This window comes from Canis lupus, chromosome 34 (assembly GCF_003254725.2).
Source record: "Canis lupus dingo isolate Sandy chromosome 34, ASM325472v2, whole genome shotgun sequence".
Classification (NCBI taxonomy): Eukaryota; Metazoa; Chordata; class Mammalia; order Carnivora; family Canidae; genus Canis; species Canis lupus.
The window spans coordinates 3553559-3666398 of NC_064276.1; the positions used below are offsets into that span (position 1 = coordinate 3553559).

The 112840-nt window shown below is 47.2% G+C and overlaps 1 protein-coding gene and 4 long non-coding RNA genes across 7 annotated transcripts; 3 read left to right on the top strand and 2 right to left on the bottom strand.

Moving 5' to 3' along the window:
- The first annotated feature begins 875 nt into the window (after window positions 1–875).
- Window positions 876–15847, top strand: LOC112662789 (uncharacterized). Its single transcript, XR_003138829.3, has 2 exons — window positions 876–993; window positions 13347–15847. It is a non-coding gene; the product is annotated as an uncharacterized LOC112662789 (long non-coding RNA).
- LOC125754328 (uncharacterized) lies at window positions 8790–23057 on the bottom strand. Its single transcript, XR_007408261.1, has 3 exons — window positions 18102–23057; window positions 10857–11064; window positions 8790–9304 (listed from the first exon to the last, which is right to left on the bottom strand). It is a non-coding gene; the product is annotated as an uncharacterized LOC125754328 (long non-coding RNA).
- An 8993-nt stretch (window positions 23058–32050) lies between these two features.
- Window positions 32051–97401, top strand: LOC112662902 (death associated protein). 3 transcript variants are annotated; one of them, XM_025451578.3, is made up of 5 exons: window positions 32051–32258; window positions 44173–44269; window positions 60413–60446; window positions 93964–94006; window positions 95514–95606. In XM_025451578.3, exons 1-5 carry the CDS (start codon window positions 32204–32206, stop codon window positions 95576–95578), a joined length of 294 nt encoding a protein of 97 aa, XP_025307363.1. In that variant the 5' UTR covers window positions 32051–32203; the 3' UTR covers window positions 95579–95606. The 3 variants fall into 3 exon arrangements, with proteins under 3 accessions (XP_025307363.1, XP_025307364.1, XP_025307361.1); XM_025451579.3 differs by having other exon boundaries at window positions 95424–95565; XM_025451576.3 differs by lacking the exon at window positions 60413–60446 and having other exon boundaries at window positions 32070–32258; window positions 95514–97401.
- LOC118353289 (uncharacterized) lies at window positions 53602–108295 on the bottom strand. The gene is made up of 3 exons (XR_004811998.2): window positions 107675–108295; window positions 69643–69700; window positions 53602–58259 (listed from the first exon to the last, which is right to left on the bottom strand). It is a non-coding gene; the product is annotated as an uncharacterized LOC118353289 (long non-coding RNA).
- Window positions 60456–67606, top strand: LOC118353288 (uncharacterized). Its single transcript, XR_004811997.2, has 2 exons — window positions 60456–61476; window positions 61649–67606. It is a non-coding gene; the product is annotated as an uncharacterized LOC118353288 (long non-coding RNA).
- Window positions 108296–112840: the final 4545 nt, after the last annotated feature.

The window sequence follows — 112840 nt, forward strand, 5'->3', positions numbered from 1 at the left end:
GGAATCTGCTGGGAAATATCTGGGAAATTATTCCCTGCTCAAAAAAAAAAAAAAAAGGACAGAGCTGCCATCTGTGTGGCATGCCTGGAATTGTAGCAGCCTTCTTTGAACTGTGAGGGAAACCAGACTAACAGGACAAGCCAAGCCACTGAGGGTAGCAGGGAGATCAAGTGGGGTGAATTCAGTCCCAGCTGATTTCGTTGTTAGCTTATCCGTGGCTTGCTACCAAAAGTACCCTAATCCGTATGACTCCTTTTGGTCCAAGTAGAAGCCTTTGGCTTCTCTTCAACTGGCACGTCTCTGCTTCTTCACCCAAACTAGGAGCAGACTCTGGAGGTCCCTGGGCAGGGCTCTGTACACCAGCACTCATGCCAGAGCAGGTTACACATCCCTGAAACAGCTTCCTTTTGGAAGAACCTAGGAGAACAAGTACAAATTCCTGGTAGCCAAGGCACACACATTTCATGCTGACTCCCTCCCAAGTTGGGCCTTCTGTTCTGGAGTGGCTCGAGTTGCTTTTCCCTGGGCTCCTTCCAATGCTTTCGGCATCCTGGTGTTCATGTTTCTAAACCCCAGTGCAGAATTCCAACTGTGGGCTCGTCAGTTTTCTCCAGACTATGTTCTTAGTGTTTGCCAGGCTTCTTTTCTGATATGAGTCACAATGCTTTTCCTACTTTATCTGCTGATAAAGAAACAATTCAGCCTCTCCACCCTGCAACCCTGGGCTTTCTGCCATTCTTCCCAGATCCAAGCTCCCTGCTGGACCTGAAATAGTAGCAATCATAACAGTGCCTTGCATCGCACGACACAGTTCTCAATAGTTTACAAAGCATTTCCACACATGCCATCTAATTTAATCCTTGCAATGAGGATTGGTCCTCATTGCATGAGATAAGCAGAGCACACAGAATTAGTCCCTGCTTATGAAAAGAGAAACACATTCGGAGAGGATGACTGGTTGGGCCAAGGTCAAATGGCAGAGAGCTGGCACAGGTAGGATCCAAATCCAGTTAGACAGGGTGTCCCTTCGCCTAATTCAACTCTGTTCCAAGGGTGTTTACTCAGTCTTCTCTCTGTGCTTGGCACTTTGGGGCTTGCCTGAGTCAGCCGTGGGGATGAGGATGATGCTCATGCTCCTGCTTTTAGGACAGAGGAGGAGGACAAATTGAGGCCAAACACCAGTGTTTGGAAGGCAGTCACCTTTCTCCTTGTATCTGTTATGTAAATGTAATGTGTTTCCGGGAATGTGATGGAGTCTGATCTTTCTTCTATGAGGAAGAAGTTCTTTGGTTTGTTTTTTCTTGAAAGCTACATAAGGAAATGAAAAGCAGGGAGTAGGGTATGTTCGGTGTCTATGAAGCTTGTGCTTGGCACAGAGAGCGGCAGTAAACGGGGACTTGAGAGGAGAGTCACACTGGAAGGAGGCCTCACAGTAAAGCAAACAGAACTATACTTGGTGAGCTGATAAAAACTGAAAACATTAGCAACATTTACCAGATGCTTATTGTGCTCAAATTGTATCAATTAGTTGGTGGTGAGTAACAAAATGCCCTGATGTCCAGTGCCTTAAAACTGCAACCATTTGTCATTTCTGAGTTAGCTGTGGTGCCAGTGATCTGGGCTGGGGTATTCTTGGCTTGTCATGCTCATGAGTCTGTGATCAGTGGGCAGGGTGGCTGGGGACGGGCTGCCCTGGGATGGCCTCGGCTAGGACAATCCTCAAACAGGCTAGCCTAGGCACATCCTCATGGCAAAGTAGAGTAGCATGAGAGGGAGCAGAAGGGCACAAGATCCCTGACACACTGTCACATCCACTGTGTCTTTGGGCTGAGGCAAGTCACAAGGTGGCCCACACTTAGAGGCAGGGAATACGTGTCACCTCCTGATAAGCAGAGCAGCAAAGGCATTCAACAAAGGGCTTGGGGAAAAGTAAGGGGTAGAGAATTGAGGCCCATTCCATGTGTTGAATTTTGAGGCTGAGAAAAAAAAGTGTATAAGTTTCTCTGAGTTCTACCATATGGAAAATAATTACAGGCTGGTCCTGTGACCTGCTAATGCACACTGAGTAGGACCACTAGAGGAGCATCATTTGAGACTTTGTTGATGACTATGAGGTCAAGGGGATATTTTTGCATGAGAGAGGATAGCAGTTCACACACCAAAAAAAAAAAAAAAAAAAAGAGCAGACCAATGGCTTTGGTCAAGGTCACAGCCATGAGTGCCACCTGGGACAATGCCATCTGGGAGGTTTAGAACTCTCACCATATCCAGGAGTTCGGACTCACCATATGAAGATGGCTTTACACACACTGATGTGTATAATCCCTACCACACCAAAAAGTAAGGAATATTCTGAATTTCTCATCCAGTTTTATTCAGCACACTTTTGAGAACTCTGATGGAGAGAGCAGATGTCATGTACACCTGAGATGTATTGTACAAGAACACTGCTACGGACGTAAAGAGAAAAGGAATCTCTCTTCTATACTTTGTGTTCCACAAAAGAACATCGTTATTTCCAACCAGGCCCCTCAGAGCTATAGAATATTTTAAGGCTTGACATTCCTCTGTTCAAAACCATAATGAACCATTAGAAAAATGTAATATCTGAGATACATTATTCTGAATGTATTTTTGTAATTATCTAAATACCAATAGTCAAAATTTTCATGGAATGCTAAAGATCAGACTGAATCTGAAATCCATTAACAGTAAACAGATGGACCCAAAATGGACATCTCTCAATGCTAAAAATTGAAAATTTATGAAATTCATAAACTTATAAAATTTTAGCATATTCCCTTTTACTAGAGGCAGTCAAATGACAGCCACACTCGGACAAACAAGCAATTCCAGTTAAGAAAAGGAATACAACCAAGGCCTTATTTGATCATTGCTAGGGTCAGTGTCATTAGAAGCATTCTCTGCTCTGGGGGGAAAAAGCCAATGAAGGGAGCCGGACAGACGAGCGGTCAACAGCATTGCCGCTCACGCCTTCTTTGCTTTATTCGTCTGTCACCACACATTCTGAGCATCTGCTTTCTGCAGGACATGACCTCAGAGGTAAAAATCTCTCACTAGCACCTGCCATTGCTCTGTGAAGTCTAGGGCCTCTGGGGAGGACAAGAGCCCTCCCCCACCCCCGCCAGTGGTCACTGGTGTTTGGGTCATGTCACAGACGCCCACCTTTATGTGGGCTTCTGCAGCCCCACCATGCACCGAGCCATTCTTGCATCTCTCCTCAGGCATTCCCTTGTGTTTCTTCTGTAACAATAATCTCCTGTTATCTTTCAAGGGGCTTCATGCACCACCCTTCACCCCTAGCAGAGCCCATTCTGTACCCTCAGGTGGAGAAAAGGGTGCAAGATGGGCCTTTGCTTACCCGGTGGAGCCTGCAGTCCACATTCTATGTTGGGCAAATCTCTGCGTCCTCTCGGCTTTAGTCTCCCCAGTGGTTCGAACAAGGGCTGGGTGGAGGGATGAACACCCTCCTGCCACTTTGCCTGTCAAGTCTAAATAGGGGGACTTCTTCTGCCAAAGTCAGGGCATGGAGTGGAGATAAAGGTAAAAGTCCCACCATGGAGCAGACCCTGAGTCATGGGTTATGCACCAACATCCTCACATTGGCCTGGGAAGGAGGGATTCTGATGGTTATGCTTGACATGCAAAATGGGTTGAAGAGAGAATCACATTTAAGTTAACAGAAACCTGCAAATAGGCTCAAAAACTGCTTCTGGCCCCCAGACAAAATAGAAATGTGACTTAGAGTCTGGAACTTTGGCTTTCACCTCTGCTTCTGCTACTTGCCTGATGTTATATTTGGGGCAACTACTTCATGTCTCGGGACCTCAGTCTCCCCAAGAGTGAAATGGGAATATGAGGGACCTACCCCAGAGAATCTCCGTGAGATTTACTTAAAGCAGCAATGATTTGTAAAGACTATAGAGCAAAGAGGCAATCCATAAGCCCATGTAGGCGCTGGAGAACCCAGCCTCAGAGCGCAAAGAGGAAGCCATGGCTCCTGCCCACATCTCTCACTCTGGGTGGTCACTCAGGCCCAATAGCCTAAACAGTAGCTACACAATGACCAAGAACTGGACAAAGGTCCCTGGGTCCAGTCTTAGTTTTCACTAGGGAGGAAGAGAAGAACCAGCTGGAAGGTCCTAGAGAAGCCCCAAGGCTCTGACATACCGCCAGCCCACAGACTCCCCCCATTGCCCATCAAACAGGTGGCATTAGCACTCCCTCCTCCCTCCTACCACACCAGCCTCCCCATTGGGCAACTTTTCCTCTTTAAAATTTCCTCTTTAAAAGTTCCTGAATGTTAAGTCTAACAGACAGGAAGGAGCAGTAAGCAAGAGAAGGGGAAGGATGTGATAGGAGAGGACCCATCCTCATACTCTCCTAGAGAGCTGTTCCTCACTCCCACAGAACCATGCACGGCCCTGAGCAGCTTTTTGCCTCAGCTAACCAATGCTCAGCCCCATCCAGTGGGGGCTCTTGTGCATGTATGGTTGCACAAGTTTTAGAGCACGTGTACACACACATACACACAGGCTTAATCACATGAACACACACATAGGGACACACACAGGTTCTCACACACACCCAGGCTCACACACACAGGTACAGCAACAACTTCCAGGTGAGTGATGGCAGAGATGGTGGCAGTAAGAGTAGCCAGCTTACTCACCTGCTGGCAAACTCCAGACCAGGTTCCTAGACAGTGACTTTCTTCCTCTAAAAAAAAAAAAAAAAAAAATAGGGGCAGCCCAGGTGGCTCAGCGGTTTGGCGCCGCCTTCAGCCCAGGATGTGATCCTGGGAACTGCGGATCGAGTCTCAAGTCAGGCTCCTGCATGGAGCCTGCTTCTCCCTCTGCCTGTGTCTCTGCCTCTCTCTGTGTGTGTCTCTCATGAATAAATAAATAAAACCCTTTAAAAAATAAAATAAAATAATAACTCATTTATAATTAGTATCATTTTGTCAAAAATACTTCTGAAGAAAACAAAATATGTCAATCTAAGCCTACAGCTACTAAATTTAAGTAATATCCATCTATGTAACAACTAAAAATTTTTTTGTTTCAAGTTCTTATTTAAATTTCAGTTATTTAACATATAGTGTAATATTAGTTTCAGGAGTAGATTTCAGTGATTCATCACTTACATATAACACCCAGTGCTCATCACAACAGGTGCCCTCCATAATCCGCATCCCTCATCTAGCCCATCCCTCCTCCACCCCCTTCCAGCAACCCTCAGTGAGTTCTCTATAGTTAAGAGTCTGTTTTATGGTTTGCCTCTCTCTCTTTCTCCCCCTCTGCTCATCTCTTTTGTTTCTTAAATTCCACATATGAGTGAAATCACATGGTATTTGTTTTTCTCTGACTGACTTACTTCGCTTGGCGTAATTCCCTCTAGCTCTATCCACATCATTGTAAATGGCAATATTTCATTCTTTTGATGAGTAATCTTCTGTTTTGTATATATATCATATTTTCTTTATCCATTCATCAGTCGATGGACACTTGGGTTCTTTCCATAGTTCAGCTCTTGTTGATAAAGCTGCTGTAATTAAACATTGACACACTGATGTGTAAACACCCTTCAAATCCGTATTTTTGTAAACTTTGGGTAAATACCTAGTACTACAATTACTGAGTTGTAGGGTAGCTCTACTTTTAAGTTTTTGAGGAATCTCCACACTGTTTTCCAGAGCGGCTCCACCAGTTTGCATTCCCACCAACAGTGCAAGAGGGTTCCCCTTTCTCCACATCCTCATCAACAGCTGTTGTTTCTTCTGTTGTTAATTTTAGCCATTCTGACAGGTGTGAGGTGATATCTCACTGTGGTTTTGATTTGTATTTCCCTGACGATGAGTCATGTTCAGTATCCTTTCATGTGTCTGTTAGCCATCTGGATGTCTCCTTTAGAAAAATGGCTATTCATTTCTGCTGCCCACTTCTTAACTGGATTATTTGGGTTTGGGGTGTTGAGTTTCTTCATAGATTTTGGATACTGATCCTTCATCAGATATGCCATTTTCAAGTATCTCCCTCCATTCTACAGGTTGCCTTTTAATTTTGTTGTTTCCTTTGCTGTGCAGAAGCATTTTATCTTGATGAGGTCCCAATAGTTTATTTTTGTTTTTGTTTCCCCTGCACCCATTGACATGTCTAATAAGAAATTGCTCTAGCCAAGGTCAAACAGATTGCTGCCTGTGTTCTCCTCTGGGATTTTGAGGGACTCCTGTCTCAGATTTAAGTCTTTCATCCATTTAGAATTATTTTTTGTGTGTTGTAAGAAAGTAGTCCAGTTTCATTCTTCTGCATGTGCTGTCTAGTTTTCCCAACAACATTTGTTGAAGAGATTGTCTTTTTCCCATTGGATACTCTTTCTTGCTTTGTCAAAGATAAGTTGTCCATATAGTTGTGTGTCTATTTCTGGGTTCTCTATTCTGTTCCCTTGATCTATGTGTCTGTTTTTGTGCCTGTACCATACTGTTTTGATGACTACAGCTTTGTAATATAGCTTAAAGTCCAGAATTGTGATGTCTCCAGCTTTGCTTTGCTTTTTTCAGGATCACTTTGGCTATTCAGGATCTTTTGTGTTTCCATACAAATTTTTGGATTGTTTGTCCTAGTTCTGTAAAAAATGCTGGTGGTATCTTGATAGGGATTGAATTAAATGAGCTTTAGGTAGTATAGATATTATAACGATATTTGTTCTTCCAAACCATGAGCATGGAATGTGTTTCCAGTTCCTTGTGTTCTCTTCAATTTCTTTCATCAGTGTTCTACAGTTTTCAGAGTTTAGATTTTTTTAACTCTGGTTAGGTTTATTCCTAGGTATCTAATGGGTTTTGGTGCAATGGTAAATGGGATCAATTCCTTGATTTTTCTTTCTGCTACTTAAAATATTGGTGCATAGAAATGCAACAGCTTTCTTACATTGATTTTGTATCCTGTGACTTTATTTTTTTTTTATTTTTTTTTTTTCAAAATTTATTTATGATAGTCACACAGAGAGAGAGAGAGGCAGAGACATAGGCAGAGGGAGAAGCAGGCTCCATGCACTGGGAGCCCGACGTGGGATTCGATCCTGGGTCTCCAGGATCGCGCCCTGGGCCAAAGGCAGGCGCCAAGCCGCTGTGCCACCCAGGGATCCCCTCCTGTGACTTTATTGAATTTGTGTATCAGTTCTAGCAAATTTTTGGTGGAGTCTTTCAGGTTTTCTACACCGAGTATCACATCATCTGTGAATAGTGAAAGTTTGACTTCTTCCTTGCCAATTTGGATGCCTTTTGTTTCTTTTTTTGTTGTCTGATTGTTAAAGCTAGGACTTCAAGTACCATGTTAAATAGTAATGATGAGAATATACATCCCTGTCTTGTTCCTGATCAGAGAGGAAAAGCTCTCATTGAGGATGATATCAGCTGTGGGTGTTTTGTATATGGCCTTCATGATGTTGAGGGATGGTCCCTCTATCTCTACTTTGTTGAGGGTTTTTATCAAGAATGGGTACTATACTTTGCCAAATGTTTTTTCTGCATCTATTGAGAGGATCATATGGTTCTTATCTTTTCTTTTTAATGTGGTGTATCACACTGATTGATTTGCAAATATTAAACTACACTTGCAGCCCAGGAATAAATCCCACTAGATCGTGGTGAATGATTCTTTTAATGTACTGTTGGATTCGATTTGCCAGTATTTTGATGAGAATTTTTGCATCCATGTTCATTAGGGATATTAGCCTGTAATTCTCCTTTTTAGTGGGGTCTTTATTGGGTTTTGGAATCAAGTAAATGCTGGCCTTGTAGAATGAGTCTGGAAGTTTTTCTTCCATTTCTATGTTTTTGGAACATTTTGAGAAAAATAGGTATTAACTCTTCTTTAAATGTTTGGTGGAATTCTCCTGGGAAGCCATCTGGCCCTGGACTTTTGTTTGTTGAGAGATTTTCTTATTACTGATTCAACTTCTTTGTTGATTATGCAGCTATTCAAATTTTCTATTTCTTCCTGTTTCTGTTTTGGTAGTTTATATGTTTCTAGGAATTTATCCATTTCTTCCGGATTGCCCAATTTGTTGGCATACAATTTTTCATAATATTCTCTTATAATTATTTGTATTTCTGTGGTGTTGGTTGTGATCTCTTCTCTCTCGTTTGTGATCTTATTTATTTAGATCCTTTCTCTTTTTGATGAATCTGGCTATGGATTTATTAATTTTATTAATTTTTTCAAAGAACCAGATCCCAGTTTTATTGATTTGTTCTACTGGGTTTTTTGTTTGTTTGTGTCTGTATCCTTTATTTATTTCTGCTCTAATCATTATTATTTCCCTTTTTCTATTGACTCTAGGCTTCATTTGCTATTCCTTTTCTAGCTCCTTTAAATGTAAGGTTAGGTTGTATACTCGAGATTTTTCTTGCTTCTTGAGTAAGGCCTGTATTGCTATGAATTTCCCTCTTATGACCACTTTTGCTATATCCCAAAGGTTTGAGCATTTTGGATTAATTTTCATTTTTTTCCATGATTTGTTTTTTTTTTACTTTTTTTTTTAATTTCCTGATCAACCTATTCATTCTTTTTTTAAGATTTTTTTTATTTATTTGAGAGCAAGAGAGAGAGCATAAGCAGGAGGGGCAGAGGGAGAAGGAGAAGCAGGCTCCCCGCTGAAGAGGGAGCCTAACACAGGACTTGATCCCAGGATCCTGAGATCATGACCTGAGCTGAAGTCAGATGCTTAACTGACTAAGCCACCCAGCCCACTCCTTATTCGTTCTTTAGTAGTATGTTCTCTAACCTCATGTATGATCTTCACAAATTTTTTCTTGTGGTTGACTCCATGTTTCATAGCATTGTGCTTAGAAAATATGCATGGTATGATCTCAATCTTTTTGTACTTATTGAGATGTGACTTTCATCTCATTTCAGTATGTGATTTATTCTGGAGAATTTCCCATGTGCACTTGAAAAGGGTGTGTAATCTGCTGCTTTAGGATGAAATGTTCTGAATATATCTGTGTAGTCCATCTGGTCCAGTGTATCATTCAAAGCCATTGTTTCTTTGTTGATTTTCTGCTTAGATGATCTGTCCATTGCTGTGAGTGGGGTGTTAAAGTCCCCTACTATTATTGAATTATTATCAATGAGTTCCTTTATGTTTGTTATTGTTTTACATATTTGGCTGCTCCCAAGTTAGGTACATAAATATTTCAATTGTTAGATCTTCTTGTTGGAAAGTCTTATTATGATATAGTGTCCTTCTTCATCTCTTGTTACAGTCTTTGGTTTAAAATCTAGTTCAAAAAAAATAAATAAATAAAATAAAATCTAGTTCATCTGATATATGTATGGCTATTCTGGCTTTCTTTTGACATCTATTAGTATGATAGATGGTCCTCCATCCTCTCACTTTCAATCTACAGGTGTCTTTAGGTCTAAAATGAGTCTCTTATAGGCACAGACAGTGACTTTCTGTCCAACATTTATAACATGTCTTCTAGGGTTTGTCACCAAGATTCAATAGCCATAGGGACTGGAGGAGCATAAATATTTAACAGTGGGATCTCATGGTGGGGAAAGGGCAGGGAAAAGACCTTGGTTTATAGTATTTATCAATTTCTGTGGTATAAATACTCTCCTGAGGTCATTTCAAGCTACCAACATGGCATCGCTGAAAGCCAGGTTGAAAGAGACAGGAGCATGGTCAGCTCTGGTGAGCCCCATCAGCCATTCAGCTGCTAGGGAAGCACCAGTGTGAATCATAGGAGCAGCTTTCCTTCCCAGTCAAAGACCACGACACCAAACCCCAAGAAGAAACAGGACCGGGATCCCTGGGTGGCGCAGCAGTTTAACGCCTGCCTTTGGCCCAGGGCACGATCCTGGAGACCCGGGATCGAGTCCCACGTCGGGCTCCCGGTGCATGGAGCCTGCTTCTCCCTCTGCCTGTGTCTCTGCCTCTCTCTCTCTGTGTGTGACTATCATAAATAAATAAAAATTTAAAAAAAAATTCTAAGAAACAGGACCAAAACATTTCCAAACTACAGGCCAAAGTTTATTTGTTCAATTGACAATATTTCCTCAAAGGAACTAAAATTATGGAGAAATATTAAGGGAAAATAAAATATCCTTCTGACATTCGGCAACATGTACAGTTAACAAATGTAGGACATTTTTCTGTCCAGAAACTGACAGAAAAAATATTACTGGGCAACCTCCAGCAACCATCATTTTTTTAAAAGATTTTTTATTTATGTATTCATGAGAGACAGAGAGAGAGACAGGCAGAGACACAGGCAGAGGGAGAAGCAGGCTCCATGCAGGGAGCCCGACACGAGACTCGATCCCGGGTCTCCAGGATCAGGCCCCGGGCTGAAGGTGGCACTAAACCGCTGAGCCACCCGGGCTGCCCAGCCATCATTTTTTTTTTTTAATTTTTTATTTATTTATGATAGTCACAGAGAGAGAGAGAGAGGCAGAGACACAGGCAGAGGGAGAAGCAGGCTCCATGCACCGGGAGCCCGACGTGGGACTCGATCCCGGGTCTCCAGGATCGCGCCCTGGGCCAAAGGCAGGCGCCAAACCACTGCGCCACCCAGGGATCCCCAAGCCATCATTTTTTTAATAGAATTTTTGTTTGGTTTGTTCAGGTTTGGTTTAAAATAATTTCAAACAGTGTTATAGCACATGAAGTCAGAAAAGAAGGAGAACTTACTGGAAATACCCCAATCTAAGTGAGGCCAGTGTGGAAGGATCCTCTACCTTATGTGTGTAGTTTTGCTTGAGGAATGAAGGGTCATCAGAAGCTTTGGGAAAGACCACCTGGAGTGAGCAAACACAAACACCCACCTTCCTGAGAAACTGCCAAGTCCTTCTGCAAGGACAGTTCTGTGCCATTATTCTGCATAATCCTCATCAAACAACTTCTTTCCATTCCTCTGCTTTAGCTCAGTTGCTTGCCTCTCTCATTTTTATTAGGTTTTCTGAATGCAAACCTGAGATGACTCCCAATGCAAACAGAGAAGCTTCTGTTACAGTCCATTTGAAAAACTGCCCACTGGAATAGAGAAAGAGAAAACACATTTTCGTATTTATCCAAAAGCAATGGAGCCTCAAACAATAAGTTAAGATTATAATATTCTTGAGGGAGACAAAATTCTCAATTCCAATATAAACTGTACAATTGGTTATCTCTATACCATTAAGGAAGTGTCCCAGCCGAATGAACTAAATACACTCCGGATGACCAAGATCCTTTACAGAATAGCAATCAGAACAAAGGCAAAAGAGATAAAAATAGAACACCTCCCCCTGACAGCAACCCCAAGCAGAAAGCTATAAACCTATTAGGAGTGTGGGTTTAACATCTCATCCTCAGGAGTTTATTAATGAAGCCGTGTGACTATGAGAGCCTGGATTTATGAGGCTTCATGACTCCTACCTAGCCACCGAGACTCAGAAAGGTGAACCTTCAGCCACATTATCACTGCAGGTGTGTGCAGGAGTAAGGACCAAACCCTTGTCCTCCTGGCTTCACGATAAATCTCCTCCTACCAAAGTAGGAGGGTGTGGGGAGGCCACATAACTAAGGCATTCTTTCCACAGCACCTCTTTAAAAAATAAAATTCCCCTTGTGTCTTTGAAAGATACGAGCATTCCATTTTGTGCCCTCTCTAGAAACTTATATGTTGAGTGAACTGCGGTGCACCTGTTCTTTGGGGTAACTGGGAGAAGAGAGGTAGAGGAAGATGCTTCCTTGTGTTCACTAGAAGGCTGAGGCATAAGGGTCCCGGAGTTGACTCTTTCTTCTAACATCTCAGAGTCTGAGATCCTAGGCAAGTTACAGTCATCCTCATCTAAAAAATGGGGATGGTAATAATAAGAATCATTGCATGTAATAGGCATCACCCCGTTAAAAGTGTTTAGTGAGATAAACCAGGCACGCAATAAAGACTTGGAGGTTGTTGTCAGCTATCATTTCTGCTTTTTGTTGATCCTAAAATGCACATTTCCCCACATTTTAACATTTCTTCAGTTCATCTGGCAGTCTACAGCATCCTAGCATTGTGTCAAATTTTAATGGCACATCTTACAATCAATGGAGTCTTGCTTTGATGAAATATGGCGTTGTAATTATCAGTACTGTTATCACCAGAGATTTGACCATAAAATAATAATGAGACTGCTTCCATGAGCTGTGGACAATAAGCAGCCTTATTATTTTATAATAGCACGGCAGATTTCCCAGCTAGAAGACTCTCCTGGGGGCCGCTGTACAATAGCTAAGATGGATGAATGTTGCCTTCTAGCAGTAACAGACTTTCAATAGATCTGTCTGACTTTAAGCAAGCCCAAGGTATGAAAATCCACATTTCCATTGAAAAACTAATTAGAAGGTAATACTGTAAAATAGAAGTATACTAAAAGTGCCCATTTGGGCAGTGTTTCTCAGCCTTTTTTTCCCAAACCCCCAATGAGCCTTTTAAGACTTTTTTTTTTTTTTGAGAGGGAGAGAGAGAGAGAGAGAATGAGAGAACAAGCCAAGGGAGAAGCACACTCCCCACTGAGCAGGCAACCCACAGCGGGACTCAATCCCAGGACCCTGAGATCATAACCTGACCCAAAAGCAGACATTTAACTGACTGAGGTACCCCTTTTAAGTCATATTAAGACATTTTTGTCCATATATTTCCCCCAGTGAAATTTTAATGTTAAGGACACACTGTATATCTATGTATGATTTATATATATATCCATGCTTTACACATAAAAAGCTATATAAACAATGTATAAAGGAATATGATTTTTATGCTCTCTTGAGTACAATATTGCCCCTTTGAGAATGCATGCTTTAGAGACAGATCTTAAAGGACATTTGAAATTCCATATGATGGGAAATTTTTACTCACACTCAATGTTTCAATGATATGTCAGCTACAGAAAAGAAGAAACACAAGGTAGCCTGTTTGATAAAATGTCCACAGGGGAGTGTCTGGAGTGTCTACTCCATCTTCATTACAGGCCAATGTCTCTCTAGATGTTTTTCAGACCTTGTTACCCAAGCAACACACCAGGCAGGTGGCACACATATGAGCCATATTGACTTGATAATTGAAGAAAACTTGCCTCCAAGTTAAGTAGATTTTTTTTAAATGTGAGTGAGTGTTTATCTTTCCCATGACTAATAGGCATGGATGGTAAGTAGTTGGTTCAAATAACAGTTACTGGAATTATTTCTACAATAGCTCTCAGTATTTTTTTTTCCTATCCCACATTGTTATTTCCCTAGTAGCTGAAATCAGCACGCTGGTCAATAATTTTCCTGGATATCTTCTACAGGTTAGCCCCAAGGGCAGGATTCTCTGCATTGCCAATCGCCTTGCCCCTGGGCCGGCTGAAGTTTCCTGAACCCCAGAAGAAGGACACCTGATGTGGCACCAAATAACTACTTTCTGCTTCCCATTTCCTGCTTCCCACTGCCTGTTTCCCACTTCCTGCTTCCTGCCTCCCATTTCCTGCTTCCTGTTTTAGTTTTGGCCCAAAGTCTAAAGCAGCAAGAGTGATGGACTCCTGGCACCTCTGCCTCAGAGTAGATGGGAAACTCAGCAGAGGCTTGGACAGAAGTTGGACAGGTTCACAGAAAATGAGCTCTGCAGAGCTGGAAATCTTTACCCAGAGGGAGGGGAAAATAGAGGCTAAAGGAAGGTTAGTAAGGGGAGCTCCAGGTTCTGTGATGACAACAAAGTGAGGGAGCCCATGGGGGAAAGCCAGCAAGGAAGCAGCCAGCTCACAGGACAGAACTCAAGGAAACAGTGGACTCTAGTTCTAGGCCACAGCAGAGGGAGCCCAGCTGCCTAGCCCAGCTTGGGGACACATGTGCCAAAGCCTGGAAGCAGCAGCAATGGACCACAAGTGATCCTGACCCCCATCCAGGGGCCACTCAGGAATAGGCTGGGAGGTTTTTTGAGGACTGCTCCAACCCAGGGTGAGATTTCAGAGGGACCTGAGGCTGGGCTCTGAGCAGCACCCACACCCTCACGCCACTGCCCAGGAGATAGGTTGTTCAGTCTGCTAATGCCTGTTTAAAGAGGCCAAGGCCTTCAACTCCACAAATGAGATTGTTTGCCTAAAATATGGAAGGAAGGAAGGAAGGAAGGAAGGAAGGAAGGAAGGAAGGAAGGAAGGAAGGAAGGAAGGAAGGAAGGAAATGGAAGGAAGAAGGAGAAGAACCTGTAAGATTTTCCCCCTTAGTTAGAGCTCCATGCTCAATATGAATAGAGTTGGGGTATTCAGTGTGACCATCAGCCCCTTCTCACCGAGCCTCAGGAAAACAAGGACCTGGTAAGAGCCATCTCTCCTCCCGGAGTCTAGGATCCTCTTGCCCCTTAGGACCACAGTGTTTGTTCTGCTACGGATCCCATCCCTGGCTGCCTCTAAGCCTCTCTCAGGGCTCCTCTCTCCCCATGCAATGGCCTGTTGGAGCCCCTGATCAGTGAGCCAGCTTGGGGGCCCCAGGAATGAGAACTGTAGAGGCTCCAGGAAAATGCATCGTCTTCATTTCTGGATATAGAGTCCTAGGCCTAGTACCCTTGACCCCAATTTTTCCATCTGACCATAAACCATTGATGGCACTCTCTTCTTATTTGGATAAGTGGAGGAGACCAGGGATGAGGAGGGCTGGCAGGGGAAAAGAGGGCCTCGCTAAGGAGATGAAGGGCAGAGCGACAAGAAAAAAGACATGCTCTTTAGGTGAACACCAAATGGGCACAGAGTTCTGGCCTACACTATGTGCTTAGCCAGTATTCTGACCCTCTTCACAGAAAGGACAAGCCAGTGTGTCATCGGCTTGATGAGACACTGTGTACAAGTAGCTGGGAGATTTTCATTCACTGTGAGCATGATAAGCCAATGTGTGAAGCAGGACTATGTCCAAACCCAGTTCCAGTCTACACTCTTGAAGGTGCTCATCAGCAAACTGAAGAGGTCCAAGGAGACACAACCACCATGGTCAGAGGACTCAGGGTGTGTCACCCAGGAAAGAACAAGGGTGTATACCCGGAAAAAGGCAATACTTAAAAGGTTCTAGAAACCTACAAGCTTCTGACAAAGAGGAAGAACACAGTCACTCAGCTCCCCAAAACGGGCAAAGAAATTAGACCAAGAGCATAGGGAAGCAAATACTAGCTAAAAGCAAAGGGATTTGTGCAACAGACGTCTGACAACTACTATATAGCAGGAAAAAAGCATGGTGTTTGGACTCATTCCTCCTCTGCCATGTACTCGTGGTGAGGCCTTGAGCAAGGTAGCTAGTTTCTGTAAGCCTCGGTTTTATTGTCTCCAAATTGAGAGACATAACAATGTCTTCAAAGTTTGCTGTGAAGGTTAAAATTAAATAGTACATATAAAACAGCACAGACAGTAAAGTACCCCAAAACATTAGCTCTGATCATTTTAGCATCCTGGAGTGCTTACGACATAGTCATCTATTATGTAAAGGGGTGCTGTTATGAGTCAAGTTGCGTCTCCTTGAAAAGGCATGTTGGAGCCTCCACTATCTCAGGGTAGGACTTTATTTGGAGACAGGGTCTTTACAGAAGTAATCCAGTTAAACTAAGGTCATAAGGGTGGGCCCCAATCCAATAAAACTTATTGGACATGGACACACATTAATGGAAGATGGGCATGCAGAGACGCAGGGAGAAGATGGCCTTTGACCTGCCAAGAAGAGCAGCCTGGAGTAGACTCTCCCTTCCAGCCACAGAAGGGACCGACCCTGCTGACAGCTTAATCTTGGACTTCTTGTCTCCAAAACTGGGAGACAATAAATTTCCATGGTTTAAGTCTGTGGTTCTTTGTTATGGGGCCCCAGCAAACTGAAACAGGTCCCCACTCATCAAACGTGGGGTTTAAGGGTGGACATGACTGGATTACCATCTAATAAGTACAGACTCCTGGGCCCCCCCCCCCAACCAGATACTCTGATTCAATTCAGTCAAGCCAGGACCTCAAATCTGTATTTTGCAAAACAGCCCCCAAGGTGCAGCAAGTGGATGCTTGTTTAGAGCCTCTGGCTGGACAAGCTTCAAAGTATTCTTCAGCTCTGTTTGCCATCCACGTGAAGCAAAACATAAGAAGGAAAGATGTGCATGCGCAGATGTGTATCCATGCCTGTGTCGTTCTAAGCATATGTCCATATTCAGAAAGGATCCTCCTTTCAAGAGTCCTCAAATGTAAATGGGAAAAGGTAAAGAATACAAGTCGAATTGATTTGCCTTTGCCCAAATTGGCTTCCACCCAGACCTAAGTGGCCCCGGCAGTCATCCTGCCCCCACTGCCCTCATGACTCCAGCTGACAGCCTCCGAGCAACCCCCGGAGCAGCTGTCACCCGAGCGGCTGCAGAGGCCCCAGGGCAGCAGGCCGAGAGGAGCAGCTGGGGGCTCTCCTCGAAGGCTCCCCCGCCAGAGCTCTGGGGCTTCTGGGGGGCTCCGGAGCACCAGGGCTGCCCCACAGCGCGCATATAGATCAAAGTACAGATTCTTACCAAGTCCAGACTTATACTTGTGATATGGCATAGTCCAATTTATAGAGAACCAGCAGCTCAATACAAAGTGAGCATTTTCTGGCATTGGGTTTTATGTAAATATTGGCCAGATTTGATATCTTGATATCATTTTCCCACATGAGCTATGGTATCAGGTCTGTGCATAAAAATAGGTGGAGGGTAGCCCAGGTGGCTCAGTGGTTTAGCACCACCTTCAGCCCAGGGCCTGATCCTGAAGACCCTGGATCGAGGCCCACGTCTGGCTCCCTGCATGGAGCCTGCTTCTCCCTCTGCCTGTGTCTCTGCCTCTCTCTCTCTCTCTCTCTCTCTGTTTCTCTTATGAATAAATAAATAAAATCTTAAAAAAAAAATAGGTGGAGATCCACCTGCCACGTCCAGCCCAGCCCCAGAGCTGTAGGCTAACCTATGTGAGGACACAGGCTAATATGCGGGGACATCTGAGCTCGTGTAAGATAACAGTACTCTTGGAAAGAGCACGAATTTACCTGTTGTACTGTACGGCTGGAGGTTTTTCTGGGATGTGTCCTGCATGACCCACCACCCCCACCAGCATGTATGCAGGCAGCCTAAAGAATGTTGTTTGTGAGATTCGCACTGCATAAGTGACCTTGGGAGCCGGTTAATTGACGTTAGCTGATCTCCAGGTCAGATTTGGCCCTTCTGGTCTGGACGCCAAGAGCTGTAAATCTCACCTCAATCCCCTCGGGCCCCAGGCTGGGTTGGCATCTCAGGGTGGAATCCGGGAGGAGAGGCAAAGATGGAAAGACATGATAACATAGAAACGGAGCTCGCTCCAAACTGCACGTAGGCAAACAGGTTAACTTCAGACTCTCATTTGCCCTATTAAAAAAGATCCATATGGAGATGGTCAGTTGGAAGGGCCACCTGAGGGGAGGGCACTCCCCCCAGACCTCTTAATGGAGACTCCAGCTGGCCTGTCTCCACAGGGTTGCCCCAGCTGATGAGGTTGGATGCCATCAGCACCTGGTCTGCTGGAATGCAGGCTTATTCTCCTTTACTGCTTGCCCTCATCTATGTGGAAAAGATTTCCCTTTTCTTCTGCTTCTAGATTAGATTTTTATAATATCAATAAAGTGTTTTCCCCCTTCAAAACTGTATGACTGCCATGAATCTTTTCTTCTGTGTAATATCATCTAATTTCTTTTTTTTTTTTTTTTTTTAGAGATTTTAGTTATTTATTCATGAGAGACAGGGAGAGAGGCAGAGACACAGGCAGAGGGAGAAGCAGGCTCCCTGCAGGGAGTCTCATGCAGGGCTCGATCCCAGGACCCCGGGATCATGCCCTGAGCTGGAGGCAGATGCTCAACCACTGAGCCACTCAAGTGCCCCAATATCTTCTAATTTCATTTAACTTAAATAAAGCAGACTGAAAAAGTTTTATCAGCCTGAAAGTTATATCATCCCCTAATTCAGCTCTGGTTTTTTTCCCCTGTATAATAGTTACCTATAGCTGCATAACAAATTACCTCCAAATTTAGTGGCTTAAAGCAAAAAACATTTATTATCTCACCAACTCTGTGGGTAGGAATCCAAGGTGGCTCAGCTTAGTGTCTGAGGCTCAGAGTCTCTCAGGAGGTTACAGAAAAACTGTTGGACAGGGCTGGGTCTCATCTGAGGTGGGGGCCATAAATTAGCTTCCAGTTCACTCATGTGGTTGTTGACAGGGCCCAGTCTTTTGCCCATGGAGCTCCTCACAGGACTGCTTCACAGGCTGGCTTTCTCAAGGTAACTAAACTAGGGAAGCAAGAAAGAGAGACAGGAGTCATGGTTTTTTTATGACTTAATCTCAGGAACAACATCCTTCACTTCCACCATACTCCATCCAGTAGAAGCCAGTCATTAGATCCAGCCCACAGTCAAGGAAAGTGTCTTATACGAGGACATGATAGCAAGGAAGAGGGGATGGGGACCCAATTCTGACTCAAAGAAGAATTTCAACACAGCCCCTTGGATACCTTCTTCCTACATTCTACTGGTAAACTGTTCTTTACAGCTCATTTCATCATATCACAGAGAGGAAAGATGGTGCTCCCTGGAAGGATCTACCTATGTCATGTTTCTATACACATACAAAATAAAGTCTTAAAAATAAATAACGGAAAATCCTAAAGTGCTCCATTATCAAAATATTTACAAAGCAGCAAATCTCTCTGCTTTGACTTCTTTTTCCTGCACTCTATAGGATTGACAAATTTACTGCAAGGATCAAACAGTAAATATTTTGGGCTTAGAAGGCCTTATGACCTCTGTCACAACTACTCAACCTTGCCTTCGTAGCACAAAGCATATTGGGCAATATGTAAGTAAACAGGCATGGCTGTGTTCCAATAAAACTTTATTTATACAACAGACATCAGGCAAAATTTTACTCACAGCTTGTAGTTCGACAACTGTGCAGTAGGAAATAGCCTGTATTCTATTCGAGAATAAAATAGAAATTATCAATAAAAATACAGTAGAACTATCATGTTACTATTTCTGATAAACGCATTTAGGTGACACATGTATAAAATGCTTCATCATAAACATATGCAAATAATATTGAGTCCATAGGGACAGTCACTATCCAAGTAGAGAACATATGACCTGTGAACTCTCCTGTCATCTAGAATATTAGAAGCTGTGCAACTGTTGAGTCAATGGGGTGACAGTGGAAGGCCTGAAAGGAACTGAAATGTTTCTTTTGCCATCCTTATGATGAACTTCCACCTAATCACCTAGGATAGCACTTCCATTCATTTCCTTTGTTTAATGACACAACAAAAGAACATTGGGCTGACCGTGAAAATCCCATCTGTTGGGAGGATAGAGATAATGAAAATGAAAGGAAAAGCTCATAAAAATAATTTCTGAACCTGAAGTGAAGGTAGAAGAAGAGCCTTCCTCATGACCATTTTTCAAGTCTGAGCATCTGGAAGCCAGAGCCAGACCAGCCATAATTCAAGGGAGTTGGATGAAATTTTTTCTCCCATAACTGATCCAAGTTCCTGGAGAAATTCCAATGGGCTTAGCACTCCCAGCGCTTACCTTCTATTTCATTGTTGTCACTGCATTTCAGAAATCCCAAGCATCTAAACTCGATGTGTCCCAGGTTCAGAGTTTTGTCCTCCTCAGAGGAAGGCAAGAGTGGGCAAGAGTCAGCAGCACCACCAGGTATTCCAGGAAGAAGGGCAGCCATCTGCACACCCTTCTTATGCCTTGTACAGCAGTCTGTAAGTCCAACTCATCCGTGGCCCCCTGGGACGGTATGGAGAGTTGTTTGACATCACCATGCACTGCTATGTATAATTATATGGCATCCTCTCCTCACAGTGATGAAAAATTAATTTAAAGAGATTTAATTTTAAAAGGAACATTGATGTGATGTTCATAAATCAATGAGCTAAATATTAGGTCTCCCAAGTGTTATAAAATCAGTTAATGCTCCTTTGTGCAGTGAATATCACTCTTAATCATCAATGCCATTAGATATGACTTCTCTTAAAATGCCTCAGCCAATGCATCTCAACATGCAATGCTCACTTTCTAAGCAATCGCATGAAAAAATAAAGAGAGATCAGGAATTTGAAAACTACTGCTGGGCTTCCCTAACATTATAGGGGAAAATTATATGTTCAGTGATTCTCAACCTTTAGCTCAAATCAGAATCCCCTGGAAGGCTCATGAAAGCACAGGTTGCTGGGCCCCACCCAAGTTTCCAATTGAGTAGATTTAGGGTGGGGTGAGAACTTGCGCTTCTTCACAGGGTTTTAGGTGATGCAGATGCTTCTGGAACGGGGACCACAGGTGGGGAACGACTCCTCTAGAGAAAGAGTCTGCCAGCTTTCTGAAAGGGCTAAATAATAAATATTTAGGCTTTGCAGACCAGACTATATCTGTTGCAGCTACTCAACTCTGCCACTGTAGCAGGAAAACAGCCATAGACAATACACAGATGAATGCAGGTAGTTTGTTTCAGTAAAACTTTATTTACAAAAACAAATGGTGGGCTGGAGTTGGTCTGTTGGCCACAGTTTGCCCATCCCTGCTCCAGAGTGTGAAGGACTCCCACCACCAGACCTGCCCTAGCTCCCAAGGCATAAGCAATGCCTGAAAGAGATAAAGGGCATACCAAGACACTCTCTCCCCGTCCCATGTTTCTTCCTAAAGGATCTTACCTGCAGAGGAACAGAGAACCAGGAATGACATGACACCTGAATTTTTGTCTTTTAAAATGTGTTCCAAGGAACTCTATGAACTATTTGTTCAGAAACAACCAAGGATATTAACATGGCAAAACTTCAGAAACAGGCATTGTTCAGCATTTCAGTCTGTTTTAGAGGAGAATATTGGAAGCCAACATCTGTTGCTTATCACTATGCACCATTTCAGTCTCCAATAGACTACAAATGTAAGCTCTAAGAAAGCTGAGACCTTATCTTCAATTTCTAGAAAAGTGCCTGGCCTCGGGTAGGCTCTCAAAAATATTTGTTGAATGAAATAAATCCTATGAAATCAATAAACCCCTTCTTAGTCCTGAGATTTCTAAATCAACCCTCAGAGCCTGGTAGCCAACTGTGCCTCCCTCCTCCTGCCCTGACACCCCTGGAATGCTAGGAACAGGACAGGAACTCCAGGAGGGATATGTCTCCCAGGATCACCGCATAAGTAGATGATAAGGACAGGGCTCCTTTCTATCTCTCAGCTACTACAACAGACCCAGTTTGCTACCTAGAGTCTCAAGGAACCCTCGGTTCTCCCACCATCGCAATGAAAGTTGGAGAAGCTGTAAATAAACCCCAGGGAGTCTGGGATAAAAGCAGAGAGCCTCGGGAAGTGGATGGAGAGAGCCTGTAGTAAACATTGGGTCTGATGTGATGAGAGATATTTTAGTATCAGAAGTAAACAGCAAGGTGGAATAAGGGAAGGGGTGGCAGATGTAGAAGGAGAAAGGGATGGGGAACAAGACTTCCCACTGTGTAAAGGATCCACTAGAAGCACTACTTTTTTTTTATGTGCAATTTGTAAGTGTGCAAGAAGGAAACACTAGACCTCAAGGTCTGAGAATCTTCTGAAAAGCAAGAGAATTTATGTAAGATATATATTCTATATTGGTGAGTCAAACTGATACAAGGCCAGTGAGGTCATTTTGCATTACTACATTTTGCATACTATTAAGTCATTAATAGTAGTTAATACACTATTCTCAGCAAAGGGTAGGTTTAGAATCTGATGCAATTCTTGGTGTTACAGAAGGTATGGGATTAAAGGGCAACAGTCACAATGAATAAACAATGGATAACAGGAGTGTCCCTATCTCTTGACAGCAAATCCCAGAAAAACCTGTCAGAGAAGATCAGTAACATTTTATGACAGATAACAGGGCACAGCCAAACTTAATGTTACTTAAGGTCTTTCCAGTCTGAGTAGTCAATTAATAGGGCTCCTCATTTAGCTTGCTGGGCTGAAAATGTTCTATCCCCTTCACCTTATTTATCAACACCCAGAAAGGTCTTTTAAAACATAGACCTGAATTAAAGTAGTTTGAGACCTAAGGATGTTTCATATTCTCTGAATCAGATCTCAAATGGAGATGGAGAATGAAACAATTATAGCTGAGTTTATTAGCCAAGGTCCTCCAGAGAAATAGAACCAATAGTATGTCTCTCTGTCTCTCCATAGATAGATGATAGATGGACAATTAGATAGATGATAGATAGATGATAGATAGATAGATAGATAGATAGATAGATAGATAGATACCAATGGAAACAGAAAGACAGTAGGTAAGACAGAAATTTATTTTAAGGAATATGACATGTAATTATGGGGGCTGGCAAGTCTAAAATCTGCTGGGTGGGCCAGCAGGCCAGAGACCCAGGAATGAGTTAGAGTTTGAGTTTGAAGGTAATCTGCCAGCAAAATTCTCTCTTCCTCCTGGAAGGTCAACCTTTTTTCCATTAAAGCCTTCCCATAGTTGGATGAGGCCCATCTACATCATGAAGGGTAATCTGCTCTACTCAGATTTTACGAGTTAAATGTTAGTCTCATCTAAAAAACACATTCAGAAAAACATCTAGAATCATGTTTGAGCAAACATCTGAACACTGTGGCCTCGCCAAGTCAACACATAAAATGCATCACCACACGATTTCATCCTCTGGCAGCATCCAGAACAGAACGTCTGGGAGTCTAGGGGTTTCCAGAGCTTCTCTGCTTTGCCTGCCTCCTGACGCCATTGGTGCCCTCTCCTTAATCCCACCAGCTCGGCTGCATCCTGCAGATGTGCCAATAAATATTCAGACTAGGTGTCTCTTTCTGAAAAGAATAAAAGAGAAGAGAGGAGGGGAGAACAGAGGGGAGGAAGGGAGAATAACATCCTTAGGAGAAGCAATGAATAGGCCAAACCCACCCAAGCCCAGTCCAACATGTTATTCTCTGCTATTTGTGGACTTGATGTCACATCAAGCCTCCACCTTTTCCATGGACCCTGCAAGGAATAGCCTAAGAGTAGCTTTTCTTTACTAAAACACTCTGTGGTCCTTTGTTAGGAAGACGAAGAGTCATGTTGTAAGTCTCAAGAGACTTACTGAAGCTTGTATATTTTCTTTTATCTTTTCCATGGCCAAAGGCAGTTTATTAATTTACATCAGTATAAAGCTCTGAATGGTGCTCCAGAGGATCCCTCCAAGTCTGAAGGACAAACCTGAGATTTGTTCTTTCCTGGATTAATTGCAACTACTTCACAAGCTCAGACCTTTTCCTAAAAATTGAGCAAGAACAGAGCTGACTTTTCTGCAAACCTAGTGAGAACCAAGATGCCTGCTGAAATCATTATTTACAGTCTCCTCTGGCCTGCAAAGTCACATACTGATACTTCAGCCCAAATGAAAGAATTAATCAATTTTGTTAAATCACTTCACTGAGAAGAAAGATGATTTAAAAAGAAACCCAGGTAATTTCAGCAGGGAAAATAGGCTTTAAGTTTAAGTTAGGGAAATTATCTGCCATCTTTAACCTCAGAATAGTGAGAGAGTGAGAGAGAATAAGACTCAATCCATCTCACCAGTGAGAGAAAAAGAGGGAAACAGAGAGAAAGAGAGAAGTGCCCAAAGGTATCGTCTAGAATCATGGCTTGTATCTGCTTATGGATACATGCTCATTCACTGAAGGTCATAATGCAAATAATTTGGCCCCCATTCATTCTGATTCCAAATAAAGAGCTGAAATTACCAATAAATTAACTTAAATCTATAAAATAACTATACTTAATATCCTTTCTATCTGCAAGGTAATCCAGGTTAACATAACCTACAATAAATCATAATATTGATAGAATGTGCCCTTGAAATTATGTGATGAAAATAGCACTTCACTTCTATGTCTTCCTTTTTTTAAAGATTTTATTTATTTATTCATGAGAGGCACAGAGAGAGAGGTAGAGACACAGGCAGAGGGAGAAGCAGGCTCCATGCAGGAAGCCCGATGTGGGACTCGATCCCAGGTCTCCAGGATCAGGCCCTGGCCTGAAGGCAGCACTAAACCGATGAGCCACCCGGGCTGCCCACTTCTATGTCTTCCTTCCACAAGCCCATAACCCCTATCTATCAATGAGGGAAACATTAGACAAACATAAACTGAGGGACATGTACTAAATAAAGTAGTTAAAAAGAATCCTTATCTATTTTTTGTCTGGAAGCCAGATGTCCTACATGGTGGACTCTAAATACTGACAGCATTATTGAGAAGTGATGACATGCTTTGTCCTTCTGATGCTGCTCTATTATTTAAGTTTTCTAAAGTCCATTTTATTTTTAAAATACGTTCATAAAAAGTGCTTCTTACATGAAAGTAGCCCAAACATCTACTGTGTAGTAGTCAAAACATCTGTGCCTATTGAGAGAAGGCATAATACACAGCTTTGGAAGGGATAGAAATGGCCAACAGCTTCTTTTCTGAGACCTTTTGCCTTCCCTCATTTAATCAGTGAATTGTTTTTTCTATTTTTGTGAGAAATGCCATTCGAATTTTGACAGGGATTGCACTGAATCTGTAGATAGCTTTGGGTGGTGGGGACATTTCAATTATATTAATTCTTCCAATCCATGAATATGGGCTATGATTTCATTTGTTTTTGCCTTTAATTTCTCTATCAAAGTCTTGTAGTTTTCATTGTACAGATCTTTTGCTTCTTTTGTTTGACTTATTCCTAAGTCTTTTATTGTTTCTGATGCTGTTGTGAATGGGATGGTTCATGATGGCATTGTGTTATGTGAGAAAAGTCAGACAGAGAAAGACAAGTACTGTATGATATCACTTCAATGTGGAATCCTAAAAGACAGAATCATAGAACCAAACAGTAGATTGATGGTTACTAAGAGCTGGGGGTTGGAGGAACTGGGGGGATGTTTAAGAGAATAAACTTGCAACTAGTAGAAAAGTAAGTTCTGGAGATCTAATGCATAACACAGTGATGACAGTCAATAATACCACACTCTAAATTTCAAAGTTGCAAAGAAACTAGGCCTTAATCGTTCCCACCACACAGAAAAATAACAATTATGTGAGCTGATAGAGATGTTAACTCATGCTAAGGCAGTAATCATTCTGCAATACATAAGGGCGTCAAATCAACATTGTACTCGTACAATGTTATATGCCTCCATTTTTTAAAAAGCTTGTAAAAACAGCTTTTTTGAAAATTGGCATCAGTAAGACTATCAAAACTCTCAGATTGTTCAAAACTGCTTTTTTGAAGGCAAGCAGCACAGCAGGAGGGCTTTGTCAATCTGGAAACAGCTGTGGTAAACGAAGGAAGCCCAGAAAGTGGAGGCTACAGCTGTCATCCAGGAAGACAACCCGACGGCACCCTCTCATCGGACCTGACTGGCCCATGGCCCAGCACCTGGGAATCAGCCCTGAAGAGGGAGCCCCTGAGTGTCCACCTGCTGACCTGGACCACCGCTGGGGGATGCCAGATGGCATTGCAGCCCAAGCCTATTGTAAGGCTGACATCCCCACTAATAACAGTGTGGTGGTTGTTTTTTGAACCCAAATTTTTAAAAATTCTTAATCTTAAATCAATATGTGTCTAAAGAATGATCTCAAAATAGCAGTCTTCAAAATGTGGTCGAGGGACTTCTGGGTTCCCTCTAGAGGGTCTGTGAGGTCAAAACTACTTTTCTTATGATACTTAAATGCTTTTTGCTTTTTTCCACTTTCATTCCCTCTTGAGTGTACAAGGGGGTGTTCCAGAGGCTGTAAGATGTGATACTGTAGGAGACGAACACAAGAAGCAGAGGTGAGAATCCCCTTATCTTCTCTTCAGCCAGACCTTAATCCAGAACCTCCTGGTCCTCCATCACCTTTCCATGCTCATGCCAGACTGGACAAATCACTGTTTTGGGCTCATGGACCCCTGCCTCCCCGCTCCAAGCTTCTCCTCTGCTATTTCTCCAGGTGCTATGTCCTCCTTCTGCCTCCTGTCGACCACAAGGGCATGCTGCTCCACCTGTAAAACTTGATTCCATGTCCCTTATCCCCTGAAACCCGTTCATTGTCACCATTCCTACCCATTCTCAAACCAGTGGGAACCTCTTATTGTGTCAGAATATCCATCATGTTCTGTCTTGTGTATTACATACAAGAGACACAATTGTCCTGTCTCGTACACACGTATCTTGAATATTCATCATGTTCCGTCGTGTTTACTTTCCTGTTTCTCTAAAATCTCTAACAAGTAGTGTGCTTTTGGAATTGTATTTCACTCCTTAAAGTTAACCAAGCATCCTCAATATGCCATCACATACACCTCTTGTAAACATTCTAGAGGGGTGCATTATGACTCCCATTTTTAAGGGGAGGAAGAGGATGGTACTTCCCCAATGTCACACACCCACGTGATCAGCCTGGGTCTCCAACCAGACCAGCACTCTCTCATTTGTAGATTCTCCTGCCCAGACTGATCCCACGTTGGGAAATGTGAGCACGGGCTCACGGCTGAAAGGCTGAAGGAGCCCTTCTACATCCTGTCTTTCACTTAAACCTTTTGAAAGTGACATATGCACCCCTGAAGAAAGTTTCAAATTTTTTTAATGGGAAAAGAGTAAAATAATGTCCTATAACCACCGAATCCTGGATAGATTAAAAAAAAAAAAGCTAAGCAAAATATGTTGTTCTTCAATTTCAGAAAGCCTCCTTATTCTTGATGCCTTTGTCATGTTTATTTTTTATACTTATAGCAACTCATATACCCTTGTAAGAATTTTATATAAGGAGATAAATGCTAAGACTAATATTGAATAACTATTTGAATCCCTGAGCAAGATTTGTATTATCGCCTCCACTATGGAACTATAATTGAAGTATGTGGAAGCAGCTTTGCACAAGGTCAAATAACAACTCCGTGAAAGAGCCAGAAACAATACTATCCCTGCCCCCACCCCCATTTCTCTCTGCTGAAACACACTTTTCATAAACAACCTCCACAGCATTTGCAGTTTCGTGGAGGATCAGCGTTCGTGGCTGTAGCCCGCTCATCTTTTTTGCAGTTTCTATTTCTCACTTCCAAATACAGATAAGAAGAATGTGTTGCCAAGATTCAGGCTGGTTATTTTTTCCTCAAATATCCTTAGCTAAAGGGGAACTTCCTATGAGACTAAAATTGACCTCCGTGTCTTTATTAGCTGTTGAATTACTTTTGAAAAATGCCCTAAAGTGCTTCTCGATTACCCTGTGACTGACTGGCAGGTTGAAGCCCAGTAAAATCCCAAAGGATTCCGCGCACGCTCGTGTGTGTGTGTGTGTGTGTGTGTGTGTGTGTGTAGACATGCAATATTCTATTATTTTATTTGACTCTAGGACATGCACATTCTCTTCAAGTACTGTGCAAGTTTGTGTGGGTGTCACTTAAATTATCATTAAATTAATAGAATTTAAAACCTCTATAATATAAGAAGAAATATCTTGGATGTTACAAAGTCAAGAATGCTGCTCTTCCTTTCTGCACAATATCAAGAATGGAAGAGAAATTCTGTGGAGTGAGTCAGAATATAAAAATTCTCATCCGTCAGACAAACAGCACAAGAAGACAGAATGTATGGGCCAGTCTGGAATAAGGAAACAACGTTCATCAAACTGATTGAGAGGTGGAGCTATTTCAATACACCGTAGGACAATTCACGTATTTCCTGAGTGCTAATGAAAACTCCCTTCGCAGCAGGAGCACTACACTCTCCACTATGTTGTGGTTGACAGAGCAGGACGGTGGCAAGCACAGGGTTCTCTCAGGCCTTCCCATACCAGCCACCTGCCCATCCCTGTGCTTGGCCTTTCACGGGCTGGGTTTCTCCTTCAATGAGGACAGAGAAGCCCTTGGGTCTCAGGATCTTGTGGACAGTTAATGTGACGACGCAGAGGGACCCCACTTGCAGGCGGCACTTAATCCTGAACTCACATCGGCCCTGGCGGGGGTTAGTGGTCACATCTCTGATGTACCGTGTAGATAAGGAAACAGGCTGTTTCCTGTGAGTGTCGGTGATGTAGCTCACCGTACAACATACACACGTGGAGGAGGGAATCTGCACTTTCTCTCCCTTCTTCCAATACTTTTTCTGGTGCTTACAGCATTCACATTCAGAAGGTTCTTACATTCAGCACCATTTTTTCCAGCACCATTTGGGATTGGACAAGTCTACTTAGAGAAGAAGGAGAAACAGCTCACAAAAACTCTATTTAGAAGGCAGCCAACGGTGGGAGAAAAATGGAAAAATGGGCTGCAGAAAGCCAGCTTCTGGTCCCAGCATACACTCGAGAGTTGTGTCCCAATCCTTTCTTCTCCATTTTGCTTACTTTTCTTTTTCTTGGTTAAATAAATGAAAGTGACTTTCTCTCAGAATTATAGTGAGCTTCAAATAAGACTAGTCACTCAGCAATTCTAATAATATCTGGGAGTGCATGGCCACATGGAAACCTTCCAATAGGCGGTGCCTGGCATTTATTTTCAGCATCTGGGACTGATGAGGCTGGACACACCCTCGCATACACATACACACGCACATAAAACCACACGCACTCACACACATGCATACACAAACGTGCACAGTAGAAGTAAATGTTAGAAAGGGTAAGTGGTTATCTGCATTAATGGTACCTACATATTAGGTACATTTTCATTCTCTGTGTGGTCTTTACTTGCTGCTCTTCATTTTGGTAACAGTTCTGAGAAATTAAATGTATCCATCCATGCTCTGGAGTTATGGGGAAGAATATCCACTGAATGCTTTTTAATGCACCCACTTTGGTTTTGGATGCTGCACATGCAGTGGGCAAAATGAACAAGGTCTATCCCTTCGTGGGACTAACATTCAACCAATGTTATAGTCAGAGGAGACAGACAGTTAACATTCTGGAAGATGGATGAGGAATTTTGGATGAGGATGAAGTGCTGTGAACACAAAGGGTTAAGAGTCAAGTACCTGGGCTGGATTCTTCAGATCTGGTGGGCAAGTGAGGCCCTATGGAAAAGCTGATTCTGGATCAGAAGTTAGTCGTGCAGGAATCTGGGAGAGCTGGTTCCAGGTGGAGAGAACAGCTAATGGTAAAGCCCAAAGGAAAGAACTGGGGTTTGTCACACTACAGGAGTATCAGCAAGGCCAGAGTGGTCAGAGGGGCTATGAGAGGTGAACTTCTAGAGGCAGGCATGGCCCCCATCATGTAGGGCCTGTGAGGTCATGTGTGTTGGGGGTTGTATTTGGCTACATATAAAGACACCAACCCCGGGCACTTGATCTAATAGGGGTTTGTTTTCCACACAACAAGATAGTCTGGAAGTGGGGTCCATTGCTCTGCAGAGCCTCCATAGAACCTCAAATCCCACATGCCTCTGATCTTTATGCCACCCTTAACATATGGCATGCATACCTTTTATTGCCTCGTGGTTGCAATGATTGCTTTGCCTTCCACCTTCTGTCTGAATTCAAGGCAGCATGAATAATGAAGTCAACAAGAGGAAGGGAAGTCTTCATATCAAGCATGCAAAAAAATTTTTTTTAAGATTTGATTTATTTATTTAATTTGAGAGCAGGGAGGGAGGGCAGAGGGAGAGAGATAATCTCAACCAGGAGCCTGAAACGGGGTTCAATCCCATGACCCTGAGATCATGACGTGAGCCAAAATCAAGAGTCAGACACCCAACTAACTGAGCCACCCAGGCACCCCTCAATCATGCAAAATTTTGCCAGAAAGCTCCCAAGAAACTCTCACTTACATTCTAGTGGCAGAACCTGCCCCACCCTTGGGTGCAAGGGAGGCTGGGAAACACAGGTAGTCTTTCTCAAGCCAAGTTGTTTACACAACCACATCTTCTTCAGTAGCAATGCTATTGATTAGGCAGGTACCCCACACTGTAGTTTGGATGCTATTCTAGGTGAGAGGGTACTACAGGGTAGGTGGGTTAATCAGAATTCTGCTTTGAACATGTAAAACTAGACATGACTATTACACCACAGTGTTCCAATCAGTGTAGTCCCAGAATAGGCCTTAGGAAAAGATATGGATCCTCTGAGGCCTCAGGGCAGCACAGTGGGGCCACCAACGCCCTTGGGAAGCTTGACTCCCTCCTCAGAAGCCTCCTTCTTTTACCCTAGGACTCCCTAGGAATGCCACATGTCACAGGATAGAAAATATCATCACTCTTAACATGCAATTTTAGGTACCACTGAAGGCAAAAATGCTGCCAATTAAACTATAACAATGTTTTCTAACCTGGAAATTTTATTTTATACTTCTTAGAAATGGTTTAGACTTATTAAGACATGACTTTTTAACAATATATCACTCACGCACATACATAAAAAGGAAAATGTTCATACAATTAATTGGTTAGGTATCCTTAAAGGTTCTTTCCATTCAGAATCCAAATTAATAGTGTCTATAGATTTTCTCACTGTTCCATTAAGTGTGTTAGTGATGCAGCATCTCTAACCAAGAGTGCTCGGCTATTTATTTTGGATTTTCTTATAAGCTGCTGACACCTGTCTCCAAGTTTTGATGTGAAAGAATGTAAGGGAATGACAACTGTATCATGACCACCATCTGGCCAACAGCTATCTTGCTATTAATGCTGTTGAAAAATGGGGGAGAAAGCCCTGGATCAATGGGTAGAATGTGCATTTCTACGTGTGCTGTGCTGCAGAGTTGGGCAGTACTGCATTAGACATCTAGAGGTCAAGGAGGCAGTCTGAAGCTTAGTGGAGGGGCAGGGGTAGAGAAATGGGTTTGCAGATTTGGTATCCGTAAGCATATGGATGATAGTCATACCTATTGGCCTGCATGTGACCAGTGAAGCCAAGTCCAGATAGAGAAGAAGGCTGGTGTTGAGCCTCAGAATACTCAAATGTCTATAAATATAGAAGAGGAGCCAACTACACCTAGCAGAGTTAGCAGCCAAGCACCCAGCCAGAGCACCGAATGTCAAGGCAGTGCAGCTAAGGATGGGGATGGTCCGCTAGGTCAAGTGCTCCTGAAAGATCAAGTGAGATCAAAGTGGAAGAGTGACCCCTGGATTGGGCAGCATGGAGGTCGTAAGTAACCTTGGAAAAGAACCTTCCCCGTTTGGGGGCAGCCTCTGTGCTGCTGGAGAACCACTAGACGGGCTGGACTGGGCTGAGGGATAAGGCAGGGTGAGGTGTTCAACCTCCTAGATCACTTGCACCGTCAAAGGTCGATTCGCAGCCAAGGGACGCGGTACTACGTCCTTTACTGAAGGCCCCGGGCATCCGTGAACGCTGACTCGGCAAGGCGGGACGGGTGGTGCACGAGGGGGACACCTGCAATTGCAAAGCGCCTGAGAAGGCGGGAAGGCTGCGAACCAGGGCACGCGAGTGCAGCATCCTCTGTGGACAGCAGACCGTCGCCACAAGAAGACAGCACACGCGGCCGGGGCACAGACCAAGGGCCCAGGTCCCTGACCCCGCAGGGCTTTCTCGTGGGGGGCGGGGGCACTGCCATTTGCAGCGTCTTTAACAAATCCCTGCCATCCTCGGGCTCCTGGTCGGTCCCACCTGGGGTCTCACTTCCGCACGCGATTAGTCGCTCCAAGCGGGAGCCGCGGGAGGGCACGTGCCAGCCGGGCCGGTCCCCCCGGGGCGCGCCGCCGTCCCCGTCCACCTGACGGCCGAGCTGAGGGCTGAGCGCGGCCCGGCGGGCGCCACCCTCCGGCTGGGCCCTTCCAGCCCCCGCCGGCCGCGGCAGCAGCAGCGCCGCCTCCCCCCTCCTCCCGCACCCCCGGCCACGGCGTCCAACGTGGCGCTGCCGACTGCGCATGCTCAGCCCACGGCGCGCGCGGGGCCGGGGGGCGGGGCCGGGGGCGGGGCCGGGGGCGGGGCCGCGCAGTGACGACAGCGCGCAGCCGCGGGAGGCCAGGACGCGCCACGTCAGCGCGAGCGGCCGCGCCCCCTCCCGGCGGCCGCCGTCCCCGCCTCCCCGCGCGGCCCCGCCGCCCCCCGCGCGCTCCCGCTCCGGCTCCGGCTCCCGCTCCGGCTCCGGCTCCGGCTCGCGCGCACCTCCCGGCCGGCCCGCGAGCCCGCTACCGTCGCCGTCGCCGTCGCCGCCCGTCGGATACGCGGTCTCATCATGTCTTCGCCTCCCGAGGGGAAGCTGGAGACGAAAGCCGGACACCCGCCCGCCGGTACTGACTGGTCCCCGTGTCTGTGCTCCCCGCGGGCGCGGAGGGGCGGGAAGGGGCGGGGCGGGGCGGGAAGGGGCGCGGGGCCTGCGACGACGTGGCGGCGCCGCGCGGACCGGGCCGGGAGGTGCGGGCACAGCCGCGGGGCCGCGCCGAGGTCGAGAGTCTGCGCCGGGACCCAGCCGGGGTGCGCGGGCGTCTTAGGAACACACGTAGCCGGGACGCTCCGAGTCCGTGTTTCGAGGGTCGCGCCGACGCTTGGCTGTGGCCTGACAGCATTTCCTGTCCACAGAAGAACCGAAGGAGCGGAAATGATTTTTACCACTAATCACTCAGTAGGACTTTCTCCCCCCGCCCAACTTTCTCTCTCATCCGACTTTTTCTTAAGTGCTTTTTTCCCCCGTGGGCTTTTTTTTTTTTTTTCCTCTTTCCTTCAAATCCTAAACTTCTGAGCCAAGGAAGTTAAATCGAGAAAAGAGTCATCTTTCTTAAAAATAATAATAATAATAATAATAATGCGCTTTATATTCCTGCTGCCTCCTTCCTGAGCACAGTTCCCGTCCGTGGCTTCGACTCTGGCCCTCCCGGCCGAGGTCCGTTTCTCTTCTGCCTTACAGTGACAGTCGATCCACGTGGAAGGACGCTGGGAGGCACAAAGGCTGCCGCTGCAGAAATCAAGTCCCAGCGGCGTGCGGGCTTCTTTCGGGGTCCGCATTGCACGAGTTAATGTTAGAGTCAGTCTGCCAGGAGCAGAAGCCTTATGGAACCATGGCTGCTTCTGGCGGCCCGTGTGCCCAGGCTTGTGGGAGAGCCCTGCGACCTGCCGTCCCCACTCTAGGGCTCTAATTCTCTCCCTCGACGGGAGAGAAAACAGCAGTTTTTAAGTAAGCTTCGTTCCAGAGTAGGTAGTATTTTGCTCTGGTGAAAGATGCTCTCAACAACAAGGAAACTAATTGGCACCAGGAAAGAGTGAGTAATGGCTAAGTGGTGTGTGAGGCATGAAGAGGCTTGGGATCTCAGAAAACAGCTCCACCAAAAGGGAAAATATGCTTTGGGGCCCTTTGCAAAATTGCATTAGTTCCCAAAAAGAGAGAGGGAGTACCTCAAAGGGATTGCTTTGAAAGGTAACTCTGAACCTTTAGTTGCTCCTGCTATAGATCACATCCAGCTGCCCACTGACCTGGGCAGTTGCTCAGGAAAGGACAACTCCAGTGGCGCTCGCGGCCTTGGACTATGTGGCAGCAGTCGGTCCACGACTCCCCCTGGCCCCTGGCCCCTGGCCCCGGCTACTGAGTGGCCTTGAAGTGTATCTGTTGGAGTGATGCCAAATCAAAGTAGCCCTAATTAAATTGCCTGGAAAGACATGTCCATACCGAGATTTTTAAGATCAGAGACGTGGACTGTGCATATTAACTTCCCAGGCTTCATAAAGGACTCTGATTTTCTTTGAATTGTAAATATCTAGGATTTGTGAATTACAAATTAAATAGCTTTTTGATACCCTGAGGAGCAAGGAAGCAAGGTTTGGGCTCGCTGATCTTCCTCAGGGAAAGGTCCAGGACAGGGCCACCTTTGCTGCTGTCCCTCTTCAGTTCGTTTTTTCCATCTGTCAGGACTAGAGCCAGATGGCACTTAATTCCACAGGTAAGCCCTTCAGTGAGTTCAGGACGGGTCCTTTGGGGCCCCAGTCAAGCAAGAGCTACGTAGGGATATGTCACTGTTATTCTGCATTTTCCAAGACTAGACACACATGGCCAGAGGTGGAGGAAGGGCCTGGCATCCTGGCCCAGGGGTACAGGTTAGAAAGCTGCTTAAAGTATTTCGCTTCCCAGCAGTACCCCTCCGTGCACTCCCCAGTATTATAGAGGTCCCTGCAGGAAAGCTCAGAGAGCTCGTGCTTACTCCGGCATGGCCAGAGAGTAGGCAGTTCTGCAAAGTAGATCATATTAAAAAATAAGCCAAAAAAAAACCACCCACTATAATAAAGAATAATCATCAAAGGTGGCCAAGAGCACAGTTCATAAATCAAAATAACAGCCTTAAAACTTCAGGAACCCTTTCATTAAGTGCTTAAGTTGGGTAACAAAGACTCGTGCTTAAATCCTCAATCGGAAACAATAAAATTCTCTCCTATAACTATCTTCATGTTCTTTTGTGTTTTCTCATTATTGCTGTCTGAGCCAGGTATCCTTCTGTGCGTTCCCATGGCATCCCGTTTCCTTATTATCACACTTAACCTCCACTTATCTGCCTCTTTTCTCCTTGCTTCTGCGCTGAGTCTTTTTTTTTTTTTTTCTTTGAGAGAAAGAGCACAAACACGGAGGAGAGGTAGAGGGAGAAGCAGACTCCCTGCTGAACAGGGAGCCCGATGTGGGGCTCGATCCCCGGACCCCAGGATCCTAACCTGAGCCAAAGGCAGATGCTTAACCGACTGAGCTACCTGGATGCCCAAGTCTTATTTGTTTGTTTGTTTGTTTGTTTGTTTGTTTGTTTGTCTGAAAGTGGGAGAGTGAGCACATGTGGGGCTGATGGTGGGGTGGTAGGAGCAGAAGGAAGGGACAAGCAGATGGTGCTCAATGTGGAGTCCAACATAGGGCTCCATCTCACCACCCTGAGATCATGACCTGAGCCAAAACCAAGAGTCAGACGCTCAAACAACTGAGCCACCCAGGTGCCTTATTTCTGGGCTGAGTCTTCATGACCGTTATCCTCAGTGGCTGACACAGTGTCCTGCACAAAATAATAAATAGCTCCTGAGTGAGCTTCCCCAAGCCTCTTACCACCTCTCATATCCCCCAGAGCATGCAGGACCTGCAGTGTCCCTCTCCGTCTGAGCCCTGCATCTTAGCAGTGGAAATAGTAACTGCCATGTGCTGAGTGTTACAGTGTGCCGGTGTTTCCCTCTACCCTTATAAATTCATGGCAGATTAACAAGGGAAAAGCAAATAGAAGTTCAGTAACACGTGTGCCTCCTGTATTGGTGGGAGAGACGGAGGAAAAATGAGTAACTCCCTGACCTGGCTTGAGCCACCAGCTTGAGCTAAAGACACTGGAGGCCCTGCCTCACCCTGCAGGGCACTGTCATCCAGGCCCTCTGTAAAAGTAATGAAGTCTTAATGATTTGAGATTTCTCCATTTCTCTCAGCTACAAAGTATCTGCGGAGAAATGGGTTGAGACAGCATGTTTTATGAGCATTATTGGAAATACAAATTAGCAAAGTTAGAATTAGCGAGCCAGGTTCTGTTCCATCAAATAGCAGGACCAGTACGCCACGGCAGCAAGGAGAACGTAATTATGAGCCACACTATTACTCATCTCTGCCTGTCTTTGGGAGTTGGTGGCAGTGATGTGGATAAAATCTCTCTGTTAAATACATTTTGCTGGCCCCGCTCCCCTCCATTTCCCAGGGTAGCCAAAACCATATGTCAGTAAAGTTCTCATAAATCTAATATGTGGTAGCTTTGAGCGTTACTAATTTTACATATGGTTTTCTTTGAAAAGTAGACTTTCCATCCCTTCTCAAATTGAGTCAAATGGAAATATAAACACGATTGTATTTTTTTAAAGTGAAACGGAAAATAGAGTCCTTTTTTTAGTAACTTCAAGATAATTCAGTTCTCTGTTACGTTAGTCATTCAAACATGAGTTAAGGATGCATTAAAAGGTTGTGGGTGATAATTCTCCCTAAATTGTCTCCTGCAGGAAGCTTTCCAGATTACCTAGGCCACTCTCTTGCCTGCAGTGGACAACTAGTGTGTCTTTTATTATGTTAACCATACAGTTACAGATTTGCCAAGCACACCTCCAGTGCCCTCAACCTAATCACTGATTAATGCTTGAAGAATACAGGAAAGGGGTCTGCTTTTGCTCCCAACATGCCAAGAAAAAAGAGAGAAAAAGACACTTCTAGTCACTCATTTTTTTTCAAAAACTCCCAGTGAGGGTAGAACGCAGCATTTCTGAAATACGGTTTAGATTTCCCTCCATTTCCATACTTGGTTTCATTCTCTTGTGTGTGCTCTTTCCATTCTACACAATGCCCATGCATTCTTACTTGGTTTGGGGGATGCATTCCCCTTCCCAACTTCAGAAATCTTTTCATTTATATAGGGAATACTCACTGTTGTATCAAGGTCTGTATCAGTTACAGTTACATCAAAAGGATTAAGTATTAGTTACAGTAACATTAATGAGTCCAGTAGGGCTCACTGATGTCACAGACAACCCAGAATCTCAGCAGCTGGGCTGAACAAATCAAGGTTTGTTTCCCTTCCAGGTAGCCATCCTACAAGGCTCCCCCATCACATGGCCTGTGTAGATCATGGTGTGAGGGCTTATGGTGACACCTGTGACTTACATGTGTCACTACATCACTTTCCTATGGCTGCTGTTAGTAAAGCATAATAAACTTAGAGCCTTAAAATAACACTTCACTGTTTCATCATTTGGAAGGAGAGAAGTCTAAGATGGGTCTTACCAGGCTGAAATCAAAGTGTCTGCAAGGCTGGTTTCTTCTGGGAGCATTCTGGGGAGAGTCCTTTTTTTTTTTTTTTATTTTTTTTTTCTTTTTTCCGTTTCCAGAATAATCTTATTTTTTTTTAAAGATATTTATTTATTTATTTATTTATTTATTTATTTATTTATTTATTCATGAGAAACACAGACGGGCAGAGACATAGGCAGAGGGAGAAGCAGGCTCCCTGCAGGGAGCCTGATGAGGGACTCCGTCCCAGGACCCTGGGATCATGCCCTGAGCCAAAGGCAGACCCTCAACCGTGAAACCACCCAGGTGCCCCTAGAATAATCTTATTTTAAGGTCAGCTGAATAGCAACCTTAACTCCCCCTTGCCAGCTAATATAACACATTCATAGGTTCCGGGGACTAGGGCACAGACATCTTTGATGGGCTGTGGGGATGGATGATGCTGCCTACTTAGTCTCTATTCCCCATACTTAGCCAGGCCCCAGGTAAATGGCCCCAACCCAACTGCAGGGGAGGCTAGGATTGGGAGTGGTGGACACTCAGATTTTTCTGCTGTGCCTCTGGGCATGGATCCTACTTCTCCCCGTACTTTCTGAAACCGGCTTCCCTAAACTGAAGCATCCCCACCCGGCTGCCCACACGCCCTTCTCAGCTTTGGCCCAGTCTGTCCAGCATGGTCGCTGTCCTGGCCTGGTCACCCAGCACTTGGTTCTTTGGATCACAGCCCAGTCACAGAACGGACACTGTGGAAGGCGGGCCAGCCTGTGTAGCTCAGACCCAGAGCCCCATGGCCCCGGCCACCACACCATGTCCCTGAACGTCATGTCCACCTGTGGAAAGCCACTGGATTGCCCTGGGGAGCTTAAGGGCCTTCCCACCTCAGTCCACAGTTCTAAGTACAAAAGAGCCATTTGCCTTCGTTCTTCCTCAGCTTCTTGATAAAACCATCAGGGGCACAAATTCAGGAATTGATCAGGGGCTCATTTTTTACTCCCCAACTGCCCGTGGACCTGGAAGCCCCTGTCACAACTGCACACATCTTGGGGGCAGGTGCTCCTCGGGGGTAGGTCAGCTGGTGGTGCCTCTCCTGCTTTCATCCCCTGCGTCCCCCATAACCCAACCCCACCGCAGACCCACGAGCCCCCGGGAACCCAAGTGTCTTTACCTGCCAGCGGGTTCTCCCTCCTTGCTCCTGGAGAGCTGTGTCTCCTAGCTACCGTGGGCTGTGCTCCTTAGCCCTGACCCCCCCCAGGCCCCAGGGCAGGGGGCAGGTCCCCCCTTCTACCTCGCTCTCCTGCTCTGCCTGAGATGATTGGGTTGACTCCTAACCTACAGCTCTGGTTGGCTTCTGGTTTGGTCTCTTTTGTTCTCTACCTGAACAGTTTGCGGACCCCTGCATCTCTTCTTCAGTGGCTTAGCTTTCCTGCCAGTAACCTTTCAGCCATTCTTCTCGGGTAAGAACAAAGGTGGCATACACTTGCCAGTCGTGTTGGGGCACCCGAGTTGCTGCTTCGGGACAGTTGTGCGAGACGGGCTGAGTCGCAAACAGCCCCCGGGGAGAGCCTTCTCACCCCTGCCCGACTTGCAGCTGTGGATCGTGCTAGCCTGCTACTGAGCCCGGACAGAGAACAGCCAGGCACCCTGACACCCCAGGGGATCCCCAGCCACAGGAGAATGTGACATCACTTGCCTCCTCAATACTTCTTACCCGGCGCAGTCTGACCACAGAGGACGCTTCCTCCCTTCCCTCTACCCCCCAGGCAGGAAGTGCTCTGCAAAGAGCTGTGAATGTCAAACTCTTTTTCTTCCCTCGCATGGGTGGCATGGGTGGCGTAGTAACCAGAGCCTGCCCTAGGTGGTCACTTTGTGTCTCTCCGAGGGGCTACTGATGCTCTGTTTCCTGGAAGGTCCAAGTAAAGACAGGCCTGCAGGGGGTGATTAAGGGGACGGGCTGCCAGGGTCAGATCCAGCTCCCGGCCCACTGGCTTCCCCCTCTTCACCCCTCAGGATCCACTCCATAGAGTTACTGTAAAGTAGGATATCATGTGGCCAGTGATGAGAAAGGTGCCTGTACATAGTGATGGTGAAGAAGAGCAAAGTTGAAGAATTACGCAGGATCTGTCTCAGAAGCTTGCATACTTAGATAGTGACCTACTGACGACAGTCCTAGGGATGGGGAGCTGAGCACATCAGTGGAGCACTGCAGTGGACAGCACTTTACAGGTGTCTCACTCCCCTCATTCCCTTAAGTCTGAACTGTCATCCCTGTTTTACATCTGAGGAAACTGTCCTGAGAGACATCACAGCACCAAGGACACAGACTAAGGAGGTCTAAGTAGTAGATGCTAATTGTTAACATCCATCGAAGAAGAGTAGCTAACAGTTCAGCATTTGCCAGGCCCTGTGGCAGGTGTTTCACACATTCTAACTCATTTAGTCCTCAGCGAACCCCACCTGGGGAGAGCACTGTCACCCCCTCACAGAGGAAGCACCTCGAGGCACAGAGAGTCCCAGCAACTTGCCTAGACCTACACACACATACGAACACACACAAACACACACACACACACACACACTCACACAGGTGGGCGGAGCTAGGATTTGCACCCAAGGATCTGTCTCCAGGGTCCATGGCCCCATTGTCTGCACAGCACTTCTGCTAAGCAGGATTTGGTATTCTTTTCAGTTTGAAGCTCTCCTTTGAGTAACAACCACTACACCAAAAATCTGAGTTTTTTCCAATGTCTCATAAAAAACTTCCATTTGCAAAGAATTCTGCAGAGATTTCTGCCAAAATAATTCTGCCTTTGTATTTTCACAAATGAGTTCTAGTGACAGTGGTAAAACAATCACCGTAAATATGTGCCATCATACATTTTGGCAGTATTGCAAGTTCAAATGAACCTGTCTCAGTGTTGAGTTATTACTATTATTGCCACTTTTTATTACTGCATTAATCACCACACACACTGTGAGGGATTGATGAAGTTAATTGTTTTTATAAACTGAATTAAATGAAGTGCTAATGGGAGGTGACTGAGCCCTGATATGTGTACTTCAACAGAGCAGTGGCCAGGCTTCAGCTTGACCATTTCAAATGTCACCTTGACCTTCATCGTTGGCTTTCTTTGTAGTTAGCTGCGCAGTCCTTTTCCCTTCAGTCCCTTTGTAGAGCATATCTATTGAGTTGCAGTTTTAAGATTGTATGTCTGCCAAGCTAAGATGATTCAGGCATCATTTTTTAAATGGGTATTAGTCTGCTTGGACTGCTGTAACAAAATCGCACAGCCCAGGGAGGCCTAAGCTACAGGAATTTATGTTCTTGCAGTTCTGGAGGCTAGAGGTCTAAGATCAGGGTGCCTACAGGCCTGGTTTCTCCTAAGGCCTCTCTCAGCTTACAGACGGCCGCCACTTTGTTGCCCTCATGTGACCTCTCTGTGGCCATCCCTCGTGTCTCCTCCTCTCCTTAGAAGGACACCCATCCTATTGGATCAGGATACCTGAACAGCCTCATTTTAACTTCATCCCGTCTTTAAAGGCCCTGTCTGCAAATACAGTCACATTCTGAGGTTATGGGGGCGAGGGCTTCAACCTGTGAGCTCAGGAAATACAACTTGGCCCATCCCAGCACCTTTAATCAATTTCTAATGAGCGTGAACTAAGGGAAAGCTAGATGGGGAGGAAATGAATTTAAAAGAAAAACAAAAACATGTTAGGGGAACAATTCTTCCAGCCTTTTCCTTTGGCCAAAAACATAACTCTCCAATCTTACATTTCAATAGAGTAGAAAATTATCTGAACATATTACAGAATTTGATTTCCATTTCTATTTCTTAAGGTTGGACAGACTACCCAACGTGGAATATGTTGATAAGCCACCTGCAATGGTGTTTCTGTTTTCTTTCTTTTTTAAAAAATCTGAGCACAAAGCAAGGGAAATCCCTCGGAACCACACCCAAAGAAGAAAATGAAATTCAGAACAGTTAGCATGAGTCTTGAGCCCACGTGAGGCAGAAGGTGACCTGCTTTGCCTTAAAGACACTAGCATTTGGGTTAGGGCTCACCCCACCGACCTCATTTAACCCAAGACCCCAACATACAGCTCAGAGGCCAAATCTGTGGAGCAAGGGTGGAGCGATGTGCCCAGCCACACAGTGGGATGACAAGAAACTGATCTCTTTCAACTTGGGCAGAGGGAGAAAAAAATCTCCCTAAGAATTTATAAATGCAGACGTGGGCTATGAGTTCAAATTTATACTGTTCAGCAATTCCTGTTCTAAGAAGTTGGACGTAAAAAGGATTTCCAGGTGCCTGTATTCCTGGTTTGACAGAAGTGTGTACAGCATCTTTCCAAAGGGAGGCAGCCTACACCCCAGGCCCCAGAGGATCCCCACAGACAGAACCTTACCGAAGAAAAGCTCATAATCTCCAATCACCGAAACGAGAGGGAGACTTGGCAGATAGAAACAAACAGCAGGATTAGACTCCCAAGGCCCTCGGATCATAAAATAATTGAATGTACAATTACAAAATAAGTATGCCTAAAGTGATTACATATAGAAAAGAATTAGAAACATGAGGAATGACTAAGACCCTATCAAATAAAGACTGGGTGAATTTGGGGGTGGAAATAAAAGCTCTACAGGTGGAAAATTAAAATTATTGAAATAAAAATCAATGGATGGGATAAAAAAAAAGCAGATATTTGAAAGAATTACCAAACAGGATTATATATCCTTCTTTTCAAAGCAGAACTTCCCCTTGAAAAGAATTAGTGGTGGCAGCAGATGCATGGATATACAGAGTCCTTTATCTTATCTGGCCTCTGCTTTGCATTTTTCCAGCAGACTGCTGCTGGGGACTGGTGGCCTTGAAGCCAGCACTGTCAGCTTCCTAAAGCCCCACAAACTCTCCCTGGGAAATTGAAAACTAATAACCTCGAAGTGTGTGAGCCTGAGGGTGTTTTTCATGTTCTCCTTCCTCTCGCATCCTAAGGAGACTTGTCCTGGACTTTTCTTAATTCACTGGGGTCCAATCAAATTCGTCACGCCAGCGAACATGGCCTGACAAGTTGGCTGTCTGTGTGATCAGAGCTGTGCCATGGCACCCGGGTGGTAGCTGACCTGAGGAGGGGGGATGTGGCACTGAGAGCCCCATGCCACAAACCTGGGGGCTGGTGACCACGGTTCACGTGGCTCTGCTTTCTTTCAGTATTCACCTGTGCCAGGAAGCAGCCAACACCTCTGTCTTCGTCCCGTTCCGGGCTGCTATAACAGAGTACCACAGACTGGTGGCTTATAAATGACAGAAATTGCTCACAGTTCTGGAGGCTGGAAATCCAAGATCAAGGCACCAGCAGATTGGGCCCCTAGTGAGGGCTCCCTGCCTGGTTCATAGACAGCCATCTTTTCACTGTCTCCTCACATGGGGGAGAGGACAAGGCACCTCTGGGGGGCTGGGGCTGGGCCTGAGGAAGGGTCTCTTTTACAAGGGCCCTAATCCCATTCAGGAGGACTCTAACCTCATGACCTCATCACCTTCCAAAGGCCCCATCTCCAAATACCATCACAAAGGGGAAAGGTTTCAGCAGCTTCTCTTATTTAAAGATCTTAGGATGCAGCTCTTACCCCTTTCTGCAGATGAAGCAGCAAGGCTTAAAAAAAAAGGCTTAAAGCAGTGGCTAAATAGTCCAAAACCCTGTAGCTCAGGATGTGCAGTAGCTTGCCAACCCCAATGCCCGTGACAGCACATGAGGCTGGCTCTTTGGATATAAGGCCAGCATTTCTAAACTCTATTCTGTGGAAGACTATAGGCCTAAAGGATGATAACCAGCATTCCTGGGATGGGGGGGCAGTTTTGGGATCAAATAAATTTGAGAAAGATGGTACACTCTATACACCCTCCTAGAGCTTACAAAACATGCTAGAGGCCAAGAAAATCTCTTGAGGAAACCCATTTAGTTTGTTCAAACTGGCATTTCCCACACTAACAGATCATAGAATCCCCATTTTGGGGGGGGGGGTTGGTTTGTTTTCTTACAAAGCAGTATTAATGTATTCACCATTGAGGAAACACAAATCAAACGACAATAAAATAGCATTTCACTTCTACTACAATGGCTGTACTTTAAAAGTTAGACAATAGCAAGCATTGACAAGCATGTGGAGAAATTGGAATGCTCGGACTGGTTGGAATGTAAAATGGTGCCATGGCTTTGGTAAAGCCATTTGACAGCTCCTCAAAAGGATATACACAGAGTTACTGTGTAGGTGTACACTCAAGGAAAAGAGGGCATACGTCCATATATCCACACAAAAACGTGTACCAGGTTGTTTACAGTGGCATGATTCATAATACTCAAAAAGTGAGAAAAAGCTATGTGTCCATCCATAAATGAAGGGATAAATAAAATGTGGTCTGTCTGTGCAGTAGAATGTCATTCAGCCATAAAAAGGAATGAAGGACTGCCACAGGCTGCCACATGGGTAGACCTTGGAAACTTCACCCTGAGTGAAAGGAGCTGGTCAAGTACACAGAACAAGCAAACTGGAAGGAGTGGTTGCTGTGAGCTGGGGGTGGGGAGATTGGGGGGCAACCATTAATAGGGATGGGGTTTTGGTTTGGGGTAATGGCAGTGTGCTCAGATTGACTGTGGTGATGCTTGTACAACTCTGGGTGCATTCAAAACCATTGCAATTGGAACACCTGGCTGGCTCAGTGGTTGAGCATCTGCCTTCAGCCTCGGGCGTGACCCCGGGGTCCTGGGATCAAGTCCCGCGTTGGGCTCCCTGCATGGAGCCTGCTTCTCCCTCTGCCTGTGTCTCTGCCTCTCTCTGTATGTGTCTCTCATGAATAAATAAATACAATCTTAAAAAAAAAAAGGTATGTGAATTACATGTCAACAAGACCATTTTTAGAAGTGTGCTAGTACTGAAGCTTCACAACACATTTTGGGAAAGGCTGCCACAGACATGACTGGCTGCCGCCAGTGTGGGCTCTGTGACTGTCCCGTGTCACCCAGGGCTGGATAGACCCATCAAAAGCATCACCAGTGTTTGAGCAAATGTCACAGAACAGGAATTAGGTGGGACCCTGTTGCATCAAGAGCATGCACAGAAGCTAAAGCAAGCAGCCACTCTCTCCCCGTGGGTGATACTCTGCTTGTACCTCTGCTCTTACGAAGTCCCTGTAAGAAACCAACAGAGCAAGCAAGAGCCTTGGAAGGTTTCTAAGTGGGTCTGGAGTGAGAGATGGTGTTGCCTGGCACGGCGTGCTGAATGTCCCACCAGGGCACCAGCCGCTGTGGCTAATCCATGTGGCCACCGGGTGATGTGGCCCACCTGGTGGCTGTGGGGCAGCCGAAAGCTTCGTGCGGGTTCCCCTGGGCCCTTCCACTGCCAGGCTGATCACTCCCCACTTTGTTCTCATTTTAGTGAAAGCTGGCGGGATGCGCATCGTGCAGAAACACCCGCATTCGGGAGACACCAAAGAAGAGAGAGACAAGGACGACCAGGAATGGGAAAGCCCCAGGTGAGAATGCTGGCAACTCTCGCGGTTGGCAGACGACCATTACTCGGTCAAACATGAACGTTTGTTCTCCGCTCTGCGCTCCTGATAAGCCCTCGCCATGGGGCCGCCCCGCGCGGTGTATTTTTCCGCTCGTGATCAGTGAGGCTCTGTCCCCAGACGGGAGGGACATCTGGAGTTCGCCTGTCCCAACTCGGTCTTACCATATGCTGTCAATCCATGTGCACTGCCCTCGACTTTCACGACCATATTGACATCATCTTGAGTCCTTCGAAAATGCCATTCTAGATCAATCTCTGGGGTGGGCCTGGCATCTGTGCAGCCAAGATAGTGAACTATGATTTAAAACCGTCCGTGAACATCTGGACTTTCCCATTCTGCAGCCAAATCTAAACCAGCAAGGTCCCATCCTTCTGAATGCCCAGGGGTCCTTAAATGACATCTCTGCCCCCAGCTCCCCAGGTCCCCAACGGCTCCTCTGTCTGCGGTGTCCCCAGCTCTGTTTATTACCTGTTTTCCTCAGAGTTTCTCACGTTGAGTTGGGCTCCAGAACCTCCTTACAAACCCGTTTCCTTCTACTCTGTCATGCTTAAACCTGTGCCACAAATGCATACACCTCTGTCTGAGCCTGTCCACATGGAAGAAAGTACACACTGAGCTTTCTGCCTCACGCCCTGTCCCCAGAGAGGGTCTCCACCAGAGCGGAAGCTCAGTGTGGGAAGGGTGTGGGAAATCGCTAGCCTGTGTTTCTGTGGACAAGGTGCATTATTTTGTTTCAGCCCAATAGTCCTGAGTAGTAAGTGGCATCCTCCTCAATTTTTACATGGGAAACGAGTCCTTAGAGGCTTTGCACCTGCTCATGCCATACACCTTGTAGGTTAATGGATCAGGAATTTAAAACCAGTCGAAGAGGGTCCCAAAGGGCCAGGCTTCCAAAAGAGTAGCTCCCGAGAGCATACATCCCCCCTAAAGGACGTGTGTGTTCTTGGTAACCCCACGTGTCCCTGTGCATATGTGCCATACTGAGTCTTTTCTGCAGAACCTTGTAGGGTATGAGTTATAGTGCAATCACCTGAGAGGCAAACAAAATTGGGGACAAAGTTTCTGAGTGATTATTGCCCATTTAAAATCATGAGATCAAAAATTAAATAAATAAATAAATAATAAATAATAAATAAATATCATGAGATCAGCAATATGGAGGTTCAGCCTAAGTTCTGTTTTTGTTTTTTTGTTTTTTAAAAAAGGCAGCAGTTTAAAGAAAATTCTAGAATTACCTTTCTCACTGGTTGTTTTCACAAAGCTGTGTTTGGAACATAACTCTCCTAGAAGTCCACAGTCCTGTGTCTGAAAGCCTTGGGGGGCCCAGTTTATTTCAGAATGGAGACATTTTGGGGGTTTTATGAGAATAAAACAGCACACATTCCATACAGCACTCGAGCATCATATTCTAATCTGTATATGATTTTCATACCAAGGGAGGTAAGCTCTTTAAATTTACAGCCCTAGGTCACTTCAGGTTGACTTTTGCCTCCATGCAGGTTATAAGGAAACTTACAGTTTTTAGAAAATTCTGGAACTTAGTATCAAATACAAGAGTGTGTGGGCCTGTGTCATTCCCTCCACTGGGGAACCTGGGAGGTCTCATCTTCAGATCCAGTTGTTCCATAGGGAGAAAGAGGATGAGAGGGAAAGCCTTGCCTAGGGAGGTAAGGGAGCACTCTTCTGTGTGAGTGTAAGTGGAATAAGGTACAAATAGCTATTTCCCTGTGAAACACAGTGTCAGTATGGTGAGAGCAGATAATTTATTAGCCTGTTTAGAAATAAAGACAAAACAGCCCACTCGTTTTCCTTCTATTGATTTTTTTTCATGAGGTGAAATACAGCATTTATTGAAGATGTGCAATTTAAATAAATATGCCAGAGGATGAATGATTGCGAGACAAAGGAGCAAGCACCCTAGTACTCTAGATTTTAGCATCTTACTCACCTCAAAGATTTGTTCTCTGAGGAACTAAGAATTTTGAAGCAGGCTGACTGCAGAGTAGGGTTTGTATAACACATGAGCACAGTTTTCTTTTTTTCCCTGCAGCCAAATTGCTATAATGTGTTCCTTATGAGTGTGTTAGCTCCTCTCCTCTTGACTTCAGCTTTGCTCTTGACCACCGTGGGTTAAACCACTTGACACACTATTGACAGATGGGGTAGGCCTCTGAAGACTCTGAAGCTGTTGACAAATACTGCTAGCACATCTCCCCCCAAAGCTCTACACCAGGCCTGGTACTCTGTGTAAGACATTACTCCTACCCCTTGTCCTTCTGGTAGGCTGACTGAGTAATCCTAACTAATTGTCCTTGCCAATGTTCTAGAGTGCAGTACATGTGGCCCTGTGCTCAGAGCTCTGTCCATATTAATTCCTTGGATCCTTATACCTCCATTTATTGTCCTCCCTATTTCAGAATTGGTTATTGATTATTATCCCCATTCCAGATTACTGCTCCCTCTTCAACAGCTCAGAAAGGTTAAGTCACTTTTCCAAGGTCACATAGCAAATGAGTGGTAGAGCCAACATGCCAGCAGAGCCCAGAGTCCTCACTATTAGCCCCGACACTGTGCTTACCGATGGAGTACTTGTTTTGTACTGGGCACTCACATCATGTTTAAAGCTCACACCACCTCTAGGTTGGTGTTACTGTGCCCATTATAGAGATGAAGAAACCAAAGCTTAGGGAGGTTTTCTCGCCCAAAGATATGTAGCCTGCTGGTGGCCAGACCAGGATTCAGCCCTGATTCTGTCTTGACTTGGACACTCCTCTTGTCTCTAATATGCTACAGAAGCCCCCAAAGTGACACACAATACGCAGAATATATTGACAGGCATAGAATGTAAATCCAGGTCTCTCTACCAAATAAACTTGTTGATTATGGATTGCCCATACCCTTTTCCATATTCCTAAAGTCTGTGAACCCACCCATGCAACTTTGCTGTCAATAGATGGTATGATTATCATATTATAAGGTTTCAGAGGACTGTGCTGTCTTTACATATAAAAAGACCTGTTTATTTGCAGAATCTGTCAAACATTTAATTATTCTCTTGGAAATGTCATGGCATGTGACTTCAACATCCACATTACCCTAATCTGAAAGTTTTATTATTTTTCATGTTTTGATCCAAGTGTTCTCTGGATATGAAAATAAGGGAAGAGTCTCAGATGCCAAATTCCTCCTTAGATCTGCATTTGCAAAACTCTGCCTTCCTTCCCAGATTTTTATAACTGTCTTTACGTTTACTGACTCCTCTCTAGTGGCTTCCTTCCTCATTAATCTGAAAATCAAATACTGATTACAGAGAAAATGAACAACTGGAGCATTATTATATAACAAAACAAAAGAACACAACTTTTACTTGGAATTACTTTTTTCTTGCAAATATTTATGCTATGTAATTTTCCAGAGATTTACAAATAATTTCCCATGCTGCCCAGTTATTTTGAGCTGCTACATATTTAAAAGGAGAAAGAAAAAGAAGTAGAAGAAATTTGAAAATATTACCCAAGAATTCCTGTCAAGCTGAGCGCTAGTTCCCTGTGGCTCTTCATCTCCAAGAAGAGGAATAGGCTTCAGCTACTAGATGCCAACTCAGAACCGAGCCAATTAAGGAAAGCCATGGTTTTCCTCAAAGCCTTGTGTCAAGTGTATTGAGATGAAGTGCTCACTCTTGTTACGTGAGGGAGAAATTGCAAACACAATTGGACTTTGGAAGCCAGTAGGATTCATGAAGAAAACAGGTTAGTGTGGAAAATGCACTGAGGTCCCACCTATTTAAAAGGCTACGTGACAGGAAGGGTAAACTAGAAATGCAATGGTTGGGGTATGGGCTGGGAGTGGTGGGGAAGCAGTGGAAGGAAGAGGGAGATAGGGATGGAGGGCCCAGGATTTAGAGCAAGCAACCCTTCTTGAGCATGGCTGTCTTTGCAGTTCTGGTTTAGAACCTCACGTAGCCAAAAAATAAGCAACCAATTCAAATTATCCAGCATGTGGGAGAGATCCAAAATGGAATCCAAACAGTAACAGATGAAGGCCTTACTGCCCCACCTTCCACCTCTTCTCCATCTGCATCCCAGAGACAGCATCCCTTCCCCATCACCTTAATTATAATACAAATGATTACTGTAGCCCATTGGAAGGACTGGGGAAGAAAACACCTTACCCAAGTAACTTCAGAAAACACTATATTGACCGGATACTCCAAGGCTAAAGACAAAAAACCACACACAAACAAAACTGTACAAAAACACTATACTCCAATTAGTAGATGTGTTTCTTACAGGGGCTTGGGTTAGCAATTCTGGGATTGCTTTGTGTGTATACTAGGATTGAACAAATATGTAAATGTGCGGTGGGGAATGAGAGCCCAGTTTCTCGCTATCAGAAGAGAGGTTGCAGCTAGAAAGGAGGAAGGCTGAAACAAGCTTTGTGGTGTTGAATCAGAATTGGAAAACTCAGTTTTAAATGATGGATGGATGGATGGATGGATGGATGGATGGATGGATGGATGGATGGTAGTTACACATAGATGCGTACATAGGTGCAGAAATAAAGGCAGATGGGTTGGGCTGGCACATGTACCTATACTTCCTTGCTGCGTTCTCTGAGAGAGCCTGACCACCCATGAGGACTGACATCCATGTAACCATGAGCATCCCTAGGGCGCAGATCTTTGTTTCTAAACACTTTTCCCCCCTTGAGGGAACCAGGAATCCTTGGAGAGGTGGTAAATTCCAGAGCAGGGCAGGAAAAGTTTGGAGTGCCAGACGTGAGGAAGTGTGCTCTAAAGGATGGGCCTGTCAGAACTACAAAGGAGCCAACCTGAAGGAGCTCCTAATGGCCAAAGCTGGAGCAATTTGCAACAAAAGGATGGTATTGGATTATAACCCATAGAATAAAATAAACATCTATGAGTGCATCCTGATAGAAGTAATTGGATATATGAATGAGGAGAAGGGACAGCTCTTTACAGAAGAATTTTAATTAATAATTGTATAAAAGAGGGAAACAGAGAGGTGTCCGGGTGGCTCAGTCGGTTTAGGGTCGGCCTTTGGTTCAAGTTGTGATCGAGCCCCATGTTGGTCTCCCTGCTCAGCAGGAAGTCTGCTTCTCCCTCTGCCCTTTCCCCTCCCCCTACTCATTCTACTTCTCACTCTCTCTCTCTCAAGTAAAATCTTTAAAAAAGAGAGATGGGGCACCTGGATGGTTCAGTGGTTGAGCATCTGCCTTCAGCTCAGGCCATGATCCCACGGTCCTGGGATCCAGACCCACATTGGACTCCCTGTGAGGAGCCTGCTTCTCCCTCTGCCTGTGTCTCTGCCTCTCTCTACGTCTCTCAAATAAATAAGTAAAATCTTTAAAGAGAGAGAGAGAGAGAAATAGAATATCACCAATAGGCAAACAGCTCAGTAACTGTTACAGACAAGATCCACTGATGGATACCATAAACAGTGAGTGAGTCTAGGAGAAACAGAGCATTTGCATTGTCTCCAAGCATCTCCACCAGTGAATGTATCAATTACAAAACATGTCCTCCATGAAAAGGACACTTGTTTGCAGTATAAAAGTTGAAATAAGAAAGCAGAGCACCATCTTGATCAACCTCATATGGGAACCTGCACATCGGTGACCAATTTTTCACTGCTCTGTCCATGTCTGTGGGCTACCACGGGAGTGCAGTGGGTCCCTGTTTCTCATCAGGATTCCACCTGCCACTGTTAGCATTCACCAATAACCCTTGCCTAAAACAGCTACTACTGTAAGGATGCCATGTTACTACAGGGCCGCCGTAACAAATACCACAAACTGAGTGGCTCGAATAACTCAAATGTAGCACCTCACAATTCTGGAGGTGGTAGTTTGCTGGCGATCTTAGGCATTCCTTGGCTAGTAGGTGCCCTACCTCGATGGTGCTTTCCCTGTGTCTGTTCGTCATCTTCCCCCTGTGTGTGTCCATCTCAGTGTCCAAGATTCCTGATGTCTGTCATTGATAAAGGGCCCACCCTAATGGCTTCATTTTAACTCAATTACTTCTATAAAGACCCTATTTTGTAGAAAGGTCAATTGTGAGGTACCGAGGAGGTTAGGATTTTACTTATCCTTTTTGGGAGAAAGCAATTCAGTCCCTAACAGATGCCAGATGGCAATCTGTGGCCATTTTAATGGGTCTCTCATTTGAAGTGAATTTTGAAGAAATAAAAATTTAAAACTCTGAAGTTAAGAGATGGCACAGCCTATGTACCTGGGAATTTTTTTCAAGCCATTATCTGTACACTTGAACTTTAGTTTCACCGTGTGATGAACCAATTTCAACATCATCCTCACTTTCCAATATCATCTTTTCTATCCAGACTAGTTGCCAGCTACCTTTTAGAAGAGATGTATCTTTTTCCCTGAGATAATGTGGGGCTGGGGTGCTGAGTACCCACCAGCTATATGGATGCCTGTTCTGTTGCAGGTGCCCCAAGTTGCTGGGTGGGGGTCATGACGGGCAGCCACAGCTGGCTCGGGAGCTGGGATGCAGCAGCCACAGACCCCTGCCTTGAGCCAAAGGCAAAGTGTTGATGTGGTGGGACATGAAATGACATGGAATATTCATGGGATGGGGCTAAGTGGTTGTCACCTGCTTATGGCCTGAGATGCCTCCTTCAGGGAGAAGCAGTCCTGAAGGCACCATGAGAGCCTAGAATAGAAAGCCTGAGAGGCACAATGTCACAGTGAATAGTCCTGCCACCTTGGTAAGGAAAATGGGGAAGACTCTAGGTACCGTTAGTCATCTCTCACTGTCAGGTTTGCCCACATGAGACTCGTAGATTGATGTTCTCGTTCTGTAGGCAGCACGGGGCACTGATGAATGGTCTGTATACCAGCAAGGAAGTGATGACAGTAATCGTTCTGCCCATGGCAGCTTGGGCAGCAGAAAGCTAACAGCACGGGGGCGGGTCCCCACATCCCTGCGTGGTTCCCCGAGTCAGCTGGTAGCATTTAAGGTGGCATCCATGAGAGGCTGTTGGCGGGGCAGGGTCTCTCTGCGTTCACAGAGTCCACTGCTGTCCTGATGGCAGCCCTCTTCCCTCCCTCCGGAAGGCTCTGATGAGCCCACTCTCACAACCCCCAGGTTGGAGCAGACAGGACCTGTGTGGGCCGGCCGCCGCCCATAAGAAGCAGGTGTTCGCTTCTTAGGATTGCCACAGCTACATTCCACAAACTGAGTGCTTTAAACAACAGGAACATTCTCTCACCATTGGAGAGGCCAGAAGTTGGAGATGCAGGTGTCAGCAGGGCCATGCCCCCTCTGAAGCTCTAGGGAAGGATGTATTCCAGACCTTTCTCCCAGCGCCTGGTAGGTCCTTAGCTGCTGACAGCATGACTGTGATCTTCATGTAGCCTTCCCCAGCATCCGGGTCAGCATGCACCGTTGGCCAAGTTGAGCACTGCAGCAATATGCCTGCCCGCCTGGGTAGATGCTCTGTACCAGGGATGCGGGCCACAAACTTTGATCACACAACCCATCAGTTTAAAAACTGTTTTGTACCTGCATCCCCTGTAGGTGTATATTCATTTTTTAATTCTACAGGGCTACTATGTTACTGTTATATAAGCTCTAAACTGGATCCAAAGTGGATATTCATGTATTAGATAAAGATAAGATAAGCAGTATTTCCAGTGTCTCGCTCATCATTGTGACTTTGTGTTAGCATTAGCTAATATCTCAAGGTCCAAATACCCTTGACGTGAGCTTTCTCATTAATGATTCAGGATGTAAATCTAAATTTCTAATGGCCTTCTTGGTGATTTCGGGTTTTGTGGGGGAGGGCAGCATCTTGTCACATCTGATTAGGTGGTTGGTGTTTGTAATGTGGCTCACAAGACACACTTGGAGGAGAGGTGTGAGCTCTTCTCTGTGATTGCTGTTCACTTGGGCTTGTGTGGGTAGGAGGTTCAGCCTCTGGAGTTCTTCCGTGGGGATCTTTTTAAACCGTCATGTTAAGTCCATTTCATAAAAGTTAGTTAAATGCATTCCTAATACATTTGAGCACAGTTCTGGGTGCGTGGATATATCAAGGATGAGACTAGAGAATTGAATTCGTTACCCCCTTTAACTGGTGTCACGTATATTGGAAGACACCAGAAGCAGCTGAAGAGGCTCAGGGCACATTGGAGGTGAACCTGCTCCTTTCCCCGGAGCCCTGAGGACCACGAGGCCCCGTGACACACGATCTGCTTGCAGACAAGCGGAACAGCCACATAGTAAAGAGTGGCAGAGCTTAATTCATTTCATCTGGGTTTTTTTCCAGATAAAAAGTAAACATAAATAGAATAGATGTGCATGTTTGTCTCATTTTCCTGATAACACAGAGGCCCCATTAAGCACCAAGCACGGTCTTTGTCACTAGTTATGAGGGGTGGCTCCAGTACCAATTTTCCTTTTATGTCTAGTATAAATTAAACATTTCCTCCAAAACCTGTGGCTTCATGTATGTTAGGGCGATTGATAGGAAGGCCGCTATGGACATTAAGAAGCTTTTCCCAGAATCGCCCGACAAACGCAGAGCGTGATGTATGTGACCCAGACTGTGCCCTAGAACTCACGGGCATTAGCATTGCCAGGAACTCAGTCTCTGAGTCCTCTTTTCACGTAGATAGGCACCAGCGGAACACTTGAGTCTGTTGGGTAGTGAATCAAAGGCTCGCTGCTCCGCCGAGAGATGGAGCATATGGGCACCCATATGTCACGGGAGCTTGGCTGCACCCCTTCAGTTTGGGGATGAGAAGGAAAGTGCTGAAGGCCCACTTTCCTCCAGTGCCGGCCTGGTGCTGCTGGTCATTGGCTTGTAGACAGTGCTTGCACAGCGTCTGGCTCTCTAACGGATGCAGAAACCAGGTGTGATGGATTAGCTGGTGAGCGCCCCGTTCCGGCTCCCTCTCCCTCCACAGGCCTGCAGCCTCCTTATAAGACTGTCACACTCCCCTCCATGCTGGGAGAGCTCTTTTTATCAGATGGAAGGAAGGAAGCAAGGAAATGGAGCTATCAATTTTCCCCTCCAGACACTGCTGTGTGCATCTGCAGTGGAATCAGCCTCATGGAACGGATGACTCTTTTGTTTTTATGGTGTTACTCAAAGGGTTGAACTATTTATCAGGAGTGTTTTCTTATTACATAAACATACGAACTGAATTTAAATCAACTCTCCAGTGCTTGGATTTTATAGAATGAAATATGTAATAATAACTTCATGGAATAATGCTGCATATAAGAATAACTACATAGAAACAAGAGCACTTTATTGAGTTTATTACATTACAATTATCATGCCTAAAATTTTTAAACATTCTACTTAAATAAACTCTGTTGACTTCAACTGTCTCAAATCCATAGTACTCAGAAATACTTTGGTGAATCAGTAACAAACAGCTTAGACTTTGATTCTTGAAAAGCAAAATAGTTAATTCACTTTATTAACTCGACTACTTCTTATTTCCCAACTAGAGAAAGAGGTCAATGAGTAAGGTTAGTGTGGAGGAATAAAATTCTTTATTCTTACAGACATCTTCTGTTGGCCCCTTAGCTCTCCCTAGGCAGGATATTTACTTTGGTTTTGGGCTGTGTACAACCTCGAAGGCAGGGCTGCAGGCATTAATATAAAGTGAATGTGGTGGACTAGAGGCATTGGGGATGGTGTTATAACTAAGAAATTCTCATAGAATCATCAGATTTAGAGCTGGACATGACCTGATAGGAGTCTCTTTTTAGGAGCAAGAAGAGCTTTGCCTGAAGGCCTCTAACAAACTCATTGACCAGAACTGGGTCACACTCCTCTCCCTAACTCATTGCTGAGATGGTCTCAAGATGGAGAGTTTGTGGCAGTGTGGATTTTGAGAAGACAAGTACCCCCTAGGTCATGTGGGCCAGGCAGAGGCCAGTCCAGGAAGTCCCCCAGAGCCACAGGACAAGCAAGTGCCCCAGGTCTACAGAGAAGAGGCAGGAAGTCAAGGGAGGCCAGCATAGGCTGAGGTTCTGACCTCAGCCTAGAGCCTGGAGAAGAAGGTTCAGAGACCACAGCATAGGCGGCAGGGTCCTAGGCCAACAAGGCTGGTGGAGGTCAGAGCCTAGGCCCAGAGTCCAAGTGAGGACTAGCACTTGGCCAGTCCAAAGGCTGTCAGTAGAACCCCCTCTTAAAGCCACACTCAGTCCCCAGAGCTTGTCTTTGAACTTGAAGTTGGCACAAGTAGTGGCCATACACACTGAAAATAAAACCTGAGGCGTTTGTAAGACCAAATCTTAAAGATTATCCCTATAGGCACCATCAGAACTAACCAAAGGTCATTGGTTAAGTTCCTGGAATTGCACTGTCCCCCATTCTTCTTGTAGATTTTTATGAGACAGAGTTTTTGTGCCCCACTGATTTCTGAAAACGGTGGCCATGATTTCCCAGTGCATACCCATGCAAGTAGTCCACTTTCCTGTGGGGGACCATTCATTTATTCACTGGATATCTGTGCTACTGTGTGCCAGGTGCCCAGGTGTCCTTCCAGGTTTTCTGAGTGTGATGACAATGGGATCTAGAGCATCTTCGGACAGTCTAACTAAATTTAGAGAAGTAATTGCTGTTTTCTTTTTTGGAGGGTGTTGTGGGAGGTGGAAAATGAAAGGAAGGACAGCTAAGATGACAGAGTAGAAATATGAAGTTCTGATGTGGGCGCCTACTTTCCAAGATGGCAGTTGAGTATAAAGTTTAAGTTTGGTTCTAGAAGTACTAATTCATTCCATTTATTTAACAAAATCCCTTCCTCCAAAATAGCTTGACCTCTGCAGCAGAGGTTAGCTTTCAACACACATGGATTCAGTAGGAAGTAGACTTGATGAAATGGTTCTGAGCTTTGAAACCTACCTCCTATGAAGGGAAAGGATGGTTGCTCTCCTGCAATGTTGGATAAGTTCTGCAGGTTGACAGAAAAACTAGGACAATTAACAACATGAATGTTGTTAATTAACATACTGTTCAGTTCACATGGAAGAGTTGCTATGCTTTGAGCCTAGAAGCACATGCAGAAAGTAAAGGAAGCGATGATATTACTGATGCTGGAAGGAGGGCTGGGCTGGCTCTCCACACACACACACACACACACACACACACACACACACACATCCTGCCTCTTCATCTCTGCATCATTTCCCTCTCTTCACTCACTTTGGCGTAAGGGCTCCATATAGAGGCGCATCTGTCCAAGCTGGCTTCAAGGCATGCTGTGGTGCACTTGTCCAGTGCTATGAACCATGGCCCCAAACTCCTGTCTTTGGGCAAGATGTGTTCCTCCTGAATTGCCACTAACTTGAACCTAGGACTGTGGTGATGATACCCATTCACCTGGACTTAGCTGACAGGTCAGGTTTCTAAAAAACATTCCTAGATCAGTAAGATTATACATCAGTATCACTATTTTAATTTCTTCACCCCAGAATCTACCACTCTGTACATCATCTCTTTGTATCTCATTTCCCCCGAAGCTCTGAAAAATAAGACAAAACAAATAGAGCATTAGTTCACCAAAGCTTTTCATTGTCTTTTTTGCCTATCCCTTGGGATAAGTCTAAATTATTCCCCCAGCATTTTAAGTGTGTGGGAGGGAGAGATTTCTGGACTCCTATTCCGTCGCATTGGTCTGTGTAATGTTTTTATGTCAGTGCCATACTGTTTTGATTACAGCAGCTTGTAATATAGTTTGAAATCAGGAAGTGTGTCAGACTTGATCTGATTTCACTGATCATCCCTTGATCAGAAATGATGTCTCCAGCTTTGTTCTTCTTTCTTGGGATTACTTTGGCTATTGGGGATCTTTGTGGGTCCATACTAAATTTAGGATTATTTTTCTATTTCTGTGAAAAATGTCATTGGAATTTTGATAAGGATGGCATTGAATCTGTGGACTGCTCTGAGTCATTTGGACATTTTAACAGTATTAATTCTTCTAATCCATGAACACAGACTCTTTCCATTTATTTGCATCTTCTTTAATTTCTTTCATCAACTTTTTATAGTTTTCATTGTATAGATCTTTTAACTCCTTGGTTAAATTTATCCCTAAGTATTGTATTATTTTTGATACTATTGGAAATGGGATTTTTTTTTATTTCTTTTTCAGCTAGATCGTTCGTGTCTAGAGAGGTAATCGATGTCTATGTACTGATTTTCTATCCTGCAATTTTACTGAATTTGTTAATTAGTTCTAATAGTTTTTGGTGGAGCCTCTAGCATTTCCTACAATCATATTATCTATAAATAGTTTTACTTCTTCCTTTGTGGCTTATATGCCTGTTATTTCTGTTTCATGACTAATTGCTCTGGCTAGGACTTCCAGTACTGTTGAATAGGCGTTTTGAGAGTGGGCATCCTTGTCTTGCTTCTGATCTTAGCAAGAAAGCTTTGAATCTTTCATCATTGAGCATTTTGTTAGGTGTAAAATTGTCCCAGAGGTCTGTGTCTTATGCATGTGTGTGCATGCTCATACATGCACACACATGTGTGCGCACACACACACATACACAGACACTGTGGCAGGCTAACTGATTAACTGACAGGTAAGATAAAACCTCTCACCCTTCACAATTCCTGATTTATCAGGGGGATGGAAGGAAGAAGCATGTAAAGTGATGTGATTGCCCAGTGGTGCTCAGCTAAGCAGCAGTGGCAGAGGCTGAGTAGCAATCAGCAGAATCCTGGTCTCCTAAGTCCCCAGCCAACACCTTTCCCATCCCATAGCCTGAGTGACCAAGGAGTGAGCAGAGCCTCCCAAATTCCCAGTGTGCTTGCAAATCATCTGGGAATGCAGACTCTGCATCAGCACGTCTGGGGTGGGGTTTGAGATTCCATTTCTCGCAGGCTCCCAGAGAATGTGGTGCTGCTTGTTCTTACCACACTTTGAGTCATGAGACTCCATCCCTGGCTCTGTAATGCTAATAAAGTCTATATGCTTTTCAGAAATGTGTAAACACTCTATAAAAATGTTATATGAGTAATTTACCCTTTAGCTATCTATAAATAATTATAGCTTCCTAATTGACCACTGTATTTATAAGTACCCTAGAGAGAAGAAGGGAGGCAGTATAAGGGAGAACTACCTATAGGACTTTTTTATGGGACTTTAATACATTTGGAAAGTGTCTGTCATTCCGCCCATTGAGTTTATGGTCTGTCTCATCCTAATTGGGCCTTGGGAAATAAGAAATTCAGAAGATGGCCCCCACTACCAAACAAGCACTTCAGCATTATTCATAAAGTCTAACAGCCAAATCACAACAAATACAAGCTTCTGTGAGACCAGGCACCATATATACTTACTTTTACTTTGTCCTCACCGCCTACAAAGGGAGACAGTGGCCCCTCATTTTATGGATGAGGAGATTTGCTGAGAAAGACTGATGACATGCCTGAGATTATTCTAAGAGGAACTGAGACAAGGATGATTTGAATCCAGATCTCTGATTCCAAAGACTTGCCACTCTGCTGCCCACTGCTTATATTCTGGCAACCAGCCCTCTTTTTCCAAAAAGTTTGGGAGAAATTATTGAAAAGAAATCCTAAAATTTTACTTTGGATTTTAAAGTTCAGAGATGTATTTGTAGCACTAAAGACCATATTGCTAGATACTGGTTTCCATCCAAGCTCCTTTAAGATGGAAGAGTTTCTGTCATTTTTTTTTTCTACCCCAATTGTCAGCTCAAGCTTTGCACTCATACAAGTTCGGTGCTGGAGTGGCCCCAGCTCCCTTGAGGGTGTCCCCCACACCCTCGGCCTGCATCATGGTGGCTGCTGCTCCAGCAGGTGCTGAGATCTCTGTGTCAGGAGCCATCCACCTTGGAACCTCCCAGCCCAGTGTGGGGGAAGCACAGAGGATGAAGACTGGGTCCTTCTTGATTTCAGAAGCCATAGATTGGAGATTCCTAAGGTCAGCAAAGACAGGAAATCAGACCAGAAAAGTACAAATAAGAGGAAGTTGGTATCAACGTAAAACTGATGACTCACAGATAGGTTCACTATGACTTTAAGTGGAAAAACTAAATAAAAAGTCTTCAGTGGGAAGGGTGGTGCCACATGGGCTGAAAACAAATACTGCTGAAGAATGAAAGAGTCTGTTTCTATTTTGCCAGAGGTCCCAAATATGATTATTGATAGAAACGAATGCACACCCTTTCCAGCTCTGGCCAGGCTAAGCCTGTGAGGTGGATATCCATGAGAAATGCCTGTGTTGCCTCTTTTGGATCGGGGGGAGCCTGAAGCTGAGAGACGAGGGGGAAGGAGGCCCAGGGCAGCAAGTCTCCATTGCCCCTGCAGCATCTTCTGGGCATTCAGAATTCAAGACTGTGCCAGTACATCTGTGGTCCCTGGATGGGAGGTATCAGAAACCCAAGCCTGGGGGCTAGGCTAGCACAGGGGCTCCTCCCTCTGAGTCACTGAGCCGACATCGCTTACAGGACAACAGAACAGAAAGAGAAATGTTTCCACTTGAAGCTTGAGTTTGATCCAACTCAGACTGGGCTTTTTATCTGATGGTTTATCTGTTGGTCTTCATAGCTTTCTTTTTTAACCCTAGGCCATATTTATGACTATGAAACCAAGCAGTTTAGGGACATGGAGTTCTTAGGTTCAGACTTCCATGGTCTGGGCATGAAGCAGCTTTGCCTGGAAAAGTATCATGCTGGGGATGGAACCAGGGCTTCCTGAGTCCTGGCCTGTGGCTCCTGGGTGGTCCCAGGTATGACACTAACCTTCGGGGCCTGCCTCTTCATCTGTAGCATGATATTTATGTAGATAAATATTTCTCTAATGGGACAGAATGAGGAAAAATGAATTTCTGTAGGCTTTGAAAATAACAAAAAGCACATGTGAATTAATAACAGTTATGCATTTATGAAGTTTCTATGACATGGCTGGGACTTCGCTGGACTCTGGAGGAGATGAGAAAGCAAAAGTCAGTCCTCGAGGAATGGCGGGGGGAGAATGGGTCCTCAGTGAGGCCATCTGCATTCCACTGGGAGTAGAGTAGATCCTGGGTAGGTAATGAGTCATTTCAGACTAAAATAAGATTAAAGGTGCTGTACCTGTAAATCTTTTTAAAGTTTTTACTAGGAATTATTGTGTGACACTTTTAGGGCAACACAAGGAAATGGACTGCCTGAGTGCTACAGTTCATCAAACAAATCTCTTGGGTTTTCTTTTGTGCTCTACGGTTGTTTTCTGCACCCAAACAATGCATCATTTGTATTTCAGTATTTGTTTCAATAATCTTCTAAATGAACACTGTGAAAATGCACTCATCTGAGATAACACACAGTCCCGACTAACATGCAGAGCAAGAGGGATGAGTCTCCTTTTCATATATCCTTGGGAGCTGTGGCGACGGACACTGAAGGTGTCACAGTATAATGAGGATGAAGATAATGGCATATAATAAAACATATAGCCAACTCAGACCAAGATTTTTAATGAGGCAGGAGCTTGGTTTCACACATTTTTTCTTTAGCTTTAGTATCTGGCCCAGAGCCTGCCATATAATCTCTCCTTGTGAAGTGCTATGTGTTAATTAGGGACTGTACCATGCTGTCTTTTTCTTTACTAAAACTGTTCAAGAACTGCTTTGTTTTATTTCTCGCCTGGGTATTCTTAATGATTATTCCTATATGTACCTCCATTCGTCATTGTTAGTTCTTCCCAAGAGTCCTTGCATGAGGACAACCCAGAGGAGCCGAGCATCATCTCCAACGTTCTGTGGCCACTGAGCTGTTCTTATGAAACGCTAGGGTGCCGAGGAGGACCCAGTTAGGAGCCCTGGGCTAGGCCAGCTACACCACAGCTAGCTGAGCGAGCTTTGCAACCCAAATCGAATCTTTAGAAGACGAGATACATGCATGTGTAGAAGGGCGATTGAATTCTTTTCCATGGTTTCTAACATTTTTGTCTTCTGTTGTAATCTAATGGGCTATTAATTCTGTATCTCCCCTCTCCTCTCAGCTTAAGAGTTTGTGACCATAATTGCTGTTTTCAAATGACCGAATGTCTCGCTTTCTTTCTCTTGTAAACTGCTTACTCTTTCGAGGGGACCCTGGCGACAGAGGCTGGCAAGGCCGCAGGTATGTATGGTGTATCTGTCTGTTTCTTTGGCATTGATATTTTATCAAGGGACATGCCTTTGAAGGATGGCCATGCCTTCTAATGGCCAGGACTTTGCAGCCCCAATGGCCAGAAGCATAAAGATGTGTAAAGAGGATTTTTTGGTACATTGATCACTGAATGTCTTGCCATGCAGCTTCTGTGATGGATACTCGGTTCTGTGGGCTCCTTCCTAACCACAATCTAAAGGGTAGTGGGGAGTGGTAATTGTAAAAGTCGCCATCAGCATTAGCTGTTGGGTGATGGCTGTAAGCAGAGTACTACTGTCAGGGGCTGAGCCTCATCCAGTAGATGTTGACATCTTCCCAGTGGGTCTCCTTAGAGTCAGTGGTGTGTCCCCATGGCACCTGGGCCTGGTGGGGTGTGGCAGACAGCAGCTGGCCCCCCACACACACACACTGCCGCAGCAGGGATCAGGTTGACTGAGCTGCTTGTGGGAGGGATGGAGGAGAAAAAATGTCTTCTTGCTAGCCAGGGACGTACGGACTTCAGAGTTTACTGGGCACAATTGATGTGTTCCTGGAAAGTTCCTCATAAAGCACAGTTTCTCTTAATTAGGTTTTATTTCCCAATTGACATGATTTCAGAGCTTATTCAAGCCTGTTTTCCCCAACTCTCCATTTATGACCCTAAATTTCTCCTGCTCCCCAATTCCTGTTGTCTCTGAAAACTGTGAACGACCAGTAAGCACCGTGGGACACCACGCTTCCTAAAATTGGCCACGGCTGTCAGCCAGAGGGGCATGGTCACTGCGGGATGGGCGCTGAGTCAAGTGGTATGGAAATTACTGAGAGCGACCCTGGTCGATCCTTGCATCCTCTGCTGGAGAAATTAAAAACAGTATTCATCTTGCTGAATACAGGCATGCTGTATCATCAAGAGGATTCGTGTCAGGTCCAATTTGAGATCATCACAGTAATTGTTACATGTGACAAACTGACATGTGAAGTGATAAATACCTCAGTGCAGCCTCCCTGTTAAAATTCCACAGTGAGTTTTCATGGCCAGGGGGCTGGGATGATGGGCAGGGCGGGAGAGCTTCCTTCATACTGCAGCCTGCCCAGCTCCTCGGCATGCCCTATTTCCCTAGAAACCTTCATTAACCCATTTACTTCCTGACGGTTGTATAAATTCTTACCATTTTTCTTCTGTCCCTCCCCAGATGAACTCTGGGGAATTGCTTTCCAAGGGTACTCCATCTAGAAGTGACCCAGCAGCCCTTTTATAAGCACTTGTGCTGCGTTCTCAAGAGCTGAGTGTGAAACAGCCCACAAGTCCAGCAAACAACTGCCAGTTGCCTGAATTTCTCAAGGTCAGAAGCTGTTGCTGTGGACAACGGTTCAGGCTTTTACCCCAGGCCCCCACGCAGGAGAGTGGGACAGGTGCGGACTTGGCTGCCCGAGCGACACCTGCAGGAACGTGGGGGCGTTAGCAGTGCATGGGCTGGGAAGCTGGCTCTTGATGTATTCAGAGCCACCTCCTGTTCCTTCCTGAATGCTCTGTCCTGTTAGACGCAGCAGCATCCTTGTGCGGAGCAAACCCAGGACACCAGGCAGGCTGCGGTGTCTTCAACTTCTGCAGCATTTGCCACTGAGATGTCCCATCTCTAACAGCAGCTCAGCAGCCATTCTTATCATTCCCTTCACTGTGGTTCAGGCTGAGGCTAGATTTCAGGGAGTCCCAGCAGGGGAACCCCGGGCCCCCCAATGGGAGACCCAAGAGTCTGCGTGTCTGTGCATCTGTTCCATCATGCTCCAAACCCTTTCGAATTTGCTCCTTTGCATTTTTCCCAATTTTGTTTTTGTTTACTCATATTATGGGTTTCCTTGCCATAAGTAGATTCAGTTATCAAAATATCATCTAAAATTATGATACAGTTATTTCTTTAGAAATCTGATGGCAAGATTTCATGATAGGTCTAATGGCCACCGTCGCTTTGAGGTAGGAACGAATGGAATAGTATCTTACCATACCTGCGGTGACAGTAATGTGACATGAAAGTCACAGGTGCTGCCGACGCCATGGGGGCTCGTTGCCTGAACTCGTAAGGAAAGGAAATGTGAAATGTCAGTTTGGCATTGGTGAGAATAAGGTACAGGGCAAGTGGGTTGGTTTTCCTCTCGCCTGGTTGGTGGATGTGCTGATTTCTATTTCAGGGCCGCTTGGGTTAAGAACCTCATCCTGAGCCTCTTAGAGCCAAGTTTTGTCAACACAGATATGTCTAAACTGATATGTCAGCTTTGCATCAGACGGCTTTCCAGGGATCTGGATGTCGGCGTGATGCTCACAGATCCAAACCCCACCTGTGCCTTCGCTGTGAAAGAACTCACAGCTTCGTTGAAGCAATCCGGCTGCAAGTCTGCATTGCCGCCAGTCCTATGGCCCTCTTCCTTCTCACGCCTAGTGAGAACACACACGAACAGACCGAGAAATTTCACGTCCCCTGATGAACGTTCCCTGACGCTCAGCCCTCAGACCTCCGTGCTGGTCTGTTCCCGCCCCGCCCTCGCTAGGCTACCCATTGGATGGCTTGCCCAGCTGGGCTGCCTGTTCCGAGCTGCCCACTGGTGGCCCGGCCCCGGGTGGCGGCGGGCTTCAGCTCACCTCTGCGGTCGGCTGGAGCACAGGGAGCTCAGGTGGGGACAGAAAACGGGTTTCACTCCCAACCCCAACTTTGTGACCTGCTGCTTGTGTGATTGTGGGGAAAGCACTTAAGTTCTGTTTTGGTTTTTTTTAAGATTTTATTTATTTATTCATGAGAGACATCGGTAGAGGGAGAAGCAGGCTCCCTGTGGGGAGCCCAGTGCGGGACTCAATCCCAGGACCCCGGGGTCACAGACTGAGCCCAAGGCAGACACTCAACCACTGAGCCACCCAGGGGGCCCCAAGCACTTAGATTCTTAGAGCCTGGACTCCTTGGATATAAAATGGGGGTAAAAGTGATGAGCCCTCACAGAGTGAAAAGACACCAACTCTGCGTGACACAAGGCACCTTATGAATGATGGCTATTGATTGATCATTCGAAAAGCCAGGGGCTTTTTCAGCCAAGACTTCAAGGCTCATTTATAGACCTGTCGCTTGCCTGGCTCTGGCCGACAGCCCCCAGCGGTCTCGTGGGCCCCACTCTTTGTAGCCTCACCCAGTCTCACTGCATCCAACGCTCTTTGCAGACCTCTCTTCCCACGTGTTTCCCTAAGTCCAGGGAATCCTGAGCCGAGTAGGCCACGTCTATGGACTCACCCAAACTGTACCGGTCCTTCAAGAGCCACGCAAGCCCCTTTTCCACAAAGCTCTCCCTCACTGCTGCACCCTCGGGGACTGCCCCCACTGACTTCTTTGCACCTGAGCCCTGGGTAGCTCTGCAGCAGTCTGCTCAGGCTGACACCGTGTTGCAGGCTCAGGACTCAAACAACAGAAATGGATCATGTCACAGTTCTGGAGGCCCAAGTCTGAGAGGAGGTATGTGTGGGCAGGGTTGATTTCTCCTGAGGCGCCTCTCCTTGGCTTGTGGATGGCTGGCTTCCCCGTGTCCTCACGTGGTCTTCCTTCCTGTGTGCAGATGTCTGTGTCCAAGTTCCCTCTTCTTATAAAATCACCAGTCATCGTGGATAAGGACCCACCCTCATGACCTCATTTTAACCAGAGGATCTCCTGAAAGACTCTGTCCCCAAATATGGTCCTACCGTGAGGCCCGGGGGTTCGGACTGGGGGACACCGCGCTGTGTGTAGCAGCCCCCCTCAGCACGCGGTCACCACCTGCCGAGGCCCCGGCTGCCCTTGCTCTGGGCTGCCCCGAGGCGGTCTTCTCGCCGAGGGAGCAGTGCCCTAGGTCACCCTCACATCCCCATGGTGCTCAAGGCCTCGGCCCGAGGACAGCGGCACGAGGAGGCTATGAACGGGTACCTCCCCCTAAATCAGGCCCCTGGGCTGATCGGGAAGACAGGGCACAACACTTGCAGGACGGGGCAGAGAAGCCCCATGGCGAAGTGGGAGAGAAGGTGCCGGAGGGCTGCCGAGGATTTTAAATGCTGAAGAGTAAGAAAGAGAGGCCAGCGTGGCTCTCCGAGCTTGAGCGGCGCTCAGGAAGGCCAGGCCCACCTCCCAGAGCACCAGCCTCTAAGGAAGAGCAAAGCTTCAGGCCCGGGGCGGGGCCGTGCGGCCAGCCCACTGGGAGCTGCGGGTGTCGTCGGCCACCGTCCTAGGTCCCCCGCCCTCGCCCTTCTCCTACGGCGAACAAGCACGTGAGCCAAGCCTTCGCACTCCCGCATTCCAGAACCCGGAGTGTGTACCCCCGGCAGGGTTTATGTCGTGTTGGACAGTTTCAAATACTTCAAGAGGTGAGGTTTTACGTTAACTCATGTTTAAATTAAGGCTCTCAATTGTTATTTTATTAGCTACGTTACATTTTTCCTCCCTTCCTTCCTCACTGGACATGCTCCCAGGGTCAGCTCATTGGCACTCACAGTTTTTCTGACTGTGCATCAATGGCGAGGCCCATATCCAGCCCTCCAGCCCTCGCCACCAACCCTGGTTCAGACTGGTATGGCCAGCTGCCAGCTGGACATCTCCGTCTGGGTGTCCAAGACAAACTAAATTCCACGTGCCTCCCCCTTTGCACCTGCTTCTCTTTAGCCCCACCTTGTACCTTAAAGCCCAAGGTGGTGGCTTTCTTGTAGCCATCCCCAACCCCAGCGTGAACACACACAGTATGCTATGCACACCTCCAGTCCTCTGCCCACAGCACTCTCCATGCTCATGAGCAAGAGTCTGGATGTTTCTAGAGAAAGATCACACAACCTAGCTAACTTGACTCACTCCAGATTAAATGGTGGAGCTCTGTGCAGTTCACTTTCCACTTCCTGAGATGACCATTGTCCTTAGCCCATCTCTGCCCCACATTCACCATCTGAACCCCCAAGAGGATGAGGGCTCCCCGAGGAGATCCAGGCCTGGGCCATCTGTGCGTTCCTCCATCCTGGGCACTGGTGCAGGGGAGCGCTCTGTGAACCACCCCTCCGTCTTCAGCAGGCTGACTCCTGCCCACCCTTGCGCCTGGTGTGGGGCGCCCCTGCTCCAACTCCTTAAAGCCACAAAGTGTTGAAGTTGCGTTTTTTAAAATCTCTCCTTTCTCTCCTTAGAATACTCTGTGTGTGCTGGGCTCGGAGTGGGCTGGAGCAAAGCCCTGAGGCAGGCAGTCCCCTGGGAGTGACTCAGCCTGGGACAGGTTGAGTGGGTGCAGAAAGGTAGCTGAGTCTGGATTCTAAGCCTGGGGCTAGGCTGAACCTGGGCATTTTCCCCAGGGCCACGCCACAGGCTGAGTGGGAGGGCACTGTCTGCCTGTGCCTCTGATGGGCCAGGGGCAGAGCTCTCCAGCTGTGAAGGGCTCCCCATCACCTCCAGAAGACAGTGCACATCCCTCAGTCAGGGTGTCCCCAATGTGATTTCCCCCAGTCATGCTCCCTAGACCTGCACCTCCCACTGCACCTGACCATTAGGTTGTGGTCTTGCTTCCCTCCCCCTTCTCACTCCCAGGAGCATCCCCCCACCACTAGTCTTTAAGACCAGATGTAAAAGTCAGCTTGATTTCACCAAGAGCTTTCTGTCACTTGTGACCCCCTTAGCAGACATCTGTGACTCAGCATTCTGTGTCATGGCTGTGAGGACAAGTTTCCCAGGAGCTCTTGGAGCCTTGAACTGAGTTCAGGATGAGGGGTGGAGTTAAACATGATTCTGCCAGGGTCATCTGTGGCTTTGGCCACATAGCTGTGATGTCCTGAGCCTCAGTTTCTCATCTTGGAGATGGGGCAGCAATACCTTGTTCAGGGAATTTTTCAGAAGATTTAATGTCATAGAGGCTGGTTAAGGCTTCCAGGTGGTGCTGGCCAGTAGCAGCACTCAGGAAATAGCAACTTGCTGTGCTCCACCTAAGTCCTTAGGACTGAATTCTTCTAGATGGGCTTGGTGGGGGCAGGGTAGTTTTTTCAATATGTGTGTGAATACAGATTAAAAACTGTTTCCTTGTTTGTCTGGATTGACTCAGCATATGGTAGTGAGTTTTCCTAATTGTTTCTGAAGGTGGAAGTGAGCAAGACTACGGGGCTGCCCCTCTGCACCTTAGAGCACAGCCTGGTTCTCAGCCTTGAGTCACACCAGCATCTCCTGGGGGTGGGTGAGACACAGCTTGCCAGCATGGCCCCCCGAGTTTCTGATTGGGTAGGTTCACATAGGACCCAGAACATGCATTTCCAGCCAACTCCCAGATGAACTGCTGCTGCTGTATAGGGACCACACTTTCAGCTATTGCCCTAAAAAATACAAGCAAAACATCTATACATTGCTTAGAGACGACCACTCTTCTCTTTTGAGAGCCTCCCCTGGGACATGTTACAAGTAGCTAAATGTCCACTTATTTTGCATTCCCCACATTTTCAATGCCAGTGTGAGCTGTGGGAGTGCTCTTCATGTAGCATTTCTCTCTTTTTTAAAAAAAAAAAAGAGATTTTGTTTATTTATTCGAGAGAGAGAGCAAAAGAGAAAGCACGATCGGGGTGAGGGACAGAGGGAGAAACATATTCTCCAGGAGCCTGATGTGGGGCTCAATCCCAGGACCCCAGGATCATGGCCTAAGCCAAAGGCAGATGCATAACCTACTGAGCCACCCAGGGGCCTTTTGTGTAGCATTTCCCACACCCTGCAGTCCATAGTCAGAGAAGTCAGGCAAGCATCCTCCTGTGATCCCTGGTTGGGAACTTCCATAGATTCCACCTGGACCTATGACCTGGCCAGAGAGAGCCACACGACCCAACGTGCAACCATGTGCACAACGCAGTGGAAAGTCTATGAAGACAGCTGGACAATGGGGTAGGATAGGAAACCTCCCATGGTGGGATTTCTTCAATACATTACCTATTTACCCCTTCCTCTCCACCAGTACATTCCATTTGGGTCTTGAACCTTGAAAGACAGTTATGCTGTCTTAAGTAAGCTGTTGTGGGACCTCATGAAATTGAGCTTTTGTCACCTGGCTGATGTAATTTGCCTGACTTTTCATAGGAATGTGTGTACACATTCTGAATAGCAAACCTAAGAAAACTAATAAACTCATGCAGTAGAACTTCACTAATCTGTGTTAATTCTAGTGAATGGTAGTGCGATAGACTTTTTTTAATTTCCAAATTATAAAATATTTATTTAAAAAATAGGGTATTGTTACTTTCGTGATCATGCTGTAACTCGGACTCAACTAGTTAAGGTTGCCAGTAAATTCTCATAGAGGAGACATGATTTAATGCATAAGTAAGACTTATTTGTAATAGATATAACAATTATTTGTGAATAAATTTTCATTGTAGGATATTTGGGGTTTCTTCCCAATACCTCATTTTCTTAAGGGGTTAATATTCTTCCTACCATCTTGTTTATGTTGCCTGTTTGTCCAGCCTTTCTTCTAATGAACACAAACTTCAAATTAGTGAAACCAACTAAGTAAGGTTTTACTCTATTGGAAAAGCCACTCATGCTAACACACACAAGCAGTGCGTCCCCCACCAGGCCCTGCATGTATGGTCTGAGGACATACAACTATGGTCAGAGCCTTAGGTGTTTGTCTCTAAAAACTATTCTGTAGCTGACCTGTAGCACTAGGGTTGCCTACATGACCCTACTGTGGCCTTCACACATTGATTATAATTACAGGGAAAAACGGAAGCATGGGAGGGTTTATCTTTTAATGCATTTGTCAGAGAAAACTGTGTTTTCCAAACTATGGGTTGTGACCCATGGGTGGCTCACGAAGTCAGTTCAGTGGGTGGAGACCAGCATTTTTTTTTTAATGGAATAGGATCAAGCAGGAAATATCAGAGTGTGTTCCAGGCTGTGAGGGTCAGACTGTGTCTTATGTATGTGTGTCTGTCCATGTACCAGGTCACAGCGTTAAAAGACCCAAGTTTTAACTGTGGGTCATGGGCAAGCAATTCCAAATACAGGAAAATATTAACTGAAGGTGAAACTTGTCCCCCTCGATGTCATACTGGCCCCTGCACCCCACATCCTCTCTGGGCTTTGGCAGTGCCATGCCCCTGTGAAACACCAAGTTTGTACCATCACTGGAATTCCTTCGCACTGTTGAAGGTTGATTCATGCTTCGGTGTAGTGTCCAGCTCTTAGGACCAGAGAAAACAGAGCCACCCCCAATCCACCCCCACCCCTGACTCATCTAAAGTACTCTTCTTTCAGAGCTCAGCCAAAACATCACACTCTTCCAAACCAACCCCTCTGCTGTTCATACTCCTCTAGCACCTTGTCCTTCACGGTACCAACTCTTTGCCTGAATGTAAATGTAGGCCTTTGATCAGTTTCCCATTCCCTCTTCCACACTGGCCACCAGCTACCTCAGACATGGGCAGCCTGGCCCACTGCCTCAGAGGCAGATCGCTGCCTTCTCTTTGAAGCCCTCTATGACTTCTCCAAGTAGGTTTTGGACTTAGTCTACCCTTTGTGTCTTGCATTTTGGGAATCCTGATCAGGAAAGGAGAAATCACTTGGCCAAGGTTATATGGTTAGGGGAAGATGGGATGGTTTGCATTGTTCCAGAAGAAGGACCAGAATACTCTATGGGAATTCAAGTTTCCCGGCACACTGACCCCTCAGTGCTTTCCTCCACACTTGTTCTGTGACCTACAGTGTAGGATTGATGTGGACACAACTGTGGCCTCTGAGGTGCAATAACATAAATTTTAAATTTGGGTAAGTATTTCATGCCCTAGCTGCCTCTCTCAACCTAGTAAAAGTGTGTGCTTGGTAAAATTCTGTTGTAATTTCATCTCAAAAACTATTCAAAGAAAAATCTTCATAGAAAAAGTGTTTCTTGTCTGCCTACTCATTGATTAGTAAAGTTAGTCTCAACCAGCCTGTCTCATTTTCCTATAAGCCCAGCAACCTTTGGGTTAATTCACACAATTGTTCCATAACCATAAAAGGCCTTAAAGTGGTTTAAGGTTTGGACTTTGAGGAGCTCCAGCTGCCATTAGGAGCCCAGGCTATGAGCTCGGATCCTGGCTCCCCCTCTTCCTCGCTGTGTCACCTTAGGCAGCTTACTAACCCTCCCTGTGCCTTGGCTTCCTCACCTGTCAATTGTGAGTAATGGTAGCACTTACCTGAGCAGGCTGTCGTGAAGATTACATGAGTCAAGGTGTCAGCGGTCTATAGTAGTTCCTGGCATAGAATAAGAGAGAAATATTAGCTCTCATTAGTAGTATTCCGTTAAGATTCTTTATCTATTATTTTACAGTCCAAAACCTAGAACTAAAAGTAATCCTAACACTTTGTAAGTAGATGGAATATTTAAGGCCCAGTATGTTTAGAAGCATGCCTTGCCTCTCCTCACTGTGTCGTGCTTTCCACATAGAAGGTCTGACAGGAGGCAGGTGGTCAGCGTGGCTCCCAGGCGCTGCAGCCCAGTTGGGCTTTAGGGCATCTCTCCAGTGTTGCCCTGTTTGATAGAATCGCTGATGCTGAGCTAAGTTCAAACTCCCAGTCCAGGTTTGGGAGACTACTGTGGCTACTTTCTCATCCCACCTAACAATGCATGTTAGAGCAGTGCTTTGTTTCTAGGGATCTCACATAATTCCAAGGGCAGTGATTCTCCAAACAAATGTCACTTTGTGAGGGCTCATGAAACTGTCTTCCACCAAGGACACTTGGTACAGCTTTCCCACCTGACCAAAGATTTCAGAACTTCTAGAATTTTGTAACACATACATATATTAAATAACTGCAGAAGGAAATCAGAGTCCCAAGATATCACTTCACCTTACTTTAAAGTTTGCCCTCCCATCACTTTGCTCATGAAAAGTTGTACTGAGTCGAAAAGGAAAATTGGAGGAGAGCAGAAAGCATCTTAGACCGAAGTTGTGTTCCTCTTACTTCATTAAAAATGCCCACTGTCCACCAGGTTTTGCACCAACAGTGCATCGGCCCTGGAGAGGACACCCATGTGCCACCACAAATGACCAGGCACCAGGCGTCAGAGCCGGATACATAGCCCGGCTCTCAACAGCAGCTGTGCGCGCTTAGGCCCATCCATCAAGCGACCTCGCAGCCCAAGGCCCAGAGGGAGCTGGCGATGATGGAGAAAGAAAAGGAGGAGGATGGAGAAATGGATTCCTTCAACAGGGTCAGGGTGGGTTCTCTTTCAGCCTTTGAGGTAGAACACTTCCCAGATGGATACGCTGCTCTCGACTCTGCGTAAAGTCATAAATTCAGCAGCAGAATGTGCCTTCAATCGGTGTCCCGGAGTATGTCAATGCTGACAGGAGCTCTGCCCCCAGAGGGTTCCAGATTTGAAAGCATTTGGGAAAAATGGGTTCAATGAAGTTAATCTGGTTTCCTTACATTGTCACTCGGCCCTAGTATCTGAAGGGCATTTAAATTCCCAAGAAGAGGATACAGGAACAGCGTGGCCAGAACCCAGTTAACCAAGGTCATGCAAATCATGGTGCAGGACTGGAGATGGGCTGATCGGAGGTGGGGCCACAGTCCTGAGGGTCGTGCCTGAGGCAGGTGGCAGGAGAACAGTTTGCCGGAGAATTTGAGGAGCCGGGTTCTCCTCCCAGCCCCCTGACCACGCGGGGACGTGGCCGCCTCTGCCACTCCGCCACTCCTTCGTGTAAAAGGAGAACGGTGCTACCCTTGTGCTGCCCCCCGCACACCCTACGGTGATGAGCCCTGGAATGTGGGCCAAACAGGCTCCAAAACCCTCAGATGGCCTGCAGAGGTGGGGGGCGGGGGGGCGTTAGGACACCGCTCCGTCCACCAGGACAGGCTCTCTGCTTGTGTTTGTTTGCTTCTGCCTTGCCAAAGGTTTCGCTTACATGCATGAGTCATATTTACTCTGTATAGATAAACATAGAGAGCAGACCACAGCTTCTGCGGGTCTCAGAGTAATGCCTGGGATACTTTTTGCCCCTTGACAGCTATGCTGTCTTGTTTGTTCCAAACCCATTCTCTTTCTTGGTGCTAGAAGGAGCGGTAGCCAGAGCTGTATAGGAAGCCATAACTGGAAGGTGCCCAGGTGTCCCCAGGACAAGCGAAATGCACAGCCCAGAAGCCTTAGGAAACTGCAAAGTTTTCATATCTTCATCCTCAAACTCATACAGTGGCAAAAATTGAAGTGATAGGAAGCTATTTATAGTCCTCACTTACCCTACTTGGTGTAGTATCCATACATTTTGCTGTAGAAGATATTAGTGGGTTTAAATATGGGGTGTTGCCCCAGACCACTCTGGAAGTCTTTCCTGTACCTGATCTCTACAATATGTTGTCTTTATAAACTTTGAAAAAAATCTGAATTCTGAAACCTGTCTGGCCCCACGGGTTCCAGGTAAGAGGTCAGGGGCTATCATGGAAACTGAGGCACAAAAGCACATATGAAGATGAATGACACCCATGCTGGCAGAGGGTTTGAGGAGCAGGCTGTGCTGTTGCTGGGTCAAGGTGACAGGCTGCCACACTCAAGCATGCTCATCATTATTGTGGCCCCTGGCAAGATGCCTCTCCCCTCCCTCCTGTTACTTCCCTCTTGAAGCCTTAGACAAGGCAGTGCCTGGCCCTGGACCAGGTGGTGGGGACCCAGCTCTCTCCTCCATCAGGGCTCTTTGGGAGGCCGCCAGGAAGAAGGCTCCCTGGGACCCCCTCACCCAGGCTGTTCAGTAAAGAAGCAGTTGGCACACACCCCAGGAAGCTAGCTACCGCCAGAAGCCAGCAGTATTTCACGAGCCTTAGAAATCCTGTTGTACCAGTCCATTATAAATTATTGAATTAACACTGCATATTTATAGCAACATCTTAATAGTTTAATAATTTACTCCTCCCTTATGGATCCTTTGGTATATCTCTTTTAATTGTTGGGGAAAAGAGTCCTTTTAGAGCTGACTTCACTGGGCTCCTCTCTCAGTGATGCTTCCAGAATTCTAAAACAGAGTCCAACACAACTGTTCCTAAGCTTAAGGTACCTGACACACAGTAAATTGACCCGTCTACCTGGAAGCTGGTGCTTACCTCCCTTTGCCTGCACCCCAGGGCTGCCACACTGCAGAAACCAGGCAGCCAGTCTCCTGTCAGCCCTGAGAGTCAGGTCACTGGCCCTTAGTGTCCTACACTTGGATTACATAGATTGTGAGACAGTAAAGGGACCTAGCATCATTAATATTGTTTCTAAGGGGGGGTGGGAATCTTTCTAGGTCCAAATAAGTGACTCCTCTGCTTTTGGAGCCCTCTCCTGTGTGAGATGTGAGCTGCGGTCCTAAAGCGAGTCATTCCCCACAGAACTCGTCAGTGCTTGGTGTTAATAGGACAGGCCATGTGTCCTAAAGTAAACCCGCGAATTGGGATGGCTGTGGGGAAGGGAAAAGCTTCAAAATGAAGACCTGGGTCCTCCAGGCATTTCAGAATCCAGCTGAAGAAGCAAAGCCTGCTAGACAGTCGTATTACAGGGAAGGATGGGGGCTGTGCATCTTTATCTTCTCCAAGCTCCTGAGAAAATGCCTTGGATATTATAGTCCCTTTTGCGTGGATTTGGGCTTTTGTCATGGGTGAAGTCACACTTCATAAAAGAGATGCTGGTTTCTTTCCAAGGCTGGCTGCTATTTTTTAAAAATATTTATTTATTTACTTATTTGACAGAGCGAGAGCACACAGCAGGGGGAGGGAGAGGGAGAAGCAGACTCCCTGCTGAGCAGGGAGCCCCATGTGGGACTCGATTCCAGGACCCCGGGATCATGACCTGAGCCCAAGACAGAACTTGACAGCCTGAGCCATCCAGGCGCTCCGCGTTGGCTGCTTTTGAGCCTGGGCCTCCATCTGGTGACCTCCACATTTTGAACCATTCTAGATTTTTAGGGAAGTATGGCAAGAGTCCTGCAAAGAAATTCAGCGCTGTTGGCAGCTGCCAAGAATCACCATAAAGAAAGGAAGGAGGGGTATGTTAAAGGTCATAATTCAGACTCTCAAAAACAGTCTTTTTTTTTTTTTTTTTCCATCAAAAACAGTCTTAAGGAGGAACATACCCTTCCTTCTCCTTTTTCTGCCCCTTATCCTTTAAGATTCAACTGATGGTCACATCACCATTCTCAAGTTTGACGTCAGATGATCTGAAGAAGTGCCTCTTGGCCTGAGCTCTTTCTTAATGGGGAGAAAACTGTGGACAAGTTCAAGATCAGTCTGGCAGTCACCGGAGGAATAACCCACTTGCTCAGGAACCCCAGGTTCCCTACCCATCACCAGCTAGCCTGGCACAGCAGGTTGGTAGGTAACAAACCTGGTCGGATCTCTAATCGCTCCCTTGCAAGCCTTTGATGCTCTCCGCGCACACGAGGAGTTACATGCGTTTCCAAGACGTGAGCAACAAACAGCCGCAGTGAATCCCCCACGTTAATTTGCCCTCGCCATCACTACAGACCAAGCTAGTGTGCTTGTGTGGCCTTAACGGAATCTGTTACAGCTCTGTGTGCACCGGACACTGCTGGTGCTACAGAGCACCAAAGCCAACCACCGTCCTCGACCTGGAAGGGGAGCTAGATGTGCGGGAGCCACGCTGCATGGATAAGTGGGAAGCTTTTGGGGGAACACAGCTGGGAGATAACCTGTTTCAGCCGGTGGATCAGGGAAGGCAATGAAACATGACATGCGAGCAGGCCTTTAGGTGGTGCTTACCAGGTGGCTCGGTGTTAAAATCCGGCAGAGCGGATGCCAGCATCTCTTCCACACACAGTGAAACTCCCAAAAGTCTCAGGAATGTTGAGGATCATTCTAGAATTCTGTCTTAGCTTCAGTATGTTTCTGAGGGTGAAAGGTAACGCTGCTAGTAGTTACACCAAGACCGAAGCCGAGCAGCCAGCCAGCTGCCAGGCCCAGGAGTCAGGGACACATGAGCATCCCAGGGATAACTGGCTGAGTCTCCCTCCCCTCTACTGGTCAAGGAGAGGCAGCAGGAGGTTAGCTGCCTTTTTTTTTTTTTTTTTTTTTTTTTCTAGAAGAGGATAGGAAGGCAAACATCATGCCATCTGCCTTTGTATCATTTCTGAAGACTGCATTGCAGAAAATGTTTGTACTTATGTCACCCAAAGTGGTTTAGGACTCTCACAGCCGTGTTCCTGCACCATAAAAATGCCGTCTTTTCCTTTCTACTCAGATCAGCACTTTTTTGAGGCAAATGCTGACGAAAAGCAACAAATTACATCTTGAGCTTGAGAAGAACTCCCCTTTAGGGTTCTTTGTACCTGATAGAACTTACTTCTTTCAGATAGGGTTCCACGTTACTGCTCCTCTTCCCTCTGCCTCTGCCCTTGTGAAATAAGCAGAAAGGATGTAAATGATTTTGATGCAGATGATTCTGATCTGGATGCTTCATCCATGTTCATGTAACTCATTTGAAAAACTGCACTTTTGTTTCCTTGAGAAAGCTTCAAGGTGAGTGGATGCTTCGGGTCCCTGCCATGCCCCCACTTGCCCCAGGCAGGCTCCCTGCTCCACATAGGTGTCACCTTTCCTTGGGGTCCTTCCCTCTGATTTCCAGAGTGACAGCTTGATTATCAAATGCTTACCTGAGGCTATGAAACAGTACAAACACAGAGGATTTACACTCTATACTCCAGCAGCCACATAGATTCTGGAATAGTACTGTTTTCAAATATTCTCTCCCGCTGTCCTCACAAAGGATTTCCATTTGCCAGGCAGTATGTTCTGGTTTTGGATAATAAAATGCAAAGCAGTCAGGTTACCTTACCTATAGCATGTGGCCGAGAAAAACAAGGGCCCTGGTTCATTGACGTAGGTCAAGTCTGTCTTGAGTTCCAGTCTACCGTGGAGAGCCCAGATGCAGTTAGCCTCCAGGTGGGCAGGCCCCCATCCGTGTCTTCAGTACCCAGCCCCATGGCTGGGGCCAGTGGTTGCTCAGAAAATGTTTATTCAATGCAAGGGCCCAAGCACGATGATAGATGCAGAGATCCACATGCACAGACCCGCCTTGCCCCTGGCGTCTGCACTGTCTTGGCCTTCAGCTGTGTCATAACTGTGCTCCCCAGCCAGAACCTACTCTTCAACTGAAATGTCCACCTCTCCCAACCCTAACAAAGGACAAAGAGGAAAAGATCCCATCTTCCTTTTCCCAGCCTTGTTTGCCTTACATTCTAGATCATTTACATTTGTTATGATTGGCCACTGCTACTGACCTGGAAGTGCTTACACTCCTCTGAACTGTAACCATGCTGTTCCTGTACTTTGCCTCACTCCCCCAGAATAGGTGGCCTTAGGTGTGGATTTATTTGCCCAACCATGGTGGAGGAAGGCAGGCCCTGGTATAAGGCTCTGTTCAGGCATGCCGTCTCAAAGGGAGGATTATAAAATAAGTTCTCCTTTGATTCCCTTACGCTTAGCCCTTACCCCTCAAAGCACATCACATCCAGTCTGCTGAGAGGATAACCAGGGTGTCTCATTGTGGACCTCAGTGTTTGTGGCTGTGGCCACAGGATGGTCTCTCCTTGGTCCCCAGGTCATTGCTTGTTCAGTCCTCTCCCCATCTGGCCACATCCACATCATGGTCCTCAAGCACTGCCTTGGGTTGCCAGGAGTCATCCTCCAGACACCAGGATGTGCTTCTCCACTCCTGCTTTTACACTAGGAGAGCTGTTACCCTGCACACCCTTTCCTTCTATAACATGGCCTAGAAAAAATCTGCTTCAGTTTACATACGAACCTAATAATGGTTCTCTCCTTGAGTCACACTTTATATGTACTGCATGCCTGTCACGTGGAGCTCACTTGATCTTCCCTAAATTCCCATGAACTCCATAGGGGGTAGTTAGCTCCTTATTTCAGATAAGGAAACTGAGTCTCAAGTGTCTGCTGCCACCTGGCTGTCAGTTTGAATGTGTGTTTTCTGGCTGCTGGCCCAGTTCTCTTTCAGCCCCTTGGAGCTGCCTCACCATCCAGTTATCTGCTTGACTTTTCAATACAAGGCATGTTGAATGCTTCACTGGTGGTGAGAGCAGGTTATCTGGCTGTCTCCATGGAAGGAAAGGAAGCAAAGGCCCAAAGGGAGTATTTGGAAAGTGGAGGTGGTAACGAGAGCTTTGGCCATGGGGTCCCAGGTGGCATGTGTTGGAGGCTTGCTTTGTCTTGTGCCCCCGTCCTTCCCTTGGCCACCTGAAGTCCTTACTCACCAAGTTCAGGGAGATTCTCCGATTCCCCACAAGTCCCCAGGAGCAGCCCTAGGGACTTTGTATCCTTGACAGAGGATCAGCCCATGGAAGTTCTTCCTGTCTGTAAGGACAAGGACATGCTCTGTTTTCTTATGGTTGCCACAGACACTGGCCACATTGAAACACGGACAGCCTGTTTCTGGAGAATCACGATGACCTGTTTTCCTCTGAGCTTCTGGCAGACCTCACAGGAGCATCCTGTTGGCCTCTTGATGACATTCAGGAGGCCCCTGGGTCCAGCTCCCTGTTGCTTTTCATCCATACCCAGCCCCTAATGGACGATGAGGGAGCACCAGGCACTCGTTAGCGGAGAAGAGATGGTAAGGAGGAGCGGGGGCGAGCAGGCCTGTGTCCCTCCAGCTACTGAGCAGCAGGAAGCAGAAGCGCACCAGATATAACTCAAACATTGCCTAATTCTGAGGCACGCTTGGTACTCTCCGACATAGAACTGTTGAATGAGAAAACAAGTGATACCAGCAGATAAACCACAATAAACCTTGGGGCCCTGAACATACTCATTTACCCAGGGAGCGACTGGTCACCAAGACCAGAGCATCATGACAGTTCAATGTCAGGGAGTGCATGAAGACTTCAGTAAGTGCCTGGAGTGCTTTTCTCACAACCGGAAGTAACTTTGGTGTTAGTCTGTACCAGGCCTGTCCCTGTCTGCTCCTGTGCTATTGGGATGTTTTGGGGCATCTGCTCTAAACAGGGTGGGGTTCTTGGATTGAATTCAAGTCATCCCAACTCTAACTGGTTTGGAAGAGTAAGCCGAATCAGAGGTGGGTTTGGGTTCCTATCCACTTCACTTTGCTCCTCTTTTTCCGTTAAGTCCTGAAAACACATGGGAGTGTGCTGTGACATGAGGAGGGTCCAAGAGCTAGTGTTTGCTGGCAGGCAGCAGCTGAATTTGCAAATCCGGAGACCTTTGAAGGCAGCAGCTTATCGTGTCCACCAGGCCGGCTGGACTGGGACTGCTGCTATCAGCTCACCAGATCCCTCCCTGCCAGGAGTTTGGAGGGTGGATTAAGGATATAATTACAGGCGAATCCAGCAACAGAGAAATCCAAAAGCTCTTGTCCATCATGCCATGTACTTGACTTTAACCTAAGCCGTGTTGAGTCCTCCCCAGCCATATTTTGACTTTTGCTAGATACAAAGCTCCCATGGCTGAAAGTCTCCTGAGAGCAAGTGAAAGCTGGCATCTCTCCTCTTTTATTGTTGGGTTCTCCACAAAAAACAAAAGCAAACAAACAAACAAAAAATATCCAAGTGCTGGCTGGCCCCATTTCATTTCAGCTACCTGTACATCTGGAGATGGAAGTAGACCCAGGCCAGATGAGTTTTGAGTGTCTGTATTTGATTCAATGTGTACTTCATTCTAATAGAAATTCTGTAAGCAGTTGTCAGATTTTTTTTCTACTTACACAATCATTCTCCCACTTAAAGCTCTGACAGCTCTAGAAAATACATACTTCATACTTTAAACCACAGACACCCTCCTCCCAAACTCATATCATTGTAAACATGACCCATGACCCTAAAATAGCCAACTGGATCTGATTTCAAAATACAGACAATACTTTCCTTTTGGCACCTACCAACTCAGCAGTAACTACTCACTGACATTCTCTATGATTGAACTTCCAAAGTATGACCCCAGGACATGGATGTGTTCAGAATCAAAGATACGATGGTTTTAAGTATAAATGTTACTTACTGAAATGAAGTAGCATTTAAAATTTTTAAGACATATATGGTAGTTACACAGATTATCTGATAATTAAACAAATTAAGCCAGAGAAAACAACATTTCTCTGTTATAAAGAGCACAGTGCAGAGCAAGTACTTAGGAACAGGCACTTCCCAGGCGGTACTAGGAGCCTTTCCAACCATCACCAAATATTTCTTGATTTAGCATATTTAGGGGCGGCCCACCTACAGCAAACATCTTCCAACAATGTAGCTTTAGAGCTAACTAACAGGCAAGCTTTTTTCCCCAGCATCTCCTACATTACCACATACGTGGTAAAATACAGATTTTTTTTTTAATTTCAAAACTTAGCCCTTGCCTTTAATAATAATCTACATTCTTCCTAAAAGGAGGTATCTTCCCTGGAACATTTAGTGACATCAAGGAAGCAGTCCTCCCCCCATGCTGTTTGAATAATACAGGATACTGGGAGTTGAGGTGGGCAGGGGCTCAAATTCTTTGGCACTGGAATGTCTTCTTTCCATAAAAACCCTCTAGTCCTACCCCCATGGCACTGTATGGGCTCAAAACAAGGAATGAGAAAATAAGGTTCAAAGAAGCTCTAAGAAACACTGTTATTGTTATCACAAAGGGAGGGAGGGAGAGAGAAAAAATCATTTTTAAATTACAATTTAGAAGACAAAAGAGCAACTTGTGGGCTGTCTTTATATAGGAAATTAATTCAGTGTCTGTTACCGCTAAATGCAGTTTTGTCAGTGGAGACAGCATCTAAGCACAGTGGATACGTTATTCCACTTAAACGACCAACTCTTCTATGAAGTAGGTGTTCCCATTAGACAGGTGGACACTGAGGCTCAGAGAACCTACTCATCTCCTGTGAGATTTGAACCCAGAGCCGTTAGTCTCCAGAGCCCAGGTCCTCAAACGCTCCAGTACACCCTTTGCTCTGCTGCCGACCTTACCCGAGCTCTCTGCAGAGGCATGGCACAATGAGGCGGGTTTTCTAAGCTGTGCAGGTGTCAGGCATCTAGCCTCACCTGCCCACACCCAGCAGGAAGTGTGGTCGGGGTTCCTCTCACCCGATGTGCTCACCCCTCTATTGTGATGAACGCAGAGGTGATCTCTGGCGGGAACAACCCTTGCGTATTAAGTCTGTAAGATACTCCTGCACTTCTCTTCCCTGCATCCAGTGAAGAGCGACAAGGAGGTAAGGACAAAAGGAAGAGGACAGGAAGGCCCTAAGTCCCACGAGGAGATCTCCATACGGAAAGAGCACTAAGCTTAGCTTTCTGGAAATATGTGTCTAGAGGGAAAGTGACATTTCCAGGCCCTGGTTAAACAGTCAGTAGCTCTCGCCCTGGGTCTTGATGGACGTGTAAGCCACACTTGCCCTGCACACTCGGGACTTGGAGTGTCAGCCTCCTCTAATGCTGGGGGGTGAAGTGCTGGCATCTGGGTCGGCATGCAGTCGAGCATGTGTGGGTGCGGTGCCAGCTAGCAGAGCCTTTTGAGAAGCCCTCTCACATGGAGACCCGGGCCCCCACTTGTCCCAAGGACGGACTCCGAAGGACAGGCCTGGCGAAGGTTCTGTCCCAAAGTCAGGACACTCGCTCAGGGGTTCTGAACAAGGCAGGAGAGAGCAGGAGAGATCTTTTTTTTAAGATTTTATTTATTTATTCATGAGACTCTCACAGAGAGCGAGGCAGAGACAGAGGCAGAGGGAAAAGGAGATTGGGACTCGATCCCAGGACCCTGGGAAGGCAGACCCTCAACCCCTGAGCCACCCAGGGGTCCCTGCACAGGCCTTTTAAAAAAAAGATTTTACAAAGTCCACTTACCAAATCCAAAAGGAACTGGGCTCCTGGTTATTTTCTCTCAGATTTAGAATTTTAGCTAAAGCATTGGAATTGTTCTATTTTTACCTTTGTCAGACTCACAGGACAACTACGTATGCCATAGGGACAGGGGCACACACCTGTCCTTAGGTGCCAGCAGCCCCTGCCCCCCAGGGACATGCAGCCCCCAGCCTTCCTGTGCACAGAGGAGCCTCTCAGGCTTTGAGGCCCGACCGCCAGCAGCTCAAAGGGCCGGCAGCGCCATCTAGTGGGAATGTTCTGGGCCCCTGAACAGTGGGAAGGAAGCAGGTCTGTGAAGGACATAACAAAGAAACGTCTGGGTGCTGTCACGTGGGCTGTTTCCTCTGGTCACCAGCCACGCTAATTACTGTTTTGGTGCCTCGAAAATTAACAACCCAAATAAATTAACACCAAGCCAGAAAGGTTTTTCAAGAAAGAAGTGACTAAGAAGGACTTGCTTTCCGTATATTTACTAGGAAATGTGTATCCATCAGCCCAGGTGGGAATATATTTTTCTGTAAACTCCATGAAAAAAGTCCACGCGTTTAGAGCAAAGTCAAAAGACAGTAGCCGAATCTGCTTCCAGGTTGCCTGAAGAGCGCTGCCCTTTCACCGGGAGGGCCCGGGGAGACCAGCTGCCTCAGGGGTTCCTCAGGGCTGGGCCACACCCCACGCCACCCCCTCCCCGTTGTGGGAGAAGAGCAAAAGAGGCTCCCCATTGACCTCACTCACTTTGCTGACAAAAGCAAATCGAATCACACCCCTTCTCTCTGCTGACTGGCGCCCCAGCACCGTGTGCTTCCCGTCATCCCTGTGGGCCTCCGAGTAGACCTCACCTTGTCAGGGTCTGTGTTGACCCCCCCGCCCCCAACGAAGGCACCCCGTCCAGTGCACTCCTGGAGTTGCGTCACCCCTGAGCGGCAGCCATGCTCCCTGGGCCCACGGGGGCTCAGTCGGTGCAACTCCCGGGAGGCAGCCCCTCTGCACGAGGGTGCATGGTGTTTCCATGTGTGGGGCTGCATTTGGAGAACCCCACCTCTTCCCCGTTCTAACCACACATGACACCCTTGAAAGCCTTTGTGGTCTGGGAGCAGCTCGATGCTCCTTGTGAGCAGGCCACAGGTTGAGGCCTCATGGAACTGTTGGCTGCTCACTGAAAAACGAAATCGAGAGTCTGACACAGCCTTCTGGGCCTGAGTGTGTGGGGGAGCACCATCCCCTGACTCACCAGGCAACTCTGACCATCAGGGAGATTTCGGGGGGAAATCCCCATCTGAGCATACACATGCTCTCTTACCAGGAAGGGAGGAAAAATAACCCCCTCCCAGGGCCTGATAGTAGCCTTTTCTGGATGGTGCTGTGCTTCTGCTGACCACTGCCAGTGTCCCAGCCAGGCCTCCTTCCATCCTCGCTTCCTGTACTGTGACAGGCGCTGTGGGCAGAGGAGGGGCTGGTGGCCTCAGAACTGAGCATTTGGAACCCCTTACTACCCAGCCTGGTGCCTCAGAGCACACCAGCCTCCACCGTAAGCTCTGGTGGCCCCATCACGGTCCTTGGCTGCCTCATCATTGCCACTCATTTCTTCCTGTCTTGAGTGGGCTGAGAAGCTGTCTGAACCGTGTCAAAATAGAAATCAGATAGAGTGAGGGCCTAGAACATGAGATAGAGTGAGGGCCAAGTCAAGTCCGTGGGTTCTGTGAGGTCTGATTGGTTTATCACAGATTGTTTTGTTCACTTGGGCCACCTTTGTGTCCCAGATAAACAGGGTATTTATTCTTCCACATGGCTGGGGGATCTGGAGATCAAACAAAACTGAACCAGGTATGAATTGGCAGTGGAAACGAAAAGCAGGGTGCATAGGGTGGAGACGTGTCATCTCAACACTGACAGCTATGGGAGTGTTTGAACAGTGTGTGCATGTACAGTCACCTGAGGAGGTAAGGTCTGCTGCCATCCCATTTTACAGAGAAGGAAACTAAGCCTCAGAACCATCAAACACCATCCCCCCAACCCGTCATTGCAGAGCCAGGGCTCGAACATGGACATCCAGGTTCAGAACCCGTGCTTGGCGGGCCCTTTCTGCCACTTTTCTTCCTGGCCTCCTTCTTGGACCATGTCAGCTGTGTTTTGGCTTGATAGATAGTTTGGAACCTTCACTGGGCTTTGTTTCTGAAGCACGAGAACCGAGGTGTGCATGAGGGTAGAACCAATGACCCAGCAAAGAGCAACAAGCTGAGAACTCAGGGGCCCACTCCCTCCTGCTCTGCCTGTGGCACTACCAACAAATTTCAGCCTCTTGCATCCACCATAGCTTCATCCGTAAAATAAAGATGACGCCTGAGGAGGAGAATCATGTGAGCTAATTTACATGGAAGTGCTCTGTACCCTAGTGAAGTGCTAGAGACATAAATGATAGATTTCAAGAAAAAAAAAATCCATTATCAGCTCAAAAAGTAAATACTAAGGCAGATTTGAACACATTCTAATCTGTCTGGTTGAATGAGGAATTCTGTGATTACATTTACATTACTTACCTTTAAAATCTACATCTAAATCATAGATAGAAGACACAATCTGAACATAGAGGCCACGAAATGACCCTCTTCTCAGCCCTGAAATGAGGGCATTGGGCTAGTGCCCTGGCCTGCCCTTGTTCCAAGTGAGCTCTGGGCACTTACATCCTGTGCAAACTTCAGGCAATTACTTAACCTCTCTGAGTTCCCATTCCTTCGGTTATAAAGTGGACATGATAGTCCCTACCTCTCAAGTTCGAGAGGGTTGGATACAGTAATTCTGGGTAAAGCGCTTAACTCAGTGCCTGGCCCGTGGTGAGTGGTCAGTAAATAGGAGCTGTTATCACCTGAGATCATTCCTGTCCCTTTAGAGAAATTAAGAAAAAAGTAATCCATTAAAGGCTGCATGACCCCATCTCTGTATAAACACCTCCTTCTGATATTTTCAGGGTGCATTTACATGAAGAGGAGAAAGTATTTGCAGAGGATAACATACTGTATGTCCTTGAACCCAGATCAAAAGCATTCATGTGAAATGCTTCTGTTAAATAGAACTCTCCAGTAATGCCTTTGCTGCCATGTTGACTACTTGCGGTGGGATCAGTGAAGTGACTGGACTCCTAGTCCTACTGATCAGTCTGTGTGTGTGTGTGTGTGTGTGTGTGTGTGTGTGTGTGTCCATCCCACAGTGCTCCTACACGGCAACTAGGCAACTCTGATCTGTGTCAGAGCGCTGGGGAAGGCTTAGGCCAACCGCACTGACATAGGCCACCTCACAATCATAGAAGCCTATTTTTGGAGGAGGGTGGAACAGATCTCCCCTGGAGTTAAGGGAGGAAGAGGAAGGATCCCGTCTAACGAGCTTGGAAAGCAGGGTTGGTGCAGGGCAGCTGGTACAAACTCGTGCTGACCATGTTGCCTATGAATAACAGTCCTGGGAAGGTTAGCATTTTGGTCCTTGCCATTGAGGCCAGAATCATTTCCCCAGGGTGCACTGCTCCCTGTAGCTTTGAGCAAGAGTAGTCTGCCCTGGACCGGGTCAGCATCCTGCAGAGGCCTGGGCTCCTGGGGTCTATGTGGGGTGTAGATGCTGTTCTGGGCAAGACTCTAGACACTACACTGGAATAGAGGTGGGGGGACCCCAGGAAGGGAAGGAATTTGCAATCATGTCTTGTAACCTGGGAAAGGGGTGTCTCAGCGGGCCTGTGATCCTCGAACATCGAAGGCCTGTCGCACAAGAGAAAAGACGCTTTGTCTTGGGATGGAGCCGCTGGGCAAAATGCCAGGGCTGGGGACAGTGCAGAGACCAGCCCGAGGGCCCTGGAGCTTCTTGTCCACAGAGGCCCCAAGACACAGGCCAGAGCGCGGTCCACATGGAGGGAAGCTGGACTTGCAGCCCTAAAGCACAGGGCAGCCGAGCTACACCTTGCAGAGCTGGGCAGGAAACGGTGCATCGCCCAGGACTTGTGCTGACTGTCCAGGTTGTGAGGTCTTAGGACACAAAAGAAAGAATGTAAAGTAATCTTGATAGCTTTTCTGTTGATCTCATGTTGGCCTAGTTCAGATATGTTGAGTTGAATTAAATACATTGACATTTATTTCAGTAATTGCTGTTTTAGATTTTAGGAGAGTTTTCAACATATGAGTTGTTTTCACAGCACTGGAGACTTTTATTTAAAAATGAGACCAGTGAGGCGCATGGGCGGCAAGAGTCAGTTGAGCGTCCGATTCTTGGTTTTGGCTCAGGTCATGATCTTAGGGTCATGGTTTCGAGTCCTAAGTCGGGCTCCATGCTCAGCAGCAGGCCTTTTGCTTGAGATTCTTTCCCTCTGCCTCTACTCCCACACTCTCTTCTTTCTCTGTCTCTGTCTCTAAAATAAATAAATGAATCTTTAAAAAATAAAATAAAGATGAGACCAGCAAACCCGCTCCTGAGAGCCATCTGCATTCCACAGGGTCACTCATTCTCTAAACTTTCCTGGCATTTTATCCTGCCTGTCAGGAATCCCGAGAAGACATAAACCTTGTTCATCAAGGAACCTTGTAAAATAAATAATAAGCAAATGTAGTTCAGGACAGATGACCCTGGTGACACTGTGATGTGGTCCTGAACAGGTGAGCCCTGGAAACCTCCCTGCTTCAGATATTTGGCAGCTGTTCAGACCAGGTGTGAAGAAGCGGCGGTTCTGCTGATGTATAAGAAGCCGTTACTGGGGCGCTAATCCCCACTAATTCCGCCTCGCTTGCAGTTCCTTTAAGTTTAGATAAGTGTGGTTTTTAGAAACTGGAAAAGCCTGAGGATGTGGGGAGGGCAGGAATGATATTTTTCACTGTCTCTGTTTCCTGAGAGAAAGTAATGTTGCATCTTCAAAACAACATCTGTCAGAATGATTTTCGTCAGATTAAATAAATCCTCAAAGCTGCGATCACAGTTTATAGAATCTTGGAAATGTAGGTTATGCTTTGCATGGAGCCCTAATGGAGTTTAAAATATGTGTGTTTTTGCAAACACAGCTTTGTAAGCAGACTCTTTACCGGGGTTTCTCGTTTGTGAATTTTTGTTGAAGCTACTATATCTCAAGGAGTTTTAGGAAGTGCTTTTATGAGATAAACGTAATAAGCAATCATTTACCAGTTTGAGATGCTATTAATTGTAGGTGGAAAAAGACAAGGAGCTGGGTGCCCTTTGGCCAAGCCTGATGAAAACCTGCACCGTAACACAGGCTGTGCCAAAAAGCTACATGAAAATCCATGTCTCTGTGAGGTGGCACGCAAGAGGTCAGCCTTCTGTCCTCTTGTCACTGGTGGCTGCCATATGTCCTTACAGTCGATTATAGCCTTTTTGGCTTGAGAGGGGAGAAGAACATTTGTGGGGGGGGCAGAGATTGATGTCATAAAGACCTCAGATGAATGATCAATGCACATTGATATGTATTATCCCCTGCTGCAAGGAAGCTTATTTTTTTTTTAAGATTTTATTTATTTATTTGAGAGGAGAGGAAGTGTGCACATGTGTGCCCATGAGCTGGAAGTGTGGAGAGAGAGGCAGAGGGAGAGGAAGAAACAGACTCCCCGCTGAGTAGGGAGCCCAATGCAGGGCTTGATTCCAGAACCCAAGGGTCATGACCTGAGCTTAAGACAGACACTTAACCGACGGAGCCACCCAGGGGTCCCAAGGAATCTTATTCTTAAAATTAGTAGCTAAGTCTAAACAACAGCTAGGTACCACATTTCACACATTAAGATGCCTGCTACCAAAAAAAAACAAAACAAAACCAAAAAACCCAGAAAGTAACAATGATTGGCAATGTGCAGAAATTGGAACTTGTGCTTTGCTGATGAGAATCTTGAACGGTGGAGCTTCCGTGGAAAACCACTTGGTAGTTCCTCAAAGTTGGACACAGAATTATCATAGGACCCAGAAGTTCCACTTGTGAGTGTATACACGAAAGACTTGAAAACAGGGACTCAAACAGATCCTATTACACCAATGTTCACTGCATCATTAATCAGAGCAGCCAAAAGGTGGAAACAACACAAGTGTCCATCAGTGCTGAATGGATTAACAGAATATGGCCTACCCATATAAAGACATATAATTCAGCCTGAAAAAGAAGGAAATTCTGATATGTGCTACAACCTGGGTGAACCTTAGGCTAAGGGACATAAGCAAGACATAAAAGGACAAATACTGTGTGAATCCACTCATATGAGGTACCCAGAGTGGTTCAGTTCTTAGGACAGAAAGTATAGCAGCTATTGCCAGGGGCGGGGGATGAGGCTGGATGAGGGGCTTGGGGGAGGGGCCATGGAAGGCGCTGGGGGTGGGGCTGGGGCTGGGACTGGGGGTTGCTCTGTAATAGTTTCTCCTAAGGATGCTGAAAAAGCTCTGCAAATGCATGGTCATGATGGCCACGTAACATTGTGCACATACTATGCCACTCCATTGTACAGCTGTATAATTAGAAATGGCTAGAATGGTGGGGCTCCTGGGTGGCATAGTCTGTTAGGCTATTGACTCTCAGTTTTGGCTCAAGTCATGGTCTCAGAGTCATGAGATCGAGCCCCACATCCGGCTCCGCGCTCAATGCAGAGTCTGCTTGAGATTCTCTCTCCCTCTCCCTCTGCACCTCCAGCTTGTGCTCTTTCTCTCTAAAATAAGTAAATTTTTAAAATCTTTTAAATAAATAAATAAGGCTAAAATGGTCAATTATTTTTTGAATTAGTTGCTCAGTTAGCTAGGGTTTTAAAGCAAACCTGGCAGGGAGGGGAGAGTGCACTCCAATTTTAAGAACGTCCTCTACCTGGAGCTGACAGGAGCTAACACAGACTCAGTTCTCCTCTACAAGCTTGTGCATACCACACAATCCTTGAATGTTTTCTGTTTTTGGCTTTTTTTTAACATTTTTTTCCTCCAAATTTTTATTTAAGTTCCAGTTCACATATAGTGTAATATTGGTTTCAGATGCAGAATTCAGTGATTCATCACTTACATATAATACCCAGTGCTCATCCCAAGTGCCCTCGTAACCCATCCCCCCAGCAACCCTGTTTGTTCCCTATCATTGAGAGTCTCTTATGGTTTGCTTCTTTCTCTCTCTTCTTTTTTTCCTTTCCCTTACGTTCACCTGTTTTGTTTCCTAAATTCCAGTTATGAGTGAAATCATATAGTATTTGTCTTTCTCTGACTTATTTCACTTAGCATAATACCCTCTAGCTCTATCCACATCATTGTAAATGGTAATGTTTAATTCTTTTTTGTGGCCGAGTAATCTTCTGTTTTGTATATATACCATATTTTCCTTATCCATTCATCAATCGATGGACACTTGGGTTCTTTCCATAGTTCAGCTATTGTTGATAAAACTGCTGCTGTAAACATCGGGGTGCATGAGTAAATTCCTAGTACTGCAATTGCTGGGTCATAGGGTAGCTCTATTTTTAGGTTTCTGAGGAACTTCCACACTGCTTTCCAGAGTGGCTGCACCAGCTTGCATTCCCACCAACAGAGTGAGAGGGTTCCCCTTTCTCCACATCCTCACCAACATCTGTTGTCTCCTGTGTTGTTAATTTTAGCCATTCTGAGAGTCATGAGATACTATCTCATTGTGGTTTTGATTTGTATTTCCCTGATGATGAGTCATGTTCAGTATCTTTTCATGTGTCTCTTAGCCATCTGGATGTCTTCTTTGGAAAAATGGTTATTTGTGTCTTCTGCCCATTTCTTAACTGGATTATTTGGGTTTGGGATGTTGAGTTTAATAAGTTCTTTTAAGTAAGATTTTGGACAATAACCTTTTATCTGATATGTCATTTGCAAATATCTTCTTCCATTCCATAGGCTGTTTTTTAATTTTGTTGATTGTTTCCTTTGCTGTGCAGAAGTTTTTATCTTGATGAAGTCCCAATGGTTCATTTTTGCTTTGGTTTCCCTTGCCCCCATTGATATGTCTAGTAAGACCTTGCGATGGCCAGAGTCAGAGAGGTTGCTGTCTGTGTTCTGCCCTAGGATTTTGATGGTTTCATGTCTCATGTTTAGGTCCTTCATTAATTTTTAACTTGTTTTGTAGATGGTGTAAGAAAGCGGTCCAGTTTCATTCTTCTGCGTGTGTGACTGTCCAGTTTTCCCAGCACCATTTGTTGAAGAGACTGTCTTTTATCCAATGGATATTCTTTCCTGCTTTGTCAAAGATGAGTTGACCAAATAGTTGTGGCTGTATTTCTTGGTTTCCTATTCTGTTCCATTGATCTATGTGTCTGCTTTTGTGCCAGTGCCATACTGTTTTGATGACTGCAGTTTTGTAATAGAGCTTGAAGTCCAGAATCGTGATGCCTCCAGCTTTGCTTTGCTTTATCAGGATTGCTTTGCTATTCAGGGTCTTTTGTGGTTCCATACAAATTTTAGGATTATTTGTTCCAGCTCTCTGAGAAATGCTGGTGGTATTTTGATAGGGATTATGTTAAACGTGTAGATTCCTTCAGGTAGTATAGACATTTTGGCATAAGTGTTTGTCCTTCCAATTCATGAGGATGGAATGTTTTCCCATTTCTTTGTGTCACCTTCAGTTTCTTTCATCAGTGTTCTATAGTTTTCAGAGTACAGATCTTCTACTCCTTTGGTTAGGTTTATTCCTAGGTATCTTACCGTTTTGGAGCAATTATAAGTAGAATCGATTCCTTGATTTCCTTCTCTGCTGCTTCATTCTTGGTGTATAGAAATGCAACAGATTTCTATTCATTGACTTTATATTCTGTGACTTTGCTAATTCATGTATTAGTTCTAGCAATTTTTTTGTGGAATCTTTCAAGTTCTCTACATAGAGTATCATGTCATCTACAAATAGTGCAAGTTTGATTTCTTCCTTGCTGATTTGGATACCTTTTATTTATTTTTATTGTCTGATTACTGAGGCTAAGACTTCCAGTACTATGTTAAATAGTAATGATGACATCTTTATCTTGTTCCTGACTGTAGAGAAAAAGCTCTCAATTTTTCCCCATTCAGTATGATACTAGTTGTGGATCTTTCATATAGGGCCTTTATGTCGTTCAGGTATGTTCCCTCTATCCCTACTTTGTTGAGTTGATAAAAATATCAAGAATGGATATGAAATAAGTCAATTAGAGAAAGACAGTTCTGTGATTTCACTCATGTGTGGAATTTAAGAAACAAAACAGGAGAGCGTAGGGGAATGGAAGGAAAAATAATACAAATGAAATCAGAGAGGGAGATAAACCATAAGAGACCCTTAATAGTAGGAAACAAACTGAGGGTTGCTGGAGGCGAGAGGGGTGGGGGGATGGAGTAACTGGGTGATGGGCATCAAGGAGGGCACGTGATGGGATGAGCACTGGGTGTTATATGCAACTGATGAATCACTAAACTCTACATTCAAAACTAATATTACACTATATATTAATTCATTGAATTTAAATTTAAAAATAATTTTAAAAATTGTTTAAATGTTTAAATTAAAAAAAAGAATGGATGTTGTATTTTGTCAAATGCTCTTTCTGCATCTATTGAGAGGATCGTATGGTTCTTATCCTTCTTTTTTTTTATTAATGTGACATATCACATTGATTGATTTGTGGATATTGAACCACCCCAGGAGCCCAGGAATGAACCCCACTTGATTTGAATGTCTTTTAAAAATTAGAAGGTACAATCTTAAAGTAAGAACTCTCCCGAAATGTGTTGGATCTACAGGACTTTTTCTTTCTTGCTTTCAGTGCCATATTTCTTGCCAGCACCAGGAGATGGAGGCACTGAAGAACAGGGATATGGGGTAAAGTCTTTGAGATCCTCACTGTTGCTTCCATCCCCCGGCGTAATTGGATGGCATATGCACTGTTTTGGTTGGGTCCCAAATGCCTGCTCTGACTTGAAGCCAGCATACTGCCCCTACTCCTTGGCCCAGAATCAGCCCTCTTCTGTGTGCAAAGGGCAACTGTGTCCCTTTGATCAGGGATGAGTTACAAACACCTTTTCTGGAAGCAGGAATGGGGTATGCTGTGGCCAAGACACAGGGTTGATGTGGCCTCGGTGGCTTTCTGGGCTGCACCCCCTGTCCTTGCACAGATCCCTCAACACCCCAGAGGGCCCACTGTGTTAGAACTGCCCGTGAGGAATCCAGATCTGTAACCATCAGTAGATTTATGATATGTATAGGCATTGATAAGGCACTGTGTACTTTTTAAGACAACACCAAAAAGTAAGGTTTGATAAGAGGTTCTTTGAACTTTTAATCCTTAATTATTTAGTATTTATTTATTTTTCAATATTTAGATTAATATTAAATTTTAATATTTACTTCTATCATTTGTATTATTTACCATTTCTGTATTCCATTTCAAAGAGACCATGAGGTATATGTACACCATGCATGTATCTGCAGGATATGCTCCAGGAGCTATGTCATCTGTTCCCTCTGCTCACCCCTAACCAAGAGGTAGTTCATGAATTCCAGTAGAATGTTTCAGAAATCCCATTTCAAGGCTAAATAGCCACTTTGGACAGAACACACATGCCATAAGACTCCTGGTTTACAGAGCCACCAGCACCCAGATCTCCGCCGCCCATCACCCCAACTGTTATCAGAGCATATTTCCTAACTCTGAGCCCTTTTCACTGACACACTTTTCCATTAGGAGCAGAATCCAATGAGCAGTTAAAACCCAACAGCTTAATTAACACATTTCAAAGTGTAGGTGCCTCAGGAAGATGGGGGTCAGCGAGGAGAGTGCCATTTTGTAGCACTATCCTTAGGGAGATCTTTAGGTTCTGCACACAGTCCTTGAGCACCCCTTAGAGAATGAGCTGGACTGGGAGGGAGCACCCTTATCTTGGGGTCCCCTTTAACTCACAAGGTCTCCATGGCTGCCCAATGCTTGTGTGCTGAGGTGTTTGTGAGAGGCTCATCTGGAGGGGAGCCTCTGGGAGTCAGATTCCAGTAGAGGGGATCAGCATTTCTGATGCTAGGGCTGGACCAGGGTTGTTAATGATGTGGGGTAATCTAATCTAATCACCATTTGCACACATTTCCCAAGAGATTCTCAAAGCAGGTCTGGAACTGACGCTCGTGTTCAACGTGGGAGACACCCAGGGTCTAACGTGATGAAAATAGCCCGACTTTGAAGGGTCACCTCTAAAGAAGAGGAGGCCATGGCTAGAAGCATGGGTCCCCGTGATGGGACTCCTAGGGTCTAGAGACCCTTCCTCCATGCACAGAAGGGAGTGGGTACTGCCAACAGTCTCCTGATAACCAGATTCCCAGAGTCCGGGGCAGGGGCTGCCATCCAGTGGGAGATGGGTGTTCCAGAGAACAGCAGGAAGGGTGCTGGGGACAAAGGGGTTCAGGACACAGGGATCCACAGCAGGCTGGCACTCTGCTACTCGCCACCTGCTGTGGGCCACCTCCTTTCTCCAGAACCAGATGCTGCATCTCCAGGAGTGTAATCTGTGGATATGGCTGTAGTTTTCTTACAGTAGAGGTCTATACATAAATGTGCATTTGTATATTTTATACATAGTAATATAGTAATTTTAACTTTTTTTTGCTTGCCTGCTTTTCAACAATGAATGCTTACGTACATGTATATAGAAAGACAAGGAGGGAAAGAGAACACGTGTATATTATATATATTTATAATGGCTCAAGCTCCCTGAGCCACCTTGTGGGGTTACGTTGGGCAGAGAGCCTCTGAACTGTGTATTTATTCTGACTAGGTTCACTGTGTGGGTGGCTTTCTCATCAAGTGCTTGCTAGGACAGGGCTGTCTTCACTGCCTTTCAGAGCCTTCACTCAGGTTACAAAACCAAAAACAAAGGGGAGATGATCCAAGCAATCCTGCACTCTGGGTACAAAACCATGGCCTTGCCTCCCTGGAAGGTGATACTACATCATCAGTTGACAGAACGGAGCCATTCTTACTTCAGGCTTTTCCTAGATTTTTAAAGGAACGTCCAAAATGTGGAAAAGTTTTGTGGTACCATTTCCATATTTCTTTGTAAAACAAATATGAAATCTTAGAATCCGGAACATAGCTCCCAAGTTTTGGATGTAGAGCCCTTAGCCATGAATACCCTGGGAGCCCAGCCTGTGGGTGGTCAGGATGTACTTGGATTCCAAACAAATATACTTGAACTGAACTTACTCATCTTTGGCTGAGTATTGATCTTGTAGACGAATCATATTTGTAATAAAAGAAAAAAAAAACCAACCCAGTTAACCACTCAACAAAAACGAAAATAAAATCAGTCATGATTTATTTATTTATTTATCAGTCATCAGAGGACATTTCTGTGCTTAGTAAGACTTGAAGTTTCTTAATCTCATGGAGTAACAAATCACTTGGGGGAATTTGGGGTATTTTTGCTAAAGTGTTTGGGATATAAACAGTGAACTTCCTGAGTAGTGGATTCTTGCCTGCAGCAAAACAAAGCTGAGGTGAGTGGTTTTCTTCCCACGATGTGACCAACAGCAGAGCAGAGAGACAGAGCAGGTGGGAGGCGGGCTGGGCAGCTCGCAGGATGGAGTCCCCCGTCTGCCCAGCAAGACTGCCCTTGAGCAAAACTGTCCCTCTCCTGGAGCTCCCCTCTCTTGCGCTCGCCCAGCCTGGCGGGCCCTGTATTCACCTGTTGCTCCGAGGTCGCCTTATCTCTGATGGAGGGGTTTCAGAGGCGTGTGTACCGCGTACTCCCTGCAACTGGGTTCCAGTGTTCTTAAACCATGACACGTGCAGCCATTTTTAAGAATGCACAGGAGAGGGTGCGCCCGCACAGGAGAGGGTGCTCACTGGAGAGGGAGGGTGCGCACGCACAGGAGAGGGTGCTCACTGGAGAGGGTGCGCCCGCACAGGAGAGGGTGCTCACAGGAGAGGGTGCTCTCACATGGAAGTATGTTCAGCATATCCTAAATGCAGAAAACAGTAGGACTCTTCTGCAAGAATCCCGAAGTTTAACAGGAAAACAAGCGCATCTATTCGTGGACAGAAAGGCTGGATATCCGTGGACGGATAGCCGTGTGTTAATTGATCATTTCCATGCGGTAGAATGACAACGGCCTTGAACACATTTGCACTTGTCTGCTTTTCAGCGATGGACATGTGTCATCTCCCACCGCCCCAATAGTGTTACCAGGTGGGGGAGCTCAATAGGATTTAAGATGTGAGGAAGTGACAATAGCTTCACAAGGACCCTGCATTTTTAATACTTGGGTCTGGTAAGGGCCAGGAGCTTTGCTCTGGGATCTCCCCGCTAGAAGCTGCCAGAAGCCTGGCCGGGCAGGAGGAGAGTCCCTCCTTGGTGGCAGTCTCCAAGGTCAGCCCTGGGTGACCCTGCTTCCTCCCGCCTCGGGAAGCTCCTGTCCATAGTCTCAGGAAACAGAAACCACTGGACAGGCCACAACCTCCACTTGAGGAGGATCCTCCCCCGGGCCCAAAACACAGGGAAGGCGCAGGAGGCCCCTGCTGCGCACTGGTGGCCGCCCCTGCCCAGACTCCCCCGAAGGACTCCGAGGAGGAGGTTCGCTGCTCTGGCCTGTCCCGTCCCTGGCCATGGCGCTCCCCAACCCGCTCCTGCCCTCTCCGTGACTGTTCCCTGACATCGCCTCCTGCCTGCCCTCTTGTCTTGCAGCCCCCCCAAGCCGACCGTGTTCATCTCAGGAGTGATCGCCCGGGTAAGAGTCGCGCTGTCACCCTTGGACGCGGTCGGACCCTGCCTTTGCCCGCGCCATCCGTGTGTCGGGTCTGGGGCCCCTGGGAGTGTTGTGTCCGTGGGGCGCGCCCCGGGAGCTGGTGCCGCCTGCCCCTCCCCTTTGTCGTGCCCCCCCTTTAGATTCACCCAGGGTTCCGCCAGCTGCCCCGGGCCCTGTGTTTCTGGGGGACCTGTGAGCTGAGCATGTTTTTTCATCTTTAAATGGTCAAAAACCCAAAAAGGAATTGAATGCCGGGAGGCATGAGAAGGAGGTGACATTGCTATCCCGGGGTCCACGGTGGGAGCCTGGGCAGCACCCGCCCCGCCTGCCCCACGGGCTGTGGCTGCTCTCCTGCCCGGGGCCCAGCGAGCCCCAAGGGTGACCGTCTGGCCCGCAGCAGAAAATGGGGGCCGAGCCCTGCACTAAAGTCATGGGGTTTTGACACACCCTTTACCTTTCAAGAGCCCCTCTTCTGGTGAGACCCAACATTTTTTTTAAGATTTGTTTATTTCAGAGAGAGAGAGAACAAGCAGGAGGGGCAGGGGTGGAGAGAGCCCAACCAGACTCCCCGCGGAGCACGGAGCCTGACTCGGGGCTCGATCACACACCCTGAGATCATGACCTGAGCCAAAACCAGGGTCAGACGCTCAGCTGACTGCGTCACCCAACATTTTTTTTTAACCACCCACTAGCAACCTGGCATCAGAGGGATGGCCCAGCACCACCACCCACGGTCCTGCGGCTCACCGGCCACGAGCCCGGACATGTGCTGTTGCTCAGAGCAGCTCAGCACAGCGCCCCAGGGCCCCTGGACACACAAGTGGGACACCTACCATGTGAGGGAAAACTAAACGCTGACCCAGGTCCAAAGTCACCCCCGGCCGGTTGGCTCAGCCAGACCATGCTGTGGCTCTGGCCTGCTCGCCGTGGCCTGGGCCCCAGCCACCTCCGCACATGCACTGTTGGCACAGGAAGGCAAGTCCTCCCTGACAAGTGGCCGGGTACCTTCTTTGAGGCCCAGGGGGGTGAATCCAGCTTCGTCTCATGGGCTTCCAGCCCTGCCCCAAGTGTGTCCTCCTCAGCCAGTGCCCCTGTGAAGCGGCTGTGGCAGCAAATCTGAATTTAAGACACTGGCTTTGGTTCTGCGTGGCCCCTAGTTGGAAAGGCCACGAGGATAGTTCTAGCAGAGGAAAGCCATCCAGCGCCAGCTTAGTTCTGAGGCAGTCGTATGGTGACCCGAGCTCATGGTGTGGGGGCAGACTCTGAGCATCCCCACCTCCTGGGGCTTGTGGGCCCCAGGACCCCCCTCCGCAGCCCACAGAGCATCAGGACCCCCACAGTCCCAGGAGACAGTCCACAACCTGCCAACAGGTTGCCTGTTTTGTCGCCCAACCTGCAGGGAAGCCAGTAGACAGGGCATTGGGGACCCTGCCCTCATGTCACCGGGCTGTACGGGGTTGACGGGCCAGTGCATTCTGTATCTCGACAGGGCGACAAAGACTTCCCACCAGCAGCCGCCCAGGTGGCTCACCAGAAGCCCCACGCCTCCATTGACAAGCATCCTTCCCCGAGAACCCAGCACATCCAGCAGCCTCGCAAGTGAACAGCGAGAACCGGCGCCTCCACCACCAGTGCCTCAATTTCCCCACCTTTCCTATTTCCCCGGCAAAGATTTTCTTCAAGACACTGCTCCGCTGGGAAATCTAAGACAAAGTCAAGTGCCCCTTCTTTTGCCTTAAATTTCCATATCTGAAACTAAGAAGGATCTGACCCCCACCTTGTGTCCAGGTGGTCCTGGTTGGTGGCATTTGAGGATCTTTGTATCCCTGCAAGTGCCATAAGCAGACCTCGCCAAGGCCTGATGAGTCAGACATTTCCAGAGCTCAGCTTTACTTCTGTGTCAGCAGTCATCAAAGGCCCTACCTGTGGTCTTAAAAACAAGCAGGCACACATTTGGGAGGACGGGATTAAGGCTAGTGGGAAAGTCACCCATTTCCTACTTTTTAGTAATAGGACAACACGTCTTAACAGCAGGAGGGCAAGAGGGGTTTCAGGAAGGCAGGGTAGGGAAGGGTTTTGGTGCAAGTGGCACCAGCGTCCCTGAATTCCTCTCCCTGTGTGACGGGGGCTCACTGCCCAAGGAGGCCCAGGTGCTCCTGGGAAAAGCCAAAGAGAAGCTCCCATCTTTAAATTGGCTCTATAATCACAGGAGCCATATTCTGGAAAATTAGAAATCTAGGCAGTCTGCCTGCAGGGAGCTTCTCCAGAAGGACATCTGCCTCCTGAACCAGAGAGCCTCCACCAGGGACACCGGGCAAACCTGCGTTTCTCGTAATCCTCTCTAGAGCTGCTTTTGAGTTCTAGAAGTGACCAACGACCCGGTGGAGGAACCAGCTTTCCTGGTTCTGGGACACTATAGCAAGCCCACTGCATGCATGCAAAGACGGATGAAAACCTGCCCCGTTGTCTCCCCAGAGAAAAGCAGAAACACCACATTCCATTTGAGCTAGAAAACACCTGTCAGTCCAGCTGAATTCCTTCTGCCCAAGCGCAGGTTTGCCTGGGCCCGCATTCACCGGGGCGCATCCGATTGTCCTCTGCTTTCGGCACGTCCTTCCGGCGTGGAGCTGCCTAGACTGCTCCCTGGCTCACCGCTCTAGAGCGCTTTATTTTTCTGAAAAGCCAACGGGCTGGTGTGCTCAGAGGCTGCAGATGCTCCTGGAGCAGGTACGGCCCCGACGCGCCACGCACCGGCGGTCATACTCGCGGCAGGTGGCAGTGGCGCTTTGAGCGCCTTGCACACACCGCCAGCCTCGCTGACGTCCTTATCAGGTCCGCGGCTGCCAACCCGCAAAAGTGACGCAGACCTAATGAGACCCACCTCTCACCCTTCCCCGGGGGAGAAGCAGCACGGCTGCACATTGCAGAGGCAGTGCTGGGTTTCCCTTCTCACTGATTTGCTGGGGGGCAGGGTCTACCCCTCAAGGCACCTGGTAGACGCTGAGATGTTGGTGTAACATCTCACCAACTCTGGCTTGCAGAGTTGCAGACCTGGGGGGGCGGGGTGGGCAGGGGGCAGCGTGCCCTGGAGCGCAGCGAGCCAGCAGCCGCCCCGCTACCTCCTGAACTAGGTCAGGCCTGTGCCACCACCGTACCCTCCGCTACAGAAGTTCAGATGCATCCTTGATACTTTTTAGTTTTGCAGCCTGGAGCGCCATGCTGTTTCCCAAGGTACATTTTCCATGTCCTTCTAGCTGCTTCTGGCATGTATCCCTGGGCCCTAAATCATCACATGCAAAATATTTTCTTGAATGAGTTCATCAGTTGTTAACCTCAAGGATAATAATGATTGTAATAAAGCTCTTGCATTTCCTTCTCATGGTTGTATTTTCTTACATTTCAGACATGTTTCTTGTACATTTTACAGGGGTTCCCAGATGGATTCAGTAGAATCACGAACATGCATGTGTGATGGTTATTTTCACAAATTGTTGCCCAGACACAAAGTTAAACTGTTGGACACCTGACACCTTGAGTCTGATCATCTACTTTAAAATGTCTTAAAATGGAAAAGCTTAATGCCACTGATGAGAACATATTACTTGTGCCTGGCAGCTGGCCCTATGCTAGCTAGTGCCTCCAGGACAGACTTAGAAGGAATTAGTAGTAAGCGCAGGGGTGGCTGTGAGCAGCTTTTGGTAAAAAAGACATTTGCCTTGATCCAAAGCTCTGCGGGAACCCTATGGGTAGGAGGAGAGATGAGCACAACAGTCAGACCTCGAGATCCAGGCGGAACACAGTCTTGGATGGGAGAGTCCTCTGCGGATCCCCCCACACAGGGCCTCCCCGGTCAGCGGAGGACCTGGGTGTCACCTGGGGGCGACAAGCCAGAGTCTGCATCTCCCAACAAGTCTGGCCATTCCTTAGCCCTGGTGTCCCCTCTGGGGCCATTGAGACCTACAAGGGGTCTCACACATTTAGTGTCGCTGGGTGGAGAGTCTGTCTCTGTAAATAAATTCAGGTGGACAGAAATGCCAAACACATGCCAGCCAGCGTGGAAAAGAACTGCCCCCGATGGCTTTATTGTTAACATTGTTGTCACCTGCATTTTCCCCACATTGTTGCTGTAACAAAGTACCACAAAGTGGCTGGCTTAAAACCATGAAAACAAATTATTTCATGGTTCTAGAGTCTAAAAGCTTGGGATCAGGATATCAGCAGGACCCAGCTCCCTAGGAAGGCTCTAGATGATGCTCATGCCCTTCTGATAGCTACCTGCATTCCTGGGTATTTATTGCTGGTTGAAGCATAAGTCCAATCCCTGCGCATTGTCACATGGACATCTTTGTGTGCATCTGTGTCCACATTCCCTTCTTCTAAGGACACTGTCATTGGATTAGTGCTCACCCTAATCCAGTATGACCTCATGTTAAGGAATTAGATCTGCAAAGACCCTATTTCCAAATAAGGCCATGTTCACTGATCCTGGGGATTAGGACTTGACGTGTCATTTGAGGAAACATAATTCAACCCAAAGTATCCACTGTGCACTGAAAAGCTAGGAATCTCCCTCCCTGCTCATACTGTTTGACTCACTCTTCATTCCATAAAATTGCTTTTCTGAATAAACTTAGCTGTAAGAATGCTTTATCCGCTGCAGGTTACTGGCCGGGGAGCGATCAAAGCGTGCCTGCAGGAGGCAGGGGGGGAAGTGCGGGAGAGGCATGCGCATGCTCGGTGCCTCCAGCCGCGGTGTCTGTCTGTCTGCTGGTCCTAGCAGCTTGTGAGGCTGCAGCTCTTGCCTGCACATGTCCTCGTCTGGAGTCGCGTGTTTCTAGATCCCACGTCTTCTCTAGTAAGAGTTTTCCGTTGGGGAGGACCATCCCATTTTACAGATGGGAAGACTGACACAGAGAAATGAAAACCCGCATCTACACTAAACCCCCCCACAAGCGTTTAGAGCGGCGTTACTCATCGCAGCCAACGAAACTGCGAACGACCCAGATCCATGGACCAAGCACAGACCAACAAAACCCGCGAGCCCCGCCGGCGGGAGAGGACGTTTGAGGGGGAGGGTGGCGGTCAGCACCGGCCAACCAGGGCCCCTGCACCTGCGCGCGGGGCGGGGCGGGGCGGGAAGCTGCCCTCGGGGGACGCGAGCTCGGGGCGCGGTCCCGGCGACCCGGGTCACACCCGCAGGGACCCGCTGAGCCCCCCCCCGGCCGTCTGCGGAGCCGGCGGCGAAGACGCGGGTGCTCGACACTCGGGGCCTGCGAAAGGGAAGAAGGGCTGGAAAGAAGGGGCGAGACGCACCGAGGAGCAGAGAGGCCCCCGGGGGGATTCCCCCGCCCCCTCTTAGGGCTTCGCCAGCCCCGCTGCGGGGAGTCGGGCCGCGGGGTGCGCGGCCACCCTGAGTGCTGGCGCCACCCCCCCCCCCCCCCCCGAGCCCCGCCGCCGAGCCCCGCGGAGCGCCCTGCGCCCGGGAGACCCGGCCTTGCTGCCCGCGGTGCGGCTACGCAGGGCAAATTCAGTAAGACGCCGCCCCCCCCCTCCCGCCACCGGCCGCCCCGGAGGGCAGACGCCGCCCGGGGGCTTGGGGGTCGGTCGCAGGGCCCGAGGAACTCAGGGCAGCCCGGCCCCAGCGGCGGAGGCCCAGGGGCGAGGAGGCGGAGATGAGGGGCGCCGGAGGGGGCAGCCTGGAGCTGGGAGCCCGGGGTCAGGCCTTGGACGCGAAGTCCTCGGGAGACACGGAGCCGCGGGGCGCCTGGGTGCTGGCGCTTCGGGTGGGCACCGGGTGAGCGAGGCAGAAGCACAAACCCCAGAGCAAGAAGGTGTGTGATGAGGACCCAGGCTGACGGAGGAACCCCGCGGGGACCAGAAGCTCCGCTAAGCTGCTGCCCTTTGAAAGGGGAGGGCAGGCGGCGGGGCTGGGCTGCCCGGGGCGAGCTGAGCCTTCCCGAGGCTGGACCCTGAGCAGACAGGCCCAGACAGGCCCAGAGAGGCCCAGAGAGGCCCAGAGAGGCCCAGGGGCAAGGAGGCGCTGGCGGGGGGGGGGGGGGGGGGGGGGGGGGAGGTGGGCGGGGGGCGGCCCCCCGCAGCCTGCACCTGCCCAAGCCAGCTCTTCAGAGAGCACCGCGGCGCCTCAGCTCTCCACCTGTATGCAGGGAAAGGGGTCTTGCCCGGATGAAAAAAAATCATGGATATTAACTTCCTGGTTAATATGGACACCAGTTTCAAAAGAACAGAGCTCCCAGCACAGGCAGGTGGCACTGGTAAGGTGCAGAGATTTGGGATTGCAGAGAGGGAGGCCTGGATCAGTGCCTGTCCAGGCTGTGCCCAGGAACAACAGCATGGAATTAGAGACGAGGTTGGAGAGGCCCAGCCAGTGACGAGTGGAGCAGGAATGGGCGGATCCTTAGGAGGCTGAGGACCCCAGGGCGCCCCTAGGGCAGATGTACCCAGAGGTCAACAGGCTTGCCTTTGCCCTGGTTCCTGCGTGCTGTGTGCACTGTGCGCTGCCTGGGGATAGACTGAGACCCCCTCTCCAGGCTGGATCAACTGGGAGGCCCACCACTACCCTGGCCTGGTCTGGGGAGACCGGCTCCCCACTCTCAACACATCCTCCTCCTGTGCCATCTGCTCCCTGGGTCCAGGGAGAAAGACAAGGACCATATTACAGCCTCTCCTGGCCCTCAGGTCCACACCTTGACATCCATGCCCACCTCAGGGAACCGCCTCGGTTCCATGCTTCCAACCAGGGTCAGCACCTGGTGGGGCGACACTGGCCGTCCTCGGAGCCCAGAGCAAGTGTGGGCCCTCCTGGGTGCACCCTCCCACTTAGTACCTGCAGGGCCTGGCCAGCTGGCTTTGCTCCTCTGGGCCTCAGCTTTCTCACTGCCAAGAGGAACTTTCCTGAACGTCTCTGGTGGGGCTGTGTGCGTGTCAGAGGTGAGCACTCAGGTGATCTTCATTCATCCCCATTACAGTCATGGTTATTCATTTATGACACAAGACCAGAGACACCAGGAGCTTCTATCCATTGAAAGTGAAACCCGGGCAGCGGCAGAGGAGCAGGGCAAAGGCGGGGGAGGGCGGCCCTGGGGCTTTCAAGCACACTCACACCACGACCTTAAAGGCTGACTCCAGCGCACACAAGCACATGCCCAATAGTGGACGGTACCGCTCCCCGTCCTTGGTCCTATGCTTCCACCAGCCAGGTATGGGCACAGAGAGCCAGGGTGTGCACGGGAGTGTACAGAGCTCCAGAGGGTGGCAGGTCCGTGGCTTCCACAGAACCAGCCAGAAATAGTGGGAAGCTCTGGAGACAGTGAATTGAGCGCCAGCCAGTGGAGGTCACTGCCCGACCCAGGTTGGGGGCATATGCACCACACTCGGGCGCCCCGAGAAAGGGCAGGGCTGGAGGGAGGACCTGGAGGGAGAGGAAAGACATTGCCAGGCACCACAGGTTTTTAATTAATGAATTCTTTTTAGAACATCTGTCTCCTGCCTCGGTGGCCCGTGGTGTTCTTCTGCTTGCTGTCCTGCAGCTTTTTCTAACTTCACAGCTGCCATGCTGGTTAAGTGTTTCTTTTTACAAACCCCAAAGTAAACTTATTTTCCCCAAGACTTGGCATCCTGCTGAGCTCTGCAGTATAAAAACAAAAACAAAATACAACAATAAATAAATAAATAAATAAATAAATAAATAAATAAATAAAACACCGGCATTTCGTAACCATCCCAGGCGGCATCTACAGCCGTATGCTCCCAAGTATAGAGAAGGTGAGTGGGTGTGGTCATTAACTGTGAAAGTGAGGGTATTTGAAGTTTCCTCAATATTTGTATTAACCAGGGGCACCCGGGTGGCTCACCGGTTGAGCATCTGGCTTCGGGCAAGGGCATGTTCCCAGGGTCCTAGGATTGAGTCCCGCATCGGGGCGCCCGCTGGGAGCCTGCTTCTCCCTCTGCCTGTGTCTCTGCCTCTCTCTGTGTGTCTCTCATGAATGAATAAATAAAATCTTTAAAAAAAAAATGGTTGTATTAGCCAGACTTCTCCAGAGAAACAGAACCGACAGGAGATGATAGTAGATGATGATAGGTATAGATAGATGATCGCTAACTAGAGAAATAGATAAAGAGATTTATTATAAAGAATTGGCTCCCCTGCTTATGGAGGCTGGCAAGTCCAAAATCTGCAGGGTGAGCCAGCAAGTGCGAGACCCAGAGAAGAGCCAATGCAGCTCAAGTCCAAAAGCCGTCTGCTGGCAGAAATCCCTCTTGCTGGGGGAGGTCAGTCTTTAGCTCCTTGCAGGCCTTTACATGACTGGAGGAGGCCCACCCACATCATAGAGGGCACCTGCTCCCCTCAAAGTCCACTGATTTAAATGTGAATCTCAACCAAGGCCTCACAAAAACATCCAGGATAATGTTCGACCAAATATCTAGGCCCTGTGGTCCAGCCAAGAGCACACAGAAAATGAAGCATCCTAACCTTTCATCACTGCTCACTTTTCTCGGTTCTTCAAAGCATCGTGAACCTGTTTTCACTTTGTCCACACTGAAGCATCTGTACACCTTGCAACATTCTGTCAAACATATATGCAGCTCTTCCAAAACACTTTCTAAAATTCAATTAAGGGCATTCATGACAGGAGAAAATCATCTCTCCCTCACCCTCCCCATTAATCCTAAATATTATTATAAATCTAATTGCCATGCTTTAAAAAAATCCAATTTGTCGACTGAAAAAGACCCAACATGATCTGATATAATGAACTGATATAATGAGGAAGATTTGGGACTTTACTCAGAAGCCCTGGATGAGTGATTTGATTACCTTTCAGCTCTGTCATTTTGAGGTGCTGCGGGTCACCTAAAAGGGAAAGTCCAACATTTTGTCACACGAGGGCTCAGTTTCCATGCAAATTACCAGAAACCTATTTGTGTTATTCTTTAGAGATGCATGGAGATCATGGAATGTATTTGGAGTACTAATGATGTCTTCATTATCTCTAGGGCAATGGTTTTCACCTGGGGGCGATTTTACCCCCAGAGAACCTTGGGCAATGTCTGGACACATTTTTAGTTGCCCCAACTGGGGACTGGGGATGGGACGAGAGGTACTAGTGGTAGCATCTAGCGAGTAGAGGCCAGGCGTATGACCAAAAGTCCTACAATGCACTGAGAACAGCCCCAACAACAAAGAATTCTCCAGATCCCAAAGTCAACAATACCAAGGTTGAGTAGTTCCTGTTCTAGAACTCCATGACTGCTAACAATGCAATTATATAACTAAAGGCAAATTTCCCTCATCCCAGAATCTTGAAAAAAATAATAATAAATGTGTTTCAGTGACAAGGGCACATTTGGTGCAAGCAGCTAAAGTAGCTCGAGCTTGTGTATGCATTTCAGTCCCTGGAGCAGCAAATAGCAAATTGCCCTGATGCAGAACTGCTCCTGGATGCAATGGGACATTTTAGATAAGCCAGCCTTCCCTTCAGGGAGAGCACGCGGTGCTTCTACAGCACGAGCAAACCCCGTGTCTGCCACAGAAGGACTAAAGGCCAGCTGTGACCTCCCGGGGAGGTGGCCACCTCTGACCCACCACTCCACACACAACCTGAGTGACAGACGTGGGACGCTGACATCCTTTCTACCCCTCCGACATGAGGCTGTCCAATGAGTTGGCTCGACATTTAGCAGCAGCATGTGCAACTGGACCACATCACCAGGCATCTAGAAAACACATTTCAGAGCATGAGATGGGACAAAAGTCTGTACAAGTCACGTGCTTTATCACAAAATTCTCCACCTTGATGCCAACGATGCCTCGGCCTCTGTACTTCAGTTGGCTAGAAACTTTCCCGGCTCAGTCACTTCTAGAAACATTACCTGCCAGGGTGTCATCACCAACCGGGGAAGCCCTGTGTGACTCACAGGGTCATCACTCACAGTCATCTGGCACAAAGGAGTAGCACTTCCAGTTAGGTTCAGATTCGTTCTAATTCTGGTCACTAGATTCACCAAACATCAGAGGCGCTGTCAGGCCAGAGCCAAAAGGCAGTCCACGCGCATGCGGTCCCAGATCTCCTGTGCCCACAACAGCAGAGCGCGGTGGGTGAGGACCATCCTCGCCGTGGGACGGATGCAAGAAGCCCACATCCTGGCACAGGCCACCTCTCAACCTCTCAGACTGGTGTAGACTGGGCCTGAGAGAGGAGATGTGTAGTAGAGAAACCTCTGAACAAAAATTACAACCAAAACAAACAAGCAACCTAAGCAACGGGCTTTGGAGTCAGATTTCCTTTAGAGCATGATTGGGAAACCCCCTCAAAAGCATATAATGTCACATCATGTACATCTCCCAGCCCTAGGATGACGCTAATCCCATCATGCCAGTGCCATTAAAATAACTAATGAAGTCCTTTATAGGTTTGTTGTTTGACTTTCATAGCCAATGCTTTCTTCCTGCCTTAAAATGAATGTTGTTTCCAACTTAATAGGTTATTTTACTATCCTCATAGAGGCTCTTACCATATTAAAAGGATCCCCCAAAAAAGATTTCCTATGAGGCAACAACAAAACCAAAGGATTATCACTTTACAAGCACAAAGTACTGTGACATCTAAGAAAGAGAAGCAGCATTAGCGTGATAAACAGGTATTTTCTTCAAAGACAATTAGGTAATCTGAACATTATAGGAAAAGGATCAATAAGCACTTATAAATTAATGCTTTATTTCAACTATATAAACTTAACCAGTTTATATAGATTATTATAAATCTAATTGCCATGCTTTAAAAAAAATCCAATTACACTATTTTCCACGAATTCCAAAGGCATCCAAGTAGCTATGTTCCCCACCCCACCCTTACCACCAGCATCTTCATCATCACTGCCGCCATCTCCCTCCTCCTCACATTTATTGAGTGCTTACTACATGCTAGGCGCTCACAGCAACTCCACCTGGTAGACTTACTTTCACTATTACATACACGCGACAACTGCAGCCCGGTGTGGTAAACAACTTACCCGCATAGCTAGGAAGTGGCAAAGCTAAGATTGGTCTGGCACTAAGCTCTAGGCTTTCCACCACTAATCATGAAAAAGCAGAACATTCCACTGTCATTTTCACACTCGATTGATCCGTCTGTCAACCCAGACCGTCTCCGGGTCCTCTGTCTCCCCACAGAAGAGAGCTCCAATGCTCCTCTGCCAACCAACAGAAGTCCTCCCAGGGGCAGGAGGTCCCAAGAGTTGGAGGAACAGCAAGATCCTCTGGTTGCCAAACATCTAGATTGGAGCCTGAGAGATGCCAAGGTCCTGCTCCCAGGATGGGTAGCCCTAGGAGAAAGTTGAACCCCATTTGAAGGCATTTACTGGGCCAGATCGCAAAAAAAGAGGAAATCACGAAAGACTAGACTTAAGTCCTACTTCGATGTCCGGAGATCCAAGTCTAAGTTCTAGACGTTGTCTCCTCCGGCAGTAATGAAACGCTCCTACGCACACGCTGCAAGGGCTCATCTCCAGTGGGGCTGGAGCAGCAAACTGGAAGGGAAAGTTCTATGAGGAGAGCAAGTCTACAATGGCGAGGATTCCCCAAAATTAGGAGGACAGGGCCTCCTCCTGCTTGTGCCCCAGAAGAGGGTTGAGAGCAGAAAATACAAATAAAACATTGACTTTCTTCGGCTTTGGTGCAGGGATGCCAGTCTCCCCCATGCCCACACCCCTTCCTCTTTGGAATAGAGCCCTATTATCCAGTACAGGCAATGCCCCCACTTCCACGGCTCCATTTTCCAACCTGATGGGTATGTGTGGGCTGCAGGACAAAGTTCGTGAATGGGATACATGTGAGTGTTAACTTAAAGGGAGGTGAATCATCCAGAATATTTGCTTCTTGTTGCCCTTTACTCCTTTCTCCTATGTGGAAAGTGGGGTAATGACTTGTACTCCAGCAGCCAGCTTGGATTATGAGGCAACCAGGGGTATGGAGCTCCTGCCAAGGATGACAGAGCAGAGACAAGAAAGAGCCTGGATCCCTGATGACAGTGGCACCATCATGCCCGCCCCAGCCTGCTGCTCTAGTCTTTGCCTGGAAAAGGACAAACCTTGACATATTTTTAGCCACTCTTTTTTGGCCATAACAGAAAAGCTTAGAGCACAGACTCTGAAGCTGGACCTTGATTAAATCTCAGCACCTCTGCTCACTAGCACTGAGGTCTTACATAGGTCTCTTGACCTCTCTGTATCTGAATTTCCCCACGTGTAAAATGAGGCTAATAATAGTTTCTACGTTACAGGGTCATTATGTGCCTGGCACACAGTAGCAGGTAAGCTTTTGTAGTGATATAAATCATAATGTCAGTGATTAGGACAATCACCATGTCATACCAATGACAATGACAATGACTGTTATGAGTTTTCGCTCATATGCAGCTAAACCTAATTTTGTTTGATACAAATGCTCACAGTAGCCAAGCAAGAGTGGGCTTTCCTTGGAACAAAGGAGGAGACGTGGCTCCTTAACCTCCTTCAGCAGCTACTCCAGGGAGCCATGAGGTCAGAAAATCAAGGCCAGTTTCCAGGAAGCAACCCCGGTAACCCTGGTAAATAACTTGGTCAGCCAACTACCAGGTTCAGTTTTGCTAAGTTGGCAGATGAGTTTTAGGCAATAGAGAGGACGTCAAGGTTGTGTGAGGGAAGAAGGGAGGAGACACCATCCAGAGAACATGGGGTAAGGATGAGGTCCCCACGGGAGCAGATGCCTAACCAGAGTTGGTAAGGTTGTCCGGGATGACGCTGCATGCAACTGACCCACCCTCCATCTCCTCTGAAACCTCCAGTGAGACCTCCAGGCTTCTCATGAGTTCCTATCCTGAGTTGCTAAAGCATCGCTGCCCATAACTTCCTTAAGAAAGCAGCATAATATCTATCTGCTCATAGTACAGAGGTCACAGTAATTAAGTACTTTGTTGGCCATATTCTCCAATCTCTTGGGCAGTGCCAGGCCCCACCATCCTGAGTTCTAACCCTGAGGACCCTGGCGTGGGCCAGAGCCAGGACCTCTGGGTGCTGGTGGAGGGATGGCACTCTGAGCGTGACAGTGTGACAAGGCTCTCACCACCTCAGGGAAGGCCCACTTGCCTCTTTGCCTGTTTTTCTAAGTTGTAGGTGGCTGGATGGTCAGAGGGCAGGTCAACAGCAACCATCCAGTTCAGGCATCCCCGTCCTCCCAGAAGACCTGAGGATGGGCCTCTTAGCCAGGCTCCACTGTGGGCTCTGGGAAGAAATGATGCACTTCTCCTGGGAGCCACCCTTCTTCCTTTCACCTGTGGTTAGAAAGATCTTGACCCAGATGGTCTGGGATGCTGCTCTTGGCACTGAGGCAAGCACAGATCGTAGTCTGCTACACCATGACTGACAGCTCAGCCCTAGGAGCAAGGAGCTGGGACACCTCTCCACTTGCTCGGAGGCCCTGCGTCATCCAAGGTAGTTCACCAGAGCAGGGGCTTACACAGGGCCTGGGGCTGAAGAGCTCTGGCCAGATTCCGTCTGGGAGAAGACCTCTTAATGGAGCATGTTAGAATTCAGAAGGCCCTTAAAACCTGTCTGTCCTCATCCCCACCGTGAGCCATTGTTCTGCTGACCTACCTTCCATCCGGAATCACAAGGGCTCTTGAGAGACCTTCCTGATGACTCGGAGGTCATGGAGGCAGAGAAGAGATGGAGAGCCCCTGAGACGCCCAACCAAGGTGGCCAGCACAGCGTCTATGCTCCAAGCGGCCCCCAGGACTCCGTCCAAGACTGGCAACAGGCAGGGTGGGCAGCGTCCGTTCAGAGACTCATTCCTTAAGGAAATGACGAACCCTGCCAGGGTCACAGAGGGAACAGTAGCAAAGCCGGCCCGGGCCCCTATCTGTCTCCAAAGACCTTCCCCCACACAGCCTAGAATATGGATGTTGTCATCTCGTTTAATTAAGCAAGCCAAGCATCTTCTTCCCCGTATGCTTTTCTGGGAGAGAAGCCAGGCTGAATCCTATAAAGCAGAGTATTTTCCACGTTGCTGATCCTAGCGAGCTGATTTCGCTGGTCTCCACGGCCATTTAATATTGTCTTTGTCAAACAGCAGTCCGCTCAACAACGCGGCCTAATCGGCAGCATTCCCAAGAGCCGAGAGGCATTTGGGTGCCTGACGGCCACCACGGCCCCCTCGCCAGCGGCTAGCAGCTGGGGCAAGTCAGCTCCTGCCGGGCAGATGAGGCGAGGCGAGGCGAGGCGGCTGCCCCAGGTGTGCGTGGGGCCTCCTCCGCCTTCGCACCTCCAGGACCAGGGCCCAGGCCCTGTGAACGCCCTGCGGAGATGCACACAGAGACGCCGCTCAGAAAGCCGCGCTGCCCATTTGCCGAGGGATCCACGGGTGGAGGAGGCTCAAGCTCAGCCCTCAAGGCTGGCCCAGGACAGGACCACAGAGGGAAGGGAGGCCCTTATGTCCTGCCTCTGTGGGATGGACGGACTTTGGTCTGGGGGACGCCAAGAGCATTGGGAGCAGGTGCCCGCAGTGACCATACTCCCAGGGGCTGGGACAGAAAGGACGAGCAGACCGTGGATGTGGCCTCTGTGCAGCCGAGGAGCTTTCAGAGCCACTGGCGAGTGAGCAGGTGTGCGTGGGAGCTGATGCGGGGCAGGGCGGGCCTCAGCTCTACTCCCTCCCTGGGAGCCTGGTCTGACGTCAGAAAGCAGACGGCCCTGTGACCGCCCCCAGGTTTAGTGCGGACCAGAGCAGAGAGGCCGAAACAACTCGTAAGTGGCTGCGAGCTCTGTGCCAGTCTTGTTAAAGATCTAGGTACGGGGACCCCGGGGGGCCCAGTGTTGAGCGTCTGCCTCCGGTTCGGGGCGTGACCCCGGGGTCCCGGGATCGAGTCCCGCATCGGGCTCCCCGCAGGGAGCCTGCTTCTCCCTCTGCCTGTGTCTATGCCTCTCTCTGTGTCTCTCATGAATAAATAAAATCTTAAAAAAAAATCTTGGTACAATTTCTATGTCATATAAGCTCTTCAGGAAAACCTTACGCACCAGGAAAATCTCCACTTTAAAAACGAGGGCGCTGAAGCAGGAGCTTAGGTAACGTGCCCAGAGCCCTGCAGCCAGAAGGGGGCAGAGTGGAACCAGGGTCCGTGCTGGTCTGGCTCCTCCGTGCTGCCTCCCAGGGGACCAGGGGCCGGCTGGGACTCTGCCCGGGGCCTACACTCCAGGGCCTCGGTCGGGAGTCAGGAAGTCAGCGTCCAGCTCACTAGTCTGCAGGTGCTGCCGGGGGAACTACCATGGGCCAAGCCCCGCTCCAGATGCTGGAAGATAGTGGGGAGCCACGAAGACGTGGCCCCTCCACCTGTGGCCCCTCCGCCCGTGGCTTCTTGCCTTCAGGGGTAGAGCAAGGAGAAGGGGCTGGTGACACCAGAGGCCAACAAGGTGGAGGAGCCGGACAGTGAGGGTTAGGAGGGGTTCCCACCAGGGTGCAGTTTGGGGGAGGGCAGCATTCCCAGCCTGGGGTGCGAATTGTGTCCCCCAACAAGATCTCTTGGAATCCTAACCCAGGTGCCTGTGAACTTGCCCTCGTTTAGAAATAAGATCATTGCACATATAATTAAGACCAAGTCACACAGGATTGGGATGGGTGCTGATGCAGTGACTCATGGCCGCATGAAAGAGGAACATGTGGACACAGACTCAGAAGGAAGCTGGCCGTGGGGTGCTGGAGGCAGAGGCAGGAAGAGGAAGCATCCCCCAGAGTCTGATGGGGCCCAGCCCCACTGACTCCTGGCCTCCACCCCGTGAGGAAATACATTTCTGCATTTTGAAGCCATGCAAGTCAGCTGTCATTGTTGCAGCAACCACAGGAAGCTGATACAGGTGGGAGCACCAGGTATTACTGACAATTTCCCAAGTGCTGCTGATGCGGCTGGTCCCAGAACCCCGGGCCCCTGAAGAGCCACTGGTCCATGTGACGGTGGAGGCTAACCCACGGGCCCGGGGAGAACATGAGTGTTGTTGCAGCATCTCCAGGGCACCTGGCCCGATTGTGGGACTGGGGTGGTCTGGAGAGTTCCAGAGACACAGGTGGGGCCTCGGCACCTGCACAGCACTGGGAGGGAAGGTCAGGAAATGCTTGTCCCATCGGACCCCAGAGAGGGCATCATGTACTTCAAACAAGGGAGGAGGACGAGATGTGCCCCTGGAGGGGCCATCCCAGTGGGGTTTGGTCAGGAAGGATTGCAAGCCTGCACCTGGCAATGACCACTCAGGACAGTTAGTAGGTAAAAGCTGGTATCCCCTCCCCAGGAGGCGGCCCACGGACAGGGGGTGACAGGGCGGGGGGGATGGCTTGGGCCTCCCAGCCAAGGGACTCCTCTGCCAGGGAGTAAAGACACTTGGCAACCTTTTCCACTGCAAGAGAAGTTCCCCACCACACTCTTGAACCCTCCTGTCTGTCCCTGGTGACCCAGAGAGGGGCACCCAGGGCCAGCTTCTCATGTAGGCTCTTGGGACTAATCCTTTTTCAATAAGAGCTAAAGAAAAGTTGAAATCCTACCTTTGCAATTCATTTCTCAATTTTGTTTTTTAAATAATGCTTTTGAAATATCAAAGTGGATTAGGGTTTGATTTGTCTATTTTATTTATTTATTTTTAGCCAGAAAAATTAACATTTTGTTAGGTTTCTGTTTTTAAAGTGAGAGCAATAATGAGCTCGGGCAGGATAACAGGTCTCAAGGCAGGCGGTTCAGGCTGGGCAGGGGTGGTCACCCCCCACTCCCCCACCCCTGACCTGGCTGACCCTGATGCAGGGTCAGTGACCTCTGGGAGTGGAGGCTGCTGGCCAGCAGTGATTTATGTGAGCCATTTGCACATCAAAGTTTGTTTTGTCAGCAGACTGGAGGCTTTCAGCCACCTTTCCTGCCCCTGGGTGCAAACCAGCCAGGACATCAAGGGAGATGGCAGGACTGACCCTGGGGAGCCAGCAACCAGGGCTGCACGCAGGCAGAGCTCTGAGGTCCTCCGGAGGCTGATGTTCTCCATCACATGTGGAGACACTGCTCCCGAGGCCGGCGGACAGGGTGGGCAGCGAGGGAATGCACCTGCCGGAGGCCAACCGCCCCCCCCCCCCCGGCCCTGTACCTTAGCTTCATGGGCGAAAGCTGGAGCTTCACCAGGCTCCAAATAGATGCAGTGAGGGAAATAACGGGGATGAAACCACGTCCCCCCTCATCCTCTCACTTTTCATGTCCTGGTTTTCACTTTTCTTAAGGACTATCCCTTGTATGCATTCCTATTTACTAATATTTCTACCCAACACATATACACATTTTTCACAAACAATAAATACGACTATCTCCGATCACCATCATGGTCTAGAAATTTTTATTTAAAATTTGACTTCCTGGGACACCTGGGTGGCTCAGTTGTTGAGGGTCTGCCTTCAAGGGCATGATCCTGGAGTCCCGGGATCGACTCCCACATCGGGCTCCCTGCATGGAGCCTGCTTCTCCCTCTGCCTGTGTCTCTGCCTCTCTCTCTGGGTCTCTCATGAATAAGTAAATAAAATATTTTTTAAAAATTTGTCTTCCAAAAATAAATTTTTTTGTCTTCCTATTCAGGGTCCTTCCTTAATAATTGTGATTTTTGGTGGGTAGAATTATGATCTTCTAACATGGCAGACTTCAGACTTCCTAAAGGCAGAGCTGAATTTCCCAAATAAATAGGAGCCATTTTCAGTGTCATCAAAAATAGCCGAGGGGCACCTGGCTGGCTCAGTTGGTGGAACATGCGCCTCCTGATCGCAGAGCCGTGAGTTCGAGCCCCACACTGGGGATAGAGATTATTTAAAATAATAAATAAAAATCTTTTTTAAAAACCCACAAATGTAAATATAAGAAAAATTACATTTGACTATATCATAATTTCACATTTTTATACAAGACACCTTAAAGATATGCATTAAATGGGAGAGAAAACCCCACAATATGTCTCAAAGAACTATGATCTGAAATTTATAGCAGAATCCTACAAATGGGCAAACCTGACACAAAAACACTCAACTAAAAAACTTATCAAACAGGAGATTAAAATGGTCGAAAGACACACAAAAAGATGCTCCACCTCACCAATAAGTGGAGAAATGAAAATTAAAATGAGACGCAGCTCTCCACCCATCAGCCCGGCGACGGTGAGGAGGCCAGCGGGGCGGCAGGTGCTCCCTCGGGAGCCTCGGGGGGAACAGGGCCGCGGGACGCCTGGGACGAACCCCGCCTGCGCGTCGCCCTGGCCGGGCCCTTCTACACGCTTGTGCACAGCGGTGCAGGTCAGGCCAAGGCCCTCGTGCTCCCCGGGGGGGAAGAACCGGGGAACCACGATAACCCAAGACAGGGAAACGCCTCAGACGCCGGGGCGCCTGCACCCAGAACACCGGCGGGACCCACCTGAACAACGGGGCCCAACGGGCTCTCCCCGAAACAGGAGTGAAAGAGACCGTGCGCCGACGGGATCTCGTCTGTGTCAAACACCAAGGGAAGAAAACACTTAAAACACATTTCGAGAAGGATGCCCCAGGGGAGGGTCAGTCGCTTTTCATCTGACTCTTTTACGGCTTTCGGCTTATTTTTCTGTGTTTGTACATCCCTTTTTTAGCCGTTAAAAGAAGAAATTGATGAGGTACCTTATATTGGCTAACTGAACTTAAATTTAAAAAAAGAGAAAAGGAAAATTAATTTCAGACTTCTCTGAAAAGCTTTTCAAGGACATATTTTAAAATAGAGAAATTCCAGAACA

What these genes read in the sequence shown, in the direction of transcription:
- LOC112662902 (XM_025451576.3), top strand. Translation starts at nt 32,204, where the DNA reads ATGTCTTCGCCTCCCGAGGGGAAGCTGGAGACGAAAGCCGGACACCCG. An exon ending in AGCCGGACACCCGCCCGCCG is followed by an intron (nt 32,259 to 44,172) that starts GTACTGACTGGT and finishes TTCTCATTTTAG; the next exon opens with TGAAAGCTGGCGGGATGCGC. An exon ending in TCTCAGGAGTGATCGCCCGG is followed by an intron (nt 94,007 to 95,513) that starts GTAAGAGTCGCG and finishes GTATCTCGACAG; the next exon opens with GGCGACAAAGACTTCCCACC.